The 144,179-nt window shown below is 44.9% G+C and overlaps 2 protein-coding genes across 2 annotated transcripts; both read right to left on the bottom strand.

Annotated features, from left to right (window-relative positions):
* Window positions 1–56,805: 56,805 nt before the first annotated feature.
* On the bottom strand, window positions 56,806–98,682 carry TMEM44 (transmembrane protein 44). The gene is made up of 11 exons (XM_068983970.1): window positions 98,528–98,682; window positions 95,981–96,107; window positions 94,209–94,302; window positions 92,938–93,104; window positions 92,645–92,731; window positions 87,661–87,831; window positions 86,126–86,266; window positions 84,422–84,526; window positions 71,750–71,908; window positions 59,469–59,501; window positions 56,806–56,916 (listed from the first exon to the last, which is right to left on the bottom strand). The coding sequence occupies exons 1-11, from the start codon at window positions 98,680–98,682 to the stop codon at window positions 56,806–56,808; spliced, it is 1,350 nt and encodes a 449-aa protein (XP_068840071.1).
* A 12,019-nt stretch (window positions 98,683–110,701) lies between these two features.
* LSG1 (large 60S subunit nuclear export GTPase 1) lies at window positions 110,702–136,112 on the bottom strand. Its single transcript, XM_068973372.1, has 14 exons — window positions 135,991–136,112; window positions 134,412–134,538; window positions 130,254–130,374; window positions 129,988–130,074; window positions 129,414–129,500; window positions 125,420–125,480; window positions 124,201–124,377; window positions 118,447–118,842; window positions 117,900–118,001; window positions 117,603–117,755; window positions 117,055–117,169; window positions 114,806–114,885; window positions 112,651–112,824; window positions 110,702–111,110 (listed from the first exon to the last, which is right to left on the bottom strand). The coding sequence occupies exons 1-14, from the start codon at window positions 136,087–136,089 to the stop codon at window positions 110,931–110,933; spliced, it is 1,959 nt and encodes a 652-aa protein (XP_068829473.1). The 5' UTR covers window positions 136,090–136,112; the 3' UTR covers window positions 110,702–110,930.
* Between the last annotated feature and the right edge of the window lie 8,067 nt (window positions 136,113–144,179).

Genomic DNA, 144,179 nt, shown 5'->3' with positions numbered 1-144,179 from the left:
AATTTGTCTGTTACTCCAGGTGTTTCTTGACTTCCTACTTTTGCATTCCAGTCCCCTATAATGAAAAGGACATCTTTTTTGGGTGGGTGTTACTTCTAAAAGGTCTTGTAGGTCTTCATAGAACCATTCAACTTCAGCTTCTTCAGCGTTACTGGTTGGGGCATAGACTTGGATTACCATGATATTGAATGGTTTGCCTTGGAGACGAAGAGATCATTCTGTCATTTTTGAGATTGCATCCAAGTACTGCTTTTCAGACTCTTGTTGACCATGATGGCTACTCCATTTCTTCTGAGGGATTCCTGCCCGCAGTAGTAGATAGAATGGTCATCTGAGTTACGTTCACCCATTCCAGTCCATTTTCTAGGAATTCGCTGATTCCTAGAATGTCGACGTTCACTCTTGCCATCTCATGTTTGACTACTTCCAATTTGCCTTGATTCATGGACCTGACATTCCAGGTTCCTATGCAATATTGCTCTTTACAGCATCGGACCTTGCTTCTATCACCAGTCACATCCACAGCTGGGTATTGTTTTTGCTTTGGCTCCATCCCTTCATTCTTTCTAGAGTTATTTCTCCACTGACCTCCAGTAGCATTTGGGCACCTACTGACCTGGGGAGTTCCTCTTTCAATATCCTGTCATTTTGCCTTTTCATACTGTTCATGGGGTTCTCAAGGCAAGAATAATGAAGTGGTTTGCCATTCCCTTCTCCAGTGGACCACATTCTGTCAGACGTCTCCACCATGACCCGCCCATCTTGGGTTGCCCCGCAGGCATGGCTTAGTTTCATTGAGTTAGACAAGGCTGTGGTCCTAGTGTGATTAGATTGAGTAGTTTTCTGTGAGTATGGTTTCCATGTGTCTGCCCTCTGATGCCCTCTTGCAACACCTACCATCTTACTTGGGTTTCTCTTACCTTGAGCGTGGGGTATCTCTTCACAGCTGTTAGCCTACAATGCCCAGCCAAGGAGTCTATAAAATGGAAACAGTAGAAGTAGTCTCTACCTCAGAGCATTATTGGGATAATTAAATACATATATTTGTAGTTCTTAGACTACTTCTTGGTACATAGTAAGTGTTCAATAATTTTTAGCTATTAATGTTACCATTGTCGTCTCTGTTATCATTATTATCAGTAGGTTTGATACTTATGTACAAGTATCATGCCATTTATCCTGCTCTATAGAATTGCTCTTCGTGTCCAGCTCCCCACTGTCATATGAACTCCTTGTTTATTGAATGGTCATCAAACAACTAGGTCATTCTACAAATCCTAGCAAAGCATCAACAGTCAAAACTCAAAGCTACAGAAATCCTGTGGGAGTTGTGAAAAGGAAAACACCAACTGCATGAAAATGCTGTGGGAAAAGGAACAAGTAAATGAGCTTAAAAAGAATCACTTAGAACAACCACAGGACTCTTACTCATCATTGGCGAGAGTACAACTTTGAGAGAGTCATTTCCTAGGCAGGTTGATAAGAAGTCTAGGGGTCCCCAAGGAGAGAGGGGTCTGGAATTCTCAAGGAGGAAGAAAGGACAAACTTTTTTTCCCTTCTCTACTTAGGATTATATAACAACAATGTATTATGCCTGAAGACAGTCTCTGGATTAAACCTTCTGGCTAATTCTGTAAATTATGGGACTAGACCTGCTCTTTACAAGGATTATATAACAACAATGTATTATGTATTCTGCCTGAGGACAGTCTCTGGATTAAACCTTCTGGCTAATTCCGTTATCTTAACATGTAAATTATGGGAGTAGGTCTGGTGAGGTCTTTACAACCTCCTGACATTCTTTTGATTTACTGGAGAGTATATAACTCCATTGCTAACACTAGCAAGCAGGTACTCTTTCTACCCCCTTCGATGCCTATGTCAGAAGCTTTCTCTGTCTCCTTTATATTTTAATAAAACTTTATTACACAAAAGCTCTGAGCGATCAAGCCTCGTCTCTGGCCCTGGATTGAATTCTCCTCCGGGGGCCAAGAATCCTGGTGTCGTGATTCAACAACAACTTTTCAAGTTGAACCACCTTATTTTATTGGGCAATGTGATGCTTACTACTAAAATTTTAGTTGTATATAACATTTAAACAAGCAATATCACTTTTAGGAATCCATTTAATAAAAACACAGTATGCAAAGGTATATGATAAGGTTGACTATTACAACATTATTTGTAAAATAAAATATTGGAAACGGCCCAAAGCTTATCAAAAGGGGACAATTAAATTAATTGTGGGATTATGGGGCACTCATACAATGGAATACTATGCAACTGTTGTGAAAAGAAGAAAAAGCTCTACACCCTGAAGCTAGGAGTTCATGATACAAAGTTAAGTGAATGTATTGGCCCCATTTTGGGGGGTCAGGTATAATTTAATGAAACTCATCATCAATATTAAGTGCACAATTAGTTGAGGTTTCTTTTAAATATTTGCTAATTTTCATTCATTTATTTGGCTGCAACAGGTCTTAGTTGCAGTACACAGGATGTTAGATCTTCATTTGGGATTTTATTTAGTTACAGCTGTAGAATCTAGTTTCCTGGCCAGGGTTCAAACCTGGCCTGCTTCATTGGGAGTGTGGAGTCTTAGCCACTGTACCCCCAGGGAAATCCCAATGAATTTTAACAAATATTTGTTGTTGTTTAGTCACTAAGTCATGTCTGACTTTTTTGCGACCCCCCCATGGACTGTAGCCCACCAGGCTCTTCTGTCAATGGGATTTTCCGTGTAAGAATACTGGAGTGGGTTGCCCTTTCCTTCTCCAGGGGATCTTCTTGACTCAGGGATCAAATGGTGTCTCCTGCATTGCAGGTGGATTCTTCAGCACTGAGCCACCAGGGAAATCCTTAACAAATATGCAATGTTATTTAACTATCACTGCAATGATGATATTGATAGAACATTTCCATCACCCCAAAATTTATTTGGAAACCATGTGCAGTCATTCTGTATCTTTACCCTCTGGGCTCTGGTAACTATTGATCTTTTTCTTTCACTACAGTTTTTTATTTTTCTAGAATTTCATGTAAATAGAGTCACACAGTGTATACTCTTAAGTCCGGCCTCTTTGATATGATCAAGATACAAAACAGTCCCATCATCACAGGGGCCTCTTGTGTTGCCTTTTTATAGCCCCATTCACCTCAAATAGGAAAAGGAGTATGTCAAGGCTGTATATTGTCACCCTGCTTATTTAACTTCTATGCAGAGTACATCATGAGAAATGCTGGACTGGGAAGAAACACAAGCTGGAATCAAGATTGCTGGGAGAAATATCAATAACCTCAGATATGCAGATGACACCACCCTTATGGCAGAAAGTGAAGAGGACCTAAAAAGCCTCTTGATGAAAGTGAAAGTGGAGAGTGAAAAAGTTGGCTTAAAGCTCAACATTCAGAAAACGAAGATCATGGCATCTGGTCCCATCACTTCATGGGAAATAGATGTGGAAACAGTGGAAACAGTGTCAGATTTTATTTTGGGGGGCTCCAAAATCACTGCAGATAGTGACTGCAGCCATGAAATTAAAAGACGCTTACTCCTTGGAAGAAAAGTTATGACCAACCTAGATAGCATATTCAAAAGCAGAGACATTACCTTGCCGACTAAGGTCCATCTAGTCAAGGCTATGGTTTTTCCAGTGGTCATGTATGGATGTGAGAGTTGGACTGTGAAGAAGGCTGAGCGCCAAAGAATTGATGGTTTTGAACTGTGGTGTTGGAGAAAACTCTTGAGAGTCCCTTGGACTGCAAGGAGATCCAACCAGTCCATTCTGAAGGAGATCAACCCTGGGATTTCTTTGGAAAGAATGATGCTAAAGCTGAAACTCCAGTACTTTGGCCACCTCATGTGAAGAGTTGACTCATTGGAAAAGACTCTGATGCTGGGAGGGATTGGGGTCAGGAGGAGAAGGGGATGACAGAGGATGAGATGGCTGGATGGCATCACGGACTTGATGGACGTGAGTCTGAGTGAACTCTGGGAGTTGATGATGGACAGGGAGGCCTGGTGTGCTGCGATTCATGGAGTCGTAAAGAGTCGGACACGACTGAGCAACTGAACTGAACTGAACTCGCCTCTCTTTTCCCCTCTCCAGGCCCTGGCAACCACTAATCTCTTATCTGTTTCTGTAGTTTTGCCATTTAAAAGATATAATATAATGGAATCATACAATATGTAATTTAGGAGAAATCGACTTTTTCATGCCACATATTTTCCCGGAGAGTCATCTAAGCCATTGAATACATCAAGAGTTTGTTCCTTTTTATCACTGAGTAGTTTTCCACAATGTGGATGTATACAGTTTATTCACCCATTCACAGGTGGAAAGACACTTGCTTGTCTTCAGTTTTTGGCTATTTGGAATAAAGTTTTTGAACATTTGTGTACAGTTTTTTAGCAGGAACATGAGTTTTTTCTTTTCTCTTGGAGAAATGCCCAGGAGAGCAATTGCTGGGTTGTACGATAGCTACATGTTTGATTTTGTAAGAAGCATCCAAATTGGTTTCCAGAGTGGCTATTTCACTTTACATTCTCATCAGCAGATTGTCAGTGATCCAGGTTTTCCTCACTCTAATGAGCATTAGGTGTTGTCATTATTTTTTATTCTAGCCATTCTGCTAGGTGTGTAGTGATAGCTCACATGCTTTAAATTTTATTTCCCTCTGATGGTGAACCTCTTCTCGTGTGCTTATTTACCATCTGTATATCTTCTTCAGGATGTCAGTTTATTCCCTCTGACCATTTTCTAATTGGATTTTTTTAGCAGTTGGGTTTTGAGAGTTCTTTGTATATTCTAGAAACTAGCTCTTTGTCTAATATGTGGTTTGCAAATATTTTCTCTCAGATTTCTTTCATCCTCTTAACATGTCTTTTGCAGAATAAATGCTCTTAATTTGGAGGAGTCTATTTTTTTTTTCCTTTCATGGATTACTTAAACAATTTTATGTGAATGTAAGATTTTATTTATCTTGTATAAAAACCTAATAGTAAGAGTGCTGGTCTGATGAACCAGGTTTGTTTGCCCAACATGTGGCAAGCTAAATACTGAGATGCCAAGGTGTGCAGCAGAGAAAAGGTTTATTTGGGAAGCAGTCAAGTGAGGAGACGGAAGAACAAGTCTTAAATCTGCCTTCTGAAGGTGAGGGGCTCAGGATAAAATCAAGGTATGAGTATCAGGAAGAAAGGTCATTAGAGATATAAGACAGGTGAGGAATCCTGTGAGATACTCTGTGCAGGTGTATCTGAGCTACATGCTTCTTCATGGGACACATGTTCAAAAACTGGTGGTGCTGGCCTGAACTGAGGGTGGAGTTTTTTTGGCCGTTGGACATCAAAAGCTCATCATCAGACACTTAGGGCCCGACTAAATGCTTGGTGGTCTCAACCTGTTTGAACTGGGCAAGGCTAGTGCCTGTTCCTGGAAAAAAATTTAAAAACTTTTAAGCAGTCATTACTATAGTGCCCCATACGGCAAAGGTGTTATCTGCAGAGGGCAATTAAAAGAATATTGTGATATATTGTCTAATTTTATTGCCCATTTAATTGCCCATTTATTGCCCATTTATTGCCTATTGCCCAATTTATATACCTGGATATAAGTCCTTTGATAAATACGTTTTTTTTTTTTTTGCCAATACAATTGCACTGTGAACAACACAGGTTTGAACTGTGTGGATACATACACTTGTACCTGAGGTTTTTCCAATATATACATTGAAAAAAATTTTTTGAGATTTGTGACAATTTGAAAAAACTCTCAGACAAACCACATAATCTAGAAGTATAAAAAATAATTTTTTAAGTGAAGTGTGTCATGAATGCATAAAAAGCTATGTGGATACTAGATACTCATCTATTTTATCATTTACCATAAAATATACAAAAATCTATTTAAAAAGTTAAAATGTATCAAAGCTTATATGCAAAAACACTCACAGTCTATACATGACACCATTCATGGTGGAGAGAGATGCAAACAAGTGGAAGGAGGCAGTTTTAAATCACAAGTACATAAAATTCATTGTGGTACACACTGTGCTACTGTAACAGTTTTGTAGCCAACCACTGTTGCTATGAGCTTCCCTGGTGGCTCAGATGGCAAAGTATCTGCCTGCAATGCGGAAGACCTGGGTTCGATTCCTGGGTTGGGAAGACCTCCTGGAGAAGGAAATGGCAACCCACTCCAGTACTCTTGCCTGGAGAATCCCATGGACGGAGGAGTCTGGTGGGCTACAGTCCATGGGGTCGCAAAGAGTCGGACACGACTGAGTGACTTCACTTTCACTGTTGCTATTGCCATAAGCCCAGGTGTTGTGAGTATCCACTTTAAACACCATGTGGCACTAATCATCTCTACCTATGCGGTTCATCTGTCTAATAAATTTTAGATGACAGTAAAAAAAAATTTCTCCCCCAATTTGCTATGTGACCAGGGAGCTCAACCTAGTGTTCTATGATAGCCTAGAGGGGTGGGAGTGGGTGAGAGATGGAAGTAAGGTTCAAGATGGAGGGGACATCTGTATATCTGGGACTGACTCACGTTGATGTATGGCAGAAATCAGCACAATATTGTAAAGTAATCGTTCCAATGAAATTTAAAAAAAAAAATAAAGAAAAAATTCTCCCTAGCAGTTTTCATGTATTTTTCATCATGTTTAGTGCAATACACTAAACGTTGAATAACATCAGGGGACCCAAGTGAAGGCCCACTAGAGACATTGGAAGTGCTCCAAAGAATCAGAAAAAAAGTCATGACATTACAAAAAAAAAAAAGTTAAATTGCTTAATAAGCACCAAAAATTGAGGTCTGCGACTGAGGTTGCTGCCATTTTGAGATAAATGAACCTAGAGTGAGGACCATTGTGAAGAAAGAAAAGAAAACCCACAAAGCCGTCAGTGCAGCTACACCAGCAGGTGAAAATATTGCACTTTTGGTGAAATACTTTTTTATCATGTGTTGAAAATGCAGCTTTTATGTGGGTGCGGTATTGCCATAGGTAAGGCATACCTATAGACTCCAGTATGTTTCAAGAAAAAAACAAAGTCATTACATGACACCTTAAAGCAAAAGGAAGATGAGGGATCTAAAGAATTCAAGGCCAGTGAAGGATGGTTTGATCATTTTAGAAAAAGATTTAGCTTTAAAAATGTGAAGACAATAGGAGAAACAGCTTCTGCTGGCCAGGAGATCCTAGATGCCATTAGAAAATCATTGAGGAGAAAGAATATCTAAACAGATATTTAATGCAGACAAATTGCTCTATTCTGGGGGAAAAAATTGCCACAGAAGGCATTTATAAGTAATGAAGAGAAGTGAGCACCAGAATTTAGGACAGGAAGGGACAGGAGGCTTATTCTACTATTTAGTGCAAATGCAGTCAGGTTTATAATCAGGATTTCCCTTGTTTACAAAGCTGCTAACCCTCGAGCCTTGAAGGGAAAAGATAAACACTAGCTGACAGTCTTCTGGTTGCTCAACAAGGAGACTCAGACAATAAGAACATTTTTTTTGCATTAGTTCCATCAATGCTTTGTCCTTGAAGTCAATAAGTACCTTGCCAGTAAGAAATGCCTTTTACAGTTCATTTGATATTGGACACTGTTCCTGCCCGCCTCCCCCGCAACCCAAATCTCATAAGTTCAACACTTGAAGCCACCAAAATAGTCTGCTGCTGCTGCTGCTAAGTCGCTTCAGTCGTGTCCGACTCTGTGCGACCCCATAGACGGCAGCCCACCAGGCTCCTCTGTCCCTGGGATTCTCCAGGCAAGAACACTGGAGTGGGTTGCCATTTCCTTCTCCAATGCATGAAAGTGAAAAGTGAAACTGAAGTCGTTCAGTCGTGTCCGACTCTTAGCAGCCCTGTGGACTGTAGTCTACCAGGCTCCTCCGTCCATGGGATTTCCCAAGCAAGAGTACTGGAGTGGGGTGCCATTGCCTTCTCTGCCAAAATAGTCTACTTGGCCCCAAACACATCTCTAATTCAGCCTCTAGATTAGAGGGTCATAAGGACCTTTAAGGCTCTTTATTTATGGTACTATCTGGAAATGACTATCAATGCTACAGAAGAAAACCTCAACAGAAAGAACAACATGAAAGTCTGAAAAGATTACATCATGGAAGATGCCATTATTGTTACAGAAAAACCTGTGAAAGTCATCAAGCCTGAAACAATAAATTCCTGCTGGAGAAAACTGGCCAGATGTTACGCAGGACTTCATAGGATTCATGACAGAGCCAGTCAAGGAAATCATGAAAGAGACTGTGGATATGAAAAAAATGGTGAGGGGGTGAAGAGTTTCAAGATATGCATCTTGTAGAAATTCAGGAGCTAACAGACATCACACTAGAGGCATTAGCAGAAGAGGACTTGACGGAGATGAGCATTTCTGAGCCAGAGCCAGACATGAGGAAGAAGATGTAGAAAAAGCAGTGCCAGAAAACAGTGATGATAGACAATCTGGTGGAAATATTCTGCTTATTCAAGATATTCAAGATGGCTTTTGACTTCTAAGACATAGACCCTTCTATCTTTCAGGCACTGAAACTAAAGCAAACTGGAGAAGAGTTGGTATTACATAGAAACATTTAGAGAAATGAAAAGGAAAAAAAAAAGTCAGAAATTAACAATGTATGTCTGAGTGTCATTGCCTCTCCTGACTCCTCCAGGTCTTCTGCCTCTGCCGTCCCTAAGGCAGCAAGCCAAACCACTTCTGTTCCTCCTCCTCAGCCTACTCAACATGAAGACAATGAGAATGGAGACCTCTATGATGATCCGCTTCTACCTAATGAATAGTAAATAAACATTTATTGTACATGTTTGTGAGAGTCTTCATGTGAAAACCTAATAAGTGATTGACAAAAACTGTAGGAGAGATTTCTGTGTCATTATCATAGCCTAAGCGTTCATTGTGTAGAACATCATGCGCAAAACTTGTAATGAAATGGATTAGTCTATCCTTGCATAGGAATAAGGTGAGTGATATTTAATATGAAATTAATAATGTGTTCAGCTGAAGCTCCAATACTTTGGCCACCTGATGCGAAGAACTGACTCACTGGAAAGGACCCTGATGCTGAGAAAGACTAAAGGCAGGAGGAAAAGGAGACGACAGAGGATGAGATGGTTGGATGGCATCACTGACTCAATAGACTTGAGTTTGAGCAAACTCCAGGAGTTGGTGATGGACAGGGAAGCCTGGTGTGCTGCAGTCTATGGGGTCACAAAGAGTCAGACACAACTGAGTGACTGAACTGAACTGAACTAATAATTTGTTACTTTTCTTACTATATTATAGATTCGCTTTCAAATTACATTACTGTACAGTATGGCTCTCTCTCTCTCTTTAGTACTTAGAGAAACTGTTTCAGCCTATTATCACAGGAAAGAGGGTTTTCACAAATTGTAACAATGTTCCAATACTGTATTATGAATATGACTATAATGCTGTATGCCAAAAATTTTACAATTCATTCACTGGTATGTAGGCTGCTGCTGCTGCTGCTGCTAAGTCGCTTGAGTCGTGTCCTACTCTGTGCGACCCCATAGACGGCAGCCCACCAGGCTCCCCCGTCCCTGGGATCCTCCAGGCAAGAATGCGGATACAATGAAGTGATCATGTAGATTATACTAGGCTACCACAACATTGCTGCTTCTTCATTCCCTAGTGGCTCAGTGATAAAGAATCCTCCTGCAATGCAGGAGACCCAGGTTCAGTCCCTGGGTTGAGAAGATGTCCTGGAGAAGGAAATGGTGACCCACTCCCATATTCTTGCCTGGGAAATCCCGTGGACAAAGGAGCCTGACAGCCTATAGTCCATGGGGTCACACAGAGTCAGACACAACTTGGAGACTGAACAACATTACCAGTGCTTATTTAACTTGTATGCAGAGTACATCATGAGAAACGCTGGGCCGGATGAAGCACAAGCTGGAATCAGCATTGCTGGGAGAAATATCAATAACCTCAGATATGCAGATGACACCACCCTTATGGCAGAAAGTGAAGAAGAACTAAAGAGCCTCTTGATGAAAGTGAAAGAGGAGGGTGAAAAAGTTGGCTTAAAGCTCAACATTCAGAAAATGAAGATCATGGCATCTGATCCCATCACTTCAGGGGAAATAGATGGGGAAACAGTGGAAACAGTGGCTGACTTTATTTTTGGGGGCTTCAAAATCACTGCAGATAGTGATTGCAGCCATGAAATTAAAAGACGCTTACTCTTTGGATGGAAAGTTATGACCAACCTAGACAGCATATTAAAAAGCAGAGACATTACTTTGTCAACAAAGGTCCATCTAGTCAAGGCTATGGTTTCTCCAATAGTCTTGTATGGATGTGAGAGTTGGACTATAAAGAAAGCTAAGTGCTGAAGAATTGATGCTTTTGAACTGTGGTGTTGGAGAAGACTCTTGAGAGTCCTTTGGACTACAAGGAGATCCAACCAGTCCATCCTAAAGGAGATCAGTCCTGAGTGTTCATTGGAAGGACTGATGTTGAAGCTGAAACTCCAATATTTTGGCCACCTGATGTGAAGAGCTGACTCATTTGAAAAGACCCTGATGTTGGGAAAGATTGAAGGCAGGAGGAGAAGGGGACAACAGAGGATGAGATGGTTGGATGGCATCACCGACTCAATGGACATGAGTTTGGGTAAACTCCGGGAGTTGGTGATGGACAGGGAGGCCTGGCGTGCTGCGTTTCATGGGGTCACAAAGAGTCAGACGTGACTGAGCGACTGAACTGAGCTGAAATAAATGTGAATTTATTTTTCACATCATCTTTTCATTTTTTATGTCCAGCATTATTAATACATGTAATGTCTACAGCATTTTTACATTTAATGTTAGTAAGACGTGTAGCATCTTTATCCACAGTATTGAAGCAGATGATGCATCTTGTAAAGAGAGAATGTAAACTTATGGGATAAATAAACGCAGTACAGTATTGTAAATGTATTTTCTCTTTCTTTCATCTTCTTAACATTTTATTTTCTCTAACTTACTTTAATATAAGAATACAGTATACAGTAATTATAAAATGCAAAATAAATGTTAATCAACTGTTTATATTATCAGTAAGGTTTCCAATCAACAGCAGGCTATTAATAATTAGGTTCAGATACAAATATAAAGTTTTCCATGGATTTTCAACTGCACGAAGATTAGTGCCTCTACCCTCCACATTGTTCAAAGGTCAGCTGTATTTTATCCCAATCTGTGATTTGCCATTTCATTTTCTTAACAGTCTTTTGAAGAGCAAAAGTTTTAATTTTGTTCAAGTCCAAGTCATCATTTTTCTCCTGCTGTTTGTGATCTATTTAATATATTAATATATCCCAACCCAAGGTCACAAATATTTTCACTAATTTTTTATTTTAGAAATGTTGTATTTCTAGCTCTTACATTTATATCTATGATCCATTTCAAGTTAATTTTTGTATATAGTATGAGGTAAATATTTTTTTCTAATTTATTGCAATGTGTTTCTTTTTACCTTTTTAAAAAATTTTATTTATTTGGCCACACTGCATGGGTTGTATTATCTTAGTTCCCAAACCAGGGATTGAATTCTGTGCCCTTGGCAGTGAAATCAAGTTCTAACACTGGACCGCAAGGGAATTCTCTGAGGTAAGCATTGCGGTTCACTTGTTTACGTATGGATCTCAATGATTACAGTAACACTTGTGGAAAAGAGTGCCATTTCTTCACTGAATTGCCTTGGTATCTCTAAGGGGTTTTCCAAACTGCACAGCCAGAGGAACAGTTCCATAAGACTGCTCTTCCTTCAGACAACAACTTCAAGTTTGGGGTTTTCCCAGCTGAACTTTCAGATTCAATTATTTGCTAGAATGACTCACAGAACTCAGGGAAGCCTTATACTTACAATAACCAGTTGTGTGCTTAGTCACTCAGTCATGCCCAACTCTTTGTGACCCCAGGCTCTTCTGTCCATGGGGATTCTCCAGGCAAGAATACTGGAGCGGGTTGCCATGCCCTTCTCCAGGGGATCTCCCAACCCAGGGATTGAACCCAGGTCTCTCGAATTGCAGGCAGATTCTTTACCCTCTGAGCCACCAGGGAAGCCCAAGAATACTGGAGTGGGTACTTGTTTTATTATAACCAAAGCATGCAAATTAAAACCAGTCAAAGGAAGAAACTCATGGGCAAAGTCTGTGTGTGTGTGTTGTCACTTCAGTCGTGTCTGGCTCTGAGATTCTATGGACTGTAGTCCACCAGGCTCCTCTGTCCATGGGATTCTCCAGGCAAGAATACTGGAGTGGGTTGCCATGCCCTCCTCCAGAGAGTCTTTCCACCAGGGATCAAACCCACATCTCTTATTGGCGGGCAGGTTCTCTGCCACTAGCGCCACCAGGGATGCCCCAAGTGTTTAAATGCATTTCTTCTCTCATCATCAGAGATGTGTGACTCTACTGAAATTCATGTGTGATGATATGTACAGAATATTGCCAACCAGGGAGACTAACCTGAGCTTTAGTATTCAGAGATTTTATTGAGGTTTCATTACAGAGTCATGATTGGTTGAAACATTGCCCATGTGGTTGAATTCTAGACTTCTCTTTCCTTGAAGTTGGACTGATATCATGTGACCCAAAGTCCCACACCTCTAATCTCATGCTTTGTCTTTCTTGCGTGACCAACCCCCACCCTGAGTTATCTCATTAGGATTGAAATACAAGATGTATTTCCAGGGGCCCTCCATAAAAGAGAAAGACATTTCCTATTGCTCAGGAAATTCAAAGGGTTTCGAGGTTGTTTCCCAGGTACTGGGACAAAAGCCAGACTTCTGGAGGTCACATTTCTTACTATGCAGCAACATTGTTGAAAATAAATATACAGTATTGTTCATAAATAAAACTTTAGGCTATCATGTTTCTGATACTCTATTTCTGTTTCTGAACTCTATTCTGTTTCATGATCTACTAAATGAAACTACAGAAACCTTTTGTTTTCTATGTAAAATATTTTTGTAATACTTAATAGTTAAATAATGTGCATATAATATTTATAGGAATTATAAGGAAATATGATAAGAATTATCTGCCTATGTAAAAATAAAAAACTCAACACAGTAGTTGGAACATAACATTGAGGAAATTTTCCAGCAAATAGAGCAAAAAGACAAAGAGATAGAAAACAAGAGAGAAAAAGTAAGAGATTAGAGTACATGTTTAAGAGGATGGCAACCCACTCCAGTTCTCTTGCCTGGAAAATCCCATGGATGGAGGAGCCTGGTAGGCTACAGTTGATGGGGTCGCAAAGAGTCGGACACGACTGAGCGACTTCACTCACTTAAGAGGACTCACATCTGAACAGCAGTGTTTCTAGAGAGAAAGAGAAAAAGTGGGGGTGGGGGAAGAAGAATCAATGGTGTAATTCAAGAACAGAATGAGCTGCCAGATTGAAGAGCCCATAAGTGGCTGGTACCATTTGACGAATCAAGAGATTTTTACTGCTTCCAGAGAGGAAATTAGTTAAGTCAAATACAAAATTTAGGAATCAGAATGGCTTCTGACTTATCAGCAGCACTGGAGGCCAAAATACAATAAAATTCTGAAGGATGTCATTTCCAGTCTAGAATTCTATGCCCTGCCAAATGACCAATTGAGTCTGCAAGTGGAAAAAAGTTATTTTTCAAGTATATACGTTCTCAACATTTTTATACCTATCATGTATCCTTTCTAAGAAAGCTGCTGAAGAATGTACTCCACTTAAAGAATAAATCAATGGAGAGGATCTAAAACAGGAGAGAGACAAGGATTCACCAGAAGATGGTGAAGAGAAATCCCACAATAATAGCCTTGTACCAGCTGTAGAGATTCAGTTCTGTTCAGTTTGGTCGCTCAGTCGTGTCCAACTCTTTGCAACCCCATGAGTTGCAACACGCCAGGCCTCCTTGTGCATCACCAACTCCCGGAGTCCACTCAAACTCACATCCATCGAGTCGGTGATACCATCCAGCCATCTCATCTTTGGTTGTCCCCTTTTCCTCCTGACCCCAATCCCTCCCAGCATCAGAGACTTTTCCAATGAGTCAACTCTTCACATGAGGTGGCCAAAGTACTGGAGTTTCAGGTTTAGCATCATTCCTTCCAATGAACACCCAGGACTGATCTCCCTTAGAATGGACTGGTTGGATCTCCTTGCAGTCCAAAGGACTCTCAAGAGTCTTCTCCAACACCACAGTTCAAAAGCATCAATTCTTCGGCGGTCAGCTTTCTTCACAGTCCAACTCTCACATCCATACATGACCACTGGGAAAACCATACTGCTGCTACTGCTAAGTCACTTCAGTCGTGTCCGACTCTATGTGACCCCATAGACGGCAGCCCACCAGGCTCCCCCATCCCTGGGATTCTCCAGGCAAGAACACTGGAGTGGGTTGCCATTTCCTCCTCCAATGCATGAAAGTGAAAAGTGAAAGTGAAGTTGCTCAGTCTCATCTGACTCTTAGCGACCCCGTGGACTGCAGCCTACCAGGCTCCTCCATCCATAGGATTTTCCAGGCAAGAGTACTAGAGTGGGGTGCCATTGCCTAAATGGACCTTTGTTGGCAAAGTAATGTCTCTGCTTTTCAACATGCTGTCTAGGTTGGTCATAACTTTCCTTCCAAGGAGCAAGCATCTTTTAATTTCATGGCTGCAATCACCATCTGCAGTGATTTTGGAGCCCAAAAAGATAAAGTCTGACACTGTTTCCCCATCTATTTCCCATGAAGTGATGGGACCGGATGCCATGATCTTCATTTTCTGAACGTTGAGCTCTAAGCCAACTTTTTCACTCTCCTCTTTCACTTTCATCAAGAGGCTTTTTAGTTCCTCTTCACTTTCTGCCATAAGGGTGGTGTCATCTGCATATCTGAGGTTATTGATATTTCTCCCAGCAATCTTGATTCCAGCTTGTGTTTCTTCCAGTCCAGCGTTTCTCATGATGTACTCTGCATAGAAGTTAAATAAGCAGGGTGACAATATACAGCCTTGATGCACTCCTTTTCCTATTTGGAACCAGTCTGTTGTTCCATGTCCAGTTCTAACTGTTGCTTCCTGACTTGCATACAGGTTTCTCAAGAGGCAGGTCAGGTGGTCTGGTATTCCCGTCTCTTTCAGAATTTTCCACAGTTTCTTGTGATCCACACAGTCAAAGGCTTTGGCATAGTCAATAAAGCAGAAATAGATGTTTTTCTGGAATTCTCTTGCTTTTTCCATGATCCAGTGGATGTTGGTAATTTGATCTCTGGTTCCTCTGCTTTTTCTAAAACCAGCTTGAACATCTGGAAGTTCATGGTTCACATATTGCTGAAGCCTGGCTTGGAGAATTTTGAGCATTACTTTACTTAACCAGTTCCATTTAGAGAAGAGTGACTCAAGAACAGATATGAGGGAATTCCCTGGTGGTTAGAACTCTGAACTTTCACTGCCAAGGGCACAGGTTAAATCCTTGATCAGGGAACTAAGTCCTGCAAGCCACATGGCGCAACAAACAAAAAAGAAACAGATATAATGATAACTGTTACCACCAAAATCCCCACTGACATTATAGCCACATTTCAACTTAAGGACATGCTTATCTGTGTTTGTCGGGGCTTCACTGTATATTTAAGACAATTCCTGCTCGTGTCCCTATGTCCTGCCTCTAGAATCAGCTGAGAATCCTCATTTTACGTCTCCATTTCTGAAGGTTCTTCTTTGACCTATTCTGGAGAACTAGACATAGGCTATGATGAGCTTAGAAACAGAAAATACAAAGCAACCCTTTCCCTTTGTCTGTTTTACAGGGTGTTCAGTGCCTCATCCATACTGCAGATCTGCCAGATGCTGGATGCAGGTGAGCCCTCTTGGTTAGAGATTTATTTACCTGAAGCCAGTGGAACTTAAGCTCCTCACTCATATACGTCCCTCCCGAAGCCCTGCACATAACTCAACATTTGTACTTTTGAATTCATACTATTCTTAAAAGAGTCCTCCAAATTATATACTGTTCACACCCCACAAATCCTAGATCTGTTTCTACTTGAGACTTTTCCTGTAACTTGCTCAGAAGAGGCTTTTAAAAACTGAGGAAAGCTGAAGTTATACTGTACCCTCGAGATGCTGCTGCTGCTGCTGCCGCCAAGTTGCTTCAGTCGTGTCCGACTCTGTAAGACCCCATAGATGGCAGCCTGCCAGGCTCCTCTGTCCCTGGGATTCTCCAGTCAAGAACACTGGAGTGGATTGCCATGTCCTTCTCCAATGCATGAAAGTGAAAAGTGAAAGTGAAGTTGCTCAGTTGTGTCCAACTCTTCACTGCCCCATGGACTGCAGCCCACCAGGCTCCTCCATCCATGGGATTCTCCAGGCAAGAGTACTGGAGTAGGTTGCCATTTCCTTCTCCACTAGAGATGCTAGTCAAATTATTGTCCTAGGATAATGCTTCCCTTCTGATAACAGCCATAGTGCTCTTTCTTTATACAGCTTTTTGTGTTTGTGTGTGCTATTCAAATCCAAGCAGTGGGTTAATTAGGGATATATAATATGGAGAGTAAGACTGTTAAAAAAAAAACTGGAATGATAACGTAAAAGTCAGTACTGTGGTTACTTGGTCAGGGAGGGCTGGATGGGAGTAGTCAAGGGAAAGAGACTGGACGGGCCACACAGCTGGGCTTCAGGCCCAGGTGTTCATTTTATTATTTATCTTTAAACTGCATGTACTCTTCTGTAAATGTGGAACATTTCATAATTTTAAAGGGCAAGGGAGGTGCCTAAAGGGCATTATTTCCTTCCTTTATTGGGAACTAGAGACAGTGAGTGAATAGATAAAGAATCATCATCAATAGCAAGTTAAATACAAAAGGAAACCATAAATTTCTAACATTGTAACAGATAAAAATAAAAGCAACCAAAAAACTCTACCGTTCTAGTAAATCTGGGCCTGGTTAGAGAGGAGAGTGCTTACTGCAATGAAGTCCACTGACTGAGCAGAAAAGGGGCAAAATCCAGCTGGGTTTCTAGGACTTCCTGGCACAAGAGCCTCTTGCTGGGTCGAGTGTGTTAAGGATCTGCTCCTCAGTTTTGCTTCTCCAGGAACTTGATTTTGGAGGCTCCCTTGGAGCTTCCCAGGCTTTAAGAGAGCTCCTCTTAAGGACCAGCCTCTTGGGAACTTCTTGAGGACATGGATCATGTTTTATCTACCTATAAATTCCTGGCACCTGGCAAAGACTTATTTTTCTGTGAGAAATAAAATATTGCCTGCCATACCAGTAAACAAAGAATGTCGCAGTTATCACTGATTGCAGCCACCCTGACAGTGAGCCCTAGGGATGTTCAAGATGAAAACAAGGAATGCCCACCATCTAGCCAGCCAGGACCAGACCCAGAGCCCTGGCAACTCTCGGGGGAGTGACTGAACCCCGGGGACCAAACTCTTCCTGTTCACAAAAACCTGCTGACTGTCCAGGGACAAGCGGCCGATTGCTGTGCCTGAGGAGACTTCAAAACCCTGTGAGACCTGGACCACAACAAGAAATGGTTTACATTCCAGGAGTTCTCACTGTGTCAGAGCAGCATGAATGCTTCATTTTCTGATCCACCCATAAACCAGAAGAGATTCGGTTTAGAAAGATAGTGATGGAATCCAGCCTAGAGCAGAGATCTCCTAACACCGCCTGCTTGCTGTTCTGTTACACTCTCCGTGCCTCTGATCCTATCATCTGAGTAGCCCAGGGTCAAGGGCCTGCCACCCACCAGAGCAAGTTAGTTTATGAGTTTTCTATTGACATTTATATAAGATTATCTCTAGATAATGGTCTTCCCGGTGGCTCATTGATAAAGAACCCGCCTGCAATGCAGGAGCAGCAGGAGACCAGCGTTCCATCCCCGGGTTGGGCAGATCCCCTGGAGGAGGGCATGGCAACCCACTCCGGTATTCTTGCCTGGAGAATGCCATGGACAGAGGAGCCTGGCGGGCTACAGTCCATGGGGTCGCAAAGAGTCAGACATGACTGAGGTGACTTTGCACGGCACCTCTCAGTCAATTCAGCCTTTCGGTCATGTCCAACTCTTAGTGACCCCATGGACTGCAGCACGCCAGGCCTCCCTGTCCATCACCAACTCCCAGAGTTTACCCAAACTCATGCCCATTGAGTCAGTGATGTCATCCCACCATCTCATCCTCTGTCATCCCCTTCTCCTCCTGCCTTCAACCTTTCCTACCATCAGAGTCTTATCTAATGAGTCAGTTCTTTACGTCAGGTGGCCAAAATATTGGAACTTCAATTTCAGCATCAGTCCTTCTAATGAATATTCAGGACTAATTTCCTTTGGGATTGACTGATTTGATCTCCTTGCAGTCCAAGGCAGTCTCAAGAATCTTCTCCAACACCACAGTTCAAGAGCATTGATTCTTCAGAGTTTAGCTTTTTTTATGGTCCGACTCTCACATCCATACATGACTACTAGGAGAACCATAGCTTTGACTATACGAACCTTCGTCAGCGAAGTAATGTCTCTGCTTTTTAATATGCTGTCTAAGCTTGTCATAGCTTTTCTTCTAAGGAGCAAGCGTCTTTTAACTTCATGGCTCCAGTCACCATCGGCAGTGATTTTGGAGCCAAAAAAAGAAAGTCTGTCCGTGTTTGCATTGTCTCCCCAAATATTTGACATGAAGTGATGGGACTGGATGCCATGATCTTAGTTTTTAGAGGAGAGTGAAAAAGCTGGCTTAAAACTCAACAGCAACTCTAACTGAAAGCAAGATAGCTATTGAGTGGATAAATAGTAAATACTCCTTTCTAAATTCTGTCTTTATAATGTGACAAGGATTGGGTGGGGGTGGGAATTCTAATGGGTTGTTTATTTTTCATTCATTTACATAAATGAGTTCCTAAGCCCCCCAGAAAATATCATGAATTAATTAGTAGAATCTGTAATAGCCAAGAGTCGGACACGACTGAGCTACTTCACTTTTACTTTTTTTCACTTTCATGCGTTGGAGAAGGAAATGGCAATCCACTCCAGGGATCTTGCCTGGAGAATCCCAGGGACATGGGAGCCTGGTGGGCTGCCGTCCCTGGGGTCGCACAGAGTCAGACACGACTGAGGTGACTTAGCAGTAGTAGCCAAACCATTGTGTGGAGCTTTGGGACATCCACCATAAAAATGAGGACTTATTATTATTTTTTAGCAACTGATACACCCTAGAAGCATGAAATCTTTTCCAGAAAAAGGTGAAGTGTACATAGGTAAATATGTTTTCCATGTCCCAATGTAGGAAAGCAGATATCCTAGTAATTGGTGTCTGTTATCCCAAGTCACAAAGAGACGAGATGAACATGCTGTTCTCCCCTGACTTATTCTGAAATAGGTAGGAGGGAGCATGGAAAGGGTACATAAGAGAGCCCTTCTCTTAAGAATAATGAGACATAGAGCAGCCTGATTTCTAATCATTCATTAGCTGAGAAAATATTGCTGGAGTCCCCTTTATGTGCAAGGCTTTGCCTGGGGAGAAGAAGCGACACATCTAGCTAGACCCAGGAGCCCATGCTTTGCAAAGATGCTGACACGACGGTACAAGGTGAAGAGCAGACATAGGCGAAGGTGACTGCTGCTGTGGATAGATGTGCTCCCAACTGGGGGCCTGAAAACCTGACTCCAGTCGTAGCTTTGCCCCTAGTGTGCTGTGTGACTTTGGGCAGATGGCTTCATCTCTCTGGGTCTTCATATCCTTGGCTGTGGAATCAGAGGTGAGAAGACTTGCAGAAGGAACACAGCATGGATAAAGGTCCCATAATTCTTCTCTACTTTGCTGTCTATGGCTGTCCGGCTCCCCACAGAGAACACGGCAGGCCTTCCTCTCCTCACAGATCCACCCATCTCTTCTAAGTCTCCTCACTGTTTGCAAATGACCTGACTTCCTACTGCGCAGAAAAAAGAGAAATCTCTGATGGTGGCTGTTTCATCCTCCCACCACTGCACTTGCGTCAGGCTCTTCCCATCATTCCTCGTGGACATGGAGAAAGCATCTTTTTTTGGTCAGGGTCTTATTGCACATTCTCCAGTCATTCCATCTTATAAACAGAACAAATATAAATTCTCTCTGTCCCACATCTCCCTCTGGTTGCTGATGTCTCTCTTTGCTCCATTCCCAAGGTTCCTGAAAGCTGTCTTCAGTCCCTGTCTTGTTTCTGCACCCGTCAGTCATTCTTCAGCCCCCTCCAGTCCGGATCCCACTACACCCACTTCCCCTGCAGCTGCATTTACCACCATCACCGGGACCTTTGTTACCAGAGCAACCTGTTCACACTTCCTCTGAGTTCTGGGCAGAGTCCCCAGTCCAGCTGGCCACTTCCTCCTTCCTGAAACACCCCATTTTCTTGGTTTTCAGTACCAAACACTGGTGATTCCAATCTGGGCATTTCTTCATTTCCTTTACCTGTTTCTCCCACTCTAGCTGATCATTAAGTTTGGAGGCCATAAGACCCAGTCCCAGGCCATGCACATCTCACCTTACTTTTCTTCCTAAGCAATCTCACTTTTTCTCAGGTTCAAATCAGAGCTCGGTCCCTTGCTTACCTGTTCACATGCATTTATTGAGCCTTTAGAATAGGCCAGGTTTTATGAGTTTGAAGTCAGTTTGCTTCTCTATTTATTACTGATACACTTTATGTATTGAAATCGTATGACTCAGATTAGGACTAGAACTCACTGTCTTTTAGAATTGAGATCACACACCTGCTCTCAGGACCTAATGAAGCTCAGGTTCTTGATCCCTCATTATAGAAATAATCCAGAGACAAAATGATAGATAAGAAGTGGATTTATTTACAGAGAAAAGCACTCCACAGACAGAATGTGGGCCATCTCAGAATGTGAGCATGGCAGCAGGGGATAGGGTTGTGAGTTTTTATAGGGGTGGGTAACTTCACAGATTAATAAGTGGGAGGAGGAGTCCAGCTATTTGGGGGAAGGGGTGGAAATTTCTAGAAATTGGGCAGCCACCCACTTGTTGACATTTTAGGGTCAGCCTTGGAACTGTCATGGTGCCTGTGGGTGTGTCGTTTAGCATGCCAGTGTGTTACAGTAAGGGTATACTGAGGCTCAAGGTCTAGTGGTAGTCTCGTCCACTATCTTGGACCTGGTTGGTTCTAACCAGTTTGTATCATGTCCTATGGTTATGTTATTCTTTTAAAGGTCATGCCCTACCCCCTTCCTTCCTGTTTCAATATTAGTGGAGAAACACATTTCGTTGCTGAAATAATCGAAAAGACTAAAAGAAGCAAGTAAAAATTAGCCATAATTGCATTATCCAGAGATTGCCACGGTCCACATTTTGACATATATTCTTCTAGCCTTAATCCTCTTCATATAACTATGGTAGGTTTTTATTATAAAAATTGGATGATATATTCTGTTTTGTAACTTGCATTTTTTCACCAACAATAAATCATGGACATTTTTTCATGTCAGCAAACATATTTTTAGAACATAATTTTTATTGAATATACAGTACACTTTCATACAAATCTACCCCAATTTTTCAGCCTGTTCTTCTGGTAGCCGTGTAATTTGCCCTGATTTTCCCTTGTGGTTAAATCTTTACCAGTTTATATAGTTATTACTTGGGATACATTTCTAACGAGAGAACTGCTGCATCAAAACAGGAAGGAGGAGCTGACCTTCTAAGCCTGTGCTCAGGTAGCTGCCTTGACCAAGTGTGTGGCCACAACCTATTTGAAACCACAGTTGGAGGGTGTCTGATATGCCCAAATCCCAGGCCACATGCCAGGTTTCTTTGTTTTTGAATATGTCAAATTTTATCTTTTGGGGGTTCTTTATACGGGAAATTCTTTACTGTCTGAGCCACCAAGGAATGAACAGAAACTAATATTGCAGCTGCTAGCCTACTACCATGTTCAATTAGCAAAGTCTTTCATTTGATTCTGTGAAAGTGCCAAAGGCCCTGACGCGTGACTGTCTCTGGTACTAATTTGACCTCAAAGATCTCAGTTTCCTGTGGGCTGTGGTGTTGGGAAGGGAGCGCGGTGGGCAGAAGCCCACACAGTTAGCCTAAATATCATGCAGAGTGTGGCAAGCCTTATGATAAAGTGCCTTGACCGAGAACAGGGTAAGTTAGGGTTTTGGAAAGTGGTTTTGAGAGCCAGTGGGCAAAGAAAAGACTTGGACACAGGCCCAGAGATGTGGGAAGACTTTGGGGGTAAAGACCTTCTGGCCATCATGAATAGAATGTTAGTGTTTATGGGTGTGGGTGCATGCACGTGTGTGCATATGCACACACAGGGAGTATTTAAGAGAAGATGGTTTACTCTTGTGGAAAGTCTAAAGGGTGAGAGGTTTTGAATCAGAGGCCACCAGGGTTAACCCCTGTACTACAGGCAACAGGAAACTAGGGAAAGACTTAAAAAAATAATGCACAGCCTGGGCAGGGAAGTACATCCAAGAACAAAAACAGAAATCAACCCCAAATATTCATTGGAAGGACTAATGCTGAAGCTAAAGTTCCAATACTTTGGCCACCTGATGTGAAGAGCCAACTCATTGGAAAAGACCCTGATGCTGGGAAAGATTGAGGGCAGGAGAAGGGGGCGACAGAGAATGAGATGGTTGGATGGTATCATCAACTCAATGGACGTGAGTTTGTGCAAACTCTGGAATGTATCGAAGGACAGGGAAGCCTGGTGTGCTGCAGTCCATGGGGTCACAAAAAGTTGAACACAGCTGAATGACTAGACAACAACAATATTGGACTATATTGTCCCAACATTGTTCTCAGCCTGTCTACTGGTCAGGGGAGCAGAGCTGTCAGCCTGTCCCCTCAGCCTGACAAGTACACTTCCAGAAGCCTCGAGAATATTCAGTGGGGCTTTGTTCTTGATCCAGGCAATATTTAACTGTATTGAGCCTCCAAATCTGTCAACCTGTCCTGCAGGTCAGATGTAGTTATTTCAGGAGTTTGGTGCTCTAAGGGGAAAGAGAGTAAAGAGAGAGACGGTGAAGGCCCAGACTACAGTTTCTGGAATGCATGGGGTCCTGGCTTGGTGTCCAGAGAAGTCACAGTAGAATCAGAGAATCTGTTGCTGGGAGAGGGAAGGTGGCCCAAGGGGCAGAGGGCAGTGGTGGGGTAGGAGTGAGGGGCAGTTTAGAAAGTTTATCTGGGGTGCAAAAATTGCTAGTTCCTTTTGCGGCTGCTCCAAATATAGCAGTCCTCCGCTCTTCCCTCTAATCTCGGTGTGGCCACCATGACCTTCCAACTTGGCTGCATCCAGACGGCCCACAGAAACTGTAGTCGAAATCCAGAACTCACAGTGGGACACACCCTGCAGCTCCACACAGTCTGATGAGCCTTGCCGTGTGCAATCCTTGTTCAAGAAGACACATTTTAAGGAGTTAAAGTGTGCACTGCATTCTCTTCCACTTGCAGTTTTTCCCTGTTCCTATAGGAGAGAGTCCTGAAGCCTGAGAAAGAAGGTATGTGGCTGAGGATTCATCACAAGGCTGATCTCGCTTGCCTTCGCCCAAAAAAAAAAATTCCCTGGATAACTCAGGACCCAGCACTGCAATTAAACTTCTGACCCAGAGATGGCACTGATAGGGGCAAAGCTGGGGAAACCCCATCTGCAGCCTCCCTGTGGAGCACAGAGGCTGCAGGGGAAACCCTGGGAGTTCATTTCTTTCCGCTGGAATTGTCTACTGAATGCAAATAATCTCTAATTTGCTCCCGCTCCCTTTTTTTTTTTTTAATAACACCAAGAAACTGGAAGAAACCCTATGTCAATCAATGCATATTGCCATTTACTCTGCCAGCAAACCTCTGCCTAGCTTGGTACAAGATGTTGCTGCTGTTGCAATCAGGAATGAGGGATTTAGCAATCACTGATGGGAAACTCATGCTCATTATTTTAAAACGAAACCTACATTTTTCAGATTTTCCTTTTCTCTTTCAGCCAACCTCTCCTGGAAAAAGTCACAGAGTCAAATCCTGTTTGCTGGTTCTTTTTCTCCCATCCTCTGGGTCTCTGTGTGGGAGGGGCTGGGAACTGACCTGGGAGTCTCTTCTAATCTCTGTGTCTATCTTGGAATTTGTCTGCATCTTTTGTGTTTTCGTGTTACAAATCTTACAAAAATGGGAATATTTCATCTATCCCGAAGGAAAGATCTTTGGGGTGCATATTAAGTATGTTAAGATCAAAAGAGCAATGGCCCCTGAATGGCTCACAATTAAATAATCTGGCAGTCAGAAGAGCTTTACAGAGGAGAGGAATACTCTGATAATTAACATGTGTGGGGGGCTCCCTTCAACTTGAGGCATCCAATTCTAATTTCCTCTATAGGAGCCCCAAAGAAGGAAATGACAACCCACTCCAGTATTCTTGCCTGGAGAATTTCATGGACAGAAGAGCTTGGCAGGATACAGTCCATGGGGTTCCAAAGAGTCAGGCATAACTGAAGCAACTCAGCATGCATGCATGCCAACATCCCATAAACGTCTCCCACCTCACCCTCTTCCCCAAAGCCTTGTCTCTCATCTTTACCTCTGTAAATCAAAACCCCAGCTGCTCAGGCCTCAAACCTTGAATCCATCTTATATTCCTGTTTATTCCTCACATTATATGTAAACCATCTTGCTTGCTTTACCTCCAAAATGTATTCAGAATCTCTCTCACCTCTTCTTTCTGCTATCCTAGAGCAAGACATTATTATCCCGCTTCTGGAGTATTCTAGAACCCTCTTAACTAACCTTCTACAATCTACAGGGATCCTTTTACAATAGGAGTCAGAATCAGGTCAAACCTGCTCCAGGCTTTGTTTCCACTGATCTGGCCCCCCTCCCCCTGATGCTCTCCTATGCCTGGCTCACTCGCTCAAGCCACTCTGCCCTCTTCCTCCCATAAGGCAAGAACTTTTCATCTTGGCAGTATCTACTCTTCTTCCAATACTCTGGCCCCCTGATGTGAAGAGCTGACTCACTGGAAAAGACCCTGATGCTGGCAAAGACTGAAGGCAGGAGGAGAAGGGGACGACAGAGGATGAGATGTTGGATGGCATCACTGACTCCATGGACGTGAGTCTGAGCAAGCTCCAGGAGTTGGTGATGGACAGGGAAGCCTGGCGTGCTGCGTCGATGGGTTTGTAGAGTCTGACACAACTTAGCAACTTACAACAACTCTTCCACCAGTTATCTGGGTGGTTTGTGTCTTTCACTTTCTTAATGTCTCAACTGAAATGTCACCTTATCAGAAAGGCTCCACTCACCCACATTAAAAAACAGCATCCCCTCCCTTCATTGTTCTGTAATCTCCCTTATCTTTGTTTTTCTTCATTACACTGTCACCACTCAGCATTTTATTTATTCACTTGTTCGACTATTGTTGGGCATCCCCCCATCATAATATAAACTCAGTAGGGGCAAAGTCTTGGCTAATGAATCCCCACTGCTTGGCACCTACTAGGTGTTCAATTGATTTCTGTTAAACCTGGGGGCTTGGAAGACTCTTAGGGTTCATTCTGTCCAAATGTATCACTTTATACATAAGGATACCAAGGCCAGAGGGGACAACGGATTAGAGGAGGCCCCTTGGAAGATTAACAGCTCTGCTGGAACAAGTGCCCAAGTGCCTTGACCCCCAGCCAGTTCTACTTACCTCGGCCGCATTGAAGAGCGCAGCCTACGATCACACCCAGCACACGTGTGTCTGCGTGTATCATCCAACGTTCACTTTGCTCTGTGTGATATACTCTGATGCTTATGATGATTCTCACTCTATTTCTTTTTTTTTTGAAAGCTGCTGATCAGATTATTAAATTAATTTCATGACTTATTAAAGGATTGTGACCTACCATTTAAGAAAACTGTACACTATTCTATAGGGTAGGAGAAGGCAATGGCAACCCACTCCAGTACTCTTGTCTGGAGAATCCCTTGGATGGAGGAGCATGGTAGGCTGCAGTCCATGGGGTCGCTAAGAGTCGGACATGACTGAGCGACTTCACTTTCATGTATTGGAGAAGGAAATAGCAACTCACTCTAGTGTTCTTGCCTGGAGAATCCTGAGGACAGTGGAGCCTGTTGGGTGCCATCTATGGGGTCACACAGAGTCGGACACGACTGAAGTGACTTAGCAGCAGCATACTACAGGGTAAAAAACACATGTATTTTTTCTATCTCTTTTTCCTTTTTTAATAGTGCTACAAGTATGGCCACATTTATTTCAAGAGTTTTAAAAGTACCAGAAGAAAATCAGGTATTGATAGTCATTCCATAGTGAGTGTGACTACACAAAGCAACCAAAGAAATACCTGAGATCTGGTTTCTAGGCTCTCCTGTCTCAGTATATTAATTTTGAAATATCCCCTTGTTCCTGATTCCATTCCTGTCTCCAAGTTTACAGCTTTGGGTTTCATGCTATGCCATATCATATTCATTTTCTTGGTTTTCTGTACCAAGTCATGCTTATAAATTGCTTCTTTGTACTTGCAGTCAGAACAGTGCATTCCAAAAGGAGGCAGGGGGAATGGTGAGGGTTTTCACATAGCTAACTTTGTTTTGACAATCATGGTATCTGATGCAGGGGGAACCAAGCACAGCCCCACACCAGTCTCATTGTACACACCGACTCCTTGGAACTTCCGGGGGTGGGGAGATACATACAAGCATGGGGGCGAGAGACTGAAAAGCTGGTCAAGCTCAGGACAAGAAATAAATGGTTATGCAAAGCACAGAGGTCAAGGTCATATTAAAAATCAAGTATGTAAAATACTGGCTCTGGCACAATAACTCTCTGGTCTAAATTTATCCCAGTCTTCCAACTCTCACAGGACTGACAGAGCAGCTAGTGTTACCACTCAAGAAAAAGGCAGAACAATGTCTGAATCTGTATCTACAAGCAGTTGCAGAGGAAAGAGGCCAAAAATTCAACCTGGCTCCTTCAAATGCTGCAAAAGTTGCTCCAGGCAATCAGATATTATAGCAGGAGCATAGAGTTTATAAACAAGATGATTCCACGATCTTCGTTATTGTGGCTGTTGTCACCCCCGTGGCTGGGGATACTGCGAAGAGTGGACCACCAGGTTTAGACCTTTTGACGTGTCTCTGAGGATGGGAGGAAGACCAAGTGAGACCTGAGACTCACATCCTGGTTATTTTCCAAGTGCGTCTGCCACACGTTCCTGGCCCTGCTCTGGGCCCTCTGGGCTCTGTAACCACATCACCAAGCCTCTATTCCTCTGGCTTCTTGTTCCACGCTGACAAATTTAGTCCCTACTCCTTAATACCACCTTCCTTCCTGCTTTGCTGCTCTTTTGGCAGTGATCCTGTTCATCTGTGGCTCTGGCTCCTAAGTGGAGGCAGGACTCTTGCTCACATGGAGTCCTGCCACAGCGTCTCCTTGCCTTACCCTTCAGGCTCATTCCTAGTCCCAGGGTGCCCCCCACTCTGCTGGTCCGATAACTCTGGCCACACCTTTTGTAAGCAGTCCCTTCGTTAAGCTCTTTCTCTCCCCGCTCCCCACCGCACTAAACACCCGAGTGTGCGCTGTTGCCTGCTGGGACCCTGACTCATGTACTTGGACGCACGCCTATGGATGCTCTAGGCTTCGCTCACACCCAGGATCTCACAGAGGTCCCCGCAGGCTGAATGCTTTGCTGCCTTGAAATCTGACCTCTGGCCCTCGCACATGCCCTTGGGTCTGTCCCTCTACCCTCCTCTTTTGGAGACAGTTGCCAGCAGCTGAATGCCAGCAGTTGCTCAGCTGAAGTTGTCACTGAGTTTGTTAGGCAGTGTGGGGCAGGATCAGATAGGGCCACAGGTCGCAGCAATAACTCCAGGATTTTCAGGCCTCATTCCTTTCCAAGGGCGCAGGAACACTAGAAGTGGACTGGGTAAAGCTAGTCCTCAGGCAAAGTAGACTGAAGCCTGGAAAGAACGTGAAAGACCATCTTGGCCAATTCACTCCCTTTGCAGTTAGGGAAACTAAGGCCCTAACTGCTGGAAAGGTAAGAGGGTAAGGTACCAGAGAGGCAGGGTGAGAATCCAAAACTTCTGAATATTCATCGGATCCCAGTATTGGAAGGAGCATTAAAGGTACAGTCACAGTGAAAGACAGAGTATAGGGCCTTGCCATTTATAGGGAGGGGTTTGGTGACCTCCAGGCCTCATCTGAACCAGGAATAGTCCAGACGGGGCAGCAGGGTGTGACTTGGAGTGAGGAGGCCCCCTTCTGCCAGGGTCACAATATCTCCCCACTCCTGACACTGGCCCGTGGCCAACCTCCTGAGAGCCACCCAAGTGTGGGTGGCATGGCCTCCCCTTTGTGGGTCAGGCCTGCAGTAGAGGGTTGGCTGTGCTCCCCAGCCAGGCTCACTTCCTGGGCCCACGGCTGGACTAGGTTTCCTGCTCCCTGGAGGTGAGGTGGGGCCCCATGACTAATCCTCACCAACAGAAGAAAGTGAAAGCTATGGGTCAACTCCCATTCATGGCAGTGAAGAAAAAGCTTTACTTTCTCTTCTGCCCATCTGGCTGGACATGAAGGATTCTAAGATGGTGCAGTTACCAGATGGGCTCAACCAGGATGCCTGTGTCCCTGGAAGACCCCCACAGCAGACTATAGGAATGAGACATAAACAAACCTTTGTTGGGACTTCCCTGGTGGTCCTGTGGCTGAGAGTCCATGCCCCCAATGCAGTCAGGCCAAGGTCTATACCTGGTCAGGGAACCAGATCCCACGTGCTACATACAATTAAGAGTTTGCATGCTTCAACCAAAACCCAGGACAGTCAAATAAATAAATAACAAAAAATAAGTATTTAATAAATACATAAATAAGCCTTTGTCCTCACATAGGAAGGGTAGAGGAAGATGATTAGCAGCTAGAGGTAACTACCCTGTTTAACAGAGAAATTGAGGAAATTTACAGGTGACCCACCAATCCCCCAAATCCTTCAGGCTTGATCTTTCAAAGACATCTGGGAGCCCCCCTTTCTGCCCAGGTGTCTCTGCAGTGTATCCCATCTTCCCCGCCCTGCCTTTCTTTTCCCTCTCTCCTGCCACTTATCTCCTGATCAGCTTAAACAGACCCACCTAGAGAGTGGGTCTTCTTCCATTGGAAGTGCCCTTCACAGTCTGCCAGAACCACTTCTTGAAGGGCCAGCTGATTCTCTCCAGTTCTGCTCCTGCAATTGCCTGGATCCCCACAGTCGTTACTGGGCCACTTTTCTGACAGCAAAGCTGCTGATGAATAGCAAATGCATGCAGAAGTCTCCATTATCTCCTTTATTGTTTCAAAGGGACAATAAATTAAGAGCACTATTTACAAGTTTTTGATAATAACTACAATAATAGCAATGACAGAGATGATAACCCGCCTTTTTTTCCCATTGTACAAGCTTCCAGCCATTCACCCTAGCCATCTCTTAAAATAGAGTCCTTCCTATCTTGACTCTTCCCTTTTGGGACATGACCTGGGTTTCTATGTTTAATCTCAAAGATTCTGGGGTGGTACCCACATACAGATTTTTTTTTTTTAATTTCTTTAGGCCAGAGGGGATTTTTCTGCTGAGAAGACAATGAAATCTGTGCTTTTTCCCACAAAAAAAGGAAAAAATGTTTCAGGGGACATCACACCTAAACATCCTGGGCATTTCCAGCAAATCTCAGCAGAGGATGAGATAGTTTGGGAGAAATACTGAAACTAAGGCTGATAGCACTCATGGTCAGTTTTGTTTTGTTTTTTTAAAAATCAGGGTAGGTGGTCGATTGAGTTACATTAGTCTGTTATCAGTTTCTCTTGACTAGATCTTGCATTCTTAAAAGGTAAAAATCTTTAGTGAGATGATCGTGTCTGATTATGGAATGGCCTTAGTGATGAGTGAGTAAGTGAGTGACTAAATGAATGAATTTATAATCTCATGACCTGAGAGCCATGGAAAGTGGGCTTGCCACAGTCAGGAGACCCGGGCCCTAGCCTTGACCCAGTTATGAACCTAACCACGTGATTGTAAGCAAGTCACTTCCGCACACTGATACTTGGTTTCATCGCTGGTAAAATGAGGGCCTTGGACTAGACCAGTGCTTCTCATACCTCCATCTCATCAGGGGATCTTGTTAAATGCAAACTCTGATTTAGGAGGTCTGGGGTGATGTTGTAAGATTCTTCATGTTTAATAAGCTTCTGCTACTGCTGCTGCTGCTAAGTCACTTCAGTCGTGTTCGACTCTGTGTGACCCCATAGACGGCAGCCCACCAGGCTCCTCTGTCCCTGAGATTCTCCAGGCAAGAATACTGGAGTGGGTTGCCATTTCCTTCTCCAGTGCATGCATGCATGCTAAGTCACTTCAGTCGTGTCTGACTCTGTGTGACCCAGGCTCCTCTGTCCACAGGATTCTCCAGGCAAGAATACTGGAGTGAGTGGGTCATTCTTCTGGTCCATAGCCACACTTTGTATAGCAAGAGTCTTGGTCTCCAAGTTCCCTTTGCTAATATTCAATGGCTCAATTCTTAACAAATTAGAATAATCAGTTTATTCACCACTCAGTAGCCAGACTCCCTATAAAAGGTGAGTTTGACCCTTTGGTGGTTTCTCATATCATTCAGAATAATATCCACTTTTCTCAATGCGGAACTACAAAGCCCCACATGATCTGATTCCGATTCATCACTTCTATGGCACCTTCCTCTACCTCTTCTTCCCCTTGCTTATATATATTCCAGCCGGATCTCTTTGCTGTTCCATCCGTACTCTTGCCCCAAAGCCTTTGAATGTGCTGTTCCCTCCACTTGGAATACTGTCCCACCCGCCTCCTGCTGTAGTTTGGTCTTTGTTCAAATGTAACCTTATCAGAAAGAACTTCTCTGATCACCCTCTAAAAATATTCCCCATTTTCATCTATCACTCTTTAATCGCTTACTCTGCTTAATTTTCATTCATAGCAAATCTTGACATCTAACATATTGCATAAAGATTTTTGCAGTTAACAATTGTCTTATTTATTAAGTGGTTTTTTAAAATTATTGTCTATTGATTCAGTTATCTGTCTATTGTCTTTCTCCTCCTCTGGCATGTGAGCTCCACAAGAGCAAACATTTGGTCTATTTTACCCACTGCTATCTTCCCAGGACCTGACCGATGTCCAACCATCATTTGTTGAATGTGCAAAGAAAGAGATGAATAGAAAAGTGAAAAGTGGTTACACTGTTTTAAAAAAAAAAAAGGAGTCCCTATGGCATCATTCAACCCTTCTGTACCCTCTCTATCAACAAGAAAAGCTGTGAGTCTCTGAGACCCTAAAGACTGCTGGATGGAAGAAAGGAGTCTGCAGAGAGAATGGCTTGCTGCCCACCTTAGCCCCAGAGCAATTTCTGTTCTTACAACTCACTGGACTCTCCTTTGCAGCCACTGTCACGTGGTGAGTGTATATTACCCTCGCCCCAGTGGAGAAGTGTATACATCAGGCCACCATTCAGATCCCACCACACTAACTCTCCTTCCTCTGTTCTAGGGACACCACTAGCTTTTGACTGTGATTGGACTGCCCACACTGACTGCCACAACGAGAAAGAACAGGCTGCTCAGGCTGACCCGAATGCCCGCTTCAGCTGGCATGTACATGTCTCATTATAAATTAATCACTTGGCATTCTGCTTTATCCCCTTCAGTCTCCTCTGAGTCACTCAGCTTTCTGAGACTGATTAACTTTGGTACCCAACGGAGTCAAGTTTCTGAACCTTCAAAGCCAGACCCTGAACAGTGGCTGCTTCTATAATATGTTGCTGCTCTGTGAAGGTTCATAGCAGGTGGCCAACTGGTCCTTCCCAGGCACCATGTGACATCACTGAAGGATTTGTTTAGCACTTTCCCACAAACCCAGCAACTCCACTTAGAGAAATGACTCTTCTGACCCCATGGACCGTAGCTCACCAAGCTCCTCTGTCCATAGGATTATCCAGGCAAGAATATTGGAGTGGGTAGCAATGCCCTTCTCCAGGGGGGTCTTCCGAACCTAGGGACTGAATTCGAGTCTCCTGAATTGAAGGCAGATTCTTTCCTGTTTGAGCCACCAGGAAAACCCATATTAAAGAGATATCTGGATAAATATGTAGAGATGTAGAAAAGTGCATCGTCATCTTCTCTCTTCCTCAGCTGGAAGTGGCGGGGGGGTACTTTTGTATCCTACGTTGTTCCCCGAATGTGGATGGGTCCTAGACTCCTCTATTCCCCACTTCCTATAGCACCCCTGGGAATTAATTGATGGTTGTGTCATTTATTATGATTGTGAGGGGAAGTGTTCGTGACAGCAGAGTTGGTTAAGTAATCTATACCCAAAGCTGGGAAGTGAATGAACTTTTGGCCGCATCTAGGGACCAGGGAATTAGGCAGCTGTGTCTCAAGCTCCAGGAGTGCAGTCCTTGTCACAGAGCAGTGACTGACCTGAGTGATTTGAGTTCTGGACCAGAGGTTTGTTGAGTCCTCAATTCTGGCTGCTGCTGTGGACAGGGCAGAAGCAGTTTTGCAAGCTGATTGGGAAGTCAGCCAAGGTCAGATGGTTTCCAGTCACTGGCTACTCCTGGAGTCTTTCCTCTGGAGTATGGTAGCTTCTCCAGCAAACCAGAGGCTTCTTTAAACTCCCTTTCCCAGTGGAGAATATAGAGCCCTCCTTCCACCCACTCACATTCCAGGGAGCCTTAGCCCTGCAATCACCCTCATCACCACTTTGTAGCAGCCAGTTTCTTTCAGTTTGCAGAGATGATACACCCTTCCAAGGGTGACTGAGATGACCTCTTTTCCTGAAGCAGGAAATAATCCCCCATGTTAGTAAGAAAATTGAGAACAACTAATCCATCAGTCAGCATCTGACTCACCACATTAAGGTGTATCATACAGCCATTAAAATGAAGATGCAGATTATACAGAGAGAAGAATGAGACAAAACTGTCACTTAAAATCAGTCCCAACTTTACAAAAATATAGGTGTGCAAGTGGAAACATATATTTGTGGAGAAATAATTAAATGATATCTAAATGCTAACCATGGTTATCTCTGAGTGGTGAGATTTCTGGAAAGCTTTTTTTCTTCTTACTTTGTTTTATATGTCTCTGTATTATTTGAAATTTTACAAAAAGTATGTTTATTTTATTAGGGGAAAAACACTATTTTCAATTTGGAAGAAAAAACTTTTATTCAGTTTTGTGTACTCCAGCAAAATGCTAGAGTAGTTGCTGGTACAAGGTACCACGAGACACAAAGCTGAGAGCAGCCTGAAACCTGCCCATTATTTGTAGGACCAGTGTGCCCTGGATTAGATGACCTCTTCGTAGGTCTTCCTATTTCGAGAGTCTATGATTTGAAGACGCCAAACAGTATCTCCAGATCAAAACTATTTATAAGAATCATTTCCTTCATAATGAGTTGGAACTTCCGCTAACTGCTAGTGTGTTTGGATGACATCATCTCTGAGATTTATGTGAAATGACTCCTTTTCCTTGATGTTATCAAGGAGTTTCAGCAGTTGGGTTCCTTATATTTCTTTGTGTTTAAATGACATCTGAAGAAGCTGTCATTTGTCAAGGTTTAATTGTTTCCAATTTTTTTTTCCTGGCAAGTTTCCAGATATTGCTGGGCAGATTTGATAATGAGACCAGCAAAAATGCTGAGAGATGAAACACGCTGAAAGTTCTAGTCCAGATCATCTACTTTTTAGCTATGTGACCCTGAGCTTGTCACTTGTCTCTGGGCCTTACTTTTTTCCATTTAGATGAAGAGTTGGATAAGATGATTTTAAAGATCCTGTCCATCTCTGATACTCTGTGATGAGTTTTAACTCTGGGATTATTAAAAAAAAATCTCCTTGTCCTGGTCCCAAATATTCTTATATCTCATTATCTGCATCATTCAATAACGGTAGAATTATACTGTTAAATATAATCCAGCAGAGTTCTCTTCCACACCACCCATATTAGGTGGTCATCTGTATCTACTAATACTTTTAGAAGCAAGAAGCTCCCTTCCTTCCAAGGCAGACCATTTCCCTTTAGTCAGAAAGAGCACTTAAAAGGTATTTTTTGGCAGAACTGAATTGTGCTGCCCTGTGCCTTCCACCCAGGGTTCTGCAAAGGGCAATGTGAAAGGCACTATGCTTTGTCCCCGTCACTGCCCCTTCGGGAGCCTCAGTGCAGGTGTTTCTAATTTCTGATACTGATCTTGGAGGTGGGGGTGAGGGTGGTTCTCTCACTTCCTGTTTGAGACACCAGAATCTCAACAAGGGTGAGCAGTTCTGCAGTCCTTTACTCAAAGTTCCACTGATGGATGTAAAGTTTGGAAAGTCTGGCACTGAATCTCTTTTCTCAAATGTCCTTTTGCCCCAGATAGAAGTCTGGAGCCTCACTGCCTTGTCATACAACCATGTGGATGACCCTTCCTCTCCTAACATCAGCCTTCTCTCCCTTCTCATATTCCCTCTTTCCTTTTTAAAGCCCCGGAGGCCCTGCATCTCCCAACCTCATTTTCTTGAATTACCACCATTCAGTCAAATATCTGTGTTCAAGTCCTCTCTTCTGTCTAAACTGTATAGCTCCAGCATGTCTCTGTCTTCTCTCCACTTTCTGCCTCTGGGTATGGAGAAGAGGTGGCTCCAGCGATGGAAATGAAGGATATCTAGAACAAAGAGGATTCCCATTTCAGAGTGCAGTTTGCTTTCCTCCAAATAGGTTAGGAAAACAAACAAACGAAAAAATCAGAGGCGTCTTGGACCTCAAGGATTACAAATTTGCAACTAGTAGATAAATATGACCTGGAGATCTAATGCTGCTGCTGCTGCTAAGTCACTTCAGTCGTGTCCAACTCTGTGCGACCCCATAGACGACAGCCCACCAGGCTCCCCCGTCCCTGGGATTCTCCAGGCAAGAACACTGGAGTGGGTTGCCATGTCCTTCTCCAATGCATGAAAGTAAAAAGTGAAAGTAAAGTTGCTCAGTCGTGTCCGACTCTTTGCGACCCCATGGACTGCAGCCCACCAGGCTCCTCCGTCCATGGGATTTTCCAGGCAAGAGTACTGGAGTGGGTGCCATTGCCTTCTCCTGGAGATATAATGCACAACATAGTAATTATAGTCAACAATGCTGTGTTATCAACTTCAAAGTTGCTAAGAGACCAGATCTTCATTGTTCTCGCTCCAAAAAAAAAAAAAGTAATTATGTGACTTGATGGAGGTGTTAACTGATACCAAGGTGGTAGTCATACTGCAACACATCAATGCATCAAATCAACACCTGTACAACTCAAACTTACACAATGTTATGTGTCAATTGTATCTCAATTAAAAAAGAAAAAAACCCAGAAACAAAAGGATCAGTTAAGCTTCAATCGGTCTACATTAGATTCCTTTGGTCAACGTGATTTTAATCTTTCACTTTCTGCTGCTGCTGCTAAGTCGCTTCAGTCACGTCCGACTCTGTGCAACCCCACAGACGGCAGCCCACCAGGCTTTGTCGTCCCTGGGATTCTCCAGACAAGAACACTGGAGTGGGTTGCCATTTCCTTTTCCAAAGCATGAAAGTGGAAAGTGAAAAGTGAAAGTGAAGTCACTCAGTCGTGTCCGACTTTTCACGACTCCATGGACTGCAGGCCACCAGGCTCCTCCATCCATGGGATTTTCCAGGCAAGAGTACTGGAGTGGGTTGCCATTGCTTTCACTTTCTAGATGATCAGTTCAGCTTCAATGTCTATATTACATTCCTTTGGTCAACATGATTTTAATCTTTCACTTTCTAGAGGAACAAAGGTCCCTTTGCCTTCTTGGGTTTACATTTTCATTATAATTTTCATTTTAATATCCTTTCCATTAAGAGAAAATGAGCCCACACTATTCTAATTCTTAGGTTTCTCCTGTGAATGGGAAGTGGGGAATGGCAGGGGCTTTGGAGAGAGGGCTTTCTAATGTCTCTACCAGGATTCGAGTAGAGAAGAACAAGTAGGTGACATATATTAATATATTAAGAGATTCATTGCAAGGAATTGGCTTATGCAATTGTGGGGGCTGGCTGGGCAAAGCTGAAATCCGTATTGCAGACAATCTGGGAAGGTAGGCTGAACTCTCGGGCAGATTCTCTAAGGAAGAAGTTCTTATGACCTTTCAACTGATCAAACCAACTGATTACCTAGGTTAAACTCCCTTAAGGATTACTTGTTCAGTTGCGTCTGACTCTTTGTGACCCCATGGACTGTAGCTCACCAGGCCCCTCTGTCCATGGGATTGTCCAGGCAAGATTACTGGAGTGCGTAGCCATTTCCTTCTCCAGGGGACCTTCCCAACCCAGGAACTGAACCTGGGTCTCCTGCATTTCAGGTAGACTCTTTACCATCTGAGCCACCAGGGAAACCCTTATCTCCCTTACTTAAAGTCAACTGATTACGGCCTTTAAACATATCTGTAAAATACCTTCACAGCAACATCTAGATCAATGCTTGACTGAATAATTGGGGACTATAATTAGACAAGTTGATACATAATGAAGACCATCTTGTCTCTCAAATACCTATCTTGGAATCTTGGAAGTTCCAAGAAAAAGTGAAATATGCTCAAATCTTTGCTGTGTTTCCTTCCTTTGGGACTAAGACCCCCTAGACCAGTAGAGCCTAAGGTCACAAGGGAAGACAACAGACATTTTGCTAGTGGATCATTAGGAGTCAGAAACTGGAGCCACTCCTGTTTCCACCCCCTGACTCCTGAACCCAGAAATCCTGGCTCTGGGAGAAACAGTATCATATATTGGATACTGATTTAGAGAATACACAGCCTGCTGGAGGACACTGCGCCAACCTCGTGAGATACTGCCACCTGGCTGGTGCTATGGATAAGTCTTCAGAAGATCAGCCCACATTCTATCAAGCCAGCGGATGCAGAATGATGGGGAGCACAGTAAGGCTAATGAATTCCATGAGCAGAGGCCCATTGCTATACTTCATGAGCTATAAAGTAAACGTCCTGATAAGAAGCAGTGTGGTGTGGGGTAATGAGATGGGGAGTAAATTATTCTGTACATCCCCATATGGTCATTTGGGCAGAAGCATTGTGTGTCAGGAAGGCAAATCCATGTCTAGATTAAGTGGCTATTGAATAAGAACAAAGTGCTGGCATTTCCATGATGGAAACAGTCCAGTGTAATCAGTTTGTCACCAAGTAGCTCTCTGATCTCTCCAGAATCATAACAGGATCTCAGTACTGGTCTCTGCTGCTGACAATTTGGGCACTCAGCAATGGTCATAGCCAGGTCAGTATTGGCGAGGAGAAGCTGAGCCCACGCATAATCTCCATCCCTGCCACCATTCCCACTTTGTTTATGAGCCTGATAGGCAATGACAGGACTGACTGAAGAAAGAATTTGACTGGCAGCCACAGAATGTGTTACCCCATCCACTGGATTCTTTACTGTCTGAGCCCTGGGGCTTCCATCCAACTCTCACCTCTGCGGAGGTTACCCTTTGGTGAGCGTTCACATGGATTACAAATATCTTCACAGCTTTTGCCCATTCAGAGATGGCTATACACTGACTTCTTGCTGGGACCTCCTTGTCCCTACCTCTCAGGTTCTTGCCCATTCAGCCCAACCACTGCTCACACCCTGTGGATCCACATAGACCCTTGCCTATGGATAAGCATAGGAATTCTACATTGAGTGAATAGTAGTTTATCTTAGACCACCAAAACAGAGTCATGATGAACCTTCACTCAATTCCCAGACTTGAGCCAGTTTACAGGCCAAGGAACTCTTGAATGAAGTGGAGGCCAGGTCCCTTGAGAAGGGCTCTGGTGCACTGCCAAAGTTTTACACAGCTAATCTTTCTCTCATTCTTCTCCAAAAGAGACCATGATTTGTTAGCCAAATGTCGTAGTTCTCTGTGACTCAGACTGCTGCGAATACTGCCTCGGCTCAGTTGTCCATTGTGGTAAGCACACCCATCTTCTGTGATGAAACTGTCACTTGGTATCTGCCACCCTGGGCATCCTATCATCCCCATTGCATTAGGGCCACCAGTGTGGTGGCTGTAGCTCCTACTGCAGTGTTTGACCTAGAGAGAAAAGTGCCCACAGAGCTCTTCAAGGATCTGAGGCTCCCCTCAACCTAAAACACAGAGTTCAGAATCTTTGCTGAGAGGGATTTTACAAATCACCCCCATACCTTCCTGTCAGAAAACAATAGTGATGACTTATTATTCCATTATTTTTGTGGACCCGGAATTCAGACAGGACACAGCAGAGACAACTTATCTCTGTTGCCTGGGGTCTTTGCTGAAGACTCAAATGCTGAGAAGCTAGAATCTGAAGGCTTAAGGGAAATAAAGAATCTGCTTCCAGGCATTGTTCATTCAAGTGCCTGGCAAGTTCTTGCTGGAGGTTTGTTCATCCCAGCTTGGTCTTTCCATGGTGTTGCTTGAAGGTCCTTAATGATGTGGCAATTGGCTTCTCCAAGTGAGCAAGTCAAGGGCCCAAATTGGAAGCTGAAATGTTTATTAATAGTCTTGTTTGGGAAGCCCCAGGGCTCAGACGGTAAAGAATCCACCTGCAATGCCGGAGACCCACATTCAGTCCCTGGGTCAGGAAGATCCCCTGGAGAAGGGAATGGCTACCCACTCCAGTATTCTTGCCTGGAGAATCCCATGGACAGAGGATCCAGGTGGGCTACAGTCCATGGGATCACAAAGAATTGGATACAACTGAATGACTAACACTTCACTTTGGGAAGCCCCACCCCATCAGGTCTGCAATCTTATTGGTCTCATAGATCAGCCCTCTTCATTATGTGAGGGGACTACACAGTTGTGAATACTAAGAGATGAAGGTATTAGGGGTCATCTGGGAGGGTGGCTACCACACCGGGCTTGGTGAGGTCAGGTAAAGCCAGATAGGAACAGTGCAGACAGAAAGCTAAAGGGCAGGTAACTGAGAGAGATGCGTCACTGTGTTGGCCACTGTAGCCCAGGGCTTTGTGGGTGGTGTTCTTGGTCTGTCCGATTTCCATCAGCCCAAATAACCTCCCAAAGGTAAAGAGTTTAAAGTTTCCCGAAAGGGAAGCATCAGCTGGGAACATCAAAGCCGAGGCACACAAAGCCGCTTTGCTGCAGACTCTTTGTTGGCTACATGTCTGTGTTGCCCAGTTTCCTGATGCGCGTTGTCTTCGGCTGCTAATGGATTTAGAGCCAAATGGGAGGGGGTAGGGAAACAACAGCAGGGCTTCGAAAATGATTCTCCACTGAGCAAAGCTAAAAAGAAATCTCGTGGCATACTGGATTTGGATTACAACGGTCTTCTCACTCTTGGTCAACAGAACGCCATATCTGTACGTGTGGTGACGGGCGGGCAGCACTCTGCAGGGGCCAGCAGAGTTTCCACTTCAGCACAGCACGGTTTCACACCGGAGCACCTCAGCGGTTGTTCTACTGACCACAGGAAAATTGAAAGTTTAATGTTTTTCCTTCTCATCACCTCGCCACCCCCGATGGGTGCTTTCCTGTCATTTTGTCTTTCCGGATGGAATGATGCAGAGGGAACCTCTGGGGACAGCTGAGAGAGTTTGTGCCTGAACACAAGGGCGGGAAAAACCAGTGGACAAGATGTGAAAGGGCTTGATAAACATGTGAGAGATATCGAGGTGCCAAAACACAGCCGCAGAGCTGAGCTGCCAGCTCCGCTGAAGCTGAAGCCCCAGCGAAGACTGGGGCATGCTTTCTCTTCTTGTTGGGACTTGAGAGGGTGGGAGTCCCTCAGGCAGGAGTGTTTCTGTTCTCCATGGAGCTGCCCAGCTAAGACCTGCTGTTTCTCAACAGCCAGGTCATGATGAAAAGGAAGAGATTTTCCTCCAGGACAACAACAGCTTCTGTTTCCAGGATGCAGCCCCTGCTGTTACTGTGCTGTGTGACCAGGGCAAGTCTCGACTTTTCCACCTGTAGTTTTGTCATCTGTGGGTAGTAACAAACTGCTTCTCTGGGGCTTGAACCACTTTGTTTATCAAGTGCAGGAGGAATGAGGAAATACTCACTGAACTCCAAAACACCCTTAGGTGAAAGCCTTACGGGGACAGGGAGAACTTTGCTTTCTCTCCAATAATCCCCCTGGCTTCTACCAGCGGTGTGTGGCAGTAATACAGGGCCACTGACTTGGAGGCTGGATGCTTGAACACCTGTGTGTTCACACACTTGTGCACTCTGCCTTGCTGTGCACCTGGAACACATGCTCCCCAGGGGGTCTCTGTATAGTACTGCCTACTCTGGTCTTTCATAGCCTTGAGTCTAAAGTTGGAACGCCACCTGGTGCAATACACGGTGGAAAGTCGACCAGATGGATACAAGAACTCAGGTTCTTGCCCAGCTCTTCCCAGCAGCTCAGAAATTAACACATTCTATTTCTTTACTGTCACTATGCAGTAGGTCACCTGAGGGAACTTGTAAAAAAAAAAATATATATATATATATACCACTTCCCTGTGTCACCAAACCAAATGAATAAGAATCTGAGGATGAGGCCCTGTTTAGCTTTTTTTGTTTTTTTTAAAAACTCCATAGGTGATTCCAATGTGTTTTGAAGGCCGAAGCATTTAACCTTTCGTGATTTAGAGCTCTTAGAGGAGAGAAGCTCAGGTCCAGTGGTGACCCAGACACCCTGTTAGTTGGCAGCAGAGTCAGGACTGGACCACAAAGCTTGGAACCCCTAATCCTTGAAAAGTACCTAGAAGTGATTTACAAAAATTGCTCCCTTCCCCATGTATAGAAAGTCTTGGGTTTCCTCAATAAAAATCACCCCCAATTCTAAAAATATCCATGGAGGCGCATCCCTATCCACGTGGGAGGGCAGTTGGGCCCTGCACTTAGAGTGGCCAACAGTTACCTTCCCCTGGATGGACTCACTGATCACAGGTGCTGCTACCAAGCTGGAGAGAGGACCCCTCACTCCCAACTAGATCCAGCTTTGCTAAAATGCTGAGGGACAACTGATGGGAAGTAGCCATAGAAAGTCACATGTACCAAGAAACTTTGTTCCCACTCTCACTCACATATCTTCTGAAAGTTTTACCAAACCAAACTTGGGTCCACTTGCCTACCATGCAGCAAACCCAATTTATTGACATGGGGTTGTGGCGAAGGAACATACAGCATTTATTTACAGGGCCCCAAGCAAGCAGCATGGGTGGCTCAGGCTCAAAAGACCCAAAATCTTTATTTTATGGAACTGTATTTTACTCCTTGCTTTTTTTTTTTTTGCCACACCATGCAGCATCTAGAATATCCCAACCAGGGATTGAACCCATGCTCCCTGCAGAGGAAGTAAGGGGTCTTATCCACTGGACCAGCAGGGAAGTCTGGGGAGGGTTTTTAACAACAGCATTTGGGCTGAGGGATACAGGGGCCATGACTTGTTCTGGTTGGTTGGTGGTGACAGTGTGGCTTGGGGAATCTTACTCATCAATCTTCTGGTTCCACCCAGTCTGGGGTCTATATGCTCAGTTTGTAGTCCATCATCCTTTGTCTGACAGGGTGGGGGCCGTTGGAGCCTGTAGAACAGCTCAAAGATGCACGTCAGATTGTTCTGCATATCCCTTGAGGAAAAGCTCAGACTCTGTTTTATGGAGCAACAATTGTCTTTACTTTTCTCGTTTGACTCCTTCTCCTTTGTTTCCGCATTCCGCTACCCTAATTACTAACTGCTTGTGTCTGCTCTTTTGAATTCAGGGAAAGCCTAGGAGACTGAAGCCTTTTGCCACAGACAAGAAACAGGGGAACTGGAGGGGCTTTTGTACCTAGAGGAGCCCTGAAGGGCTCTGCTTGGTTTCAAGAGGGATGCCTGTTGGTTGTCTCCTTGCCTGGGCCCATGTGGCTGAGGCCGTTCTCTTTCCCAGCAGACCAGAAGGTTCCATCAGGTCCAATAGTGGTCTGTAAAGTTCAGAGCAAGGGAGAAAGTCTGGGGGACAGTCGAAGGGCTGTCTTCTCTCCTGGTAATTGACACCTAGAAGGGCTACCCTCCCTCTAGCCGGAAGTCTCCCACACTCCCATGGCCTTGAGACTTCACCTGGCCCCCTCCTCTCTTCCAAGAAATGCACTGAGTAAGCCTTGCTCCCCTGCTCCATCTTTCCCTAGCTATGAGACCTGGGATCCCGTCACAATAAAAGGAATTTCTGGGCCTCTAGTCATCAGTCTGGATATGGGTATTGAGAGTTTCAAGTACTTGCCACAAGACCTTGGGTTGATCCATTGATTCCTCTGAGCTTTCCGGTCCCTCAGCTTCAGAACGGGAATCTAGAAACAAACCTTGCTTACCTCTCAGAGTTGTGACAGAGATCAATCTCATTACTGTTATGTGAAAGACCTTTGTAAACTGTAAAGACTGTGTGAATGAGGACCTTTATAATTAGGGAATTGAGACTTGGATGGGCATACAAATACTCAAAAGGATAGATTTTTCAGTGAATTAGCCCATTTTGGAGTTGGGAAAGAGCTTCAAGGGGTCCTTACCTAAGGGGTCTATTGCGGAGCGTCTCTGCATTTATGGGCTCCCTGAAGGCATACAGTGGGTGTCCTCCCCCTTACAGAGGGAGGTCTCAGCATAGACCCTGTCCTCTCCTGAGTGGCAGAAGCTGTCCCAGAGCCAACACCTCTGTAAGGAAGGCTACAGGCACTTCTGTTGTTGCAATCAGCTTCATGACAAGAATTTATTTACTGGCAGATGCCAGTAAATGTTGGTTAAGTGAATTGATTCCAACAGAAGGTAATGACCCATGCTAATCCTATACTCTTTTAAGATCTGCAGCTTTTCAGGACAGAAGTGATGGATACTACTGAAGATCAAATTAATTGCAGGGGGTGGGGAAGAAATAACCAAATAGATCTCTCCAGTTATAAGATAATACAGACTATCTACTGTAGCTAAGGAATAAGTATTACAGGTATGTATTATACATAGACAACAAAAAGAAATAAGAGCACAATTCAATTTCATAAAACTTTACTGTTTTTAAAAATGACTGTTATTAATATGGGCCCCAAACCAGGCTGGGTGTTGCAGTAGGCAGAAAGAAATCACTCATAGTTATAACTGGATGAAGGATTGAATGGTGATGAGGGGGAAGTGTCAGGAAGGATTTAAGGAAGAGGTGGCATTTGATGTGGGCCAAAAAGGGGAACTGGGGGGGTAATCCAAGCAGGGAATCACGTGATAAATGAAACTCTGGACATATTATGATTAACTCACAACAGTCACTGTGTTTGCTATGTAGGCACTGTGCAAACTGTTTTATATACACTATCTTATTTGTTCCTCATAGTAACTCTATGAAGTGGGTATTTTTAAAATATTTACTTATTTGGCTTCAGGGGACTTCCCAAGTGGCTCAGTGGTAAAGAATTTGCCTGCCAGTGCAGGAGATCCAAGAGACATGAGTTTGATTCCTGCATGGGAAAGATCCCCTGGAAGAGGACATAGCAACCCACTCCAGTATGCTTACCTGGAAAATCCCATAGACAGAGGAGCCTGGAGGACTAGTCCATGGGGTTGCAAAGAGTCAGACACTACTGAAGTGACTAAGCACACACACACACACACACACACACACACACACACACACACACACACACACACTCACCGGGTGTTAGTTGCGGCACTCTAGATCTTTGATTTTTGTTGCAGCATGTGGAATCTTAGCATGTGAACTATTAGTTTCAGAATGTGGAATCTAGTTTCCTGAGCAGGGATCAAACCCAGGCTCCCTACATTGGGAGCATGGGGTCTTAGACACTGGGCCACCAGTAAGTTCCTGAGGTAGGTATTTTTATTCCCATTCTACACATGAAGAAACTGGAGACCAGATGGTCACAAAATGGCAGGAATAATGACACCCCCATCTCCCAAGTCTTTGTTCTTAGGGATTCCAGCATGGATGGAATTAGCTGGCGTGCTGCGATTCATGGGGTTGCAAAGAGTCGGAGACGACTGAGCGACTGAACTGAAGTGAACTGAGGATGATACAGTGGGAGAAAGGATAGAATGAAGATCAATCATCAACATCTTGTTTATGGATTCTGAGGCATTTTATTTAACAGAGATGGAGGGCACATAGGCTTTCAGGAAGGGGAGGAAGATGACTAGAAATGTGCTTTGAAAGAGAGGACATATGTATTTGTAGAACTGAATCACTTTGCTGTACACCTGAAACACACACAACATTGTTAAGCAACTACACTTCAATAAAAGTTAAAAAAAAAAAAAGAAAGAAAGAAAGAAACGTGCATCAGGGTCACTCCTGTGGCCGGCGGGAAGGTAGACAGGAGATCAGTTAGGAGGCCGCAACCATGACCCAGTCTTGGAAGAAGAAAGACGGCTTGCCCCCAGGCTCTGCTGACTAGAAAGTGTGGTGCCAGGACCAGTAGCCTCCGCATCACCTAGAGCTTGTCAACAATGCAGACTCTTGAGTCCCACCCAGACCTACGGAATTTGAATTTACATGTTAACTTGATACCCAGGTCATTTTAATGCCCATGGAAATTTGACCACCCCTGCCACAAAGAACTGGAGTTCTGCCTGTGGGTGGAGTGGGAGAAAGGGGAACACCCTGCCAAGAAAGATACGCCATTTTGGGACAGCAGATCCCTCTGAGAATCAGAGGAAAGCCAAGGGTCCTCGTCCCAGAAAAAAGGGCCCATGATGACCAACTGCAACTTTAGGGCTTTCACACAGCCCTGCAGAGCCTAAAGACCACTGGCTGGGTCTGTAAGGAATCCCCAAGTCTTAATTCATGAATAATTTAGTAGAGGAAGAGTAGCAAGGAGTTTATAATTTAAAAAAATATCCAAGCCTGCAGCCATGGGCTGCCATTCTACAGACCTCTTCAGAGCCTGGACGAGGCTTCTGTCCTGGTGGCCAGGGCCAGGCCTCAGTTTCCATCCCACCACCACCACCACCACCACCACCACCACCACCATCCCCCCCCCACCCCCCGCCCCTGCATTGTTCTCCAAATTCCCTGGTGACCTAAGCAGACACCCTGGAGCAGGCAACAAGGAGCAACTTCCTCGAGCTGAACCAGGCCTGCTTGCCTGTCTGCCTGCTTTTCTTTAGTCCCAGAAAAGCCAAAATTAGTCTCACTTTTGTTTCTTTTCTCAGGAGCCTCTACATTGTATCTCAGGAAAGGATTATTGTGCTCTGGGGACCCTATCTTATCGTGGGGGAGGTGATGAGTGAAAGGAAAATGGTCTTTGACAAATTGGTTGAATTCGGGCAATCACATGACGTTCCAGTAATTGCCCACCACAGCTTCAGTGAGGCTATTGTTTCAGCTCCCAAATATTTAGCCAAGTAGGAGGCTGGGGAGGGCTGGGGAGCCCCCAGAGAGGTTTCAGAGCGTGATAATGTGGGGAAAGGACTTTTTTTGGGAGATCCTCTGGTATTTTGATGGAAATAGTGATACCCAGGAGGCTCTGGCCCCCTGACTTCTTTATCACTAACTGAGTTCTTTGGGGTTAAGGTGACACCTTGGGATCACTTACAGAATTCGGAGAGAGAGGGAAAGATTCCTTGGGAGGGGTGGAATCCAGAGGCCATGAGCATGTGAGCCTCATTTGATTGGGCAATCACTTACCTCACGGCTGGACAGGCTGCCTCCCTGACGCCTCTGAAGCAATTTTACTTCTCACAATGAGCACTGCTCAGAAAAACAAAACCAGGCACAGTGAGCCAGGGGGCAAAAGTGACTCGAATTGTCAGAGCTAAAGTTTTTGCAGGAAAAAAATCAAGGCACAACCAGGCATTTGCCCTTAGACAACTTTTCAAAAATTCCTGCGTCTCCGGGGAGAGAGAGCGCTCCTGTTGACCTCAGCCAGGCTTGCTCAGCTTGACATTATGGGACATTTGGGAGATGAGGCCAGTCCGGCAGCAGCACATGAGAATGTCGTGTTATCGACGGGAACACTTTTCCCCTGGGCTCATGCGGTCATCTGTCTGATATGCTTGTGGGTGGAGGTGGGCAGAGGGGAAGGGTGTGTCCAGTCACCGGCGACAGAAAAGAGCCATGAGGTCATCGGAGTTCGAGGCTTTCCTCACTGACCAGTGGCAGCAATTGTCTTCCCAGCTTGCGTTCCCAGGGGTTCACCTCCGCTCCCACGGAGGGTTCTGATACTGGTATTCCTGCTTTGGACATATATTTTCTTTCATCTGAAAAATGTGCCCCGATAGCCAGATAGGGGCTATATTATTTGGCAAGAGATTTGAGTTTTAACGCTGAGAAGTGCACAGATGACAACTCCTTCCTGTCTCATCCTTCCTGAGAAGCCCCCTTGCCTCACATAAGCCCCTGCCTAGGCACCACTGTGTGGGCAGCCTTCTACCCTCTTTGCTCACACCCTCCCCATAGATCCCTTCCTGGGCATCTCACGAGGATTTGAGACTCCTTCCCCCCTCCCACCCCCAGATCTCCTGAATTTTAAAACTTGAGGATCTGTGTGATGGGCATACCCTGGTGATTCTGCTGCACTGAGTTTGGGAATCATTCAGCCAGCTGACCTCAGGGACAGATTTAGCTCTGGCATTCTCGGATTGAAATGTTCTGTGGGGTGGCAGGCTTCAGGGAGTAAGCCCCCAGCCTCCCACTGGCACAGGTGAGTTCTAACAATCATTAGGTCTCTGTCTTCTTACTTTAGTGATTCTTAACCCTGATGGCATATCAGAATCATGTGTAGAGTTTTGAAACAATTACATATGATTTCTAAGCAGAAGGTAGATGTGTGTATGTTGGGGGGAGATTCTCCTCTCTTCTCTAAAAAACAAGAAAAGGGCTTTAGAAACCCCGGCAGTGGTTTCATCAGAAGGTTATGTGTTAGTACCTGCTAATCTGTTCGGGAATCTCCCTAATGAGGACCAGTCATTTGGAGCCACAGAGGACAGACAGCCTTCTGAGCAAAGAGGGGCATGGGAACCCCATGACTTGCCCAGATGACTTAAGACTAGCCCTCTTAGGGAAAGGGATGTGCTCAGATGCTTTAGGTTCCAAGACGGTCAAAGAAGCCTCGAACCCTCGGATAGATCGTTGCAGGGAAGGAGATAGGGCAATTTGGAACCAGGTCTGACTCAGCATTGTGGAGCCAGCAGGTGTCCTGCGAGGAGGCTGTGGAGGCCAACTGCTGTATTAGGAGAGCACAGTTAGTGGGGGGTGGGGGGTGGTGGGTGGGGCGGTGGGTGGTGGGCAGTGGTTCCTTCTCCAAGGGCTAGGGCTGGGCCTGCAAAGCTGCAGAGAGCATTGCAGGCACCAGCTGAAGAGGCGGCAGGACCAGTGTCCAATAGTGACACCATGAGGCCGCTAGCAGTCACAGCACAAGTCGTGATATACGCTAATATTCCTTTGGTTGGTTAGACCAGCACCGATCTAAGTGCCAAGCCCTTATTCATTCCTTTAATAACAACTCTGTGAGGGAGTTATTATCACCCTTTTGTAAAGAAAAGGAAATTGAGGCACGGAGGTTATATGAGTGTACCCAGCAGGCTGTGAACCAGGCAGTCTGGCTCCAGAGCCCACATCCTTAACTGCCAGACAGGCCTCGCTGCCTCCGTAACAGCAGCCACTGTTTCCCAAGTGCCTACTACATGCTATTATGTTCTCTGTGCTCACCACTATCTTATGAGGTAGGAGCTGGTTTTATTCCCCTTTCACAGAAGATTTATTAGTGGACTGCTCATCATTATTCTCTCCCACTCTGGGAATGAAGGCCAGACTAATCCCACCTAATCTCACCATGGTTCCTCTGTTTTTTGGAACTTCTGAGCCTTTAGGATTCTTAGAAAACTGTAGTTAAGTGAGACTCTTCATTAGGGGATCCTAGGCCTCCTGCAATAAAACAAGTGGAGTCTTTAGAGGGGAACTGGAAAAACAAAAGTGAGACAATATTTCTACCTCCAAGCAGGAGGAGGTATTTCAGGAATCCTGCCCCAGATTTACTGAATGAGAGTAGGTAAAGGGTGGAGCCAGGAAATGTGAATTGAAAACAAAACCAAAAACAAACCACAGGTGATGCTGGCGTGCAGTCAGGGCTGAGAATTACTGCCTTTATTTCACAGCAGTATTTTACACCCTCAATGACCCAGCAGCAGTGTTTCCAGGTACTGCTTCTAGTTTCCAAATCCTCTTGCTTAGAAGGAAGCTGCAGGTGGGAGCTGACTAGAGGGAAGGAGCTGGCTAAAGACTGGGAGCAGAGAAGCCAAGCCAAGGAGGTCCAACACTCACAACCACGTGCTCTGCACTCATGCCCTCTGCTGTCCTTCTGTACTTGGAAACCAGTCTGTTGAAAGACAGTCTCAAATGTCTTATTCTTGGTGAACACTTCTCCTGTCCAGCTGGCCCTCCCAGCCTTGCTCCCACAAAGGCTTGCACCCTGGGAGCCCCAGCACAACCCTCCTTCTGAGTTCCCCCCACACCAGGCAAGACATGCTGGCAGGACTGGGTAATTTTCACATGCTCCCTGGCCCAGCAGGTTGTCTGAGACATAGTCCTCTCTCAGAAGTGCTAGCTGACTGAGCAGAAGAGAAAGGAGGAAGGGAAGGGTGACAACAGAAGGATGGGGAAGCCAGAAGGGGCCAGGTGCTGAGCAAGGACGGAGACTGGCCAGTGAAACTGCATTTAGTGCTGACCCCTTGAGCATTTGTGACCTCTGTTTGGACCCATGGAATATGCCAGTCCAGGCTGTCTCCTGGCCACCCAGGAACTGTGGGCAGAGAGCCAAGAGAGCTGGGAAAAATTTTATGATTGCACCAAGAAGCATGACTTACTTGTGTGGATGCTTCTACTAACCCTAGGAGATAACTAGGGTAGATCTTAATAACCTAATTTTACATCTGAGGCAATGAAGGATCAGGAAACTAAAAAACAGGAATTTCCCTGAAGGTCCACTGGTTAGGATTTTGCACTTTCAATGCAAGGGACCAGAGTTCAATCCCTGGTTGGAGAACTGAGATCCTGCATGCCACATGGCGCAACAACAAAAAAAGGAAAAGAAAGTTAATTAATATGTTCAAGGTCACATGACCAATAAGCAGAGGATGGGATAATCCAAATTCCTTGCTAGTCAAAAGTAGCTTAGATTCTTAAAGTTGGAAGAGCCCTGGAATATCATCTGATCAATCTCTAGTCAGTAATGCCCCTTCCCCAAAAACACTTCAGAGAAGGGGTGATGGAGCTGTGTGGGATAACTTTAGTACCAGGGAACTCCTGGCCTCCACTGCAGTTGGGACAGAACCAAAGGCAAGTTCTTCCTTGCACCAGCTCAATCCTCTCCTCCTGAAGATCAGCCAAAGGCACGGTTCCCTTTCCACTCTGTCCACTGCTCTGCTGCCCCTGAGATGCCAAGGCTGACATCCAGGACTGAGTGGAGGCCCTCCTGTGTGGCACTCTGACAAAGGGCCACCCATGCTCGCTCAGCTGGAACAGCGACTCAGCCGGAACAATGTGGATGAGTCACAGCTTGCCCATGGGGATTTATTTCCCAGTTACGGTATATCAAAGGGGCAACATCCTCAGCCACTCTGCCTGTTCAGGAGAAGTTAGAGCATCTCAAAGCATCTCCATCCTGCCTCCTCAGAAGTTTGAAAGGTTTTACTCATACAATCTCATAATAAAAATGTACTCAAGGGTGGGAGGGAGGCTCAGGAGGGAGGGGAATATATGAATACGGCTGATTCACATTGTTGGACAGCGGAAACCAGCACAACAAGACATCCAGGTGAGTTTGGCCTGAAGAGGAGGGAAACCTACAAAACTAACTGCTTCATGCTTAGGAGTCATGATAATGACTGACAGTTTGATGGACTTTGGGAGTTGAAAAACCCTTTCATGGTTTGTTCTTGGGTTTTGCAACCTATCAGTAAGGCAGGCGGGAGAAAAGGAAATATTTCTGTGTCTGTGTGTGCAAACAAGAATAAGAGAATCAGTCCCTGAGCTGGCGAGTGGTGGAATCAGGACTTGCCCCCAGGCCTTCTGGGTCTGAGGTCACTGACTTCGCCCCTCTTGCAGCAGGCCAGAGCAAGCCCTTGAGGGACCACCCAGGTGCTGAAAGCACCAGGCTCACACGTGCTGCCGCTCAGGCTCAGTGCCAGCCACTCCCACTGGGACTGGTGGCAGCACTTCTGAGTCTGGCGCTTTATTGCATACTATCTTATCTCAATAGGAAAAGGCAATTCAGGGGAAGAATTTCCTTGTCACCGTGCTCCCGGCTTTCCATTGTTCAGCTTTCTCAGCCCTGGTTCATCCCCTGGGTCTGACAATTACTCATATCCATGGAGGTGCCTTATCAGGGCTGTCTAAGATACAGGGCCTATTTTTCTCTCAGTACCAGATAAACTGGAATCTGTTCCCCCTTTATGGCCTGATATCATCCCACAATCAGCTAGCTCAGAAGCCAGCTGCACAGGGAAGCTGCTTGAACAGCAGTCCCTAGTAATCCAGCAGTTTCCTTCACAAAGCCCTAGAATTTCAGGGTCCTCTACAGGCAAGGGTGATGGAGAGCCACCTCTTGGTGAAGCTGACTGTGAGAGTCTTCACTCCTGTACTTCCGCACTCAAATTTTACTCTGAAAAACTTCCAACCTACAGAAAAGTTGCAAGAATGATATGATGCACATGCTTATACTATTCACCTGGATTCATCAGTTGACCCCACTTCATCACGTTTGTTTTAGCTTTCATATATAGCTGAACACTACATACTTCTTTTTGTCTGACCATTTCAAAGTGGCCAAATTATGATGCTTCTCTCCTAAATAGCTGGCATGTCTATCTGAAGAATAGGGGGTTCTCCTACACAACCATAATACTATTATCACTCCCAAGAAAATGAAATGATAATGTTAGCTAATATGCAGCACATGCTCCAACGTCCTCGATCTTGGTAATGTGAACTTCATATCCTGGTTAAGGTGATATCCTCACATCACCCCCACAGTAATATGCAGATTTCATCATTGTACAGGAATTTATTTCCATTTGTAATTAATAAAGTAATTAGCAGGGTGTGATGAAATAAAATCTATCTTTTAAGACAGGACAAGAAAACTTAAACATAAAATCCTCTCTCTGCATCCAGTTGCAACTCCTCCCTCTCCTTAATGTGCAGTGAGTATCTGCAATACACATACACCAGAAGTTCTCAGTGATAGGAGTGCCTCTTAACTGTAAAGTTCACTTTTACCCTTGTTTCCAACACTAGTCATGTAAATTCCTTGCAGATTAGCACTTTTTCCCAATTCTGTAGTGGGTCGTGCTGACTTTAAGCCCACTTTGCACACGTTTACCTGGACTACATAACCTTGGTGAACTTTATGTAAAACATTAGTATGTCATTTTGATGTATTTACTGTCCTTTGTCTTAAGAATGACTTCTAACAGAGTAGCTCTCAGAGCTTTCTGAGAATCTGTTTCCTGGGTTATAATCTTCAGTTTGGTTCAAATACAATTCCCTTTTTTTTTCTTAGGTTGATTGTTAACTGAATTTTCATACACAAGAGGTACTTTGTGACCCTGTGAATATCTTCTCACGAATTCTTAGCAATTATTGAGGTCCTTGTCTGTCAAATATTATTATGATGGATCACTTTGTTTTAACCCCCCAAAAAATGCTCATTATGAAAAAGGTACAAAATACTGAAAAGTATAATGAAAATATAATTTCTACATCCACACAGAGAGCAAAATGAAAATACATGCACAATACATAGTTACTTATAAGCTTCCCCTCTTCTAATGTTTACATGAATGTTATTTGGGGGAGCATATAGGTATTCATAACTTTCTTCAGTAATTCAGATCTGTTCCTCTGTGGTCTTCTAGGTCTAATACCCAAATAGCATTTGTTCATGAAAGTATAATGTTTAATCTTTCCAAACAAGTGGGGTTTTGAGGCTTTATCACTTTTGCACCTGTTCTAAATACATTTATGAAAACATCTCACACAAATAGAAAGGCTTTAAAAGTAATTTCCTTAGGGCAATGTTCTCAAAGGATCACTTGAAGAGCTTGTTAAAGATTCCCAGACCCTGGGACTTCCCTGGTGGTCCAGTGGTTAAGACTCTGCACCTCCATGCAGGGGGCTCCATGTCTGGTAGAACTAAGATCCTGCATACCTCAGTGCTGTAAACAAACAAAAACAAATGAACAAAAAACAAGCCCCCAAAGATTCCCAGGCCCTGTCCAGACCTAGGACATCACTAGGGTGGAGCCTAAGAGCCTATTATTTGAACAGATACCACACACACCAGAGCTTTAGGACATACATATTCCATAGTGCACTTGCTGGTCAGAAGGAAAGGCCTATGGCATAGCTCTTCTCACACATGGTCAGGCTGTCCTTGGGTAAGACAGTGGCAGCTGCAGTGTAGGAGAGCCCTTTTTCCGGTTGTGGGTTTAGAAAATCTCTGAGACTTGCACTGGTGATGCTCCAAGTACTAGGACACCTGCAGCAGAGATAAAAGGATGGTCAAGGTCAAGTCCAGAGCAGAGACAGACCTAGCTAGGCTGCTCTGAGAGCAGATACGACCTGTTGTGGGCAGGACTTAGAAGCTGGAAGCTAGATCAGGAAAAACAGCAAGAGGAAAGGGCCCTGGCACGAAGGATTCCACAGCAACAAGCAGGATGTAAAGACAGTTTTGACAAACAGTTCTCAACACACTGTGGTGTCTCATTAGCTTGTACTTACTGGAAGTTGGAGAGAATCTAGCCAAGAAAAACAAAACAAAAACAGTATAATCTTAGAAACCTACGGCTGGAAAGCACGTTTGAAATCAAACCTAAAGGAGAAAACTGCTAGAACAAACAAAGCAGTCTTAAAAAAAAAAAAAGAGTGGGTGGGTGGACCACTGCAGGCAGAGGGGAGGAACAGCGCACTGATGTTTTCCTTTACAAGCTTTTTGTTACAATCTGATTCTCTTTTTTAAAACCGTGTACCTGCGCTATTAAAAAAAAAAAAAAACAACCTAAAACGTATTTTAAATATATTTAAAAACAGAGTCTGCTCTGCAGTACACCCTAAAGGATGCTGAACGATCTCAAATACTTTGAGAAGGGTAATCTCGTGATTATCCCGTTACAAAACGAGCAGTGTGAAATGCATCCCAGGAGCCGTCCTCTGCAGTTCCCCCGAGGCCCAGGCGCGGTGGCGGTGAGGTAGGAAAGCGCACGCAGCGGGGACTGAGGGGCCGGCACGTGCAGGATTCCCGACTCGCGTGAGGCGGTGGGTGCACAGTGCGCACGCGCCGAACCGCATAGGCCCTCTCTTCCCGGAAGTCGGCGGGCGGTGGTTTGAATGGATCGCAGGCTGCCGCGGTTTGGCAGAATCCCAGAGGGAAAGGTAACAAGTAGCAGCTGGGATTCACTTCTTATGGTGCCCCTAGGGGCCTCCCTGTCCGTCACAACTTGTGGAGGCCACTTGCTGCCCCACTAAGGCAGTGTGGAGGGTGAGAAGGGGGCGAGCGCCCCTGACCCAGGATAGGGACTTAGCCCTGCTGCAGTCACATAAGAAAAGCTTTTCTTTTTCTTAATGATTGATACAGAGTTCTTTTTCTGTCACTGTGGAAAATATTATTCATATCTCATACTTAAGACTTTTCAGTATTGGAAGGAAACTGCAGACATTTTTAATGTCATATGCTGTGATCTCTTATTACAGCAAAACTTGGACTCTTCATAAGGGGGATTTTATCTTAAACGGATAGTAAAATCCAAACAGAGAGAAGTGCACATTATATAATGAACCCTATTTTTAAAGGGTATCTAAAATTTCTCTTGATAGTGCCTCTTTCTTGAGAGTTTATGAACATGTTAGTCTTCTGTAGGAAAGAATCACTGGCACGTTCATCAAAGGGAAAAAGGCACAGAGATTTGCCCTTTCATTTTACAGACGAGGAGACTGTAACCAGAAAGGGAAATGCCTTGACAAGGATCTCACTGAAGCAGACCTAAGAACTGGAGCCCAGCCATGCTTCTTGCCTCTCCTGGCTCTGGGGGAGCTCATACCCCATTGTAACAATAACATGTGAGTGTGGCATCAGGTGTTCAAACATCTCTTCATCATACTGAAGTACTGGGGGAGATAAGGGGATTGGTTCTTCAGGGTCTACACAGATTTTAAGAAAATTTTACTGATACAGTTCTCCCTAAATCACAGATTTCTTTCTTTGGGAGGTTAAAATGGGTGAATTTTTTTTTTTTTTAGTAGCTTAAGCAGGGGCCGGATAACCACCACTTAATCACTTATTGGAGTTGTTGTCAGGCTCTTCACGCCTCTGAAGTTTCTTCCATCTGACGGTGTGATTCTTTGGTTACCAGCTGGCTTTCCGGACATATGTGGCCAGGAATTATAGGGAGGAAGGAAACTAATCCTTCTTCAATGTCTGCTTTGAGTCACCTAGTGTTAATAGTGTTATGCATTCCATATATATTACTTACTCGTCCACAACATGCTTTCTAGATAGCTATTATTCTCAGTCTACCGCAAGAGTTCACCAAGTTTAAGTAACAGGCTCCAAGCCATGCAGATAATAGGCAGCAGAACTACTATTACACCATCTCTTATGTTCAGATGAATGGGCAGGAGAGGAGGATTCCACAATTGGCTCCCAGCTGCTCCCTAGTGTAGGTAACCTCCTTGCTCTGCTATGTGTAACTCTTCAGGGCAATTAACTCCCATTATCATCCTGGTCTGACTGACAGTTAGGGATGGAGTTGCAACAGAGGCCCAGGGCAAGAATCCTCTTACTAGGAGGAAGGCATTTTGGCTGGCACTTCTTCACAAAGGCTCCAGAGTTACAGAGCTTCGAATAACAGGCAGGTTCTCATTAAACAGTGAGGCCAAGCTTTGCTTCCAAAATTCTCAGTTTAATGGTTCATTCTGGATGAAGAGCCTTGGGAGTCTGTTTTGAGACAAGCTCGGACAATGATAATAAGAAATGGTTTGTGAAGAAAGAGGCTGGGACAATGGGATCTAAAGAGATGGTCAACATCTACAGCTGAAGCAATTTGTGCTGGTCAAAGCCAGCAAGATCACTTGATGTTCTTGAATGAATGGACATTCCAATCAGGATCCAACCAATTTCTGGGTCCAAGCCAGTCTCCCCTTGGAGGGAGGGCAAACTCCAAGGATGTCATCCTATTCCCATGCCTTTTACCTTTCCAAAGATAAACGCTTTTTCTTCCCTGCTGTCACCAATCAGATTAAATACACTCCCCAAGTTGGTACTCTATCCATGACTGTACATTTCTGCTTCCTGAAAAGTTGTGGCTATAGGGATGTAAAACTGACCAATCAGCTGTGCTTGATCTGAGGCATGCCAGTCAGCTTCCTATTCTATCTTCCAGTAGCTACCAGTCAGCTATAGAATTAAGTACCAACTCCCAGTTCCTCTCCAGCCTCTTCACCCTCTCTCTACTTCCATTCTGGCTACATCAGAGTCGTCTTTCCTTGGCTAGATTCTCCCCTTCTCTGCTTCCAATTCTCTGTGTGGTTTCATCTTCTGGAATGTTCTCCTAACCCCCCACCTTGGCCCCCAACTCAAAGTTTCATCTTCTGTCAAAGTACAGCATCAGTGATTAAGATCACAAAGTAAAACCAACTTTAGCAAACTCCGTTATAAGACAACCAGGGTCCAAAGCAACTGGATAAATAGGGTGGCTTTAGGTTCACTTCTAGTTCACAGGTCACATAGGGAATTGATTAGAATCTCTGCAGAGACCTGTGGAACCGAACTGCTTCCCAGAGGCACCCCCTCTTTCATGCTGGTGGGACTTGCACTACCCTTTAGGAGCAGCTGGGCAGCTGCAGCTGAATCACACAGGCTGCCAGGGGCCAGCCAAGAGCAGAGCTGCGTTTCTTGGCATTTCTCCCAGATCCCCTCGTGGCTGACTTTGGAGGCTGTGCTGGGATTCAGATGTATCCCTGAGCTCCATGGTGAAATACTGCAGTTCTCTCAGTAAGGATTTATTCATTCTAGTGTTCCTCCCACCTTAGCTCCAAAATAAACCTGCAAGGGGATCTCGGTGCTTGAATTTAACACCTCCAGCCATGCCTCTTATCTTTGCGTGCTTTCAGCTACCTTCTAAAGCAGACAGTCCCCTTCACCTGCAGACCTTGCTCCAGCACACACTTTGCCAGACTGGAGCAAGTCCTCGTACCTAGAGCAATTTGCTTTGCTTGCCTTTGCAATACCAGTGATCTTGTAAACACTTGGTTGATCAAACAGTCCTCTCTCAACTTTCAGCAGAAAACTCTACTGGGTTACTGGAAGGCAGTAGCCAGGTCCCATCAGAACTTGTCATTGTGTCCTAGACACCCAGAATGTGGGCCCACCGCTCGCTAGGCTTAGCCAGGTCTTGCATAATGGGGCTTTGTTGAGATCCAAACATATTAGCTGCTTGTTAGATGAACTCATTCACAGCAGATATTCAGAGTATGGTTGACTCCAAAGGGAAAAGGAAAAGAGGGCCCAAAGTCCTTTAGATTTTATGTCAAAGCACGAGTGGTTTGTGACAAACTGCAGATCTTTAGAACAAACTTTGGGCCTGTTCAAGTCTGTCCACTGGGCCCAAAGTCTTAGCTCCATTCTGAGCTGTGGTGCAGACCAGCCAAGCTCCATGACAGCTTCTGGTTCCTCACTTTCATGGGCAGCCTCAGCAGAAGCTTAATTCCTACCAAGGCTGTCCCTGCAGGTTGATCCCTGCTCAGTTCCTGACAAATGCTTGACCTTGGGCTCTGAGCTGCTGAGTTGGCTCCAGAAAGTGTTACTCATCAGAGGGCAAGTCCACTGGCTTCACAGACCACCTGTGTGCCTGTGATCTGAGTGTCTCCATGCTGTCTTTGTTCCCTCCAAGGTTTACATCTTCAGGATCCCACTGTGGAAAGAAGACACAAGAGGTACCTTGGTGGACGAGACCCATCCTATTTCTTACAGTTCCCCCAACAACAGCTCCAGTCCTGGTTCTCAAGGCCCAGGCACAGACAAGAACAAACAGATAAGGAGAGGTTAACCAGGCCTGTGATTCGAGGACCTAACAGGGCAAGTGTAACTCTAAATCAAGGAATTAATGGACAGCTACCCTGAATAGATCAGTCCTACTTCCCCTCCCGTTCTCTGTTCCCCCTGTCTTCACCAAGTCCTTCTCCAGTGAGCCTGAGGCATGTTCCCTTTATCCAGAGAATTTCTATCTCTATGCGAGACTCATTCCCAGAAAAGAGCAGGAAAACTCAACCTATTCTTTATGGCCTGGGTAAGTTTCTCCTCCTCCTAGAAGCCTACCACGACACCCACTGAGCTCTTACCCTCTTCTCTGTACTGCTTGTATCACTGGTTTGCGGCTGATCATGGGAGGTCCTGCCCCTTGCCTGAGTGTCTACCTTGTCCTCAGGTAGATAACAGAGCCCCTTAAGAGTAGGGCACTAGTCTACCCTTGCCCCCCGCCCCCCATATGGTGCTTCTTCTGAACTTGAGGTCAGCTAACTCATCAAAAACAAACACTTAAAACCTAATCCAGAGTGGTGGTCAGTGCCAGTGAATATTTCATCACTGACTCAGACAAGTATGGGAAACCGAAATTTGCAGGAGTAGGGGTAAAAGGTTAAAAAAAAAAAGGTGAGCACACAGGTACTGATGATGCGGTACCAAAGTCTTCCTATTGTTCTAATAGGATGGATAAGAGAGAAGGCTCCGTATGCGGGCCAAAAGCAAGGGAATCCTTACTGATTCCAGCCACAGAGGTATGTGGGGGTCAGGCTCAATTCTCTTCTGTGGGTCTTAATTTCTCCTTGTGTGAACTGGGAGTCTGAATCAGGAACTAGATAACATGAGCTCTCATTTCTGAGTTTCTATGACTGGTGATTCTGAGTCACAAGGCTGCATTTGAGGGTATCAAAAGACCCAGGAAACAACAAGCAAACGCCATGTAGGATGTGTCAGCCCAGGCTAGACAATCTATTTGGGCAAGAAAATAGAGCTAGGCATAGATGTGCACTCAAGAAAAATGCTCCTCCAGCTGCTCAAACATGAATCAAACAATCCAGTCCTTAGAAGGTCAGGACAAGGTCCTCAAGGCTCCCTGAGTCACTTGACAGACAATGCCTGCAGCCTGCCAGTTATAAAACACAAATTGTAGCTCTGAACAGAAAGAGTCCAATTTAATTCGTGCTTTACTGATAATAACTGAATTGATTCTACTACTTGGTCATGAGAAATAGCATTGCGTTAAAATGACCACCTCATCTCCCAGTCACCCTGCTGGTGAGTGCCCGAGCTGATCTGCTTGGGGCAGCTCAGCCCCTCGTCCATGTCTGGGGCTGTGTCAGGCCCTTCTGGTGCCGGTTTCTCATCTACCTGTGGTTGCAGACTTGGGGGGTATACCTCTAAGCAAATCTCTTCCAGACATTATCAGAAATGCCAAGTAAAAGAGTTCCCTGGCCCCTCAGCCTCCAAGACCCAGTTGCCTAGCAGTGGAAGCAGGGGCCTGGTCCGTTCTCTGAGAATGGACAGTGTGTTTCTGGGTGAATTCTATTTTCAAGTGGAGACCCAAGTGCTAGGTCTGGTTTTGGACCAGCCTCACCAGGAGGGCCCAGGGTGCTTATCAAAAAGGCTCCCTTGACCCCATCTGTAGCTTGGGATCTAAGGCTTGGCATTTGAACGAGCTCCTAGGGTGATTCTTAGCCACCCTGATGTATCAGAACCACTGCTCCAGCTCCTAAAATGTCTTCTTAAGAGTTATCCTTGCTACTCCTGACCAGTTCAGCTGCCAGGAAACAGAAACTCTGATGAGGCACTCTTTAAACTGGGTTAAAACCTTCAAAAATGTTTTAAATCTCTTCCTTCTGAATTCCCAAAATAATGTGTTTTTAAATGTCATTTTAAGTAATAAAAACATCGCTGGAATCCAGGCATGCAGAGAATTTGAGCAGAAGATAATCTACTCTCTGATCATAAAAACAAAAAAAATCCTGGGAGGTGACAGGCACAGGTGGCTGTCATGAATCATGTGCTCATTTGTCACTTGGAGTTGAGGATGGCAGGGAGACAGGAGTCAGCTGGCCAAGGTCTCCAAGTGACAACAGGGGGGAATGTTGATCTATGCTCTCTCAGTCACTCCCAGCACCATTGCCACTAGGGAGCTGCTGGGCTTCCTCCCGTTCAGAGACTTTTGTTCCAAGCACATTTCTTCCTTGGGTAATGCATCTTCTCTGAATCCCCACTAGATGGGTTGGACAAAGCAGAAAGAACTCTGAACTGAAAGAGCCTGGAAAGAACCTCAACTTTCAGACTCTCCTCTTATTTTCAGATTTTTTTCCCCTAGAGGAATTTGGCAGGGGCCCAGCCATCTAAGAGGGGCTCACAAAAACAGGAACTGAAATCAAGCCACAGGAAGTCCCTTCTGGAGTAAAGAGAGAGCACGATTGTCCATACCTGCTCCGAGATTAGGGCTTCCCAATACTTCTGCTGCAGAATAAAAAGAGATAAAGAAAAAAAGTGTTGAATAGAGTTTGCCACCATCATGGAGCAGAGCAGAGATCAGCGCCAGCACATCAGCTCCTTGAGCCAGAAGCCTGGCCCTCCATTGGGCTGGAGGCAAAGGAACAGCTGACTTCAGCAAGCAAGAAGGCAGCAGCTACTAGCGGCTCCAATTTAGTTAAATGGTCACTAGGATAATTGTGATAATTATGAAGGGCTTGAAAAAGATTATCATCTATACAGATTTTAAATTACTATTATTAGGATTTATTATTATTAGGCATAACAATGAAGATTCCATTTATTAACCACATGGCTGAGATGAGTCAACTCGAAACCATAAAACTAAGAAAAAGAGATGCAAATAAAATCTTCACTTTGAAACTCCAGGGTATTTGCTACCACCCGAGATTCATTTTTAATCAGCCTTTACTGTACAGTTGGTTCCACCCCAAACCTCAAATATATCTGATTCAGGTTCTTAAAGGGTAACATTGCCATCTGCTCTCATTCCTCCGGCACCTCCTGCAGTGCCCGGGACATGTGTGTTTGTGTGTGTGTGTGTGTGTGTAGCTGTGTTATCTGAATGAAGATTATAAAAACTTTATTGAACCCCTCTATTTGTCTGCTGATAACTGCTAGCCCAGAGATGGGGCTCAGCTATGTGTGTGTGGGGGTGGGGGGTTGCGGGTGGAGTTCCACTCTGGGCCAGAGGTGGAGGAAGGGGCGGAGCAGGCAGCGAGGTGTCCCAGGCTGTGCTGGCAGAGCTCTGCTGCAAGCTCACACCCAGGGCACCTGGTAGGCCCGGGGCAAAGGGCAGAGACCCCATCTTGACTCTGAGGAGGGCAGAGAAGCGGCACCAAAGCTGGGTTCTTGGTCCGTGCCCCCACACAAGCTCCCTGTCCCTCCCTGGGCAGGATGTGGTGGCCCCAGCAGGAGAGAGGGCAGAATATGGGGTGGGTGAGGCAAAAGGAAGCCTGACAGTCTTCTCCCCAGTTCCTCCCTCTTCTCCTGCCTTCCCATCCTCCCCCATGAAGCCCTTCCCGTTTTTTGCAGGAGGACAGAATGTACTTCAAAAACTTGAGTCACCGCTGACTTCAGCTGTGCCACGCCTTTTTCTTTTGAACAACTCTTTAATTATAAGATTTTCAATCATACACAAAAGTAAAAGAATAACACCCAGGGACACACCCTCCTTCATTTGTTCTAGCTCCCCCAAGCTTTCATTGGCTTAAGTATTTTAAAGTAAATAATGTCGTCTGTAAATACTTCAGTATTATCTTATAGATAAGAACTTTAAAAAAATCCTAAGCACAATGCCATTATTACACCTAACAAAGTTGTTATAATTCCACAGCATTGATTTTTTAATGACATCCTGCTGGAGGGAACATAAACTGAAAAAAAAAAAAAGATTAATTGGAGAAGATACGAAATTACTAAAAATGATGGTTCCTCATACAGTGCAAAGGACGGAAATGTTGATGACAACATAGGGATTCAAAAAGTTACATAACTTCTGCAAACGTAATGGAAATGAAATGAGAGGTGAAAGAAAGAATGGTAACCTTCATCTTTCTTTAGAAAATACACATGTTCATGTAAAGTATCATTGGTGATGTGCGATTGCCACAGTGAGTTTTGTAGTTTGTTTTTAAAAAAATTACTAAATTCAGTGTGACATACTGGATTATATTCTGGAACAGAATAAGCATTTTAATGGAAAAACTGGTGTAATTCAAATAAAGTCTGTACAAGGTAACAGTAATGTACTACCGTAATAATGTTAATTTCTCAGTTCTGACACATGCAGCATGGTGCTGCAATGTGTTAATCTTAGGAGGAACTGAGTGAAGGTAAACAAGAACTCTCTGCACTACCTTTGTAACTTTTCTGTAAATCTAAAATTATTCCCAAAGAAAAAGTGTATTTAAAGACAAGCAAACAAGTAAGCAAACAAATAAAGAAGCTGGAGTCCTCCAACTAGGTTTGAAATGAAACCCTGGAACCTCCTTTCCAAAATCTTCAGCAACCTAAAATTTCAGAAGAGTGCCCTCTAGTGGAAGTAGTAGATGAGACTGTCCCTAAGAAGTATGATTAATCCAAATCTTTGTAACTGAGGTCTCTCTCCACCCCTTAGGAAAACAAGTGAACATAACTAACATTTTTGTAGTTTTTTCCCTGTTTCAGGGGCAACATTTGTTCATTTTTGTATAGAAACTTTTAAAAAAACCAAACTGAAGACTGCATGTAATTCTATCTCTGAAAGAGAGCCTTTATGATTTAATGAAGGAACAGCCCTCTGAAACACACACACAAAAATCAAATTATGCAAATTGCTTTTCTCTCTTAACACAGAATAAGCATTTCTATACACCCTTAAATTGCCTTTAGGACCACAATTCCATCACTTTCATGAACCACAGCACACAGTATTTCAATTCACCTCATTGCTAAAAGTACACATTTTTGTGTTCTGAAACCTGCCCCAGGTCATGCGCTAACTTCTTTGTTCCTGAAGACTCTGAGGCGTATCTCTGCCACTGAGGAGAGTCACTTTCCAGACTGGCAGCTGAATGGGCTCCCAGAGGCCATCTGTACAACTCCCTCCTTATATTTAGGGAGAAGAGACTTCCCCAGGACTCGGGTGGTGAAATGCTGCTGGTCTCAGGACCCGTTATAAAGGTTTTTTTTTGTTTTTATGAACATAAAGTTTTGAGACTGGCCAGATACACACCAGCTACAGTTCAGTCTTAGATTTCATTAAGTAGATTTCCTTTTTTATTTTTCTTGCACCTCTCAGGCATTTAAACCTTCCACCGTGCACTTCAGTATCTCATCCTTCCTATTTTTTTAGTTAATTAAGCAGTTCTGTAGCACTTAACTTGGGATCAAACATGGTTTCAGCTCTCATACATTCTTTCCCTATCTCTACCAGCTCTCTACCTCTCTACCTTATGGTTATACAGCGGAAGTGACAAACAGACTCAAGGGATTAGCTCTGATAGATAGAGTGTCTGAAGAACTATGGATGGAGGTTCGTGACACTGTGGAGTGATCAAGACCACCTCCAAGAAACAGAAATGCAAAAAGGCTAAAATGGCTGTCTGAGGAGCCCTTACAAATACCTGAGAAAAGAAGAGAAACTAAAGGTAAAGGAGAAAAGGAAAATTATACCCATTTGAATGCAGAGTTCCAAAGAATAGCAAGGAGAGATAAGAAAGCCTTCCTCGGTGATCAATGCAAAAAAATAGAGGAAAACAATAGAATGGGAAAAATTAGAGATCTCTTCAAGAAAATTAGAGATGCCAAGGGAACATTTCATGTAATAATGGGCACAATAAAGGACAGATATGGTACGGACCTAACAGAAGCAGAAGATATTAAGAAGAGGTGGCAAGAATACACAGAAGAACTGTACAAAAAAGATCTTCATGACCCAGATAATCATGGTGGTGTGATCACTCACCTAGAGTCAGACATCCTGGAATGCAATGTCAAGTGGGTCTTAGGAAGCATCACTATGAACAAAGCTGGTGAGGTGATGGAATTCCAGTTGAGCTATTTCAAATTCTAAAAGATGATGCTGTGAAAGTGCTGCACTTAATATGCCAGCAGACTGGGAAAACTCAGCAGTGGCCACAGGACTGGAAAAGGTCAATTTTCATTTCAATCCCAAAGAAAGGCAGTGTCAAAGAATGCTCAAACTACTGCACAATTGCACTCATCTCACGCACTAGCAAAGTAATGCTCAAATTTCTCCAAGTCAGGCTTCAACAGTACGTGAACCATGAACTTCCACATGTTCAAGCTGGATTTAGAAAAGGCAGAGAAACCAGAGATCAAATTGCCAACATCTGTTGGATCATCAAAAAAGCAAGAGAGTTCCAGAAAAACATCTACTTCTGTTTTACTGACTATGTCAAAGCCTTTGACTGCATGGATCACAACAAACTGTAGAAAATTCTTCAAGAGATGGGAAGATCAGACCACCTGACCTGCCTCCTGAGAAATCTGTATGCAGGTCAGGAAGCAACATTTAGAACTGGTCATGGAACAACAAATGGGTTCCAAATTAGGGAAGGAGTATGTCAAGGCTGTGTATTGTCACCCTGCTTATGTAACTTATATGCAGAGTACATCGTGCAAAATGTCAGGCTGGATGAAGCTCAAGCTGGAATCAAGATTGCCGGGAGAAATAGCAATAACCTCAGATATACAGATGACACCACCTTATGGCAGAAAGCAAAGAAGAACTAAACAGCCTCTTGATGAAGGAAAGTGAAAAAGTTGGCTTAAAACTCAACATTCAGAAAACTAAGATCATGGCATCTGGTCCCATCACTTCATGGAAAATAGATGGGGAAACAGTGGAAACAGTGACAGACTTTATTCTGGGGGGCTCCAAAATCACTGTAAATGGTGACTTCAGCCATGAAATTAAGACACTTGCTCCTTGGAAGAAAAGCTATGACCAACCTAGACAGCATATTAAAAAGCAGGCACATTACTTTGTCAACAAAGATCTGTCTAGTCAAAGCTATGGTTTTTCCAGTGGTCATGCATGGATGTGAGAGTTGGACTATAAAGAAAGCTGAGCGCCGAAGAATTGATGCTTTTAAACTGTTGGTGTTGGAGAAGACTCTTGAGAGTCCCTTGGATTGCAAGAAGATCCAACCAGTCCATCCATCCTAAAGGAAATCAGTCCTGAATATTCATTGGAAGGACTGATAGTGAAGCTGAAACTCTAATATTTTGGCCACCTCATGAGAAGAACTGACTCACTGGAAAAGACTGATACTGGGAAAGATTGAAGGCAGGAGGAGAAGGGGACAACAGAGGATGAGATGGTTGGATGGCATCACCGACTCAATGGACATGAGTTTGAGCAAGCTCTGGGAGTTGGTGATGGACAGGGAAGCCTGGCATTGCAAAGAGTCAGACACGACTGAGCGACTGAACTGACCAGCTCAAACTTTTTACTCGGCTCTTCCTTCATGGTCTGTAGTGAGTAAAATGGGATGTGAGATAGCAAAATGGGTCACAAGCCATGGAGTGCTATGTGCAAGGCCCCTGGTGACCTGGACCGGTGAAGGAGGAGTTCTGACCCACGGAGGGCTGGTTTCCTTAATAAAGATGACAGTTTCAATGCAGGGACATGCCAAGGTTGGCATAAAGGGTCGAGATGGAGAAGCCATATGTATCACAACGGTGGGCAGCAGGGGTTGGGAAAAGGGCCCTTTCTATTCCAGTCACAGGGATTTACAAATACTGTATTTAAGCCAAACTCTAGGACCACCAGGCAACCTTGGCCCTGGCAACCTTGGTTCCTATTCCTGATTCTTTAAAAAAATTTTTTTACCCTTTAAAATATGAGATATAACTGACATATAACATTGTATATTTGTGGGGTTTTTGGAAGAAATTTTGCTATTCATGTGCTGCTCAGAACCAAAGGACTGACTCAGTGTGACTAACCTCCGCCTGCCTCCCCCAGCCATACACCTTCACACCTAGAGTCACTTGCTAAATGGGGCCTGAAAGATAACCTGGTCCACAGCTGAGTATCTGTGGGAACGGTGCTTTGTCAGCCTCACCAGCTCCCTGAGCTCATTATCTTCACTTACAGAGCAAGTTCAGAAAAATGAACGGCACTGCCTGGCGCAGGGACCCAGGGCCAGCGTGGGTGTCCAGCCCACCTGCAGCCTGCTGTCCACCGCACCGCATCTAGAACCATCGACAGGTTTGCAGAGCCCCAGCAGCACCCCCATTTGATCCTCACAATCTCTGTCATGTAGGCAGGGCAGGTCTCCTGATTCCTGTTTACAAAGGGAGAAACTCAAACCCAAGGAGTCCAGTGCAGAAAAGTATGGCCACCAGGCAGGTGAGAGCCTAACAAGCCCCGTCCCTGCTCAGCGCCCTCTCTTCTGCTCAGCCCTGCTGCCCTCGGGGCCCAGTGGAGAGTCTCTCCTCATCCCCAGGGGAACTGGCTGACTCTCCACACACTTCCAGACATACCATCTCTCTTGGCCACAGGGCACATAGGAGCACACAGATCTGGGCAGGGCAGATACCACACCCCGAAACTTGATTTCTAGCCTTTGGGGCCTATTGGAATGTTCTGGCCTCTTTCTTCATACTTATATGTATTTTCTTTTAAAACTAGGACTTTTAGAGTCAGTGTATGTGGGCGTGTTAGTCTCTCAGTTGTATCTGACTCTTTGTGAGCCCATGGACTGTAGCCTGCCAGGCTCCTCTATCCCTGGGATTCTCCAGGCAAGAATACTGCAGGGGGTTGTCATGCCCTTCTCCAGAGGATCTTCCCAACCTGGGGGTCGAACCCAGGTCTCCCACATTGCAGCCAGATTCTTTACCGTCTGAGCCACCAGGGATGATGTGTGTGTATTCTTTTTTTTAACTAATTGTTTTTTCCTTAAAAGAATGATGTGGCTTTAAGAAGGACAAACATCAGAGGCCTCTGTCCTGACCTGCGGGTGCTGGAAGCAGGGTCTGGAACAAGCAGTGCTTGTTGTCAAGGTTGTCAAGAGCCTCAGGCACAGAATTAGCAAGACACAGGGGCTGGGACTGGAGCCTCTTCAGACAGCAATCTGATATCTGGTGTTGGCTCTGTACACACACACAGACACACACAGACACACAGACACACACACACACACACACACACACAGACACACACACACACACAGACACATAGACACACAGACACAGACACAGACACAGACACACACACACACACACACACACACTCTCTGTGCCGGCTCCAGCCAGTCATTCTCAACATGCAGACTTTCTTTCATTGACAGAAACAGAATTCCTACAGAATTCCGCTGCAGAATTCCTACAAAGCTTCTTACACCAGGTCGACAGCATCGCTCGGAAGCACAGAAGGGAAAAAAATGACTAAGTGCTCCTTCCTCACCAAGAGGGACTCAGTCCTTTCTTGCATCCCAGAGGCTAGTGGGGGAAAGCCTTTAAAGGCACAAGCGGAGTCTCAACACGAGGGTGACCCTGCACTCATGAAGCAGGGGCTGGCCACTGTCCTGGCAAGTGAGGAGGCTGGCTGGAAAGTCCTGCTCCCTGTGGGCCCAGCCCCCCACCCACTGCGGCTGCTGACCCCTCCTCCACAGGTGCGCAGGATGCCCTCGGACAGCTGTGCTAGGGGTAGGGCTACCTCGTGTTTAATGGCCGAGGGAATGAGTGGGCACCGTCCCTGTGGAATGTGCCCTCTCTTGTGGAGACATGCAGAAATCCAGGCAGCCCCCACAAATGACCTCTCCACAGAGTCACAAGTCACACTCATCCAGTGCCCTGACCAGCCCAGCTGGTGCACACTTTGACCAGCCCAGCTGGTGCACACTTTGAGGATCAGTGAACCCAGTTCTCCCTTCAGGCAAGTTTCCACATCTTATCTGACTGATCCCCCCCTTCTCTTGTGTGTTCTGCATCACTGAAATTCCTTGTAAACCCCAATGTTTTATCCTGTCTGCTAGACAGGGCCTTGCCTGAGAACAAAGGCAGAGCACAGGTGAGCGGAGGAGTCCTGTGGAGAGTCCTGCCTCCCTCCCAGGGGAGCTCCTGCTGAGGCAGCGGGGTGTAGTGGGTAACACAGGGTTTCTGAGCCAGACTTCTGAGCCAGGTTCAGATCCCCAGGTCTGCGAATTATAACTGTGATGATGGTGATGATGTTTTCTTGGGCATGTTACTTAAACTCACTTAATCTCAGTTTTCTCTTCTGGGAAACAAATATTTAAAGGTCTTTGCCTCGGGCTGTTAGAAGGATTATACCAAACAGTGTTTGTGAAGTAGAGAACATACCATGTGTGGCTCATTGACACAACCTCAGTCACTGTGAGCAATGGTCTTAAAATGCTTCGTGAGCTGAGTGATGTGGATACAGTGTATGTTGTATTGAGGGGCCATTCTTCTCTCCACCTCCCCCAGTATGGCAGGAAGTGGGTCTTCAAATCCCTTAGTATGTGCCCTAAAGCCACAAAGCCACCCTCTGAGAGTTAAGTCACAAAACTATAAAGGCCAAAGCCCACACAGGAGGTAAACACATCACCTTAGCTGGGAGTGCGCAAATGCTCCTTTCTGTACTGGAGGCAGAAGCCCAGCTGGTTGGCAATAGACAAAGACAATAAGAGGTCAAGGCCACGGATGCCCACTGTGGCCAGAGAGTAGAGACAGATGCCCCGGGTGCTGCAGCCCAGCATTACAAAACATTTGAACTGTGCAATGCCGGGAGCAAGAGAGGCTGCAAACCAGAGGAAGTGGTGACCTGGGGCCCAGCATCTGACCGCAGGCCTCAGTCCCTTTGGTGTGTGGTCTGGAGGAGCAAGGTCACAGTCAGGCTGTGGCCAATCTACCAAGGGCCCCCACCCGGTGAGGTGGGGCAGGCCGGCTCACCTGTCCTCAGAAGGTTTGCTTTCAAATCCCGCCCCCCTCAGAACATGCTTGCTGAACGAGTGAGTGACGGAACAGGTGGGTGAATGCGGCATCACACTCATCAAGTAAAACACCCTCTTGCTCCCCTTCACCATCAAGGATCCAGGATCTTTAAGAAATACTGCTCTGAAAAGCCAAGGAGACCACCCTGTCCCACCACGCTGAGCTGCTGCTGTTTGATTGAAAGGCTTACAGCTTAATTTTCATCATTACACCTTCCAAATTTGGAAAACTCAGCGGTGGCCACAGGACTGGAAAAGGTCTGTTTTCATTCCAATCCCAAAGAAAGGTAATGCAAAAGAATGCACGAACTACTGAACAATTGCACTCATCTCACACGCTAGCAAAGTAATGCTCAAAATTCTCCAAGCCAGGCTTCAACAGTACATGAACCGTGAACTTCCACATGTTCAAGCTGGATTTAGAAAAGGCAGAGAAACCAGAGATCAAATTGCCAACATCTGTTGGATCATCAAAAAAGCAAGAGAGTTCCAGAAAAACATCTACTTCTGTTTTACTGACTATGCCAAAGCCTTTGACTGTGTGGGTCACAACAAACCGGAAAATTCTTCAAGAGATGGGAGACCAGACCACCTGACCTGTCTCCTGAGAAATCTGTATGCATGTCAGGAAGCAACATTTAGAACTGGACATGGAACAATAGACTGGTTCCAAATAGGAAAAGGAGCACATCAAGGCTGTGTATTGTTTGTTACCCTGCTTATTTAACGTATTTGCAGAGTACATCATGAGAAACGCTGGGCTAGATGAGGCACAGGCTGGAATCAAGACTGTCAGGAGAAATATCAATAACCTCAGATATGCAGATGACACCACCTTTATGGCAGAAAGCAAAGAAGAACTAAAGAGCCTCTTGATGAAAGTGACAGAGGAGAGTGAAAAAGTTGGCTTAAAACTCAACATTCAGAAAACTAAGATCATGGCATCCGGTCCCATCACTTTATGGCCAATAGATGGGGAAACAGTGGAAACAGTGGCAGACTTTAATTTGGGGGGGGCTCCAAAATCACTGTAAATGGTGACTGCAGCCATGAAATTAAAAGACACTTGCCCCTTGGAAGAAAAGCTATGACCAACTTAGATAGCATATTAAAAAGCAGAAATATTAAAAAGTAGAAACATTACTTTGTCAACAAAGGTCCATCTAGTCAAACCTATGGTTTTTCCAGTAGTCATGTATGGATGTGAGAGTTGGACTATAAAGAAAGCTGAGTGCTGAAGAATTGATGCTTTTGAACTGTGGTATTGGAGAAGACTCTAGAGAGTCTCTTGGACTGCAAGGAGATCCAACCAGTCCATCCTAAAGGAGATCAGTCCTGGGTGTTCAAGGACTGATATGGAAGCTGCAACTCCAATACTTTGGCCACCTTATGCGAAGAACTGACTCATTTGAAGAGACCCTTATGCCAGGAAAGATTGAAGGCAGGAGGAGAAGGGGACGACAGAGGATGAGATGGTTGGATGGCATCACTGACTCAATGGACATGAGTTTGAGTAAACTCCGGGAGTTGGTGATGGACAGGGAGGCCTACAGTGCTGCAGTCCATGGGGTCGCAAAGAATCGGACACGAGTGAATGCCCAAACTGAACTGAACATCTTCCAAAATTTCTACAATAAACACATCTTACTTTTAAGAAGAGAGTATATAGATTACCAGAAGACCCTGAACTGAATTGAACATCTTCCAAAATTTCTACAATAAACACATCTTACTTTTAAGAAGAGAGCATACAGATTACCGGAAGACCCGAAGGGTCACACGTCTGACAAGCTACCCTGTCCCCTGCTCGCATATTCAACAGCCTGTCCTGGGAGATTCATAATCCCATCTGACCCGCAGTGTCTATGTCTAGTGATCTTCCCAGCTATTCAGCACTCAGGGCTTTGCCATGTGTCGTGTACGTGCATTTCAGGTAATGAAGTAGGAGGACTGTGCTGGGGGAAGGCAGGGGTTTGGGAGGGTGGGGCAGCTGAGCTTCTAAAACTACATTTCTTATTTAACAAGGCAAACGTACTCATTTCCACTTGCCTCACTTATGAGTGTGATCCCATCCTCTTGGGATTTACGTAGTTAAGCAAATAAAAGTCTAAAAAGAGAGAGAATAGAGGAGAGGAAGGAAAAGGGCTGGAAAACACAGAAATGGCACAAAACAGTCACAGAGACAAATTTCCAAACTTTTCAAGGTCACGGTCCAATCCTGACCTCAGTTAGGGTTTCCACAGAGTGAGAGTGAGTGTAACTTCCTACCCTCTCCCTCCCTCCTCCACCTCCCCGTCTCACCAACCCCTCACTGAACACACTCTGTACTCAGGCTTCCTCTCCCCTTGGAGCCTTGGACTCAGCCTGGACTGCTGGCTTCCAGCCGCCAAGCCATGCACCTTGGGTGTCTTGCCCATTCTGAGATCAAACCCAAGAAACAAACAGCATCGAATGCAGGACTTCGGGATACACGGACCCTGAATGGTCCCTGGTCTGAAATAGAATCTCTCCCTCAAAACTCAGGCTCTCAGGGACCAGCTGTGTTTGTTCCAGGACTGAGAGATAAAGATGAGGGCAGCCCTGGCCTCCAGACCTAAAAGCTTGTGCACAGCCTAGCAGGGGAGGCAGGTCCCTGCAGCCCCCCAGGCCACACGGCACACAACAGAAGGGGTGTAAGAGATGTATGGGCTGTGGGCACCCCAGAGAGGGAGGCTCTAATCCCTGGGGGGGGGGGGGGGTTGTGAGTAGGTGGCATCTGGGTATGATTCTGACATGTGGAAACTGGGCCAGAGAAGACCCAGGAAGAAAGGCCCAGAACCCTGGGGACGAGGTAGCAGTCCATGGCCAGGGAGGACATGTAGGTCAGGGCAAGGAAGGGCACAAGGCCTGGGCAGGTGTGCACGGCCTGGAGCCCACGCCACAAGATCAGGACTCAACCCCTGAAAATCACAGGCTCTAAGTCTTTCAGATTTCAAGGTTCACTGTGAGTTCAACAAGTATGGGGGACTGACTCAGGACCTCCAGCTCATTACTTTGCCAAGTAAGGCCACTACGACCAAAACCAAAACCTCAGCACCAACTAACCACTTCCTATTATCATCAAATCATAAAAAGGTATTTAAACATCAAAGGAGTGGGAGAACCCAACCAACCCAGAACGAAGGTGCCCCCTGCTGACACCACCTGTCCACGATGCTCTCCTTGTTCTCACTGGCTGCAAAGGGAAACTTCCTTCTGACCAGGGCTGGGAGCCACAGCTTGTGGGGCTGAGAGGGACAGGACCACAGACCTGAGAGTTATACCCATTTCTGTATCACAGAATGTGATGTGTCTTGTTCGCAGATCCAAAAATTCACAATGAAGCAAAGCTTATGAAAGTGCCAGGCAGGATGCCCACCAAGGGCCTCCGTGTATCACCACGACAGCACCACAGGGAGCAGCTGGTGCTCCTTTGGGGGAAGAAAGGCTTCCCTGGTCAAATGGGTTTGGGAACCACGGAGCCTCTTTAAAAAGTTTGTCATTCAGCATTTATTTCTCTAAAACGTGACTGTTTCCATTGACTCAGTGTGCAGTGCTTCCCCGACTCATCTGACCACAGAAAGTCCTCCCCAGCACGGACTGTGCAGGAAAGTCCTCGGAAGATGCTTATTCACTATTCAGCAGGCACGAGGTTGGTGTGGAGGAGCGGAGAGATGCAGGTACCAGGGAGGCACGGGCAAGCCCAGGTGAAGGAGGACGCGCACACCCACCAGCAGACCCAGCACGTACCTCGAGGTCCGAGTTGATGGAAGAGACCTGGGAGGAGCTGCTGGAGGACACGCGGGCCTGGATGACCTGAACCGGAGGGTAGGAGGGGGGCTCCTGCAGGGACGCGGCTCCTGTGTCTCTCTGTCCGTCGCCAGGCAGCCTGCTGGCACTGCAGCTCACCTGCAAGGTGTGTGGGGAAGGGCAGGCAGAGACTTGGCATCTTTATTTTTTGCACTGTCACGGCGTTCGTGTCCTTCAGGGTTCCAAAGGTAGGAAGGGATGTAGCATGCGGCGGCCTCCACCATCCTCCCGAAGCCACCGAGCTCCCCCTAGCGGCAGCCAGCCCTCGTTGGTGTGTCCTTCCAAACTTCCTGTGCACACACGAGCAAATGCAGGGACATATTCCCCCCCATTTCCACTAACAGTAGTACACTCTGTAGCCTCCTATGCATCCTCCTTCCTTTTCCACTTAACAACATGCTTTAGAAATAGAACTGCAGCAGCTCTGTGTTTGTAGCATTGTATGGGTGTTCACAATCTGTTTAACCAATCCCCTGCTGATGGATGGTTTAGGGTATTCCCAACCTCTTGCTTTTACAATCATTACTGACTGTGGTAAATTATATCTTACATTCACAGTTTCAGGATATACAGGATAAATTCTTAGAAGTGGAATTGCCCAGTCAGACGGTATGCACACTTGTCATTTGGATAGCTCTTGGCAAAAGTAGGGCTTCCCTTGTGGCTCAATGGTAAAGAATCCTTCTGCAATATGTGAGACCTGGGTTTGATCCATGCATTGGGAAGATCCCCTGGAGAAGGGAATGGCTACCCACTCCAGTATTCTGGCCTGGGGAATTCCATGGACTGTATAGTCGATGCGGTTGCAGAGTTGGAAATGACTGAGCGACTTTCATTCTTACTTCCACTTGGCAAAAGTGCACTCCATAGAGGCTTAACCAGCACACCTGCCAGCAGCCTGTGAGAGTGCCTTGGGAAGGGTTAAGGGAGGAAGAAACTTATGAGATTATCTAGCTAACTACCATCTATCTATATCTATCTATCTAGACTTCCCAGGTGGCCCCGCCAATGCAGGAGACATAAGACACAGGCTCGATCCCTGGTTGGGGAAGATCCCCAGGAGGAGGAAACAGCAACCTACTCCAGTATTCTGTCCTGAAGAATCCCATGGACAGAGAAGCCTGGCAGGCTACAGTCCATAGATTCTCAAAGAGTTGGACACGACTGAAGCGACTTAGCAAGCACCCATATCTATCTACCCATCACCTATCTCTCTGTCCACCTCAGAGGAGATCTTCCTCCCACAGGGCACACAAGTTTCCCACAGGGATCCTCGAGGGTATGGGCGGGGGTTTCAGTTCAGTTTAGTCACTCAGTTGTGTCCGACTGTTTGCAACCCCATGGACTGTAGCACCAGGCATACTGAGCTGGCATACTGAGTGTAGCACCAGGCTTCCCTGTCCATCACCAACTCCTGGAGTTTACTCAAACTCATGTCCATCGAGTCAGTGATGCCATCCAACCATCTCATCCTCTGTCGTCCCCTTCTCCTCCTGCCTTCAATCTTTCCTGGCATTAGGGTCTCTTCAAATGAGTCAGTTCTTCACATCAGGTGGCCAAAGTATTGGAGTTTCAGCTTCAGCATCAGTTCTTCCAGTGAATATTCAGGACTGATTTCCTTCAGGATGGAAATGGTTGGATCTCCTTGCAGTCCCCCTCTCAAGAGTCTTTTACAACACCACAGTTTAAAAGCATCAATTCTTTGGTGCTCAGCTTTCTTTGCAGTCCAATTCTCACATCTATACATGACTGCTGGAAAAACCATAGCTTTGATGGACCTTTGTTGGCAAAGTAATATCTCTGCTTTTTAATATACTGTCTAGGTTGGTCATAACTTTTCTCCCAAGGAGCAAATGTCTTTTAATTTCATGGCTGAAGTCACCATTTACAGTGATTTTGGAGCCCAAAAAAATAAAGTCTGTCACTGTTTCCCTTGCTTCCCCATCTATTTCCCATGAAGTGATGGGACCAGATGCCAAGGTCCCATAGTTTTCTGAATGTTGAGTTTTAAGCCAACTTTTTCACTCTCCTTCATCAAGAGGCTGTTTAGTTCTTCTTTGCTTTCTGCCATAAGGGTGGTGTCATCTGCATATCTGAGATTATTGATATTTCTCCCGGCAATCTTGATTCCAGCTTGAGCTTCATCCAGCCCAGCGTTTCTCATGATGTACTCTGCATATAAGTTAAATAAGCAGGGTGACAATATACAGCCTTGATGTACTTCTTTTCCTATTTGGAACGAGTCTGTTGTTCCATGTCCAGTTCTAACTGTTGCTTCCTGACCTGCATACAGATTTCTCAGGAGGCAGGTCAGGTGGTCTGGTCTCCCTTCTCTTGAAGAATTTTCCACAGTTTGTTGTGACCCACACAGTCAAAGGCTTTGACATAGTCAATAAAACAGAAGTAGATTTTTTTCTGGAACTCTCTTGCTTTTTCAATGATCTAACAGATGTTAGCAATTTGATCTCTGGTTCCTCTGCCTTTTCTAAATCCAGCTTGAACATGTGGAAGTTCACGGTTCATGTACTGTTGAAGCCTGGCTTGGAGAATTTTGAGCATTACTTTGCTAGAGTGTGAGGTGAGTGCAACTATGTGGTAGTTTGAGCATTCTTTGGCATTGCCTTTCTCTGGGATTGGAATGAAAATAGACCTTTTCCAGTCCTGTGGCCACTGCTGAGTTTTCCAAATTTGCTGGCATACTGAGTGTAGCACTTTCATAGCATCATCTTTTAGGATTTGAAATAGCTCAACTGGAGTTCTATCACCTCCACCAGCTTTGTTTGTAGTGATGCTTCCTAAGATCCACTTGACTTCACATTCCAGATGTCTGGCTCTAGGTGAGTGGTGACACCATCGTGATTATTTGGGTTGTTAAGATCTTTTTTGTATAGGTCTTCTGTGTATTCCTGCCACCTCTTCTTAATATCTTCTGCTTCTGTTAGGTCCATACCATTTCTGTCCTTTATTGAGCCCATCTTTGCATGAAATGTTTCCTTGGCATCTCTAATTTTCTTAAAGAGATCTCTAGTCTTTTCCATTCTATTGTTTTCCTCTGTTTCTTTGCATTGATCACTGAGGAAGGCTTTCTTATCTCTCCTTGCTATTCTTTGGAACTCTGCATTCAAATTGGTATGTTTTTCCTTTTCTCCTTTGCTTTTTGCTTCTCTTGTTTTCACAGCTATTTGTAAGTCCTCCTCAGACAACCGTTTTGCCTTTTTGCATTTCTTTTTCTTGGGGATGGTCTTGATCACTATCTCCTGTACAATGTCATGAACCTCGGTCCATAGTTCATCAGGCACTCTATCTATCAGATCTAGTCCCTTAAATCTATTTCTCACTTCCACTGTATAATCATAAGGGATTTGATTTAGGTCATACCTGAATGGCCTAATGGTTTTCCCTACTTTCTTCAATTTAAGTCTGAATTTGGCAATAAGGAGTTCATGATCTGAGTCACAGTCAGCTCCCGGGCTTGTTTTTGCTGACTGTATAGAGGGTCTCCCTCTTTGGCTGCAAAGAATATAATCAATCTGATTTCGGTGTTGACCATCTGGTGATGTCCATACGTAGAGTCTTCTCTTGTGTTGTTGGAAAAGGGTGTTTGCTATGACCTGTGCGTTCTCTTGGCAAAACTCTATTAGCCTTTGCCTTGCTTCATTCTATAGTCCAACGCCAAATTTGTCTGTTACTCCAGGTATCTCTTGACTTCCTACTTTTGCATTCTAGTCCCTATGATGAAAAGGACATCGTTTTTGGGTGTTAGTTCTAGAAGGTCTTATAGGTCTTCATAGAACCGTTCAACTTCAACTTCTTCAGCATTACTGGTTGGGGCATAGACTTGGATTACTGTGATACGGAGCGGTTTGCTTTGGAAATGAACAGGTATCATTCCGTCATTTTTGAGATTGCAGCCAAGTACTGCATTTCAGACTCTTTTGTTGACTATGATGGCTACTCCATTTCTTCTAAGGGATTCTTGCCCACAGTAGTAGATATAATGGTCATCTGAGTTAAATTCACACATTCCAGTCCATTTTAGTTCACTGATTCCTAAAATGTTGATGCCATCTCTTGTTTGACCACTTTCAATTTGCCTTGATTCATGGACCTAACATTCCAGGTTCCCATACAATATTGCTTTTTACAGCATCGGACTTTACTTCCATCACCAGTCACATCCACAACTGAATGTTGTTGTTGCTTTGGCTCCATCCTTTCATTCTTTCTGGAGTTACTTCTCCACTGATTTCCAGTAGCATATTGGGCACCTACCAACTTGGGGAGTTCATCTTTCAGTGTCCTATCATTTTGCCTTTTCATACTCTTCATGGGGTTCTCAAGGCAAGAATACAGAAGTGGTTTGCCACTCGCTTTTCCAGTGGACCACATTCTGTCAGAACTCTCCACCATGACCCATATATCTTGGGTGGTCCTACATGGCATGGCTCATAGTTTCACTGAGTTAGACAAGGCTGTGGTCCATGTGATCAGATTGGGTAGTTTTCTGTGACTGTGGTTTTCAGTCTGTCTGCCCTCTGATGGAGAAGGATAAGAGGCTTATGGAAGCTTCCTGAGAGACTGACTGAGGGGAAAACTGGGTCTTGTTCTGATGGGCAGGGACATGCTCAGTAAATCTTTAATCCAATTTTCTGAAGATGGGTGGAGCTGTGTTCCCTTCCTGTTATTTGGTTGGTTTAGTCAGTAAGTCGTGTCCGACTCTCGAGATGCTGTGGACTGTAGCTTGCCAGGCTCCTTTGTCCATGGGATTCTACAGGCAAGAATTCTGGAATGGGCTGCCATTTCCTTCTCCAGGGGATCTTCCTGACCCAGGAATCGAACCTGGGTCTCCTGCATTGCAGGCAGATGATTTACCCACTGAGCTACCTGGGGCCAAACTAGAACTGACTCATTTGAAAAGACCCTGATGCTGGGAAAGATTGAAGGTGGGAGGAGAAGGGGATGACAGAGGATGAGATGGTTGGATGGCATCACTGACTCGATGGACATGAGTTTGAGTAAACTCTGGGAGTTGGTGATGGACAGGGAGGCCTGGTGTGCTGCAGTCCATGGGGTCGTAAAGAGTCGGACACGACTGAGCAACCTTCTCTTTCAAACTACGGTGGAGGTAATGAAGACAATGGCAACCTCCTTCAAAATGTCCCATGCACTCACTGCTATACTCACTGCCCCCGCCGACCCACACCTGTGCCCGAGACTCCTGGACACTCACAGGCAAGTCTGGGTCAGTCTCTTGTGGGGTCCCTGCTCCTTTCTCCTGGGTCCTGGTGCTCACAAGGTGCTGTTTGTGCCTTCCAATAGTCTGTTTCCCCAGTCCTGTGTAAGTTCTGGCGGCTCTGTGCTGGGGTTAATGGCGACCTCCTCCAAGAAGGCTATGCCACACCCAGGCCTGCTGCACCCAGAGCCCCTGCCCCTGTGGCACTCCACTGCTGACTGGTACCTCCACAAGGGACACCCAGACACACTTCTGTCTCAGTCTCTGTGGGGTCTCTGGGTCCTGGTGCGCACAAGGTTTGTGTGAGCCCTCTATGGGGTTTGATTCTAAACACAATTCCGCCCCTCCTACCATCTTGCTATTTCAAATCCTAAAAGACGATGCTGTGAAAGTGCTGCACTCAATATGCCAGCAAATTTGGAAGACTCAGCAGTGGCCACAGGACTGGAAAAGGTCAGTTTTCATTCCAATCCCAAAGAAAGGCAATGCCAAAGCATGCTCAAACTACCGAACAATTGCACTCAGCTCACACGCTAGCAAAGTAATGCCCAAAATTCTCCAAGCCAGGCTTCAACAGTACATGAACCGTGAACTTCCACATGTTCAAGCTGGATTTAAAAATGGCAGAGGAACCAGAGATCAAATTGCCAACATCTGTTGGATCATCAAAAAAGCAAGAGAGTTCCAGAAAATATCTGCTTCTGTTTTATTGACTATGTCAAAGCCTTTGACTGTGTGGGTCACAACAAACTGTGGAAAATTCTTTAAGAGATGGGAGACCAGGCCACCTGACCTGCCTCTTGAGAAATCTGTATGCATGTCAGGAAGCAACATTTAGAACTGGACATGGAACAACAGACTGGTTCCAAATAGGAAAAGGAGTACATCAAGGCTGTATATTGTCACCCTGCTTATTTAACTTATATGCAGAGTACATCATGTAAAATGCCAGGCTGGATGAAGCTCAAGCTGGAATCAAGACTGCCGGGAGAAACATCAATAACCTCAGATATGCAGATGACACCACCTTTATGGCAGAAAACAAAGAAGAACTAAACAGCCTCTTGATGAAAGTGAAAGAGGAGAGTGAAAAAGTTGGCTTAAAACTCAACATTCAGAAAACTAAGATCATGGCATCCGGTCCCATCACTTCATGGCAAATAGATAAGGAAACAGTGAGAGACTTTTTTTTGGGGGGCTCCAAAATTCACTGTAAATGGTGACTGCAGCCATGAAATTAAAAGACACTTGCTCCTTGGAAGGAAAGTTATGACCAACCTAGACAGCATATTAAAAGGCAGACACATTACTTTACCAACAAAGGTCCGTCTAGTTAAGGCTATGGTTTTTCCAGTAGTCATGTATGGATGTGAGAATTGGATTATAAAGAAAGCTGAGCACCGAAGAATTGATGCTTTTGAACTGTGGTGTTGGAGAAGACTCTTGAGAGTCTCTTGGACTGCAAGGAGATCCAACCAGTCCATTCTAAAGGAAATCAGTCCGGAATATTCATTGGAAGGACTGATGTTGAAGCTGAAACTCCACTACTTTGGCCATCTGATGCAAAGAACTGACTCACTGGAAAAGACTCAGATGCTAGGAAAGATTGAAGGCAGGAGGAGAAGGGGACAACAGAGGATGAGATGGTCAGATGGCATCACCGACTCAATGGACGTGAGTTTGAGTAAACTCCAGGATTTTGTGATGGACAGGGAGGCCTGGCGTGCTGCAGTCCATGGAGGTGGAAAGAGTCAGACATGACTGAACAACTGAACTGAACTGAACTGGTCTCTCTGTCCATCTCAGAAGACATCTTCCCCTCACAGGGCACATGGGTTTCCACAGAGATCCTCGAGGCTGTGGGCTGAGGTTTCAGAGCATGCATATCTACCTGTCATCATCAATCTATCTATCATTTATCTCTCTGTACATCTCAGAAGAGAGCTTCCCTCCACAGGGCACACAGATTTCCGCAAGATCCTCGAGGCTGTGGGCTGGGGTTTCAGAGCCAGGCAGTCATCACACTGACACAGCACAGGGGCAGCAACCTGCCTTCCAGACCAAGAGTCCACCAGCTAACTGCCTTACCTTGGCAAAAAACCTCGTCCTCCTGAGCACCACTTTCCTAATCTATAGACAGGGCTGGTATCCCCTGCCTGCCCTCCTCTTAAGTGGTGTCACGAGGATAAGATTTAGTAAATGCCCTGGACACATGAGAAGAACAGCTGCTCATACGGGTCCCCAAATCACGCAGGGCTGCAACCCTAGACAGGTCCAAGGCACAGATTCCTGTGAGAGTCGGCTGGAAGGGAGGAAAATCCACCAAGGAGACACAGGCAGAGACATGGGGGGTGGGGAGCAGAGGCCTCCCAGCCACAGCAATGAAAGAATCTATAAATTCCCCAGGCCTGACCACACCTGAGTCAACAGATAAAACGGAGTTCCAAATTCTGTGAGTTGTGTACTCCTAGGACCCCACGCCCTCAGCCCCTCAGGGCCCAGCCTGGCCCCAGCTGCGCCTCTTGGGAAATCTCTCATTAGACCAGTGTTCAGGAGGGGATGTTCGGAAGAGTGGGCATCTCACTGGCTTGTTTGCCCATTTCACAGGGTAGTCCAAACAGGATGTGTATTAAAGCACGAGGCATCACGGTACCAAACCACAACATGCCCATCAGGACATTCTCATTAAAAAAAAAAAAAAAAAAAATCTGCTAACATAGCAGGCATGAAATGGCGGCATAAAAATCATGTCTTTTCCATAAAAGCTCAGGGCCCGGAATCAGACATGCTTAGTCTGAAACCTATTTTTGAGATTTTTCTAACTATGGGATCTTGGGCAAGTGAGTTAACCCTCTCTGTGCCTCATTTGAAAATAATAATAAAAGTATTAAATATAATAATTTAGCATAATAATAATTATACAATTTCTATAACAATAGAAATAACATTTGTATCTACTTCAAGTTGTTATAAGAATTTGTGTTGATGATAATTTTAAAAAACATTTATCAAGCATTTACTGGGTGTCAGCCATTTTGCCAAGTAAGAAGCGGCCTAACTCTGTAAGGAAAGGCACAGATCTGGGTAGAGACAGGTACAAATCCTGGTTCTAACACCAACAGATCGTGTGACCTTGAGCAAGCTGCTTAACCTCAACCGGCCCCTTTTCCTTCTCTGTAAAATGAGCATGGTAACCTCAAGGGTTGGGTGTTTGGGTTAAATTATGTAATCTATGTAAAGCACTTAGACTAGTACTCTAAGCACTATAACCAGCGCTCTAAGCACTATGACCAGTACAGTTATCACCAGAAGGGTTGGTTGGTATCGATTACTCAGAGCCTGACAGGTAGTTAGCCCTAATAAACAGACCACCGCAGGAAGGATGACTGTTCTGCCCAGGCTAGAGGCAGGGCTCCAGGCTCCCAGCTGGGAGCTGTCATGAAGACAACGCTCGCCCTCTGGTGGACACAGAAGGAAGAGAACAAGAGAACACAGTCTTGTCCCAAAGAGCCTGTTTCCCAGCAGGCATCCTCTCAAGACTCAGGTACAGAGAGTCTTGCGTTTAAGTGAACACAACTTTTGAATCATTGTTTTTTATTTTGCACCATTCTTTTTATTTTGCATTATTATTTTTCAGAAATTCCATGATTTCAAAATTTCTAATGTAAAGCGTTGGCCAGATGCCAGGGTTCCCCGTGCTTTCCCCAGAGCTTCCGATCACCCACCTACCCACCCAGTCTCCCGATGGAAAAAGAGCTTAATGGCCAAAATAGGCTCTTAATTGCGAAAATGTGCTCCGAACCTCCCTGAACTTCACTTACATCACATACAGTCTATTTGCACCCACTTCCCAAGGAACAACAATAAGTAAAACCTCTCTATCAGGACCAAACTCTGAGCGTCAGCATGTCCCAAGGTCAGCTCAGTGGGGCCCCTACTACTGAACTCTTCGTTCCAACACACCTGTGCCAAGAACCTGTGACTCGATGCACCAGGGTTGAGGCAGATGAGACAGAAGCAGACAAAGTTTATATCCCAGCAAGAAACAGAAAACAAACAAAAGTAAAAGATCATGAAATGTGCTTTGCAGAGCATTTTAAAAGGTAATAAAGTAATACAGATGGCGACTGCAGCCATGAAATTAAAAGACGCCTACTCCTTGGAAGGGAAGTTATGACCAACCTAGACAGCATATTAAAAAGCAGACACGTTACTTTGCCAACAAAGGTCCATCTAGTCAAACCTATGGTTTTTCTAGTGCTCATGTATGGATGTGAGAGTTGGACTGTGAAGAAACCTGAGCACCAAAGAATTGATGCTTTTGAACTGTAGTGTTGGAGAAGACTCTTGAGAGTCCCTTGGACTGCAAGGAGATCCAACCAGTCCATCCTAAAGGAGATCAGTCCTGAATGTTCATTGGAAGGACTGATGCTAAAGCTGAAACTCCAATACTTTGGCCACCTCGTGCGAAGACCTGACTCATTTGAAAAGACCCTGATGCTGGGAAAGATTGAAGGCAGGAGGAGAAGGGGACGACAGAGGATGAGATGGTTGGATGGCATCACCAACTCAATGGGTATGAGTTTGGATAGACTCTGGGAGTTGGTGATGGACAGGGAGGCCTGGTGTGCTGCGATTCATGGGGTCGCAAAGAGTCAGACACGACTGAGCGACTGAGCTGAACTGAAAGTAATACAGCAGAAGAGGCAATACGCCCACTTGACTGGGTGGTGGGGGAAGAAGGCCTTCGGAGAAAGTGACGTTTTTACTGAACAGAAAGACAAGAAAAAAAGCAGACATGTAAAAAAGTCAGGAGGAAGAGCATGTAGGCAGAGATATTCTGTGTAGCCAGAGAGGAGTGAAGCGGGGTAGAAGAGGAGGCAGTCAGGGATGGGCAAGCACGGGTCTTGGAGGGTCTAACAGGTCTGTGTTAGGAGATTAGATTTTATTCTGTGTAAAACGGGAAGCCAGAAGTGAAGTGAAATGAAATTCGCTCAGTCGTGTTCGACTCTTTGCAACTCCATGGACTATGCAGTCCATGGAGTTCTCTAGGCCAGAATACTGGAGTGGGTAGCCTTTCCCTTCTCCAGGGGATCTTCCCAACCCGGGGATTGAACCCAGGTCTCCTGCACTGCAGGAGGATTCTTTACTAGCCGAGCCACAAGGGAAGCCAGAGGAGTGCTTTAAAACAAAGAGTAGCAAGATATAATTTACATTTTAAGCAGACTCTTCGGGTTACTGGTTGTAAATGGAGCGGCTACTGCTGCTAAGTCGCTTCAGTCGTGTCCAACTCTGTGTGACCCCATAGACGGCAGCCCACCAGGCTCCCCTGTCCCTGGGATTCTCCAGGCAAGAACACTGGAGTGGGTTGCCATTTCCTTCTCCAATGCATGAAAAGTGAAAAGTGAAAGTGAAGTTGCTCAGTCGTGTCCAACTCCTAGCGACCCCATGGACTGCAGCCCAGCAGGCTCCTCCGTCCATAGGATTTTCCAGGCAAGAGTACTGGAGTGGGCCGCCATTGCCTTCTCCGTGTAAATGGAGGGGATAGTACAAAAATAGCAAACCAGTAACAAGGCTCCTGGATCTACTTGTTTCCCACTTTTTAAATTGAAGTAAAGTTGATTTACAATGTTATGTTAGCTTTAGGGGTACAGCAAAGTGATTCAGTTATACATATTTACCTGTATATGCCTATATTCTTTTTTTTCAATTCTTTCTCATTATACCTGCCGGACTCCTCTGTCCATGGGATTTCCCAGGCAAGAATACTGGAGTGGGTTGCCATTTCCTTCTCCATAGGATCTTCCCGACCCAGGGATCGAACCCAGGTCTCCCACATTGCAGGTGGATTCTTTACCATCTGAGCCACCAGGGAAGCCCTATAGTTTATTACAAGATATTGAATATAGTTCCCTGTACTATGTAGCAAAATCTTGTCATTTATCTACTTTATACATAGTTGTGTGCTCCCAACTTATCCCTTCCCCTACCCTTCCACTTTGGTAGCCGTAAGTGTGTTTTCTGTATCTGTGGGTCTATTTCCGTTTTGTAAATAAGTTCATTTGTAGTATTTTTTAGATTCCACATAAAGTGACATCATATAGCACTTGTCTTCCTTACTTCACTTATATGGTAATCTCCAGGTTAGAGCTACTTTATTTTTATTTATTCATTTTTTGGCTGTGCCCCTGCCATGTGGGATCTCAGTTCCCCAAACAGGGATCAACACCCATGTTCCCTGCATTGGAAGCGCAGAGTCTTAACCGCTGGACCACCAGGGAAGTTCCTGGATCTACTTTAAATGAAGTATTTACAAGACTCGCCCACGGGTGAGATGGGCACAAGCGCGTATGAGAAGAGGGGGATCTGGGTTTGCCTCCCTGCACCGACATGAGGAAGATAGGGAGAGGAGCAGGAGCCGTCTGGGCATGGGAATCCAGAATTCCGTATTGGACACGGCATGTGTGAGATGCCATGTGCTGATAATGAAGAGGAAGCGGAGCAGCCCAAACTAGAAAGGATGGAGACACAGGCAGGGGAGATCTCAAGGGCTGGCAGGTGGGGCTATGGGATCAGAGAAGGGAGCCCTCCTGAGGCGGAGTTCGGGTACTGCAACCTTGAAGTCAGGCTCACAGGGAGAAGCCGCCAGGAGGGAGGGAGTCAGAAAAACCAGGCCAAGGAGGGCCCCAGAAACTGGAAGAAGCGGGTGGCTGAATGAGTTGAATCTCAACTAGGACAGAAATTACCCCAGGATTTAGCGGTAGGGAGGTCACTGTAGCCTCGACAGGAACATCCTAGTGGGGTATGGGACGTGAAGTGGATGTCTCACCACCTTTTCCAGGCTTTTCTCCAACCCTCCTCCTGCTGAGGACCCCTCGGACAGGCCGGAGCCCCGGGAGTCACCCCATACCCTCACAGCTCCCACTGCTCTACCCGCTGACTCCACTGAAGCTCTGCGTCCGCATCAGCTCTGGCCTTGGTTCAGGCCACACCACCTCTTTGCTGGACTCGCAGCCGTGCCTCACTGACCCCCTTATCTCCAGGCTCCTCTCTCTAATCTGCCCCCGACACAGGCTGAGCGATGGCCCTGGAAGGCGTGGCTGACCCCGAGTCTCTCGTCCGGAAGTCTCCTGGACGCCCATCGTCCTCAGGATGACGGTCGGCTTCCACACTGTGACCTTGCCTCTTCGCCACCTTTTCATCTTTCCAGCTCCACTTCATCTGACCACCTCCTCCCTACCAAGGCCTTCAAAAGCTCTTGTTTGCGTGCTTTCCTGACTCATTCTGCGCCTCCTACAGCTAAAGTGTCACCTCCAAGAAGCCTCCCGTGACCACCCCCCACCCTTCCGGGCACCCAGCTGCGGCTCACGGCCGTTTACCTGCTGCACCGGTTCAATGGTCAGCTCCATGTAGCGACTGATGGCTGCCATCCTCCTGAGCGGCTTGCAGTGTGGGAGTGTGGTGAGCGGCACCCAATCCGAGTTCTTTCAAAGGAGACAGGAAGACAAAAGGGAAGAAGGAGACACTTTCTAAAAACAGGATTCCATTTTCTTCAACAGAATCCCTACAGTATTTTTCCTGTTCTTTTATGGCATATCTCACTTTCTACTTCCTATAAGACGTATCTTCTCTGTCTCTTTGATGTCACAGAAGGTGGGTGGGTCCAAAACTTTGCTGCACAGTGGAACTACCTGGGCTTCTTAAAAAACAGCTAATGTTTAGCTTTTAACCCCAGACATTCTGATTTAACCAGTGTGGAAGTGACCTGGAGAGTTTAAAAGCTCCCCAGATAATTGTAAAGTTTGACAAAGCTGGGAGACTACTTAGGTGGGTGCTAAACAAATGCTTTTAGAAGAAATGGTTCTCGAACTTTACTGTGCATCAGAAGCACCAAGAGGACTTATTAAAACAATTGAGCTGTGTTTTGGTAGAGCTTGGTGGACCCTAGAATTTACATTTCTAACAAGTTCTTGGGCGATGCTAGTCCAAGGACCACACTTTGAGAACCAGAGCTGTAAAGATTGCTGAAGAGATGCTGAAGGCTCTACTTACTCTCTTCAGAACACTAAACACATGAGGCTCTCTTGAAATATTTTAGCTCCTTTTTGGAATATAATTTCATAACAGATTCTAGAATGGAATGAAAATAACATCCGATTAGAGCCTTCCTCGGAACTTGGATCTTTGGTCCAAGAACCTGTATCGCCCCTTTTAGCTTGGCCATACCTACACTCCATCTCCTATTTCATTAACTCAGTCAGATTATGCTGTTAAAGCTAGAACATTTGGAGGAGTGGACCTGGCTCACTCACAGGGAGTCTCATTTCCACTCTGAAAGAAATGAGAATAGTGAAGAGTCTTCATAGGAGACTAGATTTTTTTTTCCTGAAAAAATTATCTTAGAAAAGAGGGAGCTGCTTTCTGTTCAAGTCTTTACAAGCTCTCTTATTATCATGAGGCACTTGTTCAATTATTTGCAGCCAAGGACTTCTGACAAAGACAAACTCCCTCAGTTAGCACAGTTCTCCTTACTTACAGGGGTCACCTGATTAAATCAGTAAAGACAGAGACAGACACATTTACAGATATGACATAATTGCCAAGGGTGGATCTTATTGTAAACAACACTTTAAAAATTAGCTTTTTAGCAATATCAGCTTTAAAAAAAATTGTGTTATTGGTGGTGATGCTGTGGATGTCAAATGTATGCAAAAGTAGGAACATAAGTTTTTACCAAACGTGGGCAAAAAGCACATTACTTCTAAACTCAAGTATTAATTTATATAGTAAGTGAACTTCAATATATGTATAAATTACCAAATAGCATAAGTGGACATTTGACTGTTTTATCGACATTGCTAAAAAATGTTCAAGTTTATGCAGTGATCAAAAAAAAAAAAACTTTAAAAATATTTTGTATTTGGAAAAACAGAGGATCCTCTTTTCTCAGGGCACTCAGCATTGGGCATAACCCACACTGGAGGGACCCCAAGATTCCCAGGCTGGGGCCCTGGCGAGGCTCTCCACCTCTGCCCACGCTGGGCACAGACACCGGTTAGCCCCATCCAGCTGGGAGACCTTGCCTCAGTCATTGCCTCCTGGTTTTCTTCCTCCTTCTCTGCAGAGGTCAGAAGGGCTTGGGTGTCGGGGTTCTCTCCCGCTTCAGAGGCAAATCCCAAGACCTGCCTCATCTTGCTCTTCATCACGCAGGAAAGGAAAATGATCTGAGAAGTGGAAGTTAAGGTTCAAGGAAGCAGAGAACTTCAGTCGCCTGACGCTGCCTTCACCTTGGCACCCGAGGGCTCCACCCTGGAGTGACGCCCTCACTCCCCAGAATCATCCTGCCAGGGGAGGCCCCAGAGCAGACACAAGACAATCTAAGGACAGAGCCAGGTCCAATTCTCTCTGTCCCCCTGGGGCCCACTACCCAGCCAGGTGCTCTAACAAGCACTTGGTGAATACTTGTTAAACCAAAGGATTGTGAAAACCATCTTCCTTGGCTTAGGAGGGACGGTACATGTAGTGGGTTGAACAGCGTCTCTCCAGATTCATATCCACCCATAACCTCAGAATGCGACTTTATTTGGAAACAGGGTCTTTGCTGATATCAAGAATTAGTTAAGATGAGGTTGGCAGTGGACTAGGGTGGATAAGGTAAGTCCCACAACAGGAACTTCAGAGGAAGGGAAGATAGGCAGAGATACACAAAAGGAAAAGGGCCACGTGACGATAGAGGCGGAAATGGGAGTTATGCGGCCAGGAACCAAGGCACCCCAGGAGCCCACCTGAAGCCGGAAAAGGCAGGGCAAGACTCTCTCCTGGAACCTTTGGAGGGAGTGTGGCCCTGTCTGGACTTGGGGCTTCTGGTCTCCAAAGCTGAGAGAATAAATTCCTTTGGCTTAAACCATCGAGTTTGTGGCAATGTGTTATGGCAACCTTGGGAGACTCAAACAGTAAGTGAGAAAATCTTTTTCGGAACTGTTTATGCTAAATCCCCAGGGTTTTTTCACACACTCCCTCCCCAGCAGAGGCTTATCCACTGTCAGCATCTCCACCCGCCACTGTCTGAGCTTAGCCTGCCCTTGAGGCCCTCACACCAAGGTCACTGGGGTGTCAGCACATCGGGCAACATCCCCTTGGGGACAAGAAAGGGGGACAGCTTTTCTCCCTGCTTCCCCACCCCAGGCTCCAGCACCAAATAGGACAGGAAGCGCAGGATCAGCTGTGCAGGCCAAGTCAGCTCGCAGAGCCCTTTCCGGCCCAAGAGAAAGACAAGACAAAGGTGGGAAAACAGATTCATGGAGGGTGGGGCCGACGCAGCGGGAAGCAGCATGGAGACAGGAGCTGGCTCTTCTCTGAGCCCAGGGCCAAGAAGTTCACATTCCCTCTGCCGTTTCATAGAGCTCCAGTCAAGAGATCCTTCTGCTTATTTAAAAAAAAAAAAAAAAGGAACAAAACACAGAATTTCACACTGCAATTGTGTCTGCCTGCCCTAGGCTTCAAACCACCACCCTGGCCACTGAGAAAGAATTCTTTCTACCAAGCGGGTAGGAGGGCGTGGTGGGGCAGAGGGGAGACGAGACACAGGCAGTCCAGCCCCGGGACCTGGGGTGGATACAGACAGGTCCAGCGCTGCACGGCCGAGCGAGGTCAGGAACCAGGGCGTGGCCCGCAGCAGGTACTCAGGCCGCCGGTCATGGGCCACGATGGCCGAGGCGTAGAGGAGACCAGCCAGGGCTGACAGGAGCCGGGTCCACAGGTGGATGGAAGGAAATGTCCTACCCCGGCACTGGGCAGAGAGAGGAAGGGGCTGCGCTGGGAGGAGGACTGCCGCCTCGCCCAGCTCCCTTCGGTTGATTCTAAGACCCAGGCCCCTTGATGTGAGAGGTTGGAGGGCAAGCCCTCTGACCAAGGCCGGCCCCCAGAGGAGTTGTTTCCATTGGGCTCCCAGCTGCTTCCAGGAATTCTCTGGCAGTCTGGTGGACTGCACGCTTTCACGGCAGGGGACACAGGTTCGATCCCTGGTCAGGAACCTAGGATCCCACAAGCCATGAGCCAAGGCCAAAAAAAAAAAAAAGTTGTCCCCTTTGTCTGGTGAACTCCTATTCATTCCTCAGAACCTGGCTTAAAATCAACTCTGGGAAACCATCTCTTACTGCCTCCACCCTAAGGGGAGCAAGTAAGTCCTTCTTCTGTGTCCCTCACACCTGACATACCCCTCTACCAGAGTGCCTTTCACGCTGGTCATGACTTAGCTCTTTACACATCTGTCTTCTCAGTAGACAGAGAGCTCCTCAGAGCAGGGCTGAGGGCCCCGCCATCTCGGTGCCCTGGAACCCAGCACTGGGCAGGAGCCCGTGAATTTCAGTGGAGAGAGCATAAGGGAGATAGAATCATGGAGAGCCAAGCCCTGACCCTTCTCTTCCTGGGACCACCAACTCCGAACCAGCCCAGATGGGAAAGTCAGGGAAATTAGAGATAACATTCTGGTAATTTTTGAAGCCAAGGGGATATTTTTGGAGAATGAGTCATGAATATTGGTCTTTTTAAAAGAAAACATATGCAATATCTATATGTAAGTACCATTTACAGGTATAAAGTCACTTTCTATACACATTAAGTATATAAACACATATGTATTTCCAATTCATACAATTACATAGGTATTTAAATTAACACAGAATACATACACATGTATATGTGTGTGTATATATATACACACATGTGTTTACATATATATATACACATGTGTGTTTACATACATACATATATATATATACACGTGTATTTACATATATATATACATAAACTTAGTCTGCTCATTAGATGACTGTATTTGGAGACATGCAGGCCTTGCCTAAGGAATGGACAAAATTCAAGAGAAAAAGCATGTTTTGGTCAATTTTCCCCATTTTAATTTTAATCCTCAAAAGGACTGAATTCCCAGTGGTTGGAACTCTGCACTTTCACTGCCAAGGGCCTGGGTTCAATCCCTGATCAGGGAATTAGGATCTCACAAGCCATGCAGAGCAGCCAAGGAAAAGGAAACAAAAAAAAGATTCCTCAGGAGTGTTAGGTCTCCCTCTGGGTCTCTTCCAACTTTGTTCCCAGGCTTCCCTGTTTCAACTCTGGGAAACCATCCCTTACCACCTCCACCCTAAGGGGAGCAAGTAATTCCTTCCTTCCACCACCACTACCTGCTGGTGGCTTAGTGTAAAAAATCCACTGCCAGCGCAGGAGATGCAGATGTGGGTTCGATCCCTGGGTTGGGAAAATACCCTGGAGATGGAAATGGCAACTCATTCCAGTATTCTTGCCTGGGAAATCTCATGGACAGAGGAGCCTGGAGGGCTACAGTCTACGGGGTTACAGAGTCAGACAGGACTTAACAACTAAACCACCACAACACCCCTAAACAGACAGCACCCAGCTGGGGAGGGTGACTCCCGAACCACTAGCCCCAGAGGCTGTAGGTAGAGTGACACCCCTTCCCTTGGCTCTTCTTACCTCACACAATGCAGGCAGCACCACTATACCAAGAAACCCTTGGGGTCCTCCAGCCCACCCACCCCATTTTACAGGGGACACTGATGGCTAGAGGGGCAGTGACATGCAGAGAGGGGCTCAGCGGGGGGAGCCCTCTGCTCTCACTCTGGTGCCAACTCATGCCCAGTACCATCTGACTCAACACTCAAGCTCTTGTCAGTGTTGGTACTAGGGCTCTGGAGGGCTAGAGGGCTGTTTGCCTGTGGCGCTGGGCACACAGCAGGTGCCTCAAGCATCGCTGCTTGAAGACTGGAACTGGCTTGGTGACTCAAGATGTGGCGGGAGCTTCTCCAGCACACTCGGGCCTGCCTAACAGTTCAGGACTGATGGTTGAGGGGACAACCCATCTGGTGGTTGCCTGGCAAATCTGTGCTGGGGGTCAGAAGTGGGCCATGCCTCAGCTGCTCCTGCAGCAGCAGTGATTCCCCATGTTGTCAGCACAGGGCTCTACCGATCAGAGCACGTTCACACTCCTTGTCCCATTCAAGGACTTGCCCCTGGAAAAATGGCATCTTCTCCCACCAAAGCTACCCAGCCAGACTGCTCAGTGCCCCCACCAAGGGTAAGTTAGAAGCAGCTTCTGGGGGATCCAGGGTCTGAGGCCATGCTGGCTCAGCTTCCATTGCACCCCAGTCTTGCTGGCTTTCTTCCTAATGAGGGAACCCTAGTTCTGGGCTTTTGTTCACTAGACCAGACACACTCAGGGCTGGCAGTCTCTCCTAGATTACCCAGCTCAGTCCCAATGTAATCTCCCTCTATCTTCCTGCCAAGGGGAGTCATCTGGCTTGAATGCCTCTAGTGATGAGGAGCTCACTACCTACTAAAGCAGGAATAAATAACAATACCGATTGCTCTCAACATGCCAGCCACTGGGCAAAGTGTCTAACCCATGGAGTCTTTTCTTTCACTGAATGGGATGTGGCCCTTCCAGTAACCTCCTGGTTATTGGTTCCGGTCTTGGTTCTGATCACTAAGACTGCAGAGAACAAGGCTACTCTTTCTGCCCCAAGACAGCTCTCCATTTCCTGTATCCATGAACTCCCTATTTTCTAGGCCAGATATAGTCGCTCAGTAAGAAATGTCTCCTGGCACTACCCTGGGCAGACCCCAAATGTCTGGCACACAGCGAGAAGTAAAACAGAAAGGGTGACTGCTCTCACGGTGCCAACTCTCTGCTGGGGAACCAGGCAGCCACTTGGCAAATAACTAAAGGAGCTAATTTCAGGCTGTGATAAGTGTGATCAAGAAAATGAAGCAGAGGGAGGAACCCAGGGGTGGGGCTGGCCTGGGGTATTTTAGGGGAGCTGGTGTTATGGGTTGGATTGAGTTTCCCTAAAAAGACACTGGAGTCCAACTCCCAGAGCTAGTAAATGTAGCCTTATTTAGAAGTAGGGTCTATGTAGATGACCAAGCTAAGCTGAGGTTAGGATGAGCCCTGATCCAAGATGACTATTCCTTATGAAAAGGGGAAAGTCAGGTACAGGAATGTATGGAGGAAAGGCCACGGGAAGACTACATGCATTGGTGGATGTGCACACACACACACTCGGAGAACACCACACAAATCCTGGAGTTGTACTGCCACCAGTCAGGGAACTAGCAGAAGCTCAGAGAACAGCCTGAAACAGACCCCTCTCTAGGGCCTTCAGAGGGAGCATGGCCCTGACACTTTGGGGTTGGGCCTCTGGCCGCTGAGACTTAAAGACAATACATTTCTGCTGTTCCAAGTCTGTGACACTTTGTTACTGCAGGTGAGAGAAACTTTTACAATACAGGTGGCCAGGGCCCTGCAGCAATTCCTTCAAAGGCTGTCATGTGACACAGCTTCCCAGCCCCACACCACCCTGAAGACCCATCCCAGGGGGGCTGAACTGAGCACAGTGCTCCCCACACTCACCTCCGTTGATCTGGAGATCGCACCTTTGCTGAGGAGGCCCGGTGCCCTGGGAGGTTTCAGGCTGCAGCTCTCAGAGTGCTCAACTAAGACCCCGCCATCCCCAAATCCTGTTCTCCTGGAACTGCTATTAAATCACAGCGCTGGGGCTTCCCTGGTGGTCCAGTGGCTAAGACTCTGCACTCCCAGTGCAGCGGGCCCCAGTTCGATCCCTGGTCAGGGAACTAGATCCCACAACTAAAGATCCCATGAGCCGCAACAAAGATCAAACATCCTGAGTGCTGCAGTTAAGACCCGGCCCAGCCGAATAAATAAATTAATGTAAAGAAAACACAGTACTCTTGGGCAAGTGACTGTTCTAAGACTAAATGATGGGCTGGCACATTTCTGGGGTCATGTAATATGTGGTTCTCTTGCAGGTGCCCTCTTGCCTTGGTGGCCTTTCCTGCGCTCTCCTCTGCCCCTGTTGCCTCCCCTCGCCTCTGCTTCCTCAGGCCCCACCCTGTCTTCCTGCCAACCTGGGCACCCCCAGCACCCAGCAGTGTCAACAGTTTCCACCCTCATTCATTTGCACAACGCAGAGGTTTCTCTCTCTCTTTTCCAAATCCCCAAACATTTGATTCTCTTTCTTAGAGCATTCAAACACCTTGTTTTCCATTTCTCTGTCTTCTTGAGACTGAGCTCGCCAAGGGCAAGCAGGGCATCTCAAGTCATGTCTGTTTACCCCAGGGGAGTGGCCAACATAGGGCTTCCTTTACCCCAGACACCGGGAAAATATCTGCCAACAAGACACTCTCGAATATAAAGAGCCCAGGAGCTGAACAATCCTATCTTCTAAAACCTCAAACCTTTTCATTCCTTAATAGGATGCTTGTTCATCCAAACCCAGGGGCTCCTTCCTGAGAACCTGTTTCTCATTTGCTACAAGAAATAGAGTGGACACAGAGCCCTCCCGCTGTGAGCCTCAGGATCCCTGGAGCCTGGGCCCAGCTGCCCTCTGTCCCGCACATACATATACACAAACACACCCCCCCATACATACACACACGGCTGTGCACACGGGGACACCATCTCTCCACCCCAGTGACCTGGAGCTGGGAGGATGGTCCCAAATGCCCTAAGACCTGCAGGGGTGACCCCACAGTCCCAGCCCCAGGCTCACGATTCTGGAGAGTGGGGGGATCCGGGAAACCCAGGAGCCCAAGGCCGCGATGCCACCCAGCAGGAAGCCGAGGATTTCTGTATTGTCCTGTGGGAACAGTGATACACTCAGCACCCGGGGGAGACTCCCAGGCACACTGGGACCACCCTTTTCTGCTTTTAGGTGGTTATTCCCAGCAAGGCCTAGGCCTGGCTCCCACCCCCAGGACACTGATTGGGACTGTGTGGAGGGGAGGGACCCGTATTCCTCGACATCATACCCCTCTCCCCCAGCCCGAGCAGGCCTGGCCTCACCTGCACCAGGATGCCCAGCAGCCTCCTCTGCAGCCCTCGGTCATGGCCTGAAGCCCATGGGATGGCGGCCCACAGAGCCCAGCCCGGGCCCAGGCTCAGTGGCAGGACCAGGGCAAACACGCTGGCCTGGAGCCGCCGCCTCCTCTTCCTCTCCCGGGAGCCCCGTCCTGCAACAGACACCAAGATCCTGCTCAGCTGCCAGGATCTGGAACCCAACAGACAGCTGCGTGGGAAGAACTGGTGTTGACCCCGGCCACGAGGCCAGGACGTGCTCCCACGTTGTCCCACAGGCCAGACCTTGCCCACTCTTGAAGGGCCTGTGGTAATGCCCTCCCATTCCCCCCACCCCCCATGCCTGGTGCTCTTCCCCTTCCTCAGCCTTTCACGTCATTTTATGTTTCAAGGCAGGTCAGCATTATCCTTTATCACATACATCTGTGTGCACACAGTGCTGTTCATCCTAGACAGGAGCCCCCTAAGGGCAGGCACTGTGCCTAGGCAGCTCTAGAATCTGCACAGAGCCTGGCACTGAGCGGAGCCCGCACAAGCTTGGTGAATGCCCTATGAGTGGGCAGAGTGGTGCCAAGGCATCAAAACTGTGAGCAGAAGAAGCATCATCTTTGAAAGACCCCTCGAAATAGAAGGCAGATCCTCCGCTGAACAACTCCAAAAAGAGCATTCCTCCTCTGGGCAGCACTGAGCCCAAGGATATCTTACATTACGCCCTGGTGCAAGCACTTCCTTTTAAGATGACGGTCTGAGCGTGTTGCTGCCCCTTGTCAGGGACATCTGGTCCCACATACTCCCAGCCTACTCATCCCATCTCAGCCACCTCCAGTCTCTGCTCTGCCTGAGGCTGTGCAGGTCCTTTCCTGGACTCCATTTCCAGCAGTGGTGGGGCTTCACCTGGAGCCCCTGGACTTGCACACTGAGTATCACTGTCTGTCCCCTAAGCCCTGCCCCCTCCTTCTTCCTGACCTCTTCCCAGGCTGCTCTTTCATCTGGAAAGCCCTTTCCTGTGGTCCCAGTTCCAACGTCACCTTCTCCCGACACCTGCAGACCCTCCCCTCCTCTGCTGCTCACTGTGTGCACACCCCTCACTAGCAGCGCTAACTACCTTTTAGGGCCCGGATCTCTTGCTCTGGCTGAGGCCGGGGAGCTCGCTCATTCATCTGTACCTGGCAGGGGCCCAGCTCAGGCATGACAGGGAGAGGTGCTGATGAATGAAATGAGTGGATGATGAAGTCAGGAACAGGTGGCAGCACACTCACCTGAATTAGACTTGAATTTGGAGCCACAGACTGGGAAAAGAATGGACACAAAGTTCACCAGGTCGACAGCTGCTAGGTAGGCACCAGTGAAGACCTGCGAGCAAAGGAAAGGTCTTGGTGTTCAAACCTCTTTCCACAGCTGTAGTACCTCTCGTTCTGGATCTCCTCCACCACGTATGTTCCACTGAAATAGGGTTTCCAGGGATACCTCCCACCCCACAGAGGTTGGTTATCACCTCCATTTGGGGAAATGGGGTTTTGCTCAAGTGACCAAAGCCATTATGAAAACGTGCATCATAGAGATGGGACAAGATCCCAGCCCGCCACACTTTCCATTGTACGGCGTAGTCTTGTGCAACTCTGGCCCAGCCACTGATCTTCCCAGGGCCTCTGTTTCCTCATCTGTGAAGCAGAGATAATAACAGCACTTCTCTCAGTGTGAAGCCGATGATATGAGCCGACACATGGAAAGTTGCTTAGGCTGGTGATCGGAGGAAAGTAAGATGCGCCTGCCGAAACTTGCACTCGCTACTGCCACTATAGTGGACGCCTGAACAGCTCACTTCCTTGCAGCGGAAATTCTGAGTGTCACTTTACAGCAGGTCCTCTGTATCCTCTGTTCTGCATCCATAGATTCAACCACCCGTGGATCGTGGGGTGTCATAGTGTGTGTTATTTGAAAAAAATCCACGTATAAGTGATTGCACACAGTTCAAACCCGTGTTGTTCAAGGGTCCACTGCATTTAGTGCTTAACAGCATGTGTTCTAGGGTTTGAATCCTGACACTGCTACTTACAAGAGAGTGCCTGTAGCAGGGTTATGTAATCTCGCTACACCTCTCCACACCTCTTTTACACCTCATGTGTAAAACAGGGATGATGCGAGCACCCATAATTTAAGGATTAAGTGAATTAATATATGAAAAGCCCTTGCTATTTAATAAATATCAGTTATTATTGGACTTGAGCTGAACTTCATTATCTTTTATCAGCTAGTGAGAATTGCCTCCAAAATGAAAGGTGATTTGTTTTTCTGATAGAATGCTGCACACAGCAGGGTCTAGAACTCTTCAAATCTGTGTCCAACCGCCAGGCTGCCCTCCTTCACATCTCCCTGGGTGGCAAAAGGCCAGGACCAGCCCCCTAAAGTGGGGCCCACAGGTCCTTCTTCCTTGGGATATGTGTTTTGAGATAGGCCCCTTTCTACACAGATTTGTTTAAGGTCCCAGACTTTGGAAAAACATGAAATGTTTCTCATTTGCTCCAAAGCCCACATCACCACCTGGGAAAGGATTCAGATACCCCTGCATGAGTGGGGGCAGTGCCTGGGCTCTAAAAAACAGTAACAGCACCCATCTTTTTTTTTTTTTTAATTGGACATCTACTATGTGCCAGCTCCTGTTTTAAGTGCTGGGGAGACGGCACTGAATTAAAGTTGTTGCCCTTATGAAGCTGACATGCTAGTAAGGGTTAACATGTAATAAAGAATAGACGTAATGAATAAAGTGAAGCAGATGGTACATTGAGGGGGAAATGAGCAGGATGAGGGGTCTGGAGCAGCTGTGGGAGACGCAGGGCACAATTTTAAACAGATGGTCAGGAGGTCTTATTGAGAGGAGATTTTTGAGCAAAGACTTGAAGGAGGTGAGCATTGACTCACGTGGTTATTGGAGGAGCAGAAAGGCCAGCAGGGGCACAGACACTAGGGCAAAGCTGCTTTGCATGGGGAAGGAACAAAACAGAAGCCACTGTCACCTGTGGTCCCAACCCACCTGAATGGTGAGCTGTTTGGCCAGAATTGCCCCAATGGTGTCACACAGACTGATCAGGAGGCAGCACGCAGCCCATAACGCTGACTGGTCCCGTCCAGATTTCCTCCCGCATCTCAGATACAGAAGCCTGTGGGGACAGACGGGAGTGCAGACAGAATACAAAGATGTAAGGTTGGGCTCCCAGAGCTGGTGTCTGAAAAAGGCAGTTGTGACTTGGTGTCCTTACGAATCACTTTCTTCCCCATATATTCAGCAGGTGTTTTTGACCTTAGTTTACAGATGCAAAAAGTAAAGGATGGAAAGGACTCTGAGCCTCTGACCAACAAGCCCAAAGCAAGAGCCAGGCCCATGAAAGGAGGAGTTTCTTTCCCCCTATCAATCTGACTGCCTCAAATTCACGACCCACCTCTCAGTGCTGACAAACGAGCTGTCAGCTTTTCTTTTTTAGAAAGGAAACAGGAGAGTTATAAAAGTAATCCAATCATTGCAGTTTTACTGTAGAGCAGAGTTAATTGCCTAAATTAAAAAGGCAACTTGTTTCTTTGCAATTAACATGAAATCCTTCTAATCCATCTGTGCAGTGAGATGGCTCGGTTTCTGCCAGCTGCATCTGAGTTGCTTTCATTTTGGGTGCACGTTCTTTACACACCGGGGAAGACGCCTCAAAGATGCCGTGGCACTTTGGGTTGCCACTGCTGGCTTCTCTCCCTTACTGCTCACTTTCTACCCCCACATTCGCCCAGGAATAAGTGCAGGAAGGCAGGACAAGCTGGAAGGGGCAGACGTCTCTGTCAGCATCATCAGTCGGATCTTGGAAATACTTTGTCTGAGATGTTTCCCTGCCAACATTTCTAAACTGATGCACAATTGCAGCTCTGGTTTCATTTCCTTTAACCACAGGGTAGGACTTATTCCACATCATTAGGACCATTTGGCCAGTTCTGAGCATCAGCCCTTGGGACAAATTGATGCGGACAGAAGACGACTGGGCTCCCAAACATTTCTGACTGGCCAGACAAAGCCCAAAGCTCCCAGTGGGAATGTCAACTGTTAATTTTGAATCCTGAAACTGAAGGCCCGAGAGTGAAGACTCTACACTAGAGACTCCCCGAGTTGGACCCAAGTTAGAAATAATTTATTTCAACCCTCCCATTTGAGAGAGGAGAACACTGAGGTCTATGGTGAAAGGTGAGTTAATGCAGGCCTTCCACTTTACCTGTGGAGGCCTTGCCTGTGCCCTGGTGCTCTTCAGCCACGTCTCCAGCTCTCAGGGGTCAGGGACCCTGGGTTGGCCCCGATCCAGCCCCTACACAGCTGAGGCAAGGAGGAACAGCAGAGGCTCTGCTCTCAGCCCAGCCAGTGGGCATTCTCACGGACGCTCGTAACCTCTCCAAGTTTAGTTCATGGAGGGTAAGCTGTCTGATGACACCCATCTCAGAGGGTGGTGGTGATGTGCATGTGAGACCATGCAGGTAAACTGCCCCCTTAGTTCCCATCCTCTGATCTGGGTAGTCACCTCCCAAGCCTGCCCCTTCCAGTAGGTCCTGGGGTTTCAGTTCTCCCCATTCACTCAGGCAAGTCAGTTAACTTGTCAGAACCTCAGGCTTCCTCATCTAAACGGAGTCAGTGACAGTCCCTGACTCACGGGGTGGTGGCAGGGATTGGTGACTTAACGATGGCAGGACTAGGCCCTCAGCAAATGTTCCAAGTGTTTTCTTATTCATGGCCTGCAGACTCTCTCCAACAACATCAGGCCTGAAGTAAACAGGATTGAGTGCTGAGGGTGAGCAGGTGCCAGCCTCCCTGCGGGTTGTCCTTCTCTCCCTCCCCCTCCACCTAGGGAATACATGCGGGCACCATCCTCCAGAGCTTGGGACAGGGTGCCAGAAGACCTAGAGACCATCTTTAGCCAGACATCACCCTTAGAATCCAGGTTACGGTGATCACTCGGCCAGATCACTTCCGGTATTGGACAGACCAGGGCCAAGTTTGTAGCCAGAGTTATATAATTCCCTCTCCCCTTCTCAGCTAGCAGGGCCTTGGGTAAACTGAGGCCAGAACATGGAGAGACAGGCTCATGTTCTCTGCCAAGGGTGGATGGCAGTGCAGGAGCAATAATAACGCTGCTTAATGAGCATTAGGAAGAGCTCTACCAGCACTAAGTCATTGGCTCCTCCCAGCCGGTCCTATGCGCTAACATCCCCATTTATGCGAGGAAAAGTGAGCCCCAGGGACTTTACACCTCGCGCAGCTCACAGGGCCAGTCAGTGGGGAAAGGCTGACAAGACACCCAGGACTGGCGGCTTCCAGTCCACGGTCCCGCCCACCATACCACCCAGCCTTCTGTGGGCTCCCAGCCCAGCCTCCTCGTTCGTGGAATCCGGAAAGAAGGCTCTGATTTCAGCCTACAGCAAAATGTTCCTCTCGACCCTGGAACTGTCCTGCCTCTTGGATCCTCCCTTTCTGCCCTCACCCTTCTAGGTGCCCGAGAGCGAGTCAGCAGGGCCAGCGCCCCGTTCCCCCCGCGGCCGCCCCGGCCCCCATTACAGCGCGTGGACGGCGATCCAGCAGGAGGAGGCGCAGATCCACAGGGCGAAGGAGATGCAGACACGGTGGCGGGCGAAGCAGCGGTCCAGGTAGTCCCAGTCCCAGAGCGCGGGCGCCGGTGCGCGGCTGGGAGCCTCCCCCATGGCAGGCTCCATTCCGCCCGGTCCGGTGCCCGCGCCTTCGCGTGGCCAGGGACCCGCGTGCAGCCTCCCTTGCTGCCCGCGGCCCCGGCGCTGCCGCCCCGCACGCCCCCTTCTGTGCGGTTCCGCCGCAGCGGGCCAGCCCGAGCACACTGTCGGCCGGGGGCGGGCGGCGGCGGTCAGGACTCCAGGGAAAAGTTTCCGGAACCGTGCGGCTTCCCCACCTCTCCGGCTATTGTCGGGGGTCTGCGGGCGGGAGGCCGCCCCCCAGCGTCCGGAGCCGGGAGCAGCCTCGGCACAAAGGCTGCGTTCCTGCCCCCCAGACAGCGGCGGCGCGGCTCCGCGGACCCCTTCGCTGTCACCCATCCCCCAAACCGGAGGCCAGAGCGGAATACAGTGACCTGCCAGCCCAGTGGGAGGCACCTTCATTACCCCACATTTCCTGAGCCAAACAATACACACTTCGCTCCCGGCGAGCCGCCTGGGCTCTGGTGATCCCGAGAGGTGTGAGATCATTAAAAAGGCACGATACAAAGGGTGCGGTGGTAGGCCAGGAAAGAGAAATCGCCCGCGCTCTCCGGCATCCTCTCTCACCCTCTTTTCTGAGGCTGTAGCTGCACCTTGCGTTCCCACCATTTGCCCAAGCGGGGCTCTAGAAGTGAAGTCCTCCTAGGCGGCGACCCCCGCAGCCAGGGAGCCCCGTGATTTTTGCAGTCTGCCCCCTCCCATTCAGACACGGCCACTCAAGTACATAGGACTATTTTTCTTGAAAATAAACTATGATAATTTAAATTTTTTCTTGTTGATTTTTAATAACTTAAAGGAGTTGTCTGTATCATTTCTTTTTTTATTTTTAAAGATAGCTCTATGGAGATCCCATTCATATACCATAGAAGATTCACCCTTTTAAAGTGTACAAGTCAATAATAGCAAATGAAGCAACTGACAAACAACTAATCTCAAAAATATACAAGCAACTTATGCAGCTCAATTCCAGAAAAATAAACGACCCAATCAAAAAATGGGCCAAAGAACTAAATAGACATTTCTCCAAAGAAGACATACGGATGGCTAACAAACACATGAAAAGATGCTCAACATCACTCATTATCAGAGAAATGCAAATCAAAACCACAATGAGGTACCACTTCACACCAGTCAGAATGGCTGCGATCCAAAAATCTGCAAGCAATAAATGCTGGAGAGGGTGTGGAGAAAAGGGAACCCTCCTACACTGTTGGTGGGAATGCAAACTAGTACAGCCACTATGGAGAACAGTGTGGAGATTCCTTAAAAAATTGCAAATAGAACTACCTTATGACCCAGCAATCCCACTGCTGGGTATACACACCGAGGAAACCAGAATTGAAAGAGACACATGTACCCCAATGTTCATCGCAGCACTGTTTATAATAGCCAGGACATGGAAACAACCTAGATGTCCATCAGCAGATGAATGGATAAGAAAGCTTTGGTACATGTACACAATGGAGTATTACTCAGCCGTTAAAAAGAATTCATTTGAATCAGTTCTGATGAGATGGATGAAACTGGAGCCGATTATACAGAGTGAAGTAAGCCAGAAAGAAAAACACCAATACAGTATACTAACACATATATATGGAATTTAGAAAGATGGCAATGACGACCCTGTATGCAAGACAGGAAAAAAGACACAGCTGTGTATAACGGACTTTTGGACTCAGAGAGAGAGGGAGAGGGTGGGATGATTTGGGAGAATGGCATTCTATCATGTATACTATCATGTAAGAATTGAATCGCCAGTCTATGTCTGACGCAGGATACAGCATGCTTGGGGCTGGTGCATGGGGATCACCCACAGAGATGTTATGGGGAGGGAGGTGGGAGGGGGTTTCATGTTTGGGAACACATGTAAGAATTAAAGATTTTAAAATTTAATTAAAAAAATAAAAATAAAAATAAAAAAAATAAAGTGTACAAGTCAGTGGTTTTTAACATATCCACCGAGTTGCTGCAGCCACCATCATTACTGAATTTTAGAACATTTTCATTACCTGGCAAAAAACCTAGTACCCACTAGCACGTAGTTACTCTCCATCCCCCTCAAGCACTCCCAGCCCTAGGCAGCTTCTGTCTCTATGGATTTGTCTATGCGGGACATTCCTTATAAATGGGATCATCCAATAGGTAACGTTTTCGTGACTGACTTCTTTCACTTGGCATGTTTTTAAGGTTCATCCATATACCGTGGCATGTATCAGGGTGTCATTTCTTTGTTATCTATCTATTTGAATGCACCGGTGGTTGCGGTACTCAGGAACTTCCATCTTCATTGAGGCACGCAGGGATTTAGTTCTCTGACAGGGATTGAAGTGGGGTCCCCTACATTGGGAGTTTGGAGTCGTAGGGCCTGGACCACCAGAGAAGTCCCCATTTCTTTTCAGGACTAAAAAATAATCCACTGTATGGATGTGCCACATTTTATTTATCTTTTCATCATTTGATGGACAGTTGGGTTGCTTCCACGTTGGGGACATTATGAATGATGCTATTATGAACATTTGTGTACAAGTTTTTGTGTGGATATAGGTTTTCAGTCTCTTGGGCATATACCTGGGTGTGAGGAACTACTGGACTTTTTACCAAAGTGGCTGTGCCATTTCACAGGTTCATTCATCTTTAAAAGCTACGAGCACTCACGGGAGAGACGACCACTGTCAGTCTTTGTGCTAAGGGCTCGGGACACACTGCTGAGAAAAACAGACATAGTTTCCACCTACCTTTACAGTTCAGTAGAAGAAAAAGATATTAAACAGGCAATTGAGCAAATAGAGATTGAATTAAAATATATTATTAAACAAAATGGGCCAAAATTCAAATAGTAAAATGATTAAGATGAAGTGATATAAAATTAATGCCAACTAAGACAGTTGGTTCAGTGGTAAAAAAATTCATCTGTGAATGAAGGAGATGCAGGTTTGATCCCTGGGTCAGGAAGATTGCCTGGAGGAGGAAATGATAACCCACTCCAGTATTCTTGCCTGGAGAATCCCATGGACAGAGGAACATGGCAGGCTACTGTCCGTGAGGTTGCAAAGTTGAATACAACTGAGCACGCATACATGCAAGACAAGATTAGATGGGTAAATTAAAAGGGAAAATATATGTAACCCAAGTTTCTCATAGTCTATAAACAATAAATCGGAGAAGGCGATGGCACCCCACTCCAGTACTCTTGCCTGGAAAATCCCATGGACAGAGGAGCCTGGTAGGCTGAAGTCCATGGGGTCGCGAAGAGTCCGAGACGACTGAGCAACTTCACTTTCACTTTTCACTTTCATGCATTGGAGAAGGAAATGGCAACCCACTCCAGTGTTCTTGCCTGGAGAATCCCAGGGACAGGGGAGCCTGGTGGGCTGCCGTCTATGGGGTCGCACAGAGTCGGACATGACTGAAGTGACTTAGCAGCAGCAGCAGCATAAACAATATATACTCTTAGTCTAATTTCTGCCTTTTGGTTCTTTTTTTTTTTCTTTTGTTTTTGTCTTCTGGGTTTTTGTGGGTTCTTCTGGTGTTTTCCTCTGTGCTTACAACTGGTCGTCTCTGCCTTGATCTAATTACCCATGAGTGCTGACTGGTGGCCATCTAGATCCTGGGTTCCTCTGGTGCCTACAGCTCCCAGAGGCAGGTCTATTCCAAAATCATCTATCTATCCCACTAGCTGTCTTGCTAAAGTGAGGACTGTCCAGTTTGGTGTCACCCGTTCACAAGGCCCAAGATCACCTTATACTATCAGTTTTGTTTAGACCTGAAATTGCCACTGTTTAACTTGATTCAGTCTTTATTTTTGTTTCCTTCTCCCTCAGCCTCAGCATTAATCCTGGGGAGATGGACCTAATTTAGTTGTTTCAGGGAATTCCCTGGCGGTCCAGCGGTCAGCACTTAAGGGTTTAAGTCCTACAGTTGCCCTCCCTGAGCAGTTGAGGCTGTGTGGCCCACAGATTGTCAGTATCAGAATCGCTCTGGTTGCCCTTCAAAAAGCAGACCTACTAAATCTAACTCCCTGGGCGCGTGTCCTTGGAATCCACATGATTAGTGTCCTGGATCTGCTGAAACAAATCACAAATTTCGTGGTTTAAAGCAACAAAAATGCATTCCCTCACAGTCCTGGAGGCCCAAAGTCTGCAATCAGTGTCAAGGACTAAAATCCTGGGCTGCCTGCTCTATCCCTTGGTGGTATCTGGTATCTGGTGCCTGCCCTACTCCCTGGCACTTTAAGGGAGAAGCTCCTTCTTGTCCCCTCTCTTCCAGCGTCTGGTGGCTGTGAATATTCCCTGCCTTGCAGCTGCATCACTCTGATCAGTCTCTGCCTCCTGTCTCCAGGTCTATATTGCCTTTTCCTCTTCTATGTTTAATCTCCCTCTGTCTCTCTTTTATAAAGACATTGTGTTTGTGGCCTCCTCAAATAATCCACAATAATCTCCCTGTCTCAAGATCCTTAACTAAACCACACCTGCAAAGACCCTTTCTTCCTACAAGGTAACATTTACAGGCTCCAAGGATCAGGACTTGATATCTTTGGGGGCCATTATCCAGCCAACTAACTGCACTGTTTTATGCAAGCTTCCTTGGAGATGCTTATGAGAAACAGGGTTATGAGATGGCCCTCGCTTGGGGTGGAGAAAATGTGGGGAGCTGTTTCCAGTCACTGGATATCTGGGGACACTGGACAATGGATTAGGAAAGTGTGGGTTTATGATAATCTACTGGAATTCACATGCTGCCTCCTTGCAGCTATGACTGGGTAAACCGCTGATCCTTTCTGCACGGGAGTATTCTTACCTGTAAACTGATAACAAGAGTACCTATCATAGAGTTACTATGATTATTAGAAATCCTGCAGATAAAGCATCTGGCACATGCCAGTTGTGGCAATTGTTACTGTCTTTCCCAGGAAGAGCTTCAGATCTACTTAAAAACAAATGTGGTTCAAGGACTTCCCTGGTGGTCCAGTGGCTGGAGCTCTATGCTCTGGTCTGGGAACTAGGTCCCACATGCTGCAATTAAAGATTCATTGCACCACAAATAAGACCCAATGCAGCTAAATACATACATACATACATACATATCAGTTCAGTTCAGTTCAGTCGCTCAGTCGTGTCCGACTCTTTGCAACCCCATGAATCGCAGCACGCCAGGCCTCCCTGTCCATCACCATCTCCCGGAGTTCACTCAGACTCACATCCATCGAGTCCATGATGCCATCCAGCCATCTCATCCTCTGTCGTCCCCTTCTCCTCCTGCCCCCAATCCCTCCCAGCATCAGAGTCTTTTCCAATGAGTCAACTCTTCACATGAGGTGGCCAAAGTACTGGAGTTTCAGCTTTAGCATCATTCCTTCCAAAGAAATCCCACGGTTGATCTCCTTGAGAATGGACTGGTTGGATCTCCTTGCAGTCCAAGGGACTCTCAAGAGTCTTCTCCAACACCACAGTTCAAAAGCATCAATTCTTCGGCGCTCAGTCTTCTTCACAGTCCAACTCTCACATCCATACATGACCACAGGAAAAACCATAGCCTTGACTAGACGGACCTTAGTCAGCAAAGTAATGTCTCTGCTTTTGAATATACTATCTAGGTTGGTCATAACTTTTCTACCAAGGAGTAAGCGTCTTTTAATTTCATGGCTGCAGTCACCATCTCCAGTGATTTTGGAGCCCCCAAAAATAAAGTCTGACACTGTTTCTACTGTTTCCCCATCTATTTCCCATGAAGTGATGGGGCCAGATGCCATGATCTTCGTTTTCTGAATGTTGAGCTTTAAGCCAACTTTTTCACTCTCCTCTTTCACTTTCATCAAGAGGCTTTTTAGTTCCTCTTCACTTTCTGCCATAAGGGTGGTATCATCTGCATATCTGAGGTTATTGATATTTCTCCCGGCAATCTTGATTCCAGCTTGTGTTTCTTCCAGTCCAGCATTTCTCATGATGTACTCTGCATAGAAGTTAAATAAGCAGGGTGACAATATACAGCCTTGACGTACTCCGTTTCCTATTCGGAACCACTCTGTTGTTCCATGTCCAGTTCTAACTGTTGCTTCCTGACCTGCATACAGATTTCTCAAGAGGCAGGTCAGGTGGTCTGGTATTCCCATCTCTTGAAGAATTTTCCACAGTTTCTTGTGATCCACACAGTCAAAGGCTTTGGCATAGTCAATAAAGCAGAAATAGATGTTTTTCTGGAACTCTCTTGCTTTTTCCATGATCCAGCAGATGTTGGCAATTTGATCTCTGCTTCCTCTGCCTTTTCTGAAACCAGCTTGAACATCAGGGAGTTCATGGTTCACATATTGCTGAAGCCTGGCTTGGAAAATTTTGAGCATTACTTTACTAGCATGTGAGATGAGTGCAATTGTGCGGTAGTTTGAGCATTCTTTGGCATTGCCTTTCTTTGGAATTGGAATGAAAACTGACCTTTTCCAGTCCTGGCCACTGCTGAGTTTTCCAAATTTGCTGGCATATTGAGTGCAGCACTTTCACAGCATCATCTTTTAGGATTTGAAACAGCTCAATTGGAATTCCATCACCTCCACTAGCTTTGTTCGTAGTGATGCTTTCTAAGGCCCACTTGACTTCACGTTCCAAGATGTCTGGCTCTAGATGAGTGATCACATCATCATGATTATCTGGGTCGTGAAGATCTTTTTTGTCCAGTTCTTCCGTGTATTCTTGCCACCTCTTCTTAATATCATCTGCTTCTGTTAGGTCCATACCATTTCTGTCCTTTATCGAGCCCATCTTTGCATGAAATGTTCCCTTGCTATCTGTAATTTTCCTGAAGAGATCTCTAGTCTTTCCCATTCTGTTCTTTTCCTCTATTTCTTTGCATTGATCGCTGAAGAAGGCTTTCTTATCTCTTCTTGCTATTCTTTGGAACTCTGCATTCAGATGCTTATATCTTTCCTTTTCTCCTTTGCTTTTCGCCTCTCTTCTTTTCACAGCTATTTGTAAGGCCTCCCCAGACAGCCATTTTGCTTTTTTGCATTTCTTTTCAATGGGGATGGTCTTCATCCCTGTCTCCTGTACAATGTCACGAACCTCATTCCATAGTTAATCAGGCACTCTATCTATCAGATCTAGGCCCTTAAATCTATTTCTCACTTCCACTGTATAATCATAAGGGATTTGATTTAGGTCATACCTGAATGGTCTAGCACTTTTCCCTACTTTCTTCAATTTCAGTCTGAATTTAGCAATAAGGAGTTCATGATCTGAGCCATAGTCAGCTCCTGGTCTTATTTTTGTTGACTGTATAGAGCTTCTCCATCTTTGGCTGCAAAGAATATAATCAATCTGATTTCGGTGTTGACCATCTGGTGATATCCATGTGTAGAGTCTTCTCTTGTGTTGTTGGAAGAGGGTGTTTGCTATGACCAGTGCATTTTCTTGGCAAAACTCTGTTAGTCTTTGCCCTGCTTCATTCCGCATTCCACGGCCAAATTTGCCTGTTACTCCAGGTGTTTCTTGATTTCCTACTTTTGCACTAGGACCACAGCCTTGTCTAACTCAAAGAAACCAAGCCATGCCTGCAGGGCAACCCAAGACGGGCAGCTCATGGTGGAGTTCTGACAGAATGTGGTCCACTGGAGAAGGGAATGGCAAACCACTTCAGTATTCTTGCCTTGCGAACCCCATGAACAGTATAAAAAGGCAAAATGATAGGATACCAAAAGAGGAACTCCCCAGGTCATTAGGTACCCAATATGCTACTGGAGATCAGTGGAGAAATAACTCCAGAAGGAATGAAAGGATGGAGCCAAAGCAAAAACAATACCCAGCTGTGGATGTGACTGGTGATAGAAGCAAGGTCTGATGCTGTAAAGAGCAATATTGCATAGGAATCTGGAATGTCAGGTCCATGAGTCAAGGCAAATTGGAAGTGGTCAAACAAGAGATGGCAAGAGTGAGCATCAACATTCTAGGAATCAGCGAACTAAAATGGACTGGAATGGGTGAATTTAACTCAGATGACCATTATATCTACTACTGCGGGCAGGAATCCCTCAGAAGAAATGGAGTAGCCATCATGGTCAACAAGAGTCTGAAATGCAGTACTTGGATGCATTCTCAAAAACGACAGAATGATCTCTGTTCGTCTCCAAGGCAAACCATACAATATCACAGTTATCCAAGTCTATGCCCCAACCAGTAACGCTGAACAAGCTGAAATTGAACGGTTTTATGAAGACCTACAAGACCTTTTACATGCACATATATATATTATATATAAATGTGGTTCAATGAAAATGTGAAAAGGAACATCAACTAGTGGAGACACAGCTTAGTTCTTCGTTCTCTTTTCTACCACGTGCCAGGAGCATCTGTCTTCTGCTCCTGGGTCTCTGGAGTGAATTATCCACAGCTCAGAACTCCCACACTTCAGTCTCACATAGCAACTGCCTCTGTGACATGTCTTGCATATCTTAACTGAGCACATCTACAATGAAACGGGATGATTTTCCTTTCCAAAGCTGCTCCACCCAGGTGGTCTTCCCTTACAGGTGATCAGGCATCTTGGTCCTGAGGGGTCCATTGCCTGCGCTACTCCTCTGTTAGGGACTTTCAAGCATGCTAAGTGTTGTCTTTCTACCAGGCTGTGAGCACCTTGCCATGGTTTTGTTCCTGTCTGTCTCCGCAACTCAGTGCTTGGCACATGGTAAGGAAAATACATATGGAATGAAAATATTGATTTTTAAACAGGTCAGAGAAAGATATGTACTTAAGAACATACTGGAAATGCTCTAACAATACCTAGTATTGTGTGAGTACGCTAGGGAAGGCTTTCAAGAAATGCATTAGCTGAGCTTTGGATATCAGGTGCTCGTGCTGGCAGAGGGGGCTGGCCTGTGGGCACAGGCAGCAGCAGAGGTGCTGCAGCAGGTAGAGCCAGGTGAGAGGGGTGGTCGGTCCAGTCCCAGGGGAGCCAGGACTCTGTCCTGTAGGGGACACTTAGGATGATGAATTCTAACCAACTCCCTCCCTCCCTCCCAAATTCTTCCAGTACCTTCCATTGGGCTCTCCACTTGATCCACCCTCAGGAAGTGACTCAGTTCCTTCACCAGGCTCCTCCAAGGCCCAGGAGTGAATGTCTTCTGGCCATGGTCCAGAGTTTGACAAAAAGGAAAACTTAACAAGGGAACCATAACACACGTCCTCCTCACACGGCTCGTAAGCACATCCTGTTGGCAGAGGCACTGCAGCCGCTGGCATTGTCCTCAAGGAAGGGCTGCAGCAGGCTGACTAGCCCTGCCGGAGGGGGCAGCCAATTGGACCAATCCCAGCTGCCTGTGAAGAAGGGCGGGGTTGGGGTGAGAGGGTGGGAGGTGGCTGTGGGCAGGTGAGCAGCTCAACAGCTTTCCTCTTCTGAGGACACTGTCTCCTGTCAATGTCCTTATAAAACACATTATAAAGAGAAAGGGCTCGTGGCTACTCCTCTGCCATCTATGGGGTCGCAGAGTCAGACATGACTGAAGCGACTTAGCAGCAGCAAAAAAAGTTCATCCATTTAATTCACCTGCTATGTAGAGAGAAATTAATTCTAAGATAATACATTTTTAAAAAATGCATGTTTATCTACCTACTTGGCTACCCCAGGTCTTAGTTGCAGCACACAAGATCTTTGATCTTTGTGGCAGCATGCAGGGTCTTTAGTTGACGCATGTGGGATCTAGTTCCCTGATCCAGCATTGGGAGTGTGGAGTCTCAGGAAGTCCCTAAAGAATGCATTTTGAAATACTGGCTGTTGCAAATCTTAAGCAGTCCCATTGTGGACAAACTGGAGTTGAGACTGAAGTGATAGGATTGTTAGGGTCCTGAGTTCTATTTAGAACTTTGCATCAACACACTGTACATCGTGAAAGGAAAAAGAAATCATTTTGTTGTCTTGGCATGCCATGCATCACGTGAGATGCTGCCGTACAAAGGACTGAACTTGCGGCCCCTGCAGTGGAATCGGAGCCTTAACCACAGGACCAGGCAAGTCGTTTCTAAATTGCTCAAAATGGTGGTTGTTACCTTTTAGTAACGAGCCTTTTGAAAGCACTATCTTTCCTTTCTGTATGGCCTCTCACCCTCAACTAGTATACAGTACATTGAACACAACAGACAATAAACGGCTGTAAATGGTGGAAGCTTAAAAAATTTTCCTCACTTCTCCACAAAGACTGAAGAGGGGAAAGGGCTAACAAAACAAGGGAGCACTTGGATTTCTGGCCTGCTACCAATTTTTCCTGTTTATCCATGAAGAAAACATTGCTACTGGTTTCTTGACAAAACTCTACTTCCTTCTAATTTCCTCAAAGTAAACAGACAACACATGAATAGCACGTTCAGCTTTAAAAGGATGGGATGCCCCCTGTAATAAAACACGGGAAAAAACTTCAAGACAATAAAGTGATAATGACTGGCCTTCAAAAATCTCCAAATACTAACCTCTACAACGGTGGGCATACTATTTACAAACTTCAAGTTTGCTTAACAAGACATATTCCAGGCAGAAGCAAAAGTGAAAACAGAAATTCTTTCAGGATGTCCTAGTTTGTATTCCTCAGACTCTAAGCAAACGTTCAGTTAGTTTATTTGGGAGGCAACTCCATGAAGCACAAATGAGGAAGCAGCGAAACAGAGACAGGGTAGGGAGAAGAGCAAGGAAAGGTTGAGTTAACAAGACAGTTTAACCGTGGGCAAACAGGGCTCAGTTCCACTAAGGATCTTGTGAGAAACTAGAATGTACGTGCTGTGTGACAGGAAGCTGGGGTACTTACCAGCCGGCCCCCACTTCTTACTGGTTGGGGGTTACTCTGCGGGGGTTCAACCTCCTGCCCTTCCAAGCTGCCCTTTGTGTAGGCTGAGCAAGCTCCTGGGGTGCAGGGAAAGTCCTCAGGTGGGAAAGCAGGGAACACAGGGCTTGCGGCAAGCGGTCAGCCTGTACGGGAACTGGGCTGCAGGCAGGCGGATGCCAATTCACACTGAGGGATGTGGAGTGTGTATGTGTGTGGGGGGGCATCTGCAGAGACATCCATCTCTTACAAGTTATACTTGCTAGAAAACTGAGTCCGATACTACTGACAGTGGTTATCCACTCATGAACGTTTGACTTGTCAAAGGTACATCTCTAGAAATGCCCTCACATTTATGCTTGATTTTCCACAAAGGTGCCCAAACAACTAAATGGGAGAAGACGAGCCTTTTCAATAAATGGTGCTGGGTCTACTGGATATGCGCATGTTAACAAATTAAGCTGATCCATTTCCTAACTCCACTATGTACAAAAGTGAACTCTGGTCCAGAGACCTGAATTTAAGAGCTAAAACCCTAAAACTCTTCAGAAAAAAAATATGAGTATATCTTAGTAATCTCGCATTTGGCAATACTTTGATTCTAACACCAAAGCACAAGCAACCAAAGAAAAAAGATAAATTTTAGACTTCATCAAAATAGAAAAGTTGGTCAATGAGTATTTGTTAAATTGGTGAATAAAAAATTTTAAATTCCCCAGATAGAACACATTTTCAAATATAGCAAATATATTACGGTCCGTTAAAGGCAAGTCTTCTTAACTGTGAATTCATGAACTTTGGGATCTATGACTCTCTGGATACATTTTGCATATCTGCGTAGGTGGTAATGCACATTTTTCTGGAGAAAGTGTCCATAACTTTCATTAAATTTCCAAAACCATCTATGACACAAAAAAAACACGTAATCCCCGCTCTGAGGTGGACACTCAAGGCTTTAAAACTCACCCACGCCAATCCCCGTTCCAAAATCTGATATGCCTTCTGCCATATCAGGGGCGTAAGTTGGGTATGTGTGTGAGGTTGAGTATCATAAATTTAATCATGTACTAAAAAATCCAGCCATGTTTTAGCAAGTTAAAATCATTTAAAGAATGTGAAATGTCCAAATAGCAATAAATCTATAGGAGCCAATAAAAAACCCACAAGTAGCAGCTGAACTTTAATATCTTTCCCCCAAATTCCCAATTTATAAATTACTCTGCACTTGTGTATATATTTACACAAATATACATCATAAATTCCCTCATCTTAAACTCGGCCTTCCACAGGAGCAGGGTCCTGGGAACCTGAGACAACTGCTAGTCTGAGCTGGTGCTCTAAGGAGCCCCTTGGTCTTAACACCGGCTGCTGTGTGTGCATCACAAGGGCCCACCCATAGCACCACAGATGCACAGCAAAGGTGCCTGTTCTGCTGCGTCCAAGTTCACGTATCCAGGTGCTTATAGAGTCTGCGGCTTTTCTCTTTTTTGTTTCTGTTGCCGTGTTTTTTCCAGGGCTTCCCAGCCCCCCTCTCAGAGCTCACAGCAGCTGCTGTCATCAAGCCACTCCCAGGCTTGTAGCCCATCACAGCCTGGACTCCTTTGGTCAGAGCTCTCACATTTTCCTAGGAAATAAGGGAAGATATTAACGGCGGTGTCAGCAGTCTCCTTCAGAGGATACGCACAGAACTGTTTGTGGAGAACTCCAGGATAGTGGACTTCCGTCTCTCACTGCTCTTCTTTCTTTCCCCATTCTCGAAATAAGTTTCTCAGAGTTTTGTCTTCAATTCATTCTGCCTTCAACTTTTGTTTAGTCCCATGGCTTCAAACACCATCTGTATCAATACTCATAATACCAGCTATTTTCTGGAAATCTCTCTTGATATCAAAATTCTACTTGTGCAACTCAGTTAGTTAGAAGCTGACTCTACATTCTTTATTTTGGCCAGTGGTATAAAAACCTGCTCAGCCCCCAAGATGACACACTCCATCTTATCTGTCACAACAGTTAGGCACTGAGTTCTGTGGACTCCAGTCTCTAGAACTTTGTACATCCTCCCCTCTTATCCATCCCCACTGCTTTAACCCAGGTGTTCACTGGCTTTTACTGGACCACTGCAAGACTCCTTGAGTCCGGAGTCCACACTTCCATCAAAGTTCTCTAATCTGTATCTAAGTCCTGTCCTCACAGATCTCTGAAGGGCCCTTACAGACTGGGAATCAAGTCCATATTCCTTCCAACAGCACACAGGGTCACCTGCAACATGGGTTTGGTGCTGATAAAGTCCACACTCCCATATCTTTTTGCCTCTGTTCATCTACTCCTTCTGCCTGGAAATTTCATCACTTCTTCCCACTGACACATTTTTATTTGTTTCTCAAACCCTAGCTTAAATATCTCTACCTTTCTGTAGTTTGGCAAGGATGTGGAGATATTAGAACCCTCATACATTGCTGGTGGGAATGTATAATGGTGTAGCCACTTTGGAAAATATGTCTGTCTGGGAGCTACTCAGAAGGTTAAATATACAGCAATTCCAATGACCCAGCAATCTTACTCCAAAGTATGCCCCCAAGAGAAATGAAATACATGTAAACAGAAAAACCTTCATGTGAATGTACACAGCAGCTGTATTTATAATATACAAAAAGTGTAAACAACCCAAATATCCATCAACTGATAAATGAATAAACAAAATGTGGTATATTCCATTTAATGAAATATTATTTGGCAATAGAAAGCAAAAGAAGTATGGATACTTGAATGAACCCTGAAGCTATTAGGTTTAGCTAAAGAAGCCAGCCACAAAGGATCATATAGTATATGATCCCATTTATATGAAATGTCCAGAACAATCTATTTATAGAGAAAGTAGATGGCTGGTTGGAAGTGGCTAGGGGAAGTGGGGAATGGGGAGTGAATGCTAATGGGTACAAGGTTTCCTTCTGGAGTGATAAAATGTTCTAAAATTAGATGGTGGTGATGGTTAACACAACTCTGTGAATATACCATAAACTATTAAATCATATAGTTTAAAAGGGTGAATTCAATGATATGCGAATGACGTTTCAATAAAGCTGTTACTAAATAAAGCTGTTTCAATAAAGCTATTCAATAAAGTGTATTGGATCAGAAGTTAAAAAAAAAAACTTAAAAAAACTCACCTGATGGAAAAAAGCTTTGTCCACTACATTTTCAATCTGATATGCCTTTTTATTTCTAACCACCTGCAGTTTTATTTCCCCACCATTCACTTTTTTCTGCAGGAGTCGCTGGTGTTGGTACTGAAAGGTCACAGGATCTCTGCCAGGAGGAGGATGACAGTACAGGAGTTTACCCTGCAGGGATAACACATGTGGTAACAGCACATCCTCAGAGCATCTATGTGAAGTTCACAGCGGTGACCTCTTGCCAGGGCACACTGATGGAACTTTCGTTCTTTTCACAGCCGAGATGAGTTCTGGTCACTGCGACCAGACAGTCCTAACACCCAGACGACTATCCTTAGCGTTCTAGAGGCCTCACTCCTTCCATAGTCCTAAGTTAGAATGTAGTCTTTCTACTCTGTGCCCCTCTTTATCTTGTTTAATGTACTCCTCAGTAGAAGTACGTGATTATATTGGATTGGCCAAAAAGCTGTTTGGGGTTTTACTGTAACATCTTATATAAAAACCTGAACAAACTTTTTGGCCAATCCAAAACTTAATGTGGTAGTTGGGGGTTTAGTCACTCAGTCGTGAACAACTCTTTGCATCCCCAGGGACTGCAGCCCACTAGAATCCTCTGTCCAGGGGATTTCCTAGGCAAGAACACTGGAGTGGGTTGCCATTTCCTTCTCCAGGGCATCTTCTGGCCCAGGGATTGAACCGGCCTCCTGCACTGCAGGCAGGCTCCTGCACTGTAGGTGGGCTCTTCACTGACTGAGTCTCACCAGGGAAGCCCTGTGCTTAATGTATTCTCCACAAGAGAAGCCAGGCTGCAGATGGACAGTGTGGCTGCACTAGTGGGGACACTGGGCCTGATGCCATTGCTCACTGGGTGCCAAGGTTCCTCTTCCTCCCATGTGTACTCTAAAGACTGTGCTTGTTTTTAAACTCATTTTCTCCATCCTCCACCTAGACAGCGTATTAAAAACCAGAGACATCACTTTGCCGACAAAGGTCCGTCTAGTCAAAGCTATCGTTTTTTCAGTAGTCATGTATGGATGTGAGAGCTGGATCATAAAGAAGGCTGAGCTCTGAAGAACTGATAGATTCAAACTGTGGTGCTAGAGAAGACTCTTGAAGAGTCCCTTGAACAGCAGGGAGATCAAATCAGTCAATCCTTAAGGAAACCAACCCTGAATATTCATTGGAAGAACTGTTGCTGGAGTTGAAGCCCCAATACTTTGGTCACTTGATGCAAAGAACTGACTCATTGGAAAAGACCCTGATGCTGGGAAAGGGGGTGAAAGAGGATGAGATGGTTAGATACCATCAGAGACTCAACGGACATGAGTTTGAGCAAGCTCCAGGAGATGGTGAAGGAAGGGAAACCTGGCGTGCTGCAGTCCATGGTGTTGCAGAGAGTCGGACACGACTGAGCGACTGAACAACAATCACCACCCCCCATCCTTCACAGATTGACAAATGGCAAAGAATAATTAATAAGTAATTCATCCGTACAAGTGCTCTATTAACTATTTTCTTCCTAAACTAAAAAAAAAGAACACGGCTGTCCTCTTTTATTTCTGTGCCCTCAAAGCCCCAGTGATGACATACTAAGACGAGGAGGGAATAAAGTAACATCCTCACAGCCAATTATTACAAGCCTCCCAGAATACCTTTTGTGGAAAGCAGCAGCTTATTACTGCTAATAATAAAAACTACCGGGGCTAATTTTACACTAGGCACTGAGCTAAGTGGTGTTTGTGTACATGGGGGTGTCTGTCTCCAACTCATATACACCATTCTCATTTATTTCCCACAATAATCTCATGAGATAGGTACTATGAACTCCTATTTTGCCGATGAGAAAAACCCAAAACTTACCATGTCTTCACTGTAACAGGGAAATAATAGCTCACAGGCTTACATACTTTATCACCTTTACTGATAACAGATATTCAGGGATGTTCATCTATCTCGTATCATGTCAGTCCTTTCTACGTTTTATATGACGCTGACTCCCCTGGGTCAAGAGTATAATTCCAGTTATAAAACAGTATCAAAAAGAAAATATCTCCTTTATAACCCAGCTGGTTGCCATTACCCTAAACACATGTAATGGAGAAAGACGTCCTTACTTATTCGAGAGGAACAAGAGGCAGGGCTCACTTACACTGACGTAATCCTTCAGGACGTAGCGCGCAGATCGAGGCTGGTCTGGCTGTCCATGTGCTGTCATGAATCCTCGCATACCTATGAGGAGAAATGAATTCCGTAAAGCCTCAGTTAGAAGGCACTGTAACAAAGAAACTTGAAGTTAATGGAAATCTAGCCTTTTCTGTTACTACACTGCATTCTTTTGCTACCTTAAAAAAAAATCAATTAACAACACAGGAAATATTTTGGTTAGCATTACAAATATATCCGATAATCCAGGACCGACTATACTGGTACATTTGATCTTTTGACAAACACCTAGCAACATGTTGTGATAGACACGTTCAGTCTCTCTCTACTCTAGTTTTTTCTTTGATCTCTTTGATTTTAAACACTGATTCAAGGAGGCTACTTGTAGAATGCTATGTTGTCATTATCAGCAAAACCAAAAGCAACAGATCAAGTTTTCTTATTTAATGATATACCTACACCTTTTTCAGTTTTCCAAACATACAACAAAGATCCCTTTAATACTAATCCAATTAGAAGGGAGCCACAGAGCACAGCTGATAATAACACAGGCTTTAGCTGACAGGTTCAAAACCCAGCTCCTCGTACTAGCCCTATGTTGGGTCCTTTAGTTTAGAAGAAAGTAGTTATAAATATACACAAAAATACCTTTGGGAGGATGAAAATCTAAAAATTAAAAAAAAATAATTATAGGACAACAGCTTTTCCCAAGTAAAACACCAAACCCAACAAAATTAAAAACCGAACAAAACTGACTTCTAGAGAGCTGAAGAAAATATACATCAGGAAACACATTTGAAACATAGGTGGCAAAGAACTGCTACAAATCATTAAGGCACAAATGATACAGAGAAAAAAGTGATTCTTAGAAGATAAATGGTTAACAAATACACGGACAGATGATGAACTGTACTAGTATTTTAAGAATGTTTAGGCATGTGTTTTTACAAACTGGCTTTGTCCTCACTTTTTGATTTACCAGAGAGAATTAGATGAAAAATTTGAAAAGCCTCATATTACTTTCAGTTTTCTCTGGATATCAAACCAGATGGAAAGTCTGAAGCAAAGTCTACTTTTCCCAGTCTTTCAGGCCAGCACAAGGGAGAGATGGATTAGGAAAGAAACCTAGGTTCTCAATGAGGCTATGCCACGGACCAGACACCACCTTGGGCAAGTCATTTCATGCTCGGAGCTCAGATTACTTGTTGTAAGGAAAGGGAGATGGGGGATGGGGGCATCTTTAAGAGCCCTTCTTGTCCTATGATTTTGTGACTATACTAGTCTTACCACAAGTGCTTAATATCCATCCTCTTTAAAATATCTCAACTAAGGCAAAAATTCAATGTCTGATTTAACTGTGGTTTATATCAAATCACCTTTCTCTGCCAGTAAGCACTCAAATAACCTGAACTCTTTCTTAGCTGAGGGCAATTTCTTGAAAGGCAAGATACATATACATGGAAATTTTTCAACACTGATATTTCTTAAGGTAGATACAGGTCTCTCCAGATTAAAGTTTGTGTTTAAGATAAGTAAATCACAGTCAATTGGAGAAATGACAAAGATAATTCTCATGTGTGTGTATGCTAAGTTGCTTCAGTCATGTCTGTGCAACCCTATGGACTACAACCTGCTGGGCTCCTCTGCCCATGGGATTCTCTAGGCAAGAATACTGGAGTGGGTTGCCATGCCCTCCTCCAGGGGATCTTCCCAACCCAGGGACTGAATCCTCGTCTCTCATGTCTCTTGCACTGGCAGGCAGGTTCTTTACCACCACCACCACCTGGAAAGTTCCTACATGGAACTCCCATGAAGAAAAGCCAACAGAGCCTCAGATCAGAACCCCTACGTCTACACTTGGGTCCAAGGCCTCCTACAGGAAAAAGCCTGAGACCACAAAGGCCTGGGAAGACACGTCTCCCAGGCACTGATTTCTACGATGAAAACCTGGGAAGAGGCAAGGAACATAGCACATCTCCTTCTCTAACTCTAAAAAGCACCTAACATGAAGTAAAATACCACTCAGGCAGCAGCCGGCTCCCCCTCCTTTACTGCTGGACCCCAAAACCACTACCAAGTCAGCTACCTGGAGGCTATTCTGCAGGAAAGACCAAAAGGATCACAAAAATATCAATCCTGAAAGACAACAAATGCTAAGGGAAAATTCTGAATTTGTTTCTGTCAGTAATTATATTGTTATTTTTTGTTCACATTTTAAAATAAATCACCACTCACATCCATAAGCCGTCAGCAGTTCTTCTGATGTTGGAGGTCGCTGGGGATCTTCATCCTCTCTAGGCTTTATGATGTCAATGCCGTATGTAGCTTCTAAAACATGTCTTGGAATATTCTGGCAAACATAAGCTTGTCAAGGAATCGCCTCTGAACTGACCCTCCTCCTCCTCCCCATGGCATCTTCTAAGAACACTGTATTTCAGTACCATGGGGACAAAAAATTTTCCACCTCTCCAAAGTAGTATGATTATTCTTAATTTTAAAAGACTTTCAGTCCCTCTTTTAAAAAAAGCCTTATGCACCAATGATTACCTCCAAATGTGCCCTTTAAAAATATTATCTCTGAAACAGACTTCAAGATGACAAATTTTTACCTAAATACACTACAGATTTGTGAAAAAATCCTAATTCAGAGATAAATCACACAATCTTTGTTTCTAATCCTTACAATTATGTAAGGAGGGATTATTTTTTCCTTCCCTGTTTAATTACCCAGATTTTTTTGAAGCTCCAATATACACAGAACCACCACAATTTTGGCATAGCACCAAGGATATTAGTGATACAGGTGGGACATGATCTCTCATCTGGTCAATCGGGAGGATTCCACTGCAAATCATCTCGGCTTTGGTAGAGACAAAGGACGGCATCACCAGGCCTGGGCAGTCACACAAGCAGAGGCCAGGTTCTACATAGAGAGTCTGAAGGACAAGTAAGGGGGTTAGGCTGGGCACATGGCACAGGAAGGGGAGAAGAGCAGCGCACGAGTGGCAGAGAACTTCAGAAAACACTCAGAGGGAGGAACTGTCTGAGGAGTAAATGCGAGGCTGATGCTGTGGAAATACCTGAAAATGCTTGGTGTGACCAGGTGTAGCAGACACAGATACCTTCTTGTTGCCCAGGATGGTGTTGATTGTTGAACTCTTACCAACGTTTGGATAGCCCACCTAGGAGGGAGTCAGACGGAATGTCTACAGTTAAGGTTGGCAATCATCACAGGATGCCAAAAGCCTACCCTATCTAAAAAGCCTGCATCACAGGATGCCAAAAGCCTACCCTATCTAAAGGAAAGAACACTGTACCGGAGGGCAGGAGACAACCTTAAAAGTTTGCATTCTGGTATCTCTTGTAAGTCACGAAACATGGAGGGATTAACTGGGAGACCGCAGAAGGTAACTAATACGAACAGGGGTGTAAGCAGTTTAAGCCTTGAGAAAGTTCATTCTTTGAGTTGGGCTTTGCCTGTCACACATGGCCTGCTCCCACGACGCCCATGGGCAACGAGAAGTCTTCAGTGTTCCCTGTGACACCAGGGCCTGACTGGTCTCTGGGATTCCAGTGCATGGGAATACAGACCCCCATGAATCAGTTTTATGACATATCTCATCTTACCAGTCCAACAGTAAGCTGTCCATCCTTCACCTTCTTTCCAGAGTGCAGCTGCTTAAAGACCTTGAGCAATTCCTGCTTTGATACCAAGTGACTAAAATTGTGTATTTGCCTCTTTTGTGGGGCGTTCCTTCCTTGAGCCTCAGAATCCACGGTATGGCCCTCCTTGCAGTCCTGGCCACAGGCTTCCTCATCAGGGCCGCTGCTGTCTTCCAAACACGTCTGCCAGTCCTCCTCCTCCTCCTGACAGTCCTCATACTCACTCTCATCTTCTTCACTACTGGCAACTTCACCAAGTGAAAGATGTTCAGTCTCTTTGGGTAGAATTTCAGCTTCATCACAACTGGAGTTTTCAAACTCGGCTGTGATAGCTTCTCCAGGGTCTCCGTTTACTTCTTCCTGATGAAATAACAGAAACCACATAAGTTCAGAAGTGTGTAACAACTGCACTTTTCACTCTGGTGAAAACACTCAGAGTTGGTTATCTAAGATGAACAGAGGACAAAAAACATGAAGAAGAGAAAAGGTGATAGATGGAGGAGATGAGATAACATGAGACTATAACTGAACTATCAACAGTGGTGCCCTCTAGAGGTGGACCTTCACATCACACATTTTTATATTACGTGAACTTTGAACAAATTCTTTTTCTAACAGATAACTCTTGTCTAAGGCCATACTACCCTGAACACCTTGATCTTGTCTAATAGATAACTCTTTTATCTATTAAAAAAAGAGTAAGAATTTAGAAAAGCCTGTGTCAAGCTGAATTCCTTGGCAGTACTTTTGCAATGGGCTGTAGAATAAAATAAAAACATTCTCATTAACAGTAAAACAGTTAACATTCTCTTCTCCGCACAAAGCAAGATGGGTATAATTTATAATTAATAAATATTTGCATTTTCAAAGACAGTGATTCTCATAGTTAAGGAAACTATTCTTTTATAACTGCCTTTAATAACTCAGAGCACCATGAAGCACAGGTCCCTGTGTGTGAAATATGAGAGCAACAAAACAACACTGTGCATGAAAAATATTCACCGAACAATGATTTTTTTTTTTTTTTTGGAAAGAGAATGGTAAAAATCATTTACAATTCATGGGTATATTACTCCTTCTGGATGAATTACAAGTTGGAATCAAGATTGCCAAGAGAAGTAACAACCTCAAATATGCACATGATACCACTTCAATCACAGAAAGTGAAGAGGAACTGAAGAGCTTCTTGATGGGGGTAAAAGAGAAGAGTGAAAAAACTGGCTTAAAACTCAACATTCAAAAACTAAGATCATGTGATCTGATCCCATCACTTCATGGCAAATAGATAGGGAAAAATGTAAACAGCGACAGACTTTATTTTCCTGGGTTCCAAAATAACTGTGGACGGTGACTGCAGCTATAAAATTCAAAGATACCTGCTCCTTGAGAGAAAAGCTATGACCAACCTAGACAGCATACTAAAAAGCAGAGACATTACTTTGCCGACAAAAGTCTGTACAGTCAAAGCTATGTTTTTTTTCCAATAGTCATGTATGGATGTGAGAGTTAAACCATAAAGAAGGCTGAGCATCAAAGAACTGATGCTTTTGAATTGTGGTGTTGGAGAAGACTCTTGAGAGTCCCCTGGACAGCAAGATCAAACCAGTCAATCCTCAAGGAAATCAGTCCTAAATATTCATTGGAAGGACTGATGCTGAAGCTGAAACTCTCCTTGGCCACCTGATATGAAGAACTGACACAGTGGAAAAGACCTTGATGCTGAGAAAGATAGAAGGCAGGAGAAGGGGACGACAAAGGATTTGACGGTTAGATGGCATTATCGACTCAATGGACATGAATTTGAGCAAAGTCCGGGAGATATTAAAGGACACAGAAGGCTGGCGTGCTGCAGTCCATGGGACCACAAAGAATTGGACGTGACTTAGCAACTTAACAACAATCATTCTGAATTCTTATGGATACTAAAGCAGAAATACAACAATTTACAGTATTACTAATTCTTATCAATAAGGGTGAATTGATTTAGATTTAGAAATGATACAAACCTGTCATTTCCAAATAATCTGCAGGAGAGGGCACAATGGACTCAGTTAAACAGGTACCCTCCATTTTAGGGAAGAGAAACAGTCAGCGAGAAGAGGCATGATTTCACTGTCATTTCAGGCGACTCAAAAAGAAACTTGGAGTTGGAAGCAATTTCTATAATGAATCTCAAGAAGTCACTGTGTGCTATTCTGAATCACTTAAAGAGTATGAAAGAGGCAGAACATAAGAATGTGAACTGAACGTGGGTATGTACTAGGAAAATTAAGGCTTGAAGCAGTTCAGGTTCAGGAAAAATGATACAGGCAAGAAAAGGACTTTGCAGTAGTTACATCAAAAATTAAAAGAAAGAAGGGACCAACTGAAAAGGTATATATAGCTCCCTTGCTAAGACTAGAGAGCGAGGCACTCTCCACCCCCTTCTGATGTCTATGTCAGAAGCTTTATCTGTCCCTTTTTCACTTTAATAAAACTCTGCTACACACACACCAAAAAAAAAAAAAAGGAAAGAAAGAAGGGAAAAGTCCATCTTTTGGGGAACACAGTGCAATTTAACAAATGGCCGAGAGAAAACAAAAGTACTCAACTTAAAAAAAAGTCCCATTAAAAAAAAAAAGAAGAATGGTTAAACAACCATGTGGCTGCTGCTGCTGCTAAGTCGCTTTAGTAGTGTCTGACTCTGTGCGACCCCATAGACGGCAGCCCACCAGGCTCCTCTGTCCCTGGGATTCTCCAGGCAAGAATACTGGAGTGGGTTGCCATTTCCTTCTCCAAACAACCATGGAGAAAGAACTAAACTTCAGATAGGTGAAAAAATAGTGAATATCTATTTTTAATAAGTTCATGCTTGATATTCAAATGACAGATGTGATTAGATACGATATCACAACAGCAGCTGGTAACAACGTGGAAGATCATGAACAGAGATTTCAGAAGACTTCAGTTCAGTTCAGTCGCTCAGTCGTGTCCCACTCTTTGCGACCCCATGAATCGCAGCACACCAGGCCTCCCTGTCCATCACCAACTCCCAGAGTTCACTCAGACTCACGTCCATCGAGTCAGTGATGCCGTCCAGCCATCCCATCCTGGGTCGTCCCCTTCTCCTCCAGCCCCCAATCCCTCCCAGCATTAGTCTTTTCCAATGAGTCAACTCTTCGCATGAGGTGGCCAAAGTACTAGAGCTTCAGCTTTAGCATCAATCCTTCCAAAGAAATCCCAGGGTTGATCTCCTTTAGAATGGACTGGTTGGATCTCCTTGCAGTCCAAGGGACTCTCAAGAGTCTTCTCCAACACCACAGTTCAAAAGCATCAATTCTTCGGCACTCAGCCTTCTTCACAGTCCAACTCTCACATCCATACATGACCACAGGAAAAACCATAGCCTTGACTAGACGGACCTTAGTCGGCAAAGTAATGTCTCTGCTTTTGAATATACTATCTAGGTTGGTCATAACTTTTCTTCCAAGGAGTAAGCATCTTTTAATTTCATGGCTGCAGTCACCATCTGCAGTGATTTTGGAGCCCAAATAAATACGGTTCAACTTTTAAAAAGGAAAAAAGAATATCTTCCATAAACCAAGCACTGGTAATCCAGTCTGACAGGGAAACAATTCCCCAAGTTAGCTGACAGTCAGCAACAGGAGGCAGCAAAGATTACCTGAGAACAGATCCTGCAAACAAATCCCATTTCCCTTGGGAATCTACTCCTTGGTTGTCATTTCAGGGAATACCACAGATGTAAAAACTGATCCTTTTCCCATTTTCAACAGGGCCACTGGGTTGGTGCATCAGGGCTGAGTGATATATTGATAAACAATTATTCAGCACCACAACTAGACACTAACTTCCAGGAAGGATTTGAAACAAGAGAAGCCATGGTGAAGAGGACAGACTATGAAGCCACATTGCCCAAGGATTACAAGCAGTTACACTCTTTCTGGAGAAGATGAAATAAACACAGCAAGCACTCAGAATAGCAGCGCCTGCTAAGAACAGGTTTTCTGTGGATTAGCTTTTATTAACAACAGTAATAGCACAATAACTACTTTTATAGCCTTTCAAATACATCTTAAATGCTTGGTACACCTGTGCTTATTAAGTCCACGAAAGGTTGCCGAACTCTGTCCTCGGCCCCAGACTACTCAACAGCGTTATCAATGAACATTAAGAATACACAGAAGGGCCAACACAAAATCTGCAGATGATTCAACGCTGGAAGAAGAGAAAAGCAAATGACACATTCGAAATAAATTCTACCTTGTCCGCAAACCACTAATATTTAAGAGGAACATGTCCTAAGCTGAGCTAAAAATAAAGTGAGAAACTTTCCCCACATGTAAAGATAGATGAGCTCTGCTTGGTAAAATCTTATCTTTTAAATACTGAGTTGGCCAAAAAGTTCATATGGGTTTTTCCCTTAAGGTAGTACAGGAAAATCAGAACAAACTTTTTGGCCAATCCAATATTTGAGGGATATGGTTGTACATAGGTTTAATGAGCCAAAAGCATAAGCTCCTTTCAAAGGAGATGAATTAACAAAAACTCTGAATTCCTGGGAGTATCCTGACCACAAGAAATAAGAACACATGTCCTGGGCAAACCACACCTGAAAGACCATACTGGATCAGTGGCCACCCATTTTAGGTGCTCTCCTGACTCAGGCAGAAAGGCCCTAGGGTGAGGAGTGCACTGGAGGACAGGTCTATAAGGAGCAGCAGAGCAGAAAAATGTATCTTCTGCAGAAGACAGAACACAGGGAGAAAGTAAGAGGCCTTAGATCAAAGTTAGGAGAGCTGAGCCTCATTGGACTGAATGAAGAACTTTCACCCTGGAGAGAAAAAGAACGAGACATCTGGTATGTATGGCCCCAGAGAGTATGTGACTGTCTGCCAGGGAGGTAGAGGAAGAAGTCCTTCACAGAGATAGAGCTCACTAACTTGTGAGCTCACCAACAAGAAGGGGTTGTATTCAGAGCACCCAGCTCAGACCACTAACTAGTCAGCAATGGCTGATAAAGAGAGGTGAGACAAAAGGAGGTGGACAGGAAAAGATATGACTTTAAGTCTCTTTCAGCTCTAAGATGCTATTGCTAAGTTCTTTCCATAGCTGGTTATCATTAATTTTTATTAGAAAGTAACTCTTAAACTGTTTCTATCAAAACTGGGTTAAAACACATGGTATATCTTAATTTAGTATTACCTCATTTCTTTGTTTTCAAACAAAGTCAAAAGAGATTCTAGTTGAGTCCAGAGAAGTTATTACATTCAGTTGTACCTGAATTTTGATTTTGACTTCTCTTAAAAGCAACTGTAAAGTCATTAGGAAACGTCCTATACAACTTTCTGCCTAACATTTAAAAAAATTATGTGTCTTCAGAGAAAGCAACTTTGCAACTCACTTGTCTGTAAGTCATCATACTACCCTACCGCTGCTGCTAAGTCGCTTCAGTCGTGTCCGACTCTGTGCAACCCCATAGACGGCAGCCCACCAGGCCTCTCCATCCCTGGGATTCTCCAGGCAAGAACACTGGAGTGGGCTGCCATTTCCTTCTCCAATGCAGTAAAGGGAAAGTGAAAGTGAAGTCGCTCAGTCGTGTCCGACTACCCTACTATAAATAAAGCCCCACAAATCAACAATAAGAAAAAACAAACAAAGCGCACTTAATAAACCGCAATCTTCCTCCCTGAAGCCCAACCTGAAGAAGTCCCCAGTTACCTTAGAGTTACCCATCAGTTGAATGGCTTCAGCCAAAGCTGACCAGAAAACGACCTTCACATTTTCTTTTTCGAAGAATTCAGCCCAGGCACTCCGCTGCTCGGCAGTCAACAAGTCTGCCTTATTTATTAGAATAACATTCTCCTTGTTGTCATCAATGGTTTTCACATAACATTCCTGGGCAAGACAAAGATACTCAGATATTTCTCCAAATGGGGAAAAATTTGGCTAATTATACTGAAGACCGCCTTCCCCCAGTAGCTATTACTAAAAGGTCTTACTGTCCCAGTTTTAAAACAGTCCTAATATAAAAGATTTTTAATCATGGTACACTCTATGGATCCTTTCAGCAGGCTTTGAAAAGAAGTTAGGTCACATATACTTACAAACTCTTCAGATAAGAAACTAAAGGGTTTCTCATTTCTTTATACAGTTTCTTTTAAGCAAAAATAAAGAACTGCTGATTTGTCAGTCAGCAAGAACTATTTTCAAGCCAAATGATGACAGCCAATAATAATCTTACCGTTTATTACAAAAAATATTTTTGAAGTCTAAAAGGAAAATAAGACTCAGTGATTAACTCCCAAGCATAGCTTTCCATTAGGAAATACCCCAAAAATATTGAAAGCTGAATTAGTAAGAGTTTCCCTATTTTGAATTTTGCTATTCACCAGTAAATTTTAAAATAATGGTTCTACTATGGTCCTCAAACAGAAGCAGGAATACTTCACGTGTGTTCAGTCTTATTAATTCAAAGCCTGTATCACCTCATTTCTAGTGATCCTCACACCTTAATGATGACCCCTGCAGTATTTTACAGACTTAGATCATTTGCTGAATACCACAGAAGGTAGTAACTATGGTGTGAGAAGAGAAAGCTTAGTGGGGTGAAGGGACTAGGCATATGCCAAAATCAGCAAAATGCTACTTCTTTTACTGTCTCTTCAAAAATGAGAAACATTGGCAAATCCTCTGACCAAAGCGGCTTCTAAACTAAAATCTAGGAAGTTCGAGTGTTTGTGTGTTCCTGCAGATGGAAACAATTGTCTGAAGAAAACATCTGTCTAAAGGGTACCACTATGCAAGCTCCTGGCCTTGGAAGGAGTGGGGGACCTGACAGGGTGCAAAGGCTGGCCCAGAGTCACTGCTGTCAGTGACACTGTCCTCTCACTGCTGCTCCAAGGCCTCTTAAGTTTGAATCTTGTCACGTTTTACTTACCAAATCCTCACACCTAAACAGGAGCGGATTTCGAGCATCTACTATCTGGACCACGATATCACTGAAAAACAAATGTGAGACACGCCAATCATTGTGACGTGAAAGGAAATAGTATTGAGAGCAAACATTCTCCATATGTTAGGCACTGATATAGTTAACTTTCAATGGGCACAATTATCCCCAGTTTCTATGTGAAGAAACAAGCTTGGAACAGCTAAGTGGTCCATTCAAAGTCACAAGGTACTAAGTGATGGAGCTTGAAGGGGAACTCAAGCACTCTGGACCAGAGATCATGCTGTAATAGTAACATTTTCCTGCTCTCAAAATGCTATAATTTTTAACTATACCTTCTAGTCATCTCTCCTGGAAAGTTTAGAGTTATTCCAAAGACTTCAACCCAAGGTGAGGTCTACTGTATACTCAGCACCCAGTCTACACTTGTGTTAAGCAAGGCCTCAAAAAGCCCTAATACATCACCTGATCACAGCTGCCACTATAAACCTCACTGAAATCCTTCTGATGTCTAGCAAATCATCACCCACCAGTTTCAAGAATGTGCTTAAACCCAAAAATTCAAAACAGCGAAGTATCAACTTTAGTTGCCACAGTGAAGCAGGAAATGATGAATCCAACCCCCTTCATCACACAGAAGATGATGGAGCAATGGAAAAACTTTCTGCACAGACAGCAAGTCCCTCGAATTCCTCACAAAGGTAGCGGGGACCAGCAGGCCAGCACTGTATGAATAAATACTGCACTTCTCCGGTAGGATCCTCCCTGCCCTCAGCCTCTGCGGCTAGGACACTGTGACCACCGCTGGGAGGGAACAAGCTGCCATGTGCCAGCACCTTCTAGTAGTCGTCCCAATCCATGTCTGGTTCGCTCTTCCTCAAGTAACTCCTATGAAACTATGCTGAACACCAAGGAAATGTGTTAAATCAAGGCTACCAATCAGGGCAGAGCTTTTGACAAATCTGGGTTTGCATTTTCCTTCAGAATAAATTTCCAGCATAATCTTGTGAGTAAAGGAACTCATAGACTTGCTAATTTCTGACAAGATGCTTAAAAAGTTCTCTAGTTAAGTGGGTCCTAGTATTTCCTTCTTTAAGGTGATATCCACTGCTTTCCAACTGTAAGGATTTAACAGTAAATGCAAAAATGACTGCAAAAAACGGACAAAGTCTAATGAACCAAAGTCCATAAACATTATGTCTACCTGCCAAACAGGCAGAAAGAATAACCAGCTTAGACACACCAGTAAGAAGACAAAGTGTAAGATGGCTTGCTTCGTGTACTGAATTAAGATGCAGGGCAAAGTGCCGGTTATGTGCTGGGAAGGGTTGATGCAACGCAATGGAAACGCCCTGTCTGACTGGAAGCAGCATTCTGCTTCCCTCCGTGCCTCAGCAGTTTCCTGCATTTCAATGAAATGTCATACACCAAATCCTTTCTGATAACTATTCTTGAACTTAAAGAGGCAGATGACATAGCTAGCCTGTTATCAAACAGGAGACATCTGCTGTTTTACAAAACATATCAATAAATGTTTCCTGTTAAAGAGACATGGCAGGAGTCACTTTATTAGTATTTTTATGTAATTCAGATCCACTTCCATGTGATACAGCAACAGAACAAGTGATGCTGTAATCCAGTTGAAGCTACAAGTTTCAACAGGTCCAGGCTTACTCTGGGGAAACAAACAGCTTATTTAGGGGCATAAAAAATAAGGGCCTTCCTGTTAAACACGCAAGAATTCATATGGTTACCTTTGTTCCCTCTTAAAACCTACAAAAATGAAAGTAAAGGCTGGAACTCATTAGGACAAAAAGAGCAACTCAGAAAGTTAGTCAATGAGAAGCAGGCCTGTTCACACTCCAGAGTTCCGAGAAAGCTCAGGATCAGAAGCATCAGACGCAGCTTTTGAGACAAGGGCAAGGTGTGGGGCTAAAACCACTCTGAACAGGGAGTGATTAGGTCCATTCCCTTCTTCCATTCAGCCAGGCAGCCACACCTCACCCCACAGCCCCTCAGCCCCCTATCCCAATGGCAGAAGCCAGGCTTTATTGTGGAGAAGATGAACCTGAGAGGCTCCAGAGCTAAGACCTCAAGCATAGGAGAAGGTGGGAAAGAGATGCCACACTGAAGAGAGGAGGATTAACATAAGTCTACATATACCCCAAATGGTGGAAAGGCCCAGCCGCCGTGTAGTATATTATCACCTTTACCCCGTTCCTGGCAGACGATCGTGCTTCTCTTTAAGAAACTGACTGATCCTAGGGAAAACACCCACAGATACTAACATCTTAGGGTATCCCAACAAAATAAAATTGATCTCTGCTCAGTCACCATACAGAGAAGTTCACCTGGTGGCAAAATCACCCAAACAGAAGTCCTGTCAGTCAGCTTTGTAACACTTTGTTTTCTTAAATACCAACAGATGGCAAACATCACTTGATACCTGTGGAGAGCCTCTTACACAAAAGTCAGAAACCAGAATAAATAGGGAAAAAAAGAAATGTGGAAAAAGACAGACAAAATAGGAAATAGGAGAAAATCTAGAATTAAAAAATAAACTAAGAGTGTGCAGATAGGGGCATTCCTTCAAGGTAGAAGTTTCAATATTCCACATTGTTACCAATTCTCTTTGGAAATAAGGGCATTTTCAGCAATATACATCCTAACTGCATGAAGGAGAGATCAGTCCACGCCAGTCCCCAAAAGAACCATAATGGGTCTTCCTAAGCCCCATTCAAACCTAGGTCAATCTAAGAGGTCTGCATGGAGCCTGGCAATTAGCAGCAACCTTCCCCTTCCTTCAGGCTTAGAGATTTGCCATAATATTCTCACCTCCTCACATCCCAGTCCAATGACCCTCTCTACCCAAGGGAGCAAGACGGGTTGGAGGCATGTAAGTGACTTTAAAGAAAAAGAGATAATTCACTTTATCATAAAATTCATCCTTTTAAAAGTATACAATTTAGTGGTTTTTAATAAGCCACAAAGTTGTATAACTATCACCACTAATTCCAGAGCATTTTCATCACCCTAAAAAGAAATGTAAGTGACTTTTACAAATTTAATACAAGTCCTTTTTCTTGGTAGTAATGCTAAATGTGCTAATATTCTTTCCCAAGAATCCCAGTGAAAGCATCCTGTTTCCTAACATTCTTACTGAGTGTATTTTATAGATTAAACACACACACCCCTGCCCCCTGAAGGCTTATTGTTAAAAGCATCATTTCAAATATAAGGTTAATTTAAGGGGTCCTTATAAATAATTCATACACTCTTTTGACAAAAATAAAAACCCTTTAGCAATAACAAAGAATGAGATTGAAGAAAGTTGATTCATCAGTTTCTAACAATCAGGACATGGCAGTGATCGAAAATCTCCCATTCTCAACTTATCAAAGTCATTCTCTTCTTTTCAAATCCCAGCTGAAACAAATCACTCCTAAATTCCCCCAATACTACTAACTGTTCCTTCTGCTCTGACTTGGCCCGTGATCCTTCCATCTGTAACACAGCAGGACTCACACTCCACCTTGTATTTTACTAGTATTTCGTCAACTTAGTGCAACGATTGCATTTCATCTATCTGTGTGTCCCTGCTGTTTGACCTCTCCCCAAAACACATTTGCTCTCTGCAAGCAGACACCAATCCTTTCTCACACCTATATTTTCCATGTTACTAGTATGAATTCGTATACATTTGCTGAAATAACTACAGGTGCTTCACAACTCATCTTACAGAAAACAATAACCATTATTTTAAGTTTATCAATGTGTTTATTAATAACAAACCCCCCTTATATTTTAAAAGAAATGTAGTATCACAGTTCCAATTTTTATAATAATTCTCAGTAGCCCTTTGTATAGCTTGATCCTATTTCCTTAACCCCTCCCTGGGCTCACAAACATATATAACATGCAAATCTAATGTACCACCACCACCACCACATCCTCCTTACACCAGAAGAAAATGGTAATCTACCTTCTCTCAATCACCCTCCAGAGTTGGCGCCAAAAGTCCAAATTTCTTTCAAATGGTGTCAATATCAGGTTTTGTTCCTCTTCCAACCTGGTTTTAGAATGAGAAGTTTATATTTCTGCTAGATTTTGATAGTTAGGTTTCAAGTAATATAAATACTCAAATTCATTGCATTAAAAAATAAGCACACAAATATTGTCAAATGATTTTTATATCCTTTCTGTTGAGTTTATATAATTTAAATTTTCTACTTAAGTTTTTAAGTCCTAGAGGTTTATGCATCACGTTGGAAGAAGACTCCAGGGAGCAGTGATCAACTCCAGAGTGACAAACGGCGGGAGAAGGACATGAAAAGGAGAAAAGGCGAGGAATGCAGCAATGAACTCACAACCTTTGTGCAAGGAAACACATGCACAAAGCAATGTGGCTTGCACACACACCTATTTGCACTTTTAAGATGAAATCTACCATTTCTCTTTAAAAGAACAAAGCCTTAAAAATACAAACAGCAATGCAAGCACACCAACATGCCTAACTCAAAATTTCAAGAAAATTCTTCATGGAGGTGAACACTCACCGGACAAGCTGACGTCTCCATTCTAGAAAGTTATCTTTCTCTGCCTGTTTGAGTTCTTCTGGACTAGTTTTTTGGTCCCACTTTGGTCTGAAACAATCATTAAAAAAAAAAACAACCCACATGAGTTACCAAAATAGAATAGGATAACTGGATTTAATAATGGCAGTTGAGAAAAGAAAGCAGAAAAAAGTGAACACCAAATAAAAAATTTTACATTCAGTGGTTTCATTATGCCTTTTAATATCCTACATTTTTACTCAACTCACCTCCTTGGTATACACAGGAACTGTTTGTTTTCTTCATGGAGTTTCTTAATTCTCTGGTTCTCCTCAAAAGATAGCAGTCCAGTTCTAGCCTCAGGAGGCACAAATTTAATATTAAGCTTCTCTGTCCATAGGGGAAAAAAAAAGTACTGCTATTTAAGAGGCAGTATAGAGAATGAATTCATTACTTAGAATATTAAAAATATGAGCACCTAAAACAGAATTTAAGCTTTCTTGATTTACATAGATTCCCCTAACCTAAAAAAAAGGAAAAGATCTTTACTAAATGTTTCAAAAGGTCAACCACTTTTTTCAAGTGCTGATTTTTCTAGAACTCCATATGCTAAATGCATTTCTTGGAACCAGAAACAATAGGAGTGGGAAGTGATTGTGAATATTCATTACAACCAATCTCCTCATTTTACCCACGGAGAATAATTTTAAGCCAAAGGGACTGAGGGGAAAAGCAAAGTTCAGCAAGGAGACGCACTCCAGTCAGAACTGGTGAGCTACTACACAGCTAGAATTTACATAGAACATTTATAAACACTCACAATTAAGCTGTACAAGAATATAAAGGAATAAAAAAGCACCCAGAGTATGTATAACCAGAGGCCTCTGCTCTAGGCTCTATCCCCCCCAGGCTGCTCCAGGCCTCTCCACTGCACCTCTCCACACAGCCACCTAGTCTCCGGGGCAGGTGACTCCAGTGAGATAAGCACTTGGGAGCCAGCTACGCTTCTTACCAAAATGCCAAGAGGAGGTCCTATTCAAGGGTAACAGGTCATCTTCAGCAATGGTTCTCTTGATCTTTAGGCAAAGACGGCAATCCACTATCCTCACGTGACCACCAATACTGAACGGTCCAGTCACCCAGTGTACAAACAGCCAATTCAGTCACCATTCTCATCATGTCATCCTCAACCACCAGTCAGAACACACACCCCTCCAATCCCATACCTGATCATTTTCTGACATTAATTTCTCCTTCCAATGTTCCCACTTTGCTTGGTCCAAGCTCTGTAAATCCCTCTAGCCCCTTGATTCTTTCCTCTTCTCCCAGTCCGCCATCCAGCTTATAGCTTCACTTCTTTCCCTATTTAGCTGAAACCGAAGAGTATACCCATTCCACACTCTGACTGAACATCAAATTCCTTAGTGTACTGCAGCTGCTCCCAAATCTCAAATCTTAGGGAGAGTCAGCTACCCATTCCTATTCTCATCTCAGCAGCCATAAGCAGGAAGCACACGATGGATGATGCAGCCACCTGTCTCTCAACTGCTTTCACTACCAACACTTCTGACACCAAATGTGTGGGTTTTCTCATGCCAACAACCAGTTTCCCAACTTTCCAGACACCAACTGGGTGTCCTACAATTCTGTTCTGACACTATCAAGAGACTGCCCCCACTTCAGATGCCTAATCTGCAAATGGATTTTTATGGAGGCCTCATTACCCGGGCGCCACTGTTACATAGTTGGGCACCGGTGACTAACTCAATCTCCAGGACATCTCCTATCCCCAGGGGTTCAGGGAGGAGTTTCGAAAAGTCCCAACCCTCAAATCACAAGGTAGGTTCCTGTGGCAATCAGCTCCCAGGCAGAAGCACTGTTCATCCTTCTCACAGCAACCTCAGGTCACCTCATTAGCATAAACTCTTGTCGCTCAGTTGTGTCCAACTCTTTGCGATCCCATGGAATTCTCCAGGCCAGAATATTGGAGTGGGTAGCCTTTCCCTTCTCCAGGGGATCTTCCCAACCTAAGAATTGAACCCAGGTCTCCCACATTGCAGGTGGATTCTTTACCAGCTGAGCCACAAGGGAAGTCCAAGAATACTCGAGTGGGTAGCCTTAACCCTTCTCCAGCAGATCTTCCCGATCAGAAATCTAACCAGGGTCTCCTGCATTGCAGGTGGATTCTTTACCAACTGAGGTATCAGGGAAGTCCAACCTAGTAAGGTTGAAAGGGGCTTATTATGAATAAAAAAAGACACTCCTCTCGCCCCTACCACTCAAGAAATCACCAGGGTTTTAGAAACGCTTGTATCAAGGAACCAGAAATGAAGACCAAATATAAATGTACTTCTTTTTATGTCACAATATCATACCTTCTGCTTATTTGCTGAGTGCGGCCTTTGCCATCTTTTAAAAGTGAAGAGTTCCCAGTGAACACTTAGCATTTTCCATTGTTCTGCACTCCTTTGTTAAGGTCAGGGATCCATGAGAACCAGTTTAGAAACCATGGACCATCACCCTATTCAAAAGTGCACTATGTACATGTATACACACACACGACACACACATGTACGATTCTGCCTGCAATCTCAGGGGTTCATGGACAGCTGAAACTTGTAGTCTCCAGGTTAAGAATCCCTGTCCCCTTGTGTCCAGAAGACAAGTGCTGTCTGAAAGACACAGAGAATTGAGGAAAATCCTATCATTAAATAATTCTCTATTACTAAGCGAAAGGGAATTAATTTCCCGGAGGGATTTTTTATGGATTTTTTGAAAGGCTTATGGAAATCTCGTTATGGAGGTATGCCATTGGTCATTAGTGATTTACTTAGTCTCCAATTCTTCTTTCCCTCATGCTCATGCTCAGCGTCTTCCGTTGTGTCCAGCTCTTTGGGACGCCATGGACTGCAGTCTCTGTCCAGGCTCCTTTGTCCATGGGATTCTCTATGCAAGAATACTGGAGTGGGTTGCCATGCCCTCCTCCAGGGGATCTTCCCAAGCCAGTGATCGAACCCACATCTGCACTGCAGGTGAATTCTTTACCACTGAGCCCCCAGGGAAGCACCCCCCTGCCCTCCTTCTCCTGAGTGGGACTGAAAATTCCAACCTTCTAATTACGCTTACATTGCTCAGAAGACCAACCCGTATACAGAAACTATTTAGGAGTACTCGTTAACATGCAAAAAAGACACTCTTCTTCACTTACTCCAGCCCCTCTACAAAGGCTGGTTTAGTCTAACCACGAACAGTTTTGTTTCTGTTCTTTTCTCCATTCTTCTCTTTACTACTCTTTCAGCCCTGGCCTGATTCGCTTGCTGGACTAAAGCAACAGTCTCCTAACTGGTCTTTCTTGTTCAAAAGCCATCGGTGATCTTTCAAAAAATATACTTGCTTACAACCGACACCTTTAAAGACCTCATTCCTGGACCTGGCCTTTCCTTCCTCCCTAAAGTGTTTGTTCATCGCCTCTTGTACCCATGTACTTTAAGCACCATGAAATTTTTTCTAACCATTTTCTGAACAAAGCAGGCTGCTACTCAGATCTTAGCTCCTCCATTATGATGTATGATGATGTAACCTCCTGCATCATCTCACCTGTCCCGCTAACATCAACTCATCTTTTAAGGCTCAGACCCTGGGTAAAGAGTTCCCTGACCAGCCCCAGTTTTCCTTCAGATAGAAACGGACACCTTTTATCCATCTCTTATTACTCTGCTACAGACTTCTTTTATAGCACCTAAGATAAAATTCTGTAGAAATAAAAATTTCTCTTACTCAATACTATACTTTTAGTAGGCACACAATACCTGAAAGTAACTGGGGTTCAATAAACGCATTTTGAACAAATCTGCTAAACAACAGTTATAGTAACAGAAGAGCAATAGAAACAGTAGTTTGTAAGGGTATCTCTGTGCCAGGTAGTTTGCTAAGTGCTTAGAAAACACACATAAACACACACATACAAAAAACCACAAACAAATCAAAAACAACAAAAAAGGGCAAGCAGTGACTAAAATAAAATTACATGCGTGGAAAAATGCACTACAGTGTGTGACAAGTACTTAAATTTAATTCAGGATTTTGCTTCTAACAATGGTAGCAGGAAACATTTTCTGGTAAAAGCTGGTTACTGTTCACCATAATGTTAATTTGTCTCTTCCCTGATGAGAGACTGAGTTTCTCAAATTTGAAATGACAGATAACCACAGATGCTTTTTAGAGCTGAATTTTGAAACTGTGGCACATTTTGTACTTCCCCGTTGAAGTCAACTGAACCTTCCGCACTGCTCCTGAGATATCTGCCTTTGGGTTAAAAACAGCTCCCTTATGAGTTTAGGAAGATTGGCAAAACACCCCCCAGTAGACTTACTTGTATCTAGTCAGCAAAGACAGAAATGTGCTGGAGGCACTCAGCAACAACTCACCAGCTACAAACTCTGTTCCTGCAAGTTCCGCAGTGGCAAGGAAGTCATCCAGGGAACTCTGTTCTGTCACGGACTGAAGATTAAGTCGACCCCAGTCATACCCATCGTTGAGCTCACTTGTGTGCAGCTGTGAGTAAAACATAGGAGGGTAAGAGAGCTGCTTTCTTCTGCTCTTCACATCCCAATAAACACTGCTGCTGCTGCTAAGTCACTTCAGTCGTGTCCGACTCTGTGTGACCCCACAGACGGCAGCCCACCAGGCTCCCCTGTCCCTGGGATTCCCAAAAAACCATTCTATGGCCTTGAGGGTGGTGTTAGCTTTTTTAGTCAACACTAGTAACAGTTAACATTTAAATGAGCACTTTCTTACCTCGTGATAATTATTTTCCTTTTACTTTCTTATTTAATTTTCAAAATCTTTTGAAATAAACTTCATATCTCGATCAGGATTAAACTGGATAGAATAAATTGCCTACAGTCATAAGCTAATAAGTGGCAGAGGTATTTGAATCTAAACCCATAAACCATATACTCTGGTTCTGGCAGCCACTGTTGATCAACTTTTTTAGACAGACACCCACAGTAAGAAATACACTTCACATAGTGACTTAAACGCTGTGAGATACTGTGAGATGCTGTGTACCATTCAGTAAAGTGAAAACAAAAGAATCCTGAAAGTTACCTTTATTACATTACACACAATGTGGTATTTTCTTGAGTTTTATTCTGTGGGGTGAAAAGCTTGGCTAGTTGCCACTTACTGATCTGATTCCAGACACACCTCAGTTTCATAAGATAAACACCATCCTAAGCTACATGCTCTGTACAGGTACAAATAAATGAAAAAAATTGAAGGTTAAAAGGCTAGGTGGTTTGCCCAAAGGCCACAGAATCAGCAAAAATCAGGGTAAGGATTAGAATCTAGTTCTTTACTGAGAACTTCGTGAATTCTCAAACACTTCGAGGAATAAATGTCAAAATGACAATTACAAATCAATCAAACCACTTCATCCCCTCTTCAAAGATCCTAAAACTATGGCCGTTTCCAGGCCCAGGAAGCTACTAGGCCCGCCAAACTTTGGAGAAATGCTGTCCAGTTCTGAGTAACACCACTAGGGAATAAAAAAAGTGAAGCACGAATCTGAGTTATTTTGTACTTTTGCTTCCAACCAGCGGCTCTTGGAGGATCAATTCTTCAGATAAATGAATACAAGAAGTCGTTTTTGCGTCATTCCTGTGCAGAAACTTCCAAATGCTTCCACGGCCTACAGGATAAATATCAAACTTTTGCCCTGGTTTTCAAGATCTCACTCCGACCTCATCACATTAGCCTCCACCTCTGGGCCGTGTCTTGCTAGGAGGGCCTGTTTATCCGCCTGGTCGATTCTAACGGTCTTGAGCATTTGCGCATTTCAGTATCCGAGAGGGTCTGGGGGTGGGCCGTTACCGGGGGACAACTGTATTCATCCCCAGAAACCCTACTTTGGCATCATTTCCTTTGGAATATTTTCCTGAGAACTCTGACCGTAAATTTCGCAGCGTTCAGACTCACAACTAGGCAGAAAGACAAGGTTTTTACCCAGGAGTCAGTGTGGCGGTGGCTACGGCTCCGTTGAATTTGCTGGCGGATAAGAGCCCGGCCAAGGGTTCCACCCTCTGGCGCTCTCCTCCGACCCATGCTTGTCCAGAAGACGAACGAAAAGCGGCAAGCAAGTCACACCAGCTTTCTGGGTATTCAGGAGCGCGATCTCCGGAAGTGACGTATAGGCGAGCCCAAGTGTTTAAGGCCCGAAGTCGCAGGGAAACAGAATAATTTGCCTCAAATCGCCACTTATATATCTCACATTTGCCACTACGATAGAAAGTAAATGCAAAAGGTGGTTTCAGAGCTTAATTTTCAATATATATTCCTAAGAATATCTCAAAGTTGGATAAGGCGATTAGATTAAACGAATGGTACCTTCTAAATTTGTGCGTCGATTTTTAGTGTTCGGGGTACAACTAGGAGACTCGGGAAAAAGTGGCCGGGCATATTTGCGGTAGCAGCCACGCCTCCGGTTAATTTCGTCAGGAGGAGGTGGAGACCTCCGTGAAGGGTGTTCCTGCAGCGCTAGGTGGCGTTGCTTCCTGGCGCTAATTTTCGGCCTAGTATTTTAAGGTGTGGCTTCATCGCGGTCACGCCTGGCAACTAAACAGCTTTGTGTTTACTTGGTCTTCCTAAGCTGTGAATTGGTGAGAAGAGTTCCTGCGTGGATGGCAGTTTGGAATGGAAAGAGCTTGACAAGGTTGCAAGGAAAGCCAAAGGAATCTGACTTAAACGTTTTTGGTTATTTTTCCAAATAGCTTTTTAAAAAGCATTTAAAACTCCTAGCTAGAATTGTATTTAAATTTTCCGATAAATTAAAATAAAGTGAAAGCAGTGACCCCGCTCCACTCTTTGTGGCCTTTTGCTCCTCACTTTATCTTTAGAGAAGTTGGATTAGAGTTATGAGGGTGTTGGGGGTTTTAACTCTATTCTCATTAATCAGGAGAACACCTCATTGTTGTGATGCTCTGAGAGCAAGCAGCGTGCCCAAATCATAGCTGAAATATATTCGGTCAGGCATCAAACCCAAGTCTCCTCAATATTTTATCCGTTCCTGGGGCGGATAAGAGGGGAGAATGACGGTTGTTATTGTGTATTTTATTATTTATTTATTTATTTATTTATTTTTTAATTTTTATTTTTACTTTATTTTACTTTACAATACTGTATTGGTTTTGCCATACATTGACATGAATCCACCACGGGTGTACATGCGTTCCCAAACTTGAACCCCCCTCCCACCTCCCTCCCCATAACATCTCTCTGGGTCATCACCTTGCACCAGCCCCAAGCATGCTGTATCCTGCGTCGGACATAGACTGGCGGTTCGATTCTTAAATGATAGTATACCTGTTACAATGCCATTCTCCCAAATCATCCCACCCTCTCCCTCTCCCTCTGAGTCCAAAAGTCCGTTATACACATCTGTGTCTCCTTTGCTGTCCTGCATACAGGGTCGTCATTGCCATCTTTCTAAATTCCATATATATGTGTTAGTATACTGTATTGGTGTTTTTGTTATTGTGTATTTTAGAACCTAGTTCTTCCCCAACTTTGATGTGCATGTGAACCCTCTAGAAATCTTACTAACGTGCTGATTCTGACTGATAAGGTCTAGGGTCTGGCGGCACTGGGTCCTTCCAGGAGATGATGATGATGTTGGTCTGGCCCACAGGCCACTCTGAAGAGCAAGAGAAGTCCATTTCCTGCTGGTGCAGATGAAGACCCTGAAGAGCACTGGCTAGAAGTCAGTCACAGCAAGTTTGGGTCAGGAAGAGCTGGAACCATATCCCTCACCCATGTCTGCATTCCCTGCTAAGCCCTGTTGTGGGCTGTATCTCACTGCTGACTCTAACTGAATTGGAGTGCACTTTCACCAGATAGCTCAGTTGGTAAAGAATCTGCCTACAAAGCAGGAGACCTGGGTTCGATTCTTGGGTCGGGAAGATCTCCTGGAGAAGGAAATGGCAACCCACTTCAGTATTCTTGCCTGGAGAATTCCATAGACAGAGGAGTTTGGTGGGCTACAGTCCATGGGGTCGCAAAGAGTCGGACACGACTGAGCAACTTCACTTCACTTTGGTAATGGTAACCCACTCCAGTATTCTTGCCTGGAAAATCTCATGGACTGAAAAGCCTGGTAGGCTACAGTCCATGGGGTCGCAAAGAGTCGGACATGACTGAGCGACTTCACTTCACTTTGGGAAACACGCAAAGGATTGCTGACAAACCATGTAGCAGTCGGCATGGCTTTGGGAAGGTGGTGCTCACAGATCAGTGAAGGAAAGCATTAGAATGTGCTTTCTCCCATCTCTCAACTTAGAGACAGCATATCTTTAAAAAAAACCTGAGGAATTTCTGTGGCAGTCTACTGATTAAGACTCCACCCTTCCACTGCAGGGGGCATGGGTTGGATCCCTGGTCAGGAACTAAGATCGTACATGCATTGAGGCATGGCCACAATAACATACAATAAAATTGGATAACTAAAACAAACAAACAAAAAACCCCAAAACCTGAACATCATCTCCAGAACTAAGATGGAAGAGAGAGTTTCTGGCATTCTCTTAGAGCTGAGTGGATAAAGAAAGAAAGAAAGAAAGAAAATGAATTTGCTCAGTCATGTCCGACTCTTTGCGATCCCATGGACTGTAGCCTACCAGGCCCCGCCGTCCATGGGATTTTCCGGGCAAGAGTACTGGGATGGGCTGCCGCTTCCTTCTCCAGGGGATCTTTCTGACCCAGGGATCGAACCCAGGTTTACTGCGTTTCAGGCAGGGGCTTTACCCTGAGCCACCAGGGCTCAGTGGACAAAACTAACTCATAAAGCAAGATTCAATGAACTTTATATTCTAGTGACAATAATAATGAGAGGATGTAAACAAACCTGCCACCTAGAGCTCAGTTAGAAACTTGGGACTTCACCTTCATTTCCTCTTCCAGATTTTGTCACCTTCAGCAATTTAAGGAAAACAAACACTTTTGGTTTCTATTGTCATTCTTCTCCTAGGCTTCAAAAAATCTGGATCAAATAAAGTGATAATTTAATCAAGACAGGGCATCAAAAAGACACTGGCATCGTAAAATGTCAACAACTACTCTTAGCTGACAAACAAGTAAGGCATTAAAAAAAGTCTACTCCCCCCTGAGATACTCCTCAAATCTACCACTGACAAAGAACTAAATCTCAGCTTTCTCATCTGGTTAATGAAGATAATAATAATTCCTGTCCTGCAGAAGTAGTAAATGAGATAATGCTGCAAGATCATTGCCTAGTATTTTGTGTTCATTTTCACAACTGAACAATTTTTTTCACCAACAACTGGACAATGCCAGTGAGATTCCAGATGTATAATTGGTTCATACTGAAGGATTATGAGGCTAGTTCAGTGAGAGGGCAAGGAGGAAGGGGAATTGAGGATGCTGATGAGACACGATTGTGGGATCTAGATTCAGAGGAACAAAGTGAAATGGGGACACAGGGAGTGATGATGGTGATGGTCAAGGGTGGAGAAGGTGTTGGTTGCTGCTCCTGAGTGAGGAAGTTGCAAAGATGAATCAGCCCAGTCCCTACCCTCTAACTACAAAAGCCATTCCACCCACACACTTCAGGGAACAACACAACCCAGCCAAACTCCCTTCATCACTTTGTCACGACAGTGGAAATGTTTGTGTCTGGAAGACTAGTCAGATCTTTCTAATACCCCATATAGCTGAGACCTGTTGAGGCCAAGATTCCCTAAATAGCTGACTCTTGGGGAATGGTGCATTGATTTGGAGATTTGGAGCCTCCTGTTCAGTTTCCAAATAGCAATATGGGGTGTTCCTCATTCTTGATTTACTGTGATTCAACAAATGCAATTCCAAGTCCCCCAAACCTACATGCAGGAATAAACCTTGGAGCAGCTTTCTGCTCTCCAGCTTCACACTCTTGTGCTTTTGAGCTCCACCTCTCTCTGGGGATGGAGTGGGATGAGTGGGTGGGTTTCTGTTTTGGTTTTCACCCCTTGGCCAACAATGTGTCAGTGGCAGAAAAATGATCCCAAGGCAAGCTTGCAACCTTGCCCTCCCTCTTTCCCATTCTCTACACCAACTTCTTCCACAAGGACATTAAAGCAGTTTGCATAAGCCTGAGAGTTGTGAAAATAGAAGTCTGGCAGTCTCTACAGTGTCACTGAATCAGTAGGAAACGCCCTTCGATTATCTACGATTCTCAATTTATCCCTGTCGAAAATGGGTGGATTCCTACACATAAACAAGTTTCAGTAGTTCAGCAGTGACTATAAATGGAAAGTTTGAGTCACTTCAAACATTGCTTTCCCGCTTGTGCGAGTCACTGTGTGTTCAATGGAACATGTGAAAAACCTCTCGTTTTGATGGGCAGGCTACAAGAACCTATGTGTACTGTATTTGAACCCATGAATTTTTCCCAACTCTTGGAGTTATATGTGGAATTTCTGTTTTTTTTTTTTAAATTCACAGATGAATATTATTTTTTCCCTCACAACAGCAAGTAAGAAAGGGCACTGTCAGTTTTCTGAACTTTTGGCAGTAGAAGCTGAGATCCAGTAAAGTTCAGTGAAGTAATACAAAATAAAGAAGGCTCCTAGTAGAATGAATAATCAGCAACTCTAAAATCTTCAGATGGAAAGTGCCAGGTTTCTTTCATTTGTTCATTCATTCATTCATTACTAGTCTTTGGGGTTCAGCAATGGACGAATTCCCTGCTCCCATGAGCTTATATTTTAGTGGTCATCAGTCCAACAGAGGGACTCATCCAAGGTTAAATAGCTCAAGTCAGTGGTGGAGTGATGAACTATAAGTAAGACCCTAATCCACTGGGAGGGGCTTCTGACCACTGAGATTTCACTGTTTGTCTCTAACTGTGGCCCCTCCCCTAAATCATGTTAATAGATACATCGATAATGTTAGCAGGTACACTTGGATGGCAGGGAAATGAGAAAAAGTTGGAGGAAGTGTGAATAGAGTCAGGAGAAAATACATAGGGCTGTTTCTGTTTATCTGAAGGACTGTCATAGGGACAGGAGAGGATTGTTCTGACAAGGCAAGTGGAACTAGAACAAATAGGGAGAGACTACAGAGTTGCCATTTCAACCTGTGTAAGCCTTCTTACAATTGAAGTGGTTCAAAGATGGAATGACAGCTTTGAAAGGGAGTGAGCTCTCTGTCGCTGGAGGTGTTTAAGCAAATGCTAAATAATCAAGCATCAGGATGTTCTCAAGTAGGCTCATGCTTCAAAGTGGGTGTTGGAATAGATAATCACTAAGGTGCTCGATTAGGTAAGGTTCTTAGCTAATAGACTCCTTGCCCTTCCTGCTTATGCCACCCTTTGTTTCACTCCAATATCTGAAATACTAGTGGCACAATGATGATCTCAGAGAAGGTGCCTAGGCTGGCAATATCAGCATGGTACCTTCACTATATAACCCAGGAAGAAGAGTACATCCTGCCCTCTTCGTCATGTAAGGGTCAAGGGCATCATGAGCCAACGATCTAGCAAATGCGGTCATTATTATTCACAAGTACTGCCAGCACTTATTCATTGGAAGGACTGATGATGAAGCCGAAGCTCCAATATTTTGGCCACCTGATGCAAAGAGCTGACTCATTAGAAAAGACCCTGGTGCTGGGAAAGATTGCAGGCGGGAGGAGAAGGGGGCGACAGAAGGAAAATGGTTGGATGGTATCACCAACTCAATGGACATGAGTTTGAGCAAGCTCTGGGAGTTGGTGATAGGGAGGCCTGGCATGCTGCAGTCCGTGGGATTGCAAAGAGTCAGACATGACTGAGCGACTGAACTGAACTGACTAGCACAAATGAAAATGTGAAGATTGAAGGCTCCAGTTTTAAAGATAACCATGCCGGCCTAGCAGTTTCTCTGTCCTCTCTCTGCCTTTCGAGGGAACAAACTTGGCATTCATTCCTTGCGTCTGGTGGTGCTGATGAGAAAGGCTCACTTGCAATGCTCATAGTTTCACTTCTCTTGACTGCCTTCTTATGTCTTTGCATTTCTGCCAGGCCCTTCTCCAGGTGGTAAACATTCCAAGCAAGCAGTGCATGAAACGCGGGGCTTCAAGGCAAGCAAAGTCAAAAAAATGTGAGAACATTTTTGGGGCCTTAGGACACAGGATGACCTCCAGAGTTTATAGACATCTAGTCTGTCTATTTTCTTCTCTTACCCTTGCAGTTTCCTACTACGCCCTTTGCTTTGAGTTGAATGCTGTCCTTCAAAAATAGAGATTCCAGTCTTAACCTGATAAGATATTATTTGAAAATAGTATCTTTGCAGATGTACTAAAGTGAAGACAGGGTTACATGTGACTAGAGTGGGGCCTACTGCAATGACAGATGTCTCTATAAGAAAACACAAATTTGGGCACACACAGAAAAGATACAAAATCAGGGGAGAACATCATCAGAGGAGGAAGGCAGAGACGGGGGTGATGTGTCTACAAGCCAAGGAATGCCAGGGATTGCAGAAGCTAGGAAGAGGCAAGGAAGGATGCTATCTTCTACTAGCCTCAGGAGCTATGAGAGAAAAAAAACTCTATTATTTTCAGCCGTTCTGTTTATGGTAATTTGTTATGGCAGCCTTCGAAAGCCAACATAGCTTCTTATGATCTTAGAACCAGAGGGGAATTTGCTCAGCTCACAAGCAGGAAGGAGAGGGCCCAGGAAGAGGCAGCATCTTGCTCTGGGACCCTCAGTGAGTCAGAGCTGGGACATGGGTGTCTGAGCTCTGACTCTGATCACAGCATATCCCTACTCAAAGGCCTCCAGTGACTCACCCTGCTTGCAAGATGCCTCTACCTGCTATTCAAGGTCCTCCAGACTCAGTCCCTGACCTGACTCAATGCAAAGAGCATAGCCCGGGAAAAAATATTTGCAAATGATGTGACCTACAAGGGCTTCATTTCCAAAATAGCTCATACAAACAGCTCATACAACTCAGTGACAACAATAACAAAATCCAATTGAAAAAATGGGAAGAAGATCTAAGTAGACATTTCTCCAAAGAAGACATACAGATGGCCAACAGGCACATGAGAAGATGCTCAACATTGTCAATTATTAGAGAAATGCAGATCAAAACTACCATGAGATACCACCTCACATTGATTAGAATGGCCATCATCAAAGAAGCCTACAAATAATAAATGGTGTGGAGAAAAAAGAACACTCCTACATTGTTGGTGGGAATGTAAATTGGTGCAGCCACTATGGAAAACAGTATGGAGTTTCCTCCAAAAAACTAAAAATAGAATTGGCATATGATCTGCAGTTCCACTTATGTCCAGACAAAACTATAATTCAAAAAGATACATGCAATTCTATGTTCCTTGCAGCACTATTCGTAGTAGCCAAGACATGGAAACCATTAATAGGTGAATGGATAAAGAAGACGTGGTACACATATCCAATGGAATACTACTCAGCCTTAAAAAGAATGAAATAAAGTCATTTCTAGCAACATGGATGGACCTATAGATTATCATACTGAAGTCAGAAAAGGACAAATACCATATGATATCCCTTATAGGTGGAATCTAAAATATGACACCACTCTAACTCTCTTACATCCTGCTTTCATTTTTAAAAATTGATGTAACATAAAATTATCCCTGTTAAAGGGAATAATTAAGTGGTATTTAGTATATTCAAAATGTTATGCAACCACCACCTCTGTCAAGCTTCATAACATTTTCATCACCCCAAAGGAAAGCCTGCATACATTAAGAACTTGCTCCCCGTTCCTCCATCCCTCCAGCCCCTGGCAATCCCCAGCCTGTGTTCTGTCATTAGGGTTTCACTTTAGCACAATGTTCTTGTAGATATCCACTTTCACGGACCATGGTGATTAGAATGAGCCCATCTGGATAACTCAAGCTATTTTCCCCGGTTATTTCCAGTTGGTTGGCAACCTTAATTCCATTTACAATCTTCCTTTCCCTTTGCCATGTACTGTAACTTATTCACGGATTCTGGGGGTTAGGACATAGGCATCTGTGGTGGGGGTGAGGTTGCTGTTGGTGGTTGTGGTTGATGTTCAGTCGCTCAGTCGTGTCTGACTCTTTGCAACCCCATGGACTGCAGCACACCAGGCTTCCCTGGTGTCCTTTGCCATCTCCTAGAACTTGTTCAAACTCATGTCCATGGAGTC

This window comes from Capricornis sumatraensis, chromosome 1, assembly GCF_032405125.1.
Source record: "Capricornis sumatraensis isolate serow.1 chromosome 1, serow.2, whole genome shotgun sequence".
Classification (NCBI taxonomy): Eukaryota; Metazoa; Chordata; class Mammalia; order Artiodactyla; family Bovidae; genus Capricornis; species Capricornis sumatraensis.
Note: the sequence above shows the minus strand (reverse complement) of the source record. Positions and strands in the feature narration are given on the sequence as shown.

What these genes read in the sequence shown, in the direction of transcription:
- TMEM44 (XM_068983970.1), bottom strand. Translation starts at nt 98,682, where the DNA reads ATGGAGCCTGCCATGGGGGAGGCTCCCAGCCGCGCACCGGCGCCCGCG. An exon ending in CCAAACAGCTCACCATTCAG is followed by an intron (nt 94,303 to 95,980) that starts GTGGGTTGGGAC and finishes CTTTGCTCGCAG; the next exon opens with GTCTTCACTGGTGCCTACCT. An exon ending in TGCTGGGCATCCTGGTGCAG is followed by an intron (nt 92,732 to 92,937) that starts GTGAGGCCAGGC and finishes CTGTTCCCACAG; the next exon opens with GACAATACAGAAATCCTCGG.
- LSG1 (XM_068973372.1), bottom strand. Translation starts at nt 136,089, where the DNA reads ATGGGTCGGAGGAGAGCGCCAGAGGGTGGAACCCTTGGCCGGGCTCTT. An exon ending in TTCCTGTGTATACCAAGGAG is followed by an intron (nt 130,075 to 130,253) that starts GTGAGTTGAGTA and finishes TGATTGTTTCAG; the next exon opens with ACCAAAGTGGGACCAAAAAA. An exon ending in GTCACACCAAGCATTTTCAG is followed by an intron (nt 117,756 to 117,899) that starts GTATTTCCACAG and finishes CTTGTCCTTCAG; the next exon opens with ACTCTCTATGTAGAACCTGG.